Source organism: Cyanistes caeruleus, chromosome 2 (assembly GCF_971803275.1).
Source record: "Cyanistes caeruleus chromosome 2, bCyaCae1.hap1.1, whole genome shotgun sequence".
In the NCBI taxonomy this organism is placed as follows: Eukaryota; Metazoa; Chordata; class Aves; order Passeriformes; family Paridae; genus Cyanistes; species Cyanistes caeruleus.
This window is the reverse complement of record NC_141702.1, coordinates 14914540-15057362: the sequence shown is the minus strand read 5'-3', so window position 1 is coordinate 15057362 and position 142823 is coordinate 14914540. Positions and strand designations below refer to the sequence as shown.

The following is a 142823-nucleotide window of genomic DNA, read 5'->3' as shown; positions in this document are numbered from 1 at the left end:
TGTATGAGCTATGGAAATATTAATGGAAAATAGCAGAGCATAGAGCTATTGGGGGTGGGGTGTCTAACTCCACAAACAGAGAACTTAAGGTAACTGTAGACTTTAAAGAGGAGTCTCAGACAGACTCAGTGGCAGCTACCAAGCTGTGTGTGCTGCCCAGTATGTTGTACAATAGCTTTTCCATGCTCCCATTAGTGGCTCTTTCGCTGGGAGGAAACTGAACTTTGTCCTTGCCATGTGATCTGTGTCTGGCTGGGCCCCACAGGTTCCTGTGAGGCTCTGAGCAGACAGAAAAGCCCATTCCCACATGGACCCCCTGACCTGGACCAAGACTTCTGTCATTCCAGTGTCACCAGCAAGTGGCTGCATGGTACCTACAACAGCCAGGAAGCAGCTGCCTAGCCTCAAGGAGATGGAAGACTCCAGGATGTAAAGCAATTATTTTGTTAGTCTTGCCCATTAATGCATTTCAGCATTACTTTCACAAATGCACTACTTAGGTCTCCATTTAAAAATATATAAAAATCAACTTTTCCAATATTTCCAATTATTTTAAAATAATTGTTGCTTTCTGGGAGGGTATTTTCTTGTTAATATTTCCCAGTAAGGTGGTACCTGGTCCATATTTTAAGTCAATCTCAGGAGTGGAGGATTAATCAAAATATCTTCTGCAAAGTATGAGTATGTTATGAAACTTCATGCAATTTGATTCCCACTCTAATGTCATCCTGAGCAAACCTTTAATAAAGGACAGCAGAACTTGAAAGCAGAACCATATTCCCATTCTGAACTTGCCTCAGATTCTCCAGCACTCCACATCCACAAAAAATTCAGGATATAATTTTAGATGGAAGATGTGACCAGGGGAAATGTTTTCTGGCATGTGCACGTGGTTTGTTTACCTGCATCAAGAGGAAGGATGTGACTAAAGAGGTCCATTCATGGCCATGCAGACAGCAAAATCTTGCTGTCAGTAGATGCTTGTGTTTCCACTGCAAAGATTTAGTGGCTCTGTATTGGGCAGGTCCTGGAGTAATGGCAGGCAATCTCTCCTTCTGGTGAGGGTCCCAGTGGAGCTGCAATAAACTTTCCTCCCAGATGAGCAGCCCATGGACATGGAGATGATTGAGCTGCTGGTGCCTCCATCCCAGCCAAGGGGACTGGAGCAGGATGGTGGCACGGCCTTCAGATGGAGCTCCCCATGAATCTGGGGCTGGAGGAGAAAGGGGGGTAAAAGTCTCTGGAAAACCAAGATACACTACAGAAGAGGTTCTGGCAAATGTCCACCAAGGCTGCTGTTAGAAGGATGAGGAAAGTAATCAGACTGAAGTAAAGATCTGAGATGACTGATGTAGTCCTGGGAGAGGAAATACTAATTTCTGAATCACTCAGTCTATTATAGTTACCGATGGCTGTTCTGTTTCCTTAAACAACAGTTTGCATTTATGCAGTACATTTAAAATCACCTTTATGTAGAAATTATTTTAAAAGCCACCAGAAGGAAAAGAGCTACACCTGAAATGTTTTTACAGGGTGAGTCATCTGTCTGAAAGGATGACCATGACAACATGACATTTGATAGCTGAAGGTGTTATTGATTCATACCCCTGTTCCACATCCTGGATGTTGGCTGTACCAGGAGCCATCTCCAGGATCTCCTGGCCTGGAATGACGAAGGTGCTGAACTGAGAGCACAGTCACAACCTAGGTTTGAATCTCAGTGTTATTTATGTATTCCTAGCCATTGAAATTACAGCTCCACCTAAATGATGACCGTGACACTGGTAGTTGTTGAAGCATCTGAAGATACATGTACTGAAGGGGAGGAGATTTACACTTTTCTGGGAGTTGAGAAATTTCATACAGACCTGTAAAACGGGAATAATATGATTTATGCAAATTTTACCTACTAATTTGCTCATTATGGAATGTCAAGTGTAAGAGTATGCCAAAGGGACAGATGAATTCTATTCTATTGAAATATAAGACATAAAATCTTGAATCTTTTTGTTAAGCAATGTGAATGTACAAAAAAAAATTACTTGCAGAAACAGTGGAAGACTGCCTCAGATTTTTCTGCTTTTTTATATATGTATCACTGGATTGTGACAGCAAATTTAAAATTGGTCTTCCTATATTGACAACAGCTTGAGTCAAACATCTTGGCAGGACAATCCCATCAAAATTACAGAAGGGAATTAATTTTTTCTGTATTTGAACTTGTGGAAATGTTGGGGCATGTCCAGCTAAAAGGCTGTTAAATGTCTTTTGTCAGACAGGGTTTTAGGTGAAGCTTACTCACCACAATATTAAGTTCTTCAAAGATTTTCTTCCTTCTCTAAGCACATACAAGACAATAGGGATGATGGACAGATACTTTATTCCTGACTACTGTTAGCTTTTTCACAATAACCTGAGTACTTTCTTGCTATCATCTTAAATTTAGAAAAAAAACTGAATATATGTGCTAAAATTTGACAAGAAGTTTAAGTTGAATAAAGAAATATTACAAAAATATTCATTTAATGAAGCATATATTAGCTCTCCAATTCTGACTTCACATTTTCTTTTCAACAGTGTTCATACGTTTCAGGAATCTTTGGGTTAGAAGTGATTTGGTATTTTTATCTTCAGCTCCTGGCTGTCTCCACTTCTCAGAACTAATGGAAGTTTCTCCTCTCATTTCTTCCTTGACATTTGACAATGGAGAGACCTTTTAGATTGTGTGTTAACAGAGTTCGACAGATTATATAAACCTGTAAAATATTGATTTTGCAAATGAAGGGTGTCAAATTAATTTGAATTATCCCTTTAAAGAGCCTAGACACTGATTAAATATACTAAGTGACATTTAAAATAATAAATTGTATCTCTGTACAATTGGATATATTAATATAGCTGCATATATTATGGTGGTAAAAAATCATGTGTGGCTATAAAAATACACACTCTTAAGAGCAGTGGTTCAGCTTAAATTTTAACAGGTGTTCCTCATTTCCACCCTAGAGATTTAAAGATGCTACAGGTCCATGCAACATTTTGGGCTAGAGAGGGTTACAAACCCCAAGTCCACACTCAGCTCTCAGCAGCAGAGGTGTGGCTCTCCCTTCCTCTACCCTGGCCCCTGTTCATGAAGGTCCCCACTGCTGTAGAGGCTTGCCCAGCTGGACTCCTTTGCAAGACAGGGCCCTTTCTATAAAACAATAAGGGACAGTCCCATATCTGCCACAATTTCAATTCTTGATGCAAAAATATACATTTTTTGATTAATAGCTGCATAAAGCCACCTTGAGTAGCTGAGCTGGTGTATACCCAGTCCTCCTGGATGTGACCACTGGACCTAGCTGCTCCAGCACTGCAGGATCTCTGGGATGCACCTTCAGGCAGAGCTGAGCTGGAGAGTATAGCTGGCACCTTTGGGGTGCTTTGCTCCCCAGTGAAAGGCTGTGTGTGGCACACTTGAAAGCACACCATGGGGACATGCTGGCAATTCTCTGTATTAGCAGGCTAAAGTGGCTAGGACTGCCCAGGGATCCACATTTTCCCTGTTGGCACAGATGGTGCAGCACGAGTGTGATGGGGACTGCATCAGCTGGCAGGTCTCAGCAGTGCTGGCTCTGGGTGCCCCTGCCCAGGCTGTGCATGGCAGATCCTGATGCTCCTCTTGTGCTCTGTGCAAGGGAACTGATGCTTCTTAGTGAGTGATGTTGCAGGATGAAAACACAGGCATAGTCAAGGACAGGAGGAGTCTGAATTATCTTCTTGGTAGCTCTGTAATAAGGCACAGGGCAAGGTATAAGCATGAATGCTCTGTGTAGGACATTTATTCAAGCTGGAGGAGCTATATCCTCTTACTGTCTTTGTCTCTCTGATATGCATTTGGACTGTGGTTCCTCTTTGATACTGAGGACTTTGTGCTCTTTAAAATTCTTGAGTGGGTATTTTATAAGTGGGAACTAATGTTAAATATTCCCCTGACTTGGCTTGTCAGCTGTTTAATGAGTCAGGAGAAGAAGGGCTGCAATATGTTTCTGCCAGTGGAGTTTAGCCACTGGCTTTTCTGATTTGTGCAGAGCTGCTGGGATATCAGCCCACTGGCTGGTCTGGCAGTGATGTTCTGGTTTGGTCAAAAGTGCTTGATGTCATGTCAACATGAAGCAAAGGAAATGGGTTTAGGTTATACAGAAGACCCCACAAAAGTATACCTCCTTTTTGTGAAAAATATTTTCTAGCTTTCACTTCTTTATAATTAAAATAGTCTCCCTTTTCTAGCCCTCACCTCCATCTGATACCTGTTTTTCTATCTATCCACTATAACATTGTTCCTAAAGTAAATAAAAAGATTTAATGAAGTGCCATTCAGAGTAATTCCTTTCCCTTTGATGCCTTACTGTAATTTTCTTATGGAAACAATATTATCAGGCCAAATAATAGTCTTCTGACTCCTTCACATGTGATTATGTTGTAATAATATCAAATTTGTGGCATGTCAGATGTCCCTTTGAGTCAATACAGGAGTGAAGGGGAAAAAATAAATTATTCAGTGTGGTTCAGATTTGCTCATGCAAGTGAGTAAGCTCAGAGCTCTGAAGTGTAGTAGCAGTCAGAAGTTCTGCAGCCAGCCTTCCTCTCATAAAATCACCTGTTTTTTCCTCTATGTATTCAATGTTGCATATAATGTGCACGGACTGGCAAGAAAACACTGCCTGCAAGGCTGAAAGCAGAGCATTGTGTGCACTGAAGTGCTTACTGAGCACTTTTAGGAGTATTTAGGTTCTTGGAGACAGTCTGTGGGAACTGGATGTTGAATTCCCATGTGCCCAGAGAGAGGGAAGGACCCTCAAAGAGATATGCTAATTCTTCCTAAAGCTGCCTTCATTAATTTTCCAAATTTTGGGAACAGTGACCGCGCTTTCGGAGTAGGAAAAATTAGGTCTGCTGCTTTCACTATAGATGGGGACACCTGTGGTGAGTGGACACCACCTTCCTGGAGCCCAGGTCTGAAGGAAATTGAAGGGAGGGAAAGGTTTCCTGTAGCATAGCCAGGTGCCCGGGGAGACAGTGTCAGGAGCAGTGCGCAGGCAGCTGACAAGGAATGAACCATTTACCAGTCCCTAACTAGAGTTTGTTTTAGGGAAAAGACTAGGGCTCTGCCATATGGATTCCAAGGAAACTGGTTTGGAAATTCTGCAGGACGTGAGGGATGGGGTAGAATTTTGAAGTTAAAGCACAGACACAGTAGGAAGTGCTGTGGTTTTGCTGCATTATAGTCACTTTGCTTATTCTTGCAAATAAGAAGGGAGGCATCCTTTGACTCAGTCAGAAGAGCCAGTCATTTTCAGACCCATCTGTTCTGTTGGATCCCTCCAAAATCATGGACCAGAATATCTGGAGCTCAATGACTGGGGAGGGAGACGGCAGCTCACAGGAGGAGGAAAATGAGATACAATGTAAAGTATTCAAACGCAGGAAAGAAATTGTGCCCCCAGGAATTCCCAACTATCATACATAAAGCCTCAGTAGTGGCTTTATCTACTGCTCAATGGTAGTTCTGGGGATCACACAGAATATTCTGAGAACATTTTGAGTTAAAAGGGTCTCATAAACATTATCAAGTCCAGCTCCTGGCCCTGCACAGGATAGCCCAAAAAACCACACCCTCTGCCTGAGTGCGTTGTCCAAGAGCTTCTTGAATTCTCCAGGGTTGGTGCTGTGATCACTTCCCTGGGGAGCCTGTTCCAGTGCCCAGCCTTCTGGATGAAGAACCTTTTTCTAATATCCAGCCTAAACCTCCCTTGACACAATTTCAGACTGTTCCTTCAGGTCCTGTCACTGTCACCACAAAGATAAGAGTGCCTGCCCCTCCTCTTCCCCTCACGAGGAAGCTGTAACTGCAGTGAGGTCTCCCCTCAGTCTCCTCCTCTCCAGGCTGAGCAGACCAAGTGACCTCAGCTGATCTCAAAACACTGAGTACATCTCTTCTGAAGGCCAAAGCTTTTATTACCCTTCTATCACCTCTTGCAGATGGCATTCTGGCTTAATTCGGATGTTATTCCAATTTACATGGCAGAGAATCACAGCTGTAACTGCTGATATTTACTCTTCTCTGCAGAGAAGCCACAAGGACCTAATTCAGCATAGCAGTTTAGTGCAGTTTGTCTTCCAATGAAGAATGATGAGCTTCAAGACATATATGTGTATGTGTGTTTGAGAAAGGATCCATTTAAATGTCTGTTCAACCATGAACCAGTGTAGAGTGAACACCTGCTTTCCAACCCCAGGCTGGCTGGTCCAAGTCATACTGCTTCACTGAGGCTGAGAGTGCAGCTCGAGCCCCTTTGCAGAAAAGAAAGTATTTTCAGTCTCCAAGGGTGGTGTCTCAGTACTTTTTGTAACATTTAAATCACTTTAAAAAGTCTTTAAGAATTTACAGTAAACCCTCGAGTTCTTCCACAAGCCACAAATTAATTAGGTTGTTCCTTAAATTCCAAAAGTTAAGTGGAAATGCTTCAGATGTTCCTTTCCTGGAAAATGTAAAACATCCTTTGATTAACTCACCACTTCATGGTAATGAAGGCCTGGGTTGTTTTTTTTTCAAAGAGCTTGATGTGATTATTAAATTTAAGTATCGAAGTAGGGTTTTAGTCAGTGTTTGAGATTAAACTGGTACTTTACTCAGAGTTGGAGGGAAATAATTTAATTGGCCACCAACAAGGCACGACCCTCTGCCAATGAGAGAAGGATCTCCAGCTCTACCTGCTGGCTGAGGCAGCTTGCAGAAAAAACAAGCCCGAAGCAATGTACTGGGAGTTACAGGCGGAGACAGACCAGAGGGTGGGGCTGCAAACCTTGTGGGTGCACGATATCACACAAACATAGAACGGTTCAGGTTGTGAAGGACCTTAAAGACCATCCAGTTCTGCCCCCCCACCATGGGCAGGGACACCTTCCACTAGACCAGGTTGTTCAGATGCCCATCCAACCTGGCCCTGAACCCTTCCAGGGGTGGGGCAGCCACAGCATCAAATCCACCTGTTTGCTCAGTCCTCACATCTGTCTGTGTCTGCCAGGGGTCTGGAGAATGAACCATGGCTCAGCAGACTTGGAAGGTGTTTGAGAGAGACCTGTGGAGACTGCCTTTGGACCAGGCTGTCCATGTGTCCTATCCAACCATTGCCCTGGTGACCAGCCAGCCCTCTTTCTTGACACAGTCTCTGGAGATTTCAGATGTCTCCTCCTTGGGTTGCCTTTCCTTTAGTGCATACAAAATTGTCCATCTTTTTCAACTGCTCTCAATGATGGCATTGGATTCCCTTCCCTTGGTGCTTGTTTCTATGTGCTGCTTCCTGGATCCCCTGGCTGGAAGATTTGAAGTCAGATCTCCTTATGGATGACAGTAAAGGGAAAATAAGCCTGTTGCTTAGGAAGCTACTAAATGAAAAGGTCAGGTAAGAGCTAAAGGGATTTGAGAGTCTACAGAGAGAGAATGGACTCCCTACAGGTGCTGAAAACCAGAGGCTGTCTAGTTCCTGAGCAAAGAAATAATTTTGTCATTTACCTGGAGATAAAATAGTGAGGGTGAGGTGTTCTTTCTTGCAGAAGGTCTAGTTCCAACTATCCAGCTGAGGTAGGTTAATTTCCAGTTCCTCAGAACAGGTCCTGTGGGGTTTAGATCATGCATCCACAGAAGCAGAGGTTGGAATTACACCAGTCCTGATACTGAAGCCTTCTCAGACATGGCCTTGGAAGAGTTCTGTGGGCATACAGTGCAGTGGGGAATTGTCAGCAGGTGCAGATATGGCATATCTGTGCCAAAATACACAGCTTCACTGTAAAACAGGCAGCTGAGAGCCATATATGGTCCTTGAGCCAGGGAATGGCTTCAGGCAACATCTGAAAAACTTAACAGAGTTTAAAAATCAAGTTTTCCCCACTAAGCCCTGTTCCCAGCTCCTCTCTGCAGTGAGATTGAGGGCTAGGGAGACATTTCCATGGCCTTCTGCATCCATGTTTACTTAAAAACTGATGTTCCAAGTCCTGGGGTCCTGCTTCACTCTTACTAAATTCTGGACAAGAAAATTTTCCCACTGAGTTAGCTGACATTTTTGCTTTGTAAACCCTGAAATCCTTCATGACTGAGCATTATTACACCTGCAAAGTGGTGGTATTTATTTTGTGCCAGCGACAGTGAGTCCTGATCATAGAAGGTGACTCCCCAGAGCTAGATGCTATACCATTATGACCAGCTAGTGGAATCTGGAAAATAGCAGATAATCTACAGCTCCTGAAATGCCTGGCATTTCTGCTGCCCCACAGGATCCAAATACACACGTGCCCCTGTGACATGAGGGCTCATTCCCACTCTCTGAATGGTAATTGCCTTGCAGCCCAACGCACTGCTCACCTCTCAGGAGGCTCTGGGTGAGATGTCCCCCGTCTCCTCCTTGCCCTTTTCTGCTTGATCCTCGCTCCAGATATATTTTTCTCTTATGAAGTTGCAGGGGTGACTAGGCCTCACATTTTCGCCATCTCACGGAGATGCTCAATTTGCTTTCCCAATACTGGCAAAAGCTTTCTAACAATGGGTAGATCCTAAATTGTCAATAACCTTGCTTTAGTTATGTAGTTTAATTTGGACAAGGTAAATCTTGGCCTTGGTTTGCTCTCTGTTAAGGAATGCTTGCAGTGTGTGTAGAGTGAGAAAACTTCTACAAACTCTACTGGTGGTTGTATCCTTAATGCACAAGTTACTACAGTATGGTTGGTAAAAAGGCCGTGTTGTTTTGCATGACATTGGCTATTCAGCACTAAAATCTCATTCTCGTAGAGATGTAACTTGGTTGAGTAAAACAACTAACAACTAAACTTCAATTACAAATTTTTCTAGTTACTTCATATGCCACAGAAATAAAACTTTGATGATTATCTGTCTCATAAGGGATTAAACTTGCAGGAGGGAAAATTTTTATACCTGATCTTTGTTAATAGCTGCATAACAGTTGATTTTATTTTCCAGAGGAAACGAAGTAGGGAGTTTCAAAGGATGAAAAGATCTGGGCAGAAGACAGTTGAGGGGAAAGACAAGAGTGTGATAAACTGAAGCCTAATGGAAAGGTAGACAGAACAAATACTTGTGCAGTAGGTCATGAAAGTCTGGAGAAGATGGTCATCCCAGCAAAACACCACTGCAAGGTGTTTGTTTCTGAATTACTGCTAGTTAGGTGCTTTCATCCATCTTGAAAGTAAAAATAATGTAAAATTCTTTCATGCTCTCAGGTCAAAATGCACTGCTTTATTTTTCCTTCAGTGGAAGCATTATGGAAGCTTATGAAGTAGAAAACATTGCCATGTTACTGCAGGAGAATTGAGTTCCTCTCCCTCTAATGATAATTTTGCACTGTAATCCATCTATGTTTTTATACCAGCCTACTGCTTTTTTTATTTAGGTTGTGACATAAGGCAGCATACAGATTGTGTATTTCAATGCCTGTAGTACTATTTAAGGAGATAGCAAAAGCCAAAGTAGTTGAGAGTAAAATACTCAACCTTATTTTAAAGGGAAAACTTGCAAAGCAAGCATGCTACAAGGAAAGGCAGTTGTATAGTCTCAGAAAGTAGGTTAGGGTACCCCAGAGACAATTTAAACAAGCTAGTAAGGAAAAAGAGATCTGGGACTATTTTGAGATATTCCTCTGATAATATTGTAGAAATGAGTAAATCCAAGGGAGAAAATTACCACATTTCATAGATACTATTTCATTTGTGCTGATTTCTCAAGACCTCAGTGAATTGTTTGTATGGGAATTGTGAGAAAAAAGGATGCCAGGAGGAGACAAATGTCTGTGACCCAGTGTAACAATGTTATAGCAAAATTTATGAGGAAAGTCTGGGTTTTATTTCTTATGATTGAATGTGGGAGAACCTTTTGGGGTCTTTGTTTTTGCTGTGCACAGTGTGTATCCCTGCTTAACTGTTAATGTTGCTGTCAAGGTGCAAGAATAAAAGCCTGCCCTGACTGTCACAGTTTAGCATGATACACAACAGGACATAACACAAATTCTTGGGAGGGTGCAGGAGAAGGAGTGAATCACGGTACAACTGAGATGAGGAACATGAATTGTGGCATGGGCTGGGAAAGGCTCTTGCTGAAGCTCCTCTGAGCACTGTACCTGCGGCTTGATATAGAAACTCACATAATGCAAATAGCAGTCAAAAAGTGAAGCACTGCAAAATGCAAGCCTCCAGTTTAGGCTCTTGCTAGCCAAAGGCAAGTCTTTATGCCTGAAGCTGCTAATGGAGGGGGCTGTGGGCAGCTGCTGCTGCAGTTTCTGTGGCTCTGAGCACCTCTGGGGGTCTGGTGCTCTGGATGCTCTCATTCGGCCAGCACAGGAGGAGTTCACAGAACAGTCAAGCCTTGAATCTTTTAGTTGGGCAAGCTGGTAATCTTTTCTCCTAACGTAGAAAGGATCCTTCATTTCAAACACACTAAATTACTGACAAGCAGAATATCCTGTGCTCCTAGAGCAGCTTTTATGCCTTTGTTCAGTTACGCTCTAGTTGTTCCATCAGCTGAGAACCTGCCATAGGGGAAAACACCACTTACACCCTGTCCTTATTCCTTTGTAGCATCCCCAGGTGAACAACACAGTTTAAAAAAGCCCCCAGTATGACCTTCTATATTCTTTATGACATGGCTCACTCACCTGAAAATAAGATTTTATATGTTGGTAAAATTAGAAGCCTTTGTGTGAAGTCAAATTTATTTCTACAGCAGGTTGTAATGACATTTACTTCATTTGGGAATGAATTCTGCAATTTCCAAAGCAATAAGTGTGAATACTGCTGAACCTTATACAGCAGAACTGCAATTCTAAGCCCATTACAGGCTGTGATAAAATTTCCAAATCAGCTGGAGCTAGGTTTACAATATAGGAACAGGATCAACTTACAGATTTCCATCCAGATGTTACCAGTTTTAACCATTTGGTCTATACTGTATAGATACTTATACGATATTTGGTCCATACACTATAGAAAAAGAAAGGGTGTGTATATGAAAGTTTGCTTGCAAATGTTGACACTGATATAGAAAAGAAAATTCCAGAATTTGAATAAAAATCTTGAGGAAAAGCAGGGGTTAAAAACAGAGGAGAAGCCCTGTCCAAGAGTATGTGACAATCAGAGTGATCTTTCATTTCTTAGGATTTCCAGAATCAAGTACTAATATTTCTACCAACTGGATGATAAGAAGGAACAAGCAATTTTGTGTGCACAGGTACTGATGAAGCCTAGTTTCCAGTGTACTTGTCTGCCAGTAGCCTGCTGGCCCAGTGGATGTCTTATCCTTAGGGAACAGAGGGCCCTCATAAAAAGGCTCATGTAGCTGGAATTGAGCTGTGGGCTTGGACTACAGCTTTTCCATTTGTCAAGGAACTTACAGCATGTTTTCTCTCTCCACCCCTTGCTCAGCCTTGTGCAAGGAACTAGAATACCTCTGCATTTTTTCTCTTCTTCTGTCAGCTTCTGGCTGGGATGAGCCAAAGGGTTCAGAACTTATTAGAAGGAGATGAGAAGGAACTGTGGAAGCATTAAGCCTTGCTTCCATAGAAACCTGATAAAAAACATTTTTGTTGTCAGATGGCAGGCAGGGAGAGCCAGCTCGCTGTTCCTGAGAGCTCGGCCACAGGCAGGGGAATATGCAGGTGCTCTCTGATTTGTATCTTCATGTGCTCAGTTCTGTGTGCTGTCAGCAGGGCAAAACTAAGCACCAGGAATACTTTCCCTGGGTGCCTTCTTCTGGCTGCTGATCCTGGGTGATGTGGGAACTGTATTTTGGAAAAGGACCCGCATGCCTGCACCAGGGAAGGGAGATGTGTTTTCAGCACAGCCTCACAGAGAGCCAGGAGTGGCCAAAGAGACCAAGCAACTACTGAGATAAGCATGCTTCCAGCCGGGTTCAGAGAGGAGAGAAGGTCTTTTCCTTAGGACTTGGAGGACACGCTGCACACTAACAGCCTTGCCAAGGAGACTGAAGTTTAGCCCAGAGGGTGGGATAGAATCATAGAAACACAGAATGGCCTGGATTGGAAGATCACCAATTTAAACCCCCCTACCATAGGCAAGGACACCTTTCACTAGACCAGGTTGCTCTAAGCCCCATACAAACTGGTCTTGAACTAGTCTGGGGACAAAGATCCACAACCCCTCTGGGCAACACCTTCCTCATCACCCTCACAGTAAAGAATTTCTTCCCAATATCCAACCTAAACCTACTCTAGTCTGAAGCCATTCCCTCTTGTCCTATCACTGCATGGCCTTGTAAAAAGACCTTCTCCAATGCTCTTGTAGGCCCCCTTTGGGTTCTGGAAGGCTGCAATAAGGTCACACCAGGACCACCTCTTCAGGCTGAGCAATCACAGCTCTTTCAGCCTTTTTTTATGGGAGAGGTACTCCGTTCCTCTAATCATCTGCCATGCAAGGTCATGGTGGCAAGGAAAATACTGTCTGGCATCTTGCCTGAAAGTTGATTTTTGCTGCATACAATCTGAGTCTCAGAGTAGACACTCCCTTGGGATTGAGATCTATCTTTTAGTTTGTACTGTTTTGTGGTGAAGCAGTGCTTTGCCACTGCAGGGTTTCACTCCACGTGCCATTTAGCTGTAGCATAAAGATGCACAGCAGCAGAGCACAGCTGCTTTGAGCTGGGAGGGGGAATGGTTTCTTGTGCCTTGGTGAGAAGGACTCTGTTCCTAATGTACACACTCTGCATGGGTTCCCTGTGGTCATTATGCTCTGTCATTGGGAATCTGGGAACTTTTTTCTCTGCTTATTGGAGTGCACCAAGTGGAAGTTGGCCAGAATGAACAGATCAAAAATTCAGCCCAAACTCGTGTATTTTGTCATTGTGTCTTTTAGGAAATTATATTCCAGGGTCCAAGTTTTCATGTTGTACCAGGAAGCAGGCAGTGGAATTACGGATAAATTTTTTCTCTCTAGGTCCTTCCACATTATTTCTCCATGTCAAGCACAATATACCCTAAAGCATCTCAACTTGTTCTGTACACTAAGGGTGTCCTTTGCACTCCTGACCACTGCATGTGCTGGGTCACTGAGCAGAGCAGAAAAGGATTATCTGGTGAAGATGCAGGTTGTCAGCTCTGTGGACAAAATTCTACTTAGGTCTGCATGAAGGGTATTTTCTGCAAAACCTATGTAGGGTCTTCCCTGAGCCATATAATAATGAGAAAACAAGGGAAACAAAGCCTAGACAAAATCTCCCAGTGGAACACCCCATTTTGGGCTTTCTCCATTGCTTTTGCTGAATATCCACTTCCATGTATTACTAAAACCTTCTGGGACCACCTCCTGCTCAGTAAAGTCCCTCATTTTGCCATCTTCAGCAGGATTTCAGCTCTTAAATGTACTGCACTTAATATAAGTTGGCATTCTTGTACAAATCTGAGCTGACATTCCTATATATGAGTGGTTTCTGTGGTCATCTGGGTTTCTTTTCAAAATATTATTCTTAAAGAACAGAGCAGCTGCAGTCCTGGAAATATGGAAAAGAGATGTGAAAGAATAATTAAAATGATAATTGGAAATCATAACAAACCGAGTTCATGACTTGAGGTGACTCCTGTTTCAATTTTGACAGTGTGATTCGGTTATAAATGTTCCATTTTCTTTCCTCACTGGGATGATGTTACAGTCTGGTGCTGATACGAGCTGGCAGGGTTGAAATGTCAGGCATTTCTATCCTCCTTACTTGCAATGCTGCATCAAAGAAGATGAAAAGTCTTCTGTATATGTATATGTATCTGTGGCTGAGGGGTGAGCAGTTGGCATTCTGTTGAGGGCCTGATAATGCTGAGCCAATTAAAGATAATTCAGGATATGTAGGTTTTGATTCAGTAACTGCAGGCCAACAACAGCTTTTACAGAAAAAGAATAAATTATCTTCCTCAACTATTTTAAGTTGTGGAATTTGAAATTATTTTTAAAACAACATCTTTAAGCATTGATCATTTTACCATCCATATCTCTTGAATCTGATAGCTGTAGATTTTTGTCAGACAAATTCCTGCTTCTTTACATTAAAGTTCTTGTAATGTGTTCTGTTGGTCTCTTTGAAAACCTGAGGTTTTTTATAACCTGCCTAAACTTGAGAAACTGATGAAGACAACCAATTTAAATTTGCTTAGAGAAGAACTGGGTCAAAAGTTTTCACCTAAAATGTGCTGCTCCTTTTTAAACTAATTTTTCCCTTATTAAATTCTCTGAAACATTGAAATGGAAATCTTCAGACTTACAGAATGACATTTTAAAGGCACAATGCTTTCTTAATGTCAACAGTTGTTTGTGGGTGTAGTTGTTTGGAGGATTTGGAAAACTAGTTCATTCTCTTCCACAAGAAAATGTCTTCAATTTCCTCATGTAATGAAATGTGAGGCAAATACTGGAGAGGAAAGTCTTGCTCAAGGAGATGAAGTGAGTCACTTGTGGTTGTGCTATCAGTCAGTTGCAGGGCTGGCATGGGTGCTGGCTCTGGAGGGTCCAATGCAGCTCATTCAGTTCCCTTGAATTGATGGATTTTAACTATAACTTCCAGCTGGAAAAAAGTGGTTGGCTGTATCCTGTGGGGATGCATCCTGGGGATGGTGGCAGCTTGGCAGGGCTGAGGGCAGTTCTGTTCTAATGCAAACTTTGAGGATGTCATCCTTTGGTGACTTACAATTTTTTTCCTGTTAAAGGGTGTGCTTATGTAATCCATGACTGAACATAGCCACAGAGACCCATCTTATCAGCATTTTTACCCACCAACACCTTTAGTCTTTGATCAGAAATGGGAGCTATTTTAAAAACAGACTATGGATATGGATTCAATGATGTTGTAATTACTGTACCAGAGAAGATGGCTCATTTCAGGAAGGGGAAAGCAAGTTAAAGTTATAAATGTAGCATTTCATAAAAGAGACTTTAATTAAGTTGAGAGGAAAAATATAATACCAGTCTTCTTAATGTAGACATGCTGTATCAAAGATCCTTCGGCTCACAGGAAGATTAAACTGGTTAAGGTTTCTACATCAGCATAACTCTTGAATTCAGCACTTGTAAAAATAAATGGGATCATAAAATATGAAGGTTCTTATATAGCAAATATGGAACATATACAGGATTTTACTTCTTATTTTTAATTTGGATGAAGAATGTTTTATTCACAGTGAATGGTTTACTAATGTGTGCATTGGTACAATGAGAGATAGAAGATCCCTGAATTAATGAAAATTACCCAGGTTCTACCTCACTTCTTCCCAACAGATTTAAGTCCTGGCCATATCTTTTAATATATGCAGTGCTATTCAGATTTGCACTGCTCCCACTAAAGCACTGCCATGGTAGTCATGGTAGCAACTTCAATGGCTTTTGTGGGAGTCCGTCAGTGGTGGTCCTGTGATGTTCCACACTAAAAATCTCACTGACCTTTCCAAAGTTCTCCAGCTCTTTTTCCTCCCTGGAGGTGTCTTTACATCCTACCCCAGCTTGTACATGTTGATTTCTTCCTTCTGTCTCTGTTTGGTTTTTTTTATTTACTCTCCATCCTTGCAAAGTGGCAGAGCTTCTCTGTGGAACTTGGGATACAAAAATAATCTCAGTGGAAGCAAATGAATATTTTTCCAGATTCTTATTCTCCACATAAGCAGCAGATTCCTTGTGTAATTTAGAAAGCTAGGCTGTGTTTGTCTTGATCCCTAGGACTGCCTTTGGAATGAATGGTCAACCTGGGCCAGCTCCTGGGTGTCCCTTCTGCTTCTGTGACATTGCTAAAGCCCCTGGGCTTGGCTGCTTTAGCAGCAGATGGGAACATCAGGGACTAACACTGGAGCTTCTACTCCAGGAAAGAATGGGTGAACTTTTCTGGTCAAATAAGAATCAAGTACTTCTTGTGCTGTGGACTTGTGCTGCCAAGTCCTTCAAACCTTGTTCTTAAATCAGAGATATCAGTTCCTATCTTTGACACAAACTTTTTTTTTTTCTAAATCAGGTAGGTCTATGTCACTAAAGATAACTTTATAAGCCTGACTCCACTTGCAATGATAATTTCTGGTTAACTTCAGTGTGACTTAAGAATTTGGATCTAAATTTTCTCTGTTTATGAGATGTGGATCCTTTATTCACCAAAGCTGGTAAGTGTGTTCTTCTGTGCACGTGAAATAATTTGTGTAATAGGACACTGCTACAGTAATACTATTAATTATTAGTGAAATTCTGGCACAGAATAGTAAATGAGGTCTGTGAATCACTATTTCCTTCAAGAACTTCATTGGGGCTTTAACGTGGGGACCAAACCAAGACTATGGTGCTATAGGCCAGACTGTCACTTCACGATAATTTTAATTATGATGGCCCTTTTGGATGAAAGATATTTTGTGAATCAAAATATTATTTGCAATCATTCAATATTTCAGAGCTACTCTGCTCTTGCTGACTGTCATTACTGGGAAGAAGCAGGCCTTTTGGAATTCAAATGATATACAGAGAGCATCATTCGCTGGGATGATTCCACTTTTGTTGGCAATCTATCAAATACACTGTCAGTGGGAGTCCAATTCTGTAAGATGAAGAACAGTCAAATCCACTGGCTCCACTGCACCCCACGCTGGTTTTCAGACAGGTTTGAAGATGGCTTCCCAAATAATCCATTCTCAGCCACAGCTGGTGGCGGGGTTGATCATGGCTGCTTGAAATTCTTTCAAAGGTGGGAATGTTTCACTGGCAACAGGAAAGATGCTGAAGGCTCCTGGACATTGGTCTTGTTGATACAACACCAGTGTTTTCAAAAATATCCCCAGAAAAGCATTTTCTCTACCTGTAATATTTTAGTTGCTTAGGAGCTTTTTTTTTTCTCATCAGGTTTGTTGATAATGATCAGGTTTTTAATAATAACATAAATAGCATCTGTTTTCACTATAATGTGTGTACAGTACTCCTGGGACATAAGTGACCTTTGTCAGGTTTAGTTTGATGGATTTGCCATCTACATTTAACTAAGAAATGATAGAGGGCATTGTCTTGGTCTGGAGCCAGGAAGCAGTTTCCCTGGGCTGGGGTTATCTGTCTGCATCTTTGGATCAGCTCTCCTGGCATAGTCCCACAGTGAGGGACTCTTTAAGGACATCTGGTTTCATGCAAAGGCTTCTCTGAATGACTCTTTGCTGGAATACCTGGGAAATCCTCCTCAATCTGGTTGCTCTGCAGCTTTCAGAGGTTGTTTGACTTCTGGTCTGGGACTGGGTATACCATGAACATCCCTTTCCTGCTCTCCTTGGGGGGCCACATACCCCAGCTCACTCAGATCCCAACTGTCCCAGAGCCCCCTTTCCCAAACTGCCAGGAAAGCAAGGTCATGCCAAAGAAGGGGGAGGAAATGTTTTTCTTCCCATTTGTCAACCCCCACATTATTAACATCTGAACTGTGTCCAATGGGGGACAGTCTAGCTCATCTGAATTGGTTTCAGGCAAGTGCTTCTTGTTTTTCAGACCAAAGTGCAGAGATCAGTGCTCAGTTGTCTGTTTCCTTGACAGCAAAACACTAATTTTGTGGGAAGGGAAACGCTTGGGAAGATTTAAATCTGGAACCTTTTGGCTCTTGAAACCTGCTGGATAAACACTGGTTTTGTTCCTGGCAGATGTTCTTAGCACAAGTCTTGAAGGAAGGAAGATGTGAAGCTGGGCTGTCACCAAGCGCCTGGGTGGGGCACGTGGTGCAATGCCCTGGCAGAAAAGGGCTGGAGGAGAGGCTCTGCCTCTACACAAAGTGCTTGAGAATTGATGAAACAAAGGGCTGAATTTGGCCTGGTGATATCGTTAACCTTGTGAACAAGATGTGGAACCAGAAAAATCTGAGAGACCGGGGGACTCCTTTTTGTCCCTTACCCTCTCTCTGCTTTGCCATCTTTAGCTGCCCTCGTGTCACATCCAGCGAGCAGCTGCAGGCTGTGGCACGCTGCCAGCCCTCCTCCACAGCTGGAGGAGCTGGACACAGCCACTGCAGCTGGACACAGCGAGGGCTGCTGCTGGCCACACTGTCCCAAGAGGCTGGATGAAGACACTTTCATCAATCAAGGCTAGGTTCTAACATTCTTTAAAAATAATGACACCTAGATATGGAAGATTTTCTTGTGTCTCCAGCTGCACTTACACCTCTACAACTCCTGAAGCAGCAAAGTGTCCCAGTGGTTGCTGTGGTAAGATATAGAAATAGCTCAGTAATTTAAAGATGCAAACCCATGGCAATAATGCTGGGTTATGTTCCTATGGCTAAAAGCTCTCCTAATGTACTGCTGTCCATTTGGTTAATATTAATGCCTAGTTAGGTGAAAGGCAGTGTTGGATTTCTGTTGTTTTAAGTTCCTTCTAAGTTGCTGTCAGTTTGGAAATTTAAATACCATATGTGGGCAGAGTTCCAGTCAAGCTGTAAAGGTCCCATTTGGATGCTGAGTATCAGGGTTATTTTCTGATCCATGGAGATACTGAAATGTGCTTTGTGCGAGGGAGGCAGACAGTGGTCAAGGATACTTGAATTTTTATGAGTTATTTGATAACTGAATCCTTTCTTCCTATTGCAGCAATCAAATTAATATATTCCGTTTTCTGATTACTTTCTGAAATCATTCAGCAATTGCAAATGCTTAAGCACCTTCACAGATTTTGTTATCTGCAGTACCAGAATTAAACATATTAAATAGAAATGAAAAGTAAACATTGCTTGCGTCTCCATTAGAAGTATTTCCTATTAAATTTCTGAGATGTCACTGGTATCTGCACGATGCTGGTATCATGCTTGGAGGATGGATTTGCCTGGCAAAACATAATAATAATAATAATAGCACAATATAGGTTACAGTTTCAGGCACATGGAATTGCTCAAGTGCATAAACCAGCCCAGGTGATGATCCAGCCCTTCCCAGAAACACGGTTATTTTCAAAGTTATGGAGGAATGAAGCAAGAGAATGAGCGTGTGGCAACATGTTCACACCTTCTTTCCATCTGCACCTCCCATCTGTTGAGAGGCACAGGTGGTATTTCTCCAGGTTGATGCTCTTCAGTGGGCTCCTGTCCTCCTCCAGATTTGTGTAACTCCATTTTTTGCACCCACAAGCTTTTCATAACCTGTGGCAAGGAGCTCTAGAGATGTTGCATAATCAAGTATTTTCTGCACTCTCAAAATTTTGTCCAGCTGGAGAGCATTAAATAAAGCTGATAGGAGACAAGCTGAGGAATTATCACCCTGCTTGTCTTCTCTGTCCCACATGAACTTTGGAGCTCTCTGTGGTGCCTCACTGACCTGAGGATGATCACTGCCCTGAACCTTCATTGCCCTGCCCCGTGTCCTCCCAGCTCATCAATGCTGCTGGAGGTGGAGGGCACCTGACCCACACACCATGACCTGGAGATGTTCTCTGCATAGTCCCAGCCCCACTAGGACAATTTCTTTACTATTCTTTGCTTCTCTCCTTATTTTTATGATCACTGCTTCTAACTGTGTGTGACTATGCTGAATTTTTCAAATGCTATCCCATCTATTAACCATATGGAAAAAATAATTTAAAATTCATCTTAGGCAGGATTAGAATTTTTCCATGTGTCTCACTATGTATTTTTTCCATTAATTACCTACCAGCTTGCTGCCCAAGTACTGCTCAGTGAGGTCCTTCTGAAATTCCTCAAATTTTTTTTGTTCTAAATAAGTCTCTGTCAGCAGCAACATTTTTTAATATCCTTATTCAAGTTCTTTATAGCTCATTACATCTATTATACCTTCAGCATCTTTTTCCTGAGTAGTAATGGATAGTTCAGAAACACCTACCAAGGAAGTAAAGCAAGAACTGTCCTCTTATCTATTTATCCACATTGAATTTAATTTTCCATTATAGAAGATGATGTTGCCTTAAAAAAGAGAAGATATTTATTTAAATCAGATTTTTTTAAGAAGCAAATAATGAAACAGAAGATCTGTTTTGAGACATGAAATTATGACAAGTATATTAGGGCAGAACTTACTACATAGCTGAGAATTTAAGTTGATATAAATTAAATAGACTATTCAAGAATATCATTGCTTATTTTCAAAGAAATAAAAATAGAAAAATAAAGATCATGAAGCTCATAAAAGTCACCACACAAGCATCTAAAACAAGGCTGATTTTTTTTTCAAAATAAGACAGTTTCACAGCTATTTCATCTCAGCAGGAATTCAGTGGGTTTTTTCCATCATGTTCATCTAGTTGAGCTCAAAGACAAATTAACTGAAAGCTGAAAAACTGTTTCAAAATAGGAAAAAACAGGTGTGATTTTCCTGGATTCTTACAGAAGTGGGATGTGAGGAGAGCAGTTTTAATGGTTTCAGTGTATTGACAGACCCTGTGGTTGCTGATGGTCAGTTCAATTAATTTGCCATAGAAAATGCCTGTGTTAATAAATAAAAAACTTTTTCAATAGCAATCATGTTTCATTCAGGATATAAGGGCTATACAACCAAAATAATTGTTTGGTTTTTATTTTTAAGTTGTTATTGTGCTTTGTCTCTGTATTTTTAGACAAACAAGCTTGATCCCAACTACTTAGGAAAAAAAGTCATGCACAAAGAACAAATCTTCAACTTCTATTTAAAATAGGAAATTATGAGCTACAATGAAAACTTGTAAGCCAGATGTACAGATAAAGTTTATCCACCAGTCCTCAGATAGTACCTCATGTATCTCAATCTTTTATTAAGTTTTAAAATGTTGTATCCTGGTGAATGCTAGAAAATAAGAATGATTATTTTTAAAGTTTAAGTAACTTATGCAAGATATGAATAAAATTAATTTGTTTCAGTCTGAAGTTGACAGACTCTGAAGAAAATGGTAAGTGGTCAGAGTCCGCCCTTTAGGAGAGAGCTGCCACTGTAGGTGTCCCAATCTCATAATCTTGCTTCCAAATCTGTGAGCAAGATACCTCTAGAGCCAGAGAGTGACACACAATATTGTTTTATGGCAATAGGTTAAAATAAAGGCAAATAGCTGAGTATTTGACTATATTCTGGCTAAATCTTTACATTTAAAAATTAAAAAAATCTGCTAAATTCAGCAGCTATTCCAGCTAAACTTTGTCATTGATAACAGAGGTCTCCTGATTTGGAATGAACCAGGTATTCCCTGCTTGGTAATGCCTCTAACACTCTGAACCTGGGCAAGTTTTTAATTTTAGTGACCTTGGTAGTGACATGCAAATGGCCATTAAATGCTGCAGCTTCTGTGGGGTGAGGTCTGGCACTAAGAGCTTCCTCAATTTCTCTAGGCTCCTCCTGGACTCTTTCAGCCCTGATTTGATTCTCAGGCAGCACAAATCCACATAATCCCATTGACTGCAAAGGAGGCCCATTGGCAGCAGCTATGGACTGAGCCTTGTTTATGCACGTGTGCGTTTTACCTCTAATATAAAAGAAACGTGGTAATTGCTCATCTTGGTAATTGTTCGTATTGGTAATGGCTGCCCTTTTTCATCTACTCCTCTGAGGTATGAATTAGCTTTCTTGCTTCTTCTCTGATGAGCTAAACAGGGTGGCCTTCCTGGAGGAGGATTCATTTAACATGCAAATATCAGATTGTATGGAGAATAGATGACTCAACCTTTGTGAACTTAATTCATAAAGCATCGTAAGCAAAATAATTGCTTCTTTTCTGAGTCTGTAATTGCCAAATACACTATATTTTGTGTTCAGGAAGAAATTATCACTGTGCCATCAGACAAAAATCTGGAACTAATAGGAAACACAAAATTTCATGTCAGGGAAATAAAAAACAGGGTCATGTAATTTCTGCACATAATTGTGATAATATAAGGTCTAATTCTGCAAGACCATGAAATTCATTCACTGAAGTCCTGATCAGACAGGTAATTCTAGGAGTGGGTTCCTATTAAAATAACAATTGTGAATAACATTCCTAATTAGATTTAAGTTGGGATAGCAAGGCATTGTGGTAAGCATTCAGATAAGACATGTTAGATTGGATCATAAGATGCAGATGTAGATAATAATTTAAAAGTTTCAGGGAGTCAGCTGACTTGTTTTTGTCACATATAATTTTTTAAAGCAAGATATATAGAGACTGCCTGATTAGGGAGATAGTATCTCAGTTGCTGATTTGAGGCAGAACTTGAGAGCAGATGTTCTCACCCCAAATCGTGATGTTGTATAATCAGGCAGATTTCTTTTCAATGTGGTATTTTTGTGGATGGACCAGATCAAGGAGATGGAGCTTCTCTTAAAAAGCAGATTAAATATGTAAAAACAAAAAAAAAAACCCCACCTTTTAAGCAAAGAGAATATGACTAGAACTACAATGTGAAGAAAGGATGTTAAATGCTGAAATCTCATGCACTAAACTTGCCAAAGCAAAATACCTGTAATGTATTTATTTATTATTATTATTAATTATTACCAGCTTCAAAACAAACCTTGTGTTGGTAGCATTGCTCCCTGAGTTAATGCAGGGCTCCTGCAACAGCTCAGGCAGCAGAACACTGAGAAAGCTGATTTTTAAAAAATATTAATTGAGGAGGATGTAAAAATGTCTCTTAGTGCAAAACAGGAACAAGTAATGGCATGGGAAGAAATATGAGGTAAGGGCTAGACTTCTGCACAGGTTCTGCCAGTCTGGGTGGCTTGGAAGGGCTCAGAAAGGACCATGCCCTTCCCTGGAGACAACCCCCACCAGGCAGCAGGAAGGGATAATTGCAAGTGCATGAGGATGGGTACATGGATGTGTAGACAGGTGGGATCACAGCTGTGGTGGGAGCACTGCTGGAAACACCTCCCGAGCCCAGCTCTCCCAGCCCTGGCAGATGGTGGCAGGGAGGGGACAGCTGCTGGCAAAGGGACCAGGCTGGCCACACTGCACATGGCTTGACCCTTGGGGATGACAAGGTGAAGGGTTTGCAAAGGTGGATCAAGGCCTCAGGTGTCTGTGTCCACACCAGTGGAGACAATCTACCACAGCAGCTGGGAGCAACCAACACAACTTAGTACTGAGCTTACCTGTCCTAGTGCAGAAACATGCCCTGTCTTTCCACACATGATGCCCTGATGTGCCATAGCTGCATTCCTTTTGACAGGAGGGAGAAGCACCTCCTTTACTCTGCTTTTATTGCCACTTGATGCAGTTCATGGAAGCGAGCATGATCTTGCCTGAACTAGGTGAGGGAGTAATCCAGCTCTGCCACAAAAGCTGCCAATTGAGAGGTAAGATTTTCCCTTGGAGAGAGATTTTCATTGCTATTAGATAAATCTAGTTAGGTTTCCTTGCGGTTGCATTTGTGAGTATGTTTGAATGAAGAAAAGACATGCTCCTTTTTCAGGATTCTCTTGCTGCCAAGGCACTGTGTGTCCCTGCCTGCCCTTCACCCACGTCTTGGTGCCTGTAGGGAGCAGCCACAGCCTTTACCAGCTTTACTGCAGCCTCTCACACAACAGGACCCCAAGTCAGGGCATCTGGATGCTACCACAGGGTCAACAGCAGCGTATGGGTGGAGGTGCACAGCATAAAATTTGGGGGAAAGAGATGTGAATATGGGACATCTACTATTGTGCTCCTGAATTTCAGAAGCTAATGCCTTCTGCATACACATGCCACTCTGAAACTGGGATTATTGACAGGATTGACAGTGCTCTCATACTATTGGAGTGACATTGCAATAATCTTCATCTCTTTCATTACCAACTCCAGAAATAAAGGATATCTAATGTTGGCATCTGCATTATTTGTAAGATGTTCTCACTATTCATCACAATAATTTTGTTTCTTCTCTCCTTCTGTGTATAAATGCAGCATATTAGCTGGGTTCCATGATTTTCTTTCTCTTATTGTTTCTCAGAATTGTATTTTTCTTTCATGTAAGACTGACCATGCAGTCTGATATTGCTTCCTTTCTGAGAGTATTAGATTTCTCAGCAGATGAAATATGGACACTATTAGACAGCATTGACTTTTTTAAAGCTGTAAGTAGTGGCTGATAAAATCAGTAACACAGATCATTTTAAGTGACCTTTCATCCTAATAATTCTTCGGCTTTGTCTGATACGGAAATTAATTTTACATAATGTGAGAAGATATATGTATGGAGTATTGAAAGAGCATATTTTCTTCTGGGTTACTGAAACTTGCAGCTGTATTTTCTCTTTAAAGTTTGTGTCATTCTTTGTGGTAAATGACTGAAGATGCTCTCTGTCTCTCTGTGTTAAAATTTTGTGCAGTGGGAGATGTGGCTAATGTGCTGTATAGATATTGCAGTCACGCTGTGCAAGTTTTATGACTCTGTGAGGGTCTGCAAGAGGCCATCTGTAGCTGACCCTGCCTGGCTGTTTGGAGGTGGGTGTTCACAAGGGTTTATTGTCAGAAACAGGAACACCTCCACGCACCACAGAGATGTCAGGACGGATGGAGCCGTGAAGGTGGAGTGACAAAGGGGACTCTGCAGTGCTGGAGTCCTGTCCAAGGCTGTGGCAGCAGCTGGAGAAAGTGTGTGTGTGTGGCTGAGGATGAGGGCGGTGGGATGAAGCTGCCTGCCCAGGGGCTGTGCAAAGAGGTTCAGAGCAAACTCAGGCACATATATTTGGGGATAGTCCAGCAACTTGTGATCTGCAAGGAGAAAGGTTTGCATAAAGAGCTGAAACAAGGTCCAGCAGATCCCTAACACAGAGGTACTGGGTTTTCTTCATTTGCCATAGGCAGATGGGTAGGGTAGATCCCCAAGTCCCGAAGAGCCGGTGCCCTGGCCTGCTCTGGATAAGAGCTGCAGGTACTTACTGAGTGGAAGACAGAGCTCCCACTCTTGTTCAGAGACCACTGTCTCTGTCTGCACACGTAAAAGAGGGCTGGGTTGGGAAAAGCATCCTATGGCACTGGGATTGGGGCGGGAATGGGGCCAGAGAGTGCAGCTATTGCTGCTGCTGGAGAGGGACTAATGGCACCTGCTTTATATGAACCATGGAGATGGAAGAGTGAGCTGGAGAAAAACTGTGCTGGTGACAGAGCAGTGATATTGTTGATTTATATTGTTGTAACATTCAGAGGGCAACTTTCGTGTGTCTGCTCTGTTGAGTGCTGCACAAACATGTAATTGCCACCAACAAATAAGAATAAATGTCAGCTTTGCTTTGAGGCAAGAACCCCCTTCTAAATGTGGGTAAATTAAAGCCATGGAAGGCCCAAATTACTTGAGAATGTCATGTTCTGCAGTGTGGTGCAGGGTAATACAGAGAAACACCTTTCGTGGATAACTGAGCATGGGATCCTGGAGCTGTAACACATGACCATGGAAGGTCTTCCATCAGCTTTTAATCTTGCATTGTTTTGTCTTTCAGAAACTCTAACTGGGCATTTAGGAGCGGCTAAAGATGACTGCTGGCACCAAAATTTGAGGCACTAGAGACAAAACTTGTTTAGTGTCTAAGCTTTTATTTTACCAAACATGATGATTATTACTAGTAACTTGTATTTCATTACATTTTCTCTGTGCTTCAAGACTCTTGGAGGAAAAGAACATTTAAATTTTCATAGCTGTGTGAATTTAGAATTACTAAGCAATTTCCATTCTCAACTCCTGTTTTCAATTGATTCTGCCTTGTCAAATAAGACTGAATCCAAATGAATTACATATTATACTACCTATCCCAGAAGTTGGTGGCTTTGCAAGCTTCAGCAAATTTGGAAAAAGTTTCACACAAACCACTTTAATTTCCTTTAGTCAGAATTCTTGGAGCTCTTTAGCCTGAATTGCACTGGCTCATTTTGGAGCAGGAAATGAAGTTCAGCAGGGGGGTTTGATTTGCAATTGGATCAGTTTTCATTTTTCCCTCTCCTCAAATCTGGCCAAGACATAAACCTCTGAAAAAAGTATCACTATTTCACTTACACTTTAGATATATGGTGCTGTGGGCAAGTTCTCAGATGATTTCATCTCTGGACTTAGGGCACCAGCCCAACATAGTCTCAGGAACTCTTTCCCTGTAACTGGGAATTGTAGCCAAGGATGAAGGAATGCCACAGTTGCAGTTCAGGCATATGGATTCATAAGACAAGCTGTGAAAAGCAGGTGGAGACAGACTAGTGAGTGGAGAGCAGATGTAGGGGTAGACAGGGAATAGGAGCAGGGCAGAAAAGCACAGTAAGGAGCTGGGATATGAAGCAAGAGAAGATGGTGGGGAGACAGTGGGTTTGTAACCAATGGAACACACTTTCTTCTAAGATCAAATTCAGAATGGGTGAGTTTCTTCAGCATCTTCCCCAACAAACAGACTGGAAATACCATCAAGTAAAATGAGAATGTCCTCCTACACAGAAGGCAAGGTTTTGCTGTTAGCTCCATGAGCTGAGTTTGAAGGATTCACAGATGGAAGCAGGCAGGTGGGGAAAGAACTGCTTTGGGGTAGAGCATAGAAGTGACTGAGGTGCCTCATACCCTTCACCATCTCACAAGAGATGATGGGCTAATGCATCGGAGGGAAGCAGAAAAGCATTGAGACACTTCAGTACAAGATCTCCTCAGTCACTCTGTGGGACAAGTCACCACAGCAGAACACTGCTGCCACATTAAGCAGACTAGTCTCTAGTGATAGCGTTTGAACAATACCATCAAAATGCTGGCAGACATGTTTCAGAACACTCTGATATCTTGTATAATATCAGCTAAGGAATGAATTGCTTTTCCAAGCTTCATCAAGAGAACTGGGACAGATTGGCAGAGCACATCATAGTGCAGGATGCGTGACACTTCAAAGGAGAGAAGTACAGGAGACAGGATATACTGAATTTAATAGCTTTTGTATTAACCCTGACAGCAGAAAATAGAGCTCTGTGTGTTTCTGTGCTGAATCTGAAGTGATCCATTCACCACATATAGTGAACTCCAGCACTTACTGCCATCTGGGTTAAGGGTCTGTTTTTCTCCTCGAGGAAAGGACTGTGAAGGGTTGACAGCATTTGAGCAGGGTTGATGCAGACACATAATTAAAGGATAAGGCAGGTATTAAAATTAGTGGGTAGCCATAGGGCATTGATCACAGCAAAGTGACAGTCCTGCAGCTGGAGCACAGGCTGAGTATGATACCTTGGCTGGGAGAAGAAGTGAAAAGCTGGCAAAGAAGTGAGGGTTATGCAGCTGAGTCATGAAGGAAGGAGGATGGCGGGGGGGGTGCACTTTGTATTTCCATTCAGTGCCAGGGAGATGTGAGCAGCAGTATTTCAGTTGTGGATGACTGATGCAGGCTTGGTTTGAAGAAGTAGCCTTGCATCTCTGCAAAGTATGTTTTGGATGTAGCATTTGCAAGAGCAGTACATTTCCAATATGAGATCAGTGCTGTCATATCCAACTGAGGAGGATTTTGTGGAAGATAATTCACCTTGCAGGGAGATCAGGTGCACCCTTGTTGGGGAACAAGAGCCAGGAGACCACTGAGCAGTGTCAGCAGACCCCAGAGCAGCAGATGGGGGGTTGTTGGCTCTCAGACCTCTCTTGAGTGCAGTTATGACATTTGTACAGGGAAGGAACCTCCCCTGTGCTGCCAATTACATCCTGAGTTTGACCACCTTGATGGGATGCAATACAATCCCATGGTCACTGAATGGTTGTTTGTAGACTGTTAAAAAAAAAAAAAAATAAAAGAGTTTGGAAGAGCAAACTCAGTTAATTGAATTTACTTATTTGGAAATTTTGCCTGAAGCCTTATTTGAGATCTGCATGCAGTTAGCATATGCATGTCTTGTAGGTGCCAGAAGAAATTGAATATGCAGGTCATGAAACAGACCTTTGGATGGCCTCTCAGGGAAATGAAGTGATATTTCAAGCAAGACTGAAAAGTTTCCCTCAAGGATAATGCTTTTCTGGCAGAGAAAGGGCCTAAACTGCCCTTTTTGATCACCACATCAATACAAAGAAATGTGTTGGGGTATTACTTTTAAAACTGGGCAGGTTTCAAAACCCTCAAATACTGGATTTAGCAGAAACATATAATTTAACAATTTAATGTTAACAACATATAAATGTAAATTAGATATTGAGTGCTGCCTCATGTGCTCTTGGACTGAGACTGAAATGGGGCAGTTCCTTGGCCCTGTCCCCTTCAGTCTCAGTCCCCAGGCTGGGACTAATCTCAGGGTTTCCTTCCTGCAGACTGAAGGGAGAAGTTGGCATGAACCAGAGTCCTAACATGGACCTTAGTCCCTCTCCATCCAACAGAGCCTTACAGATATAGTGTGTAGCACTATGGGCTTTTTATTGCCTTGGAAAGGTCTGCATTAGAGAAACCAGCCTCAAGACATATTTTCAGTGAAGAAATAATGTGCTTAACCTACCCAGAGAACTTAGAAGTCCTCCTTAGGTAGCACTTTCCTGAAGACAGTTTCCATGGGACAGACTTTTTTTTGAGTTCTAATGATCTACCTTGGAGATACGATTCTACAACTTTACTCATGTTCTTCATGTAAGTAAAAGAACATAAATCATGAGCTTCAGAGTCTGAGTCAGGGCAGGTAGATAACACTTGAGAGGGTTTGCAAACTGGTTCTCCTGGTGGCTACATCATATTCCTATAAATGCTGGTTTCAGTGCTGATACCATCAACATAGGCCTAATGAAGCAACATTGAGTTGAGAGAAGGAAAAGAAAAAGAGAGAAAGAAAAAAAGCTTCAGTTTGGAGATGAAATTTACTTTTATTTCTTCTTTTAGGCTCATTGTTTTTGTATTACTCATTTAATTCTGCGGCCACTTTTCAAGATCTCCTGCAGGGGATCCTCTTCCCTGGGGAGAAGGTTATGCAGGAATTTTCCAGCTGTGTTCAAGTACTGAGCAAATATGAAAATAAAAATGAAAAATCTGTCTTTTTAAAAAGTGAGAGCCAAACATCTTTGCACAGAGTTGCAGGAAATGATGGATGAAGTTTGGAAGGTTGTTATGAACATGAGTGGTGCTTCTGCCTGGTCTATTTGTTATGTACTTAATTTGTGGCTTAGCTTTAAATGAAGCCAAATGCCAGAGCTGTCAATCTAGCTCAGAAATGGTACAAAATCTGGGATTCTGTCTGCAAAACTCAAGTTGCTCAAGGCAACCTGCATTAGTAGTCTAAGGTAGCCCATCTTGCTTTTCCTACAACACACAGTCAGCCATTTGGGTGATCTATATGCTACTGTCTGCTGTAAGTGTTGGTGATACTTTCCATGTAGAAAATGCCATCAGTGTGACAGATATTCACTGCCAACACATCAAAACAGAAAGCATGCTGCAGTTCAAATAGAAATATCCTGGGAGGTTCTCAGCTATGTTGAATTAAGGCAGGAAGAATAGATCAAATGTTTTTTTCTAAGCTCAGTTAACTCCATGAGAACATGACACAGCTGTGAGTCCCTTCAAGGCAGTACACTTCTCTGCCAAGTTAGAAGGCAATTATTCTTCATAAATCTGTCTTTTTAAATTCAAGCAGATCGATTGTCTGGTCCATCCTTTGCCTATACAAGTGCCCGGAAAGGCTCTTCTAGCAGCACCTAGGACTGAGCTCCCCTCTTTCCAGGAGAGACACACCATGGAGACAGTGGAAGCCCTGGCAGCCCTGCTTATTCCTTTACAGTGATAGATGTAAAGGTATGTTCATTTTACTCACATTTTTAGTGCTTCAACCAAGAAGTCTCTGTGCTGGATTTAAACATCATCTTGGCTTTAGGTATCTGACCTCTATGCAAAGAAATAGAACACTCCTAAAAATTTATTATCTAGGCAGAAAATAGGCAGAAAAGTGCTGCAAGAAGACAGGGTGGTTTCCTTACATATACTGTCATGGTTGCATCAGTGTAGAGCTTCCAGAGCTGCACTAAAATTGGTTTGATTACAAGACAGTCATCTCCTAATAGCCCTATTTTGCCAAATCACCCAGGCTCTGAAAGTCAAAATGGCTTCTGCCCTTCCTGGTGACCTGTAATGACAGATAGACACCCAGCAGATCCAGTGAAAGCAAAACCTGTTTGGCACAGTTGTAAGCTAAGCCTATATAAAATATGTGCTCATTTTGATCTGAGTAACACCCTGGCGATTTTCACTGGGTTTTTTTTTCTTTTTTTCAGATAGGGAGAATGCTTTTCAGTATTTGCAAAGTGCATTTGAGATTGTTCTGAATACACCCATTTCTGCAATGGTGTGTCTTCTTTGGCTGACATTTGGCCCTAAAGCCCCAAGAAATGCTATAAGAAAGTGAGAGGAGTTGGCATAAATTGTTCTTTCCCATGGTGCAGTGGCACAGCAATGAAAGAAAGGGTGTTCATTTTTCTTTTCTTTAAATTTTATTTTAAAAAGCCATATTGATATATGGATCTATTCTGTTGTCATGAAACAAAGCAAGGAAATGAGATGTTTCTCCTTATTAACAAGCCTCCAGACAGAATCCAGCAGGAGACGTGAGCCAAGGAGAGATGAGGGGTGGGATGTGGTGTGGAAGAGATTCAGCACAAGCCCTGGGCCAGCTGCTTGGTGGCACTGGGTACAGCTGGGGAAGCCTGGAAACATACTCTAACCATTGGCAACATAAATATAGGGGAAAACTATGTTCTAGGTATGAAAAAGTATAGGAAATTCTGCTGGCACTTAGGAAGTTTCTGGTTTAACTCTGTTGGTGTCACAGAACAGTCCTCTGAGGTCTTAGTCCCACCTCTGATCACAGTATGACCAACTTAAAAGTTAGGTGATATTGTCCACACCCTCATTCCACTGAATCTTGAAACTCTAGGATGGAGAAAACATGTCCCATGCTGGACTATTCCCCCTCATGATGAAAATGTCTTGCTTGATTCCCCTACTGCATCTCTGCCTGCTCTCCTTTGTCCTTTTAGGAGTGTATCTGGGAAGAGGTAAAGCACCTTTTGAGATGCTTTGTCCTCCCCTGTAACCCACCATGCTATCAAGCAGTGGGGGGCTGCTTCCCTCCAAAAAAGCAAATGAAGAAATTAGACCTGAGCCAATATATTCATAATAGCTTCTGGGAGACTGAAAGGCCACGTGAATCTCAATTTGTGAATAATTTCTGCTGCAAAAGCAGAACAAATTCACAAAAGTGAACAGCTTGACATTGGCACTTCCAGAACTGGAATTTGAGGGGGTTTTCTTTAATCTGGACTTTGAAGAGACTTAAAGATTGATGAGGAATGATAGAAAGAAGATGGGTTAAACAACCTGGAAGCTGAACAGAAACACTGCTCTTATTTTGACCCATCTGTAATTTCTTGTTTATATTTTGGCTCCTCAGAAACAGAGAGAAAAACTATAAGCATTACTTTCTCAACTCCAGAGAAAAGCCTGCTGGTGACTTTGTGGGGGCTTTGCTCCAAAAGTGGTGAAGTGCCACTGGACTTAGACAAGAGGGCTTCCACTTTCTCCTGGCATCTCCACTGTGGTGTTGGACAGTGGAACTACATTTTTAAACTGTGAAAATGTGGAAAACAGCAGCTGTGAATTCTCTGATAAATCACACAAAAACAGGGCTAGAAAGGGCTCATTTAATTTTTTCTCCAGCCTCGAGGCAGGTTGTACCACTTTATCATCTCTAACCACCCCCTGTCTGACCTGTATGTAGGATGATGGAAAGTTCAATCTCCCTAACTGCTGTCCTAACCTGCAGGATTTTTTTTTTTCCATGCATGCTCTGAATTTTTGCTTGCTCCTGCAAGCAAAATTCAAGCTCATTTCTCCTGCTTATGGCAGACATCCATTTATGACAACATTTTATGTAGATGGAGGATTATGTTTCCCTTCAGGCTTCACATATTTAGGCTAAACCCCTATTCAGTCAGCCTCTGCTCCTGGGGTGTTTTCCACCACTGCTTGGCAACTGGGCTCTCTGCATGCTCCTCTCCTCAAGACAGCAAGCACATCACTCTGTCTGGTGTGGAAAGGTAATTTCCCATTGTATGGGCTCTTCTCCTACTGTATCCACACCAGAACTTCTATGTTCTGCACAACAACATGACATTGTTAAATCATGTTCACTCTGCAATCCACAACCACCCTCTCATCTCTTTTTTTGGCAGCTGAACCCAGGCTATGTTTGCACAGCTGATTGTTCCTGCCTACCTCACACGCGTCTCCTACCGAACCGCATCCTTTTCCCAGGCCTTTTCTCCATCCTTCCATCATTGTTTTGAGCTGTCATTCTGCCCTTTTCCTGCCCACAGCTCCCACCTGCTTGCTTTATCCATAAGCTGACAGGCATACTCTCCATTTCTCCATCACCTGAACCCTCAGCAGATGCTCTTCTCTTTAATTGACCCTGATGTTTTTGGACACAAGGGAAAAGTATGTGATGCTTTACCTGCCACCCACTTTAGTGCTCTAAAAGGCTGAGTTTTGGAAAAATGGATTTTGTTCCCTTTGGAGCAGGAACCTCACAGCAGAACTGGATGCATTTTTGACTGATACAGTAATTCTTGCTTCCTCTCTCCACTTGCTTCATGTTGTGTCAAATAATTCCTGCACTTGCATATGAAGGAGAGGTTATCTGTATCTTATACACACCCCTCTTGTGCACACTGAATGGCAGTGGCATATGGGACAGCCTTTTGCTTTGGAAGGTGCCAATGCTCTCAGTAAATGAAGTCTCTACAAAACCACTATGAAAAGAGCCTGTGTCTGATAGTGTGCTATGGCAGTGCCCAATAACTTTGTACTGGGAATGAATAATGCCAAAACAGGGAGCTTGTGGGAACAGGAGCTGACACAGGACAGACCCCTCTGCCAGTTCACATATGTCTTTGGTCAGGAGGTGTGACTGGAAGTGCCTGGTCCTGCGCCAAACAGGACACTGGACATTAAAACAGCTCCTCTGAAGCAGTGATAATCTCCTTGTTGGTCTCTGAGTAGCCTGCCACTTCTGGCTTGCGTAAAACTGAATTCTCAGGCAATCTGCTGCTGTTACTAGGAAAAAACAATGAACTCCTGCCTCTCTGTGGGTATGCTCTTTTACCAGAAAACAAGTAAAGGCAGAGTTGGTCTGGGGTATCCTGTGCAGAGTCTTGTGGAGCCCTCTGAGATGCTGAGGGCTCTGGGATCGCATGATGTCTGCCATCAACCCGTCACCCAACTCTCCAGCACTCAATTCAAACATGCCCAGTGCACAGCCTGACTACATCTGTTAGCACATAAACTGTAAAATTCCCACATCTCCCTACCTGAGAGGAGTGAGTTAAATGGGCAGCCCCAAAGATTCAACATCTAACTAGGCACACTAATGACTGGCTTTAAACTTAGGAAAATGAAAGAAAACTTCTGTGTCTGGTTTCTGGTGACTCAGAGCTCAGGGTTAATGTTTTCAAACTTGCCATGAAAAATATGGACTAGAAATATAACTGGTTAGGAAAGGTCTGTGTCTGCAAGCAACACATGAATTCCAGCACCTGGGGCTTAGAAAAAAAGAGTGTGATATGGACCATGTGATATGGTCTGCAAAAAAACTTTTTATGACCCAGTGGTAACACAGTAGTCAAGGCAGTGGAAGCAATGTAGAAGGGAAGCAGGTTAAACTAGCATATAACAAAATATTTCAGAAAATATCACTCCCTATTTATACCAGGGGCATGAATGCTAACCTGAAACAACTGTACTCCTTTCTTTTATGCCTTCCCTACTAGGAGGTGTTATTCTAGGTTTCTACTCACTTCATCAAGTTATCTGTAGGGCTGATTTCTCTCCCTGGGCTGAATCCACCCCAGGAGGAACTGTCCATGACTACGCATTTCTGCCAAGCCTGAATTTGATCCACTATGCTCAGTTGTCCTACTAATGCATCTGTCTTGGGTCCAAGTGCTCTCCTGGTTTGAACTATAATTATCCTAAAACTAGATTTTTCTAAATTTCATTCCCTTGTAGCTTTTTATAGTTCTGTGAATTAATTATTCAGAGCTGTAGAAGTTCTCAGCAGTGCTTTTCCATAGCTTTTATGGACATGGATGCATTTCACTCATGTAGAGCAGAGCATGCACTAGAACTTCAGATGGGGACAAGGGAAAGACTTTGTCCAAATGTTAAACACTCTGAGTTCAGCATGTCCTCCTCTGATACCATCTTCTTGAATCTTCTGAGGCATAGATAACCTCTGAGGCTAAAAGCATCTGTATCCCCTCCTTGGCTTTTTTAGGCTTTAAGCTCTCCCTGCTCCTGTTACAGGTTGATGTCACCTGTAGCACTGTGGGGCAGGTGGGGCTGCTGTGAGCTTGAGGACCAGTGTGGCTGCAGAGCTGAGCACTGCCAAAAATACCTCCCCATTTTGGCTGGCATGGGGGTGGGGTGCAGCTGGGGTGCAGTGGAGACTGGCAGACAGACTTCTAGCCTGGAACCAGAAGCTAGGGATAAGCCAGCAATCTCATTTTGCTGCTGAGAGTGAGTGGATGTATTTTTGGGGATGGCTGGGCCCTTGGGGGCATGTGAGAGGCGTGTCTCTGGGATGCAGGCTGGGGAGGCATTGTTTGAATTTCACTTGAGCAGGAAGTTAGTAGGAATATTTGAAGGTTGTGGAGGCATCAAATCACAGACTATTGGGGTTGCTACTGGTACAGTACTTCTGGCTTGCTCAGCTTGGCCTGAGCAGTCCCCAAAGTAGGTGTGGGGAGCTGTGCCCACGTTGAGGTGTTGCTCCTGCCCTCACCACACCTCACCCCATCTTCCCAGGGAGTGACAGCCCTTTCTTTCTCTGGGCACTTCTTTCCCCTGGAAAGGCCACTCACTCACTGGAGATTTCCATCACACAAAGCAGTGAAGGGAAAGGTCTGTGCTGCAGCTGCCAGGCTCTGAGCAGGACCCTGGTTTCCCTGCATTTGGCTCTGCAGAGGCAATACAGCAGCACCAGCAAATGAGATTGAGCCTCTTCTGCCTCCCACATCCTCCTTTGGGTAAATGCAGAGTGTGTACTTTAATTAGTGATGATACATAAGGGAGACAGGAGATGAAGCAACATTCAAATTAAGTATCTGCAGAGCTGGTAAGAAGGTAAATATGAGCTCCCAGACTTGGAGGATTTTTTTTAGTCCTTTTTTTTGCAGGAACAGTTTGAGTTTTAATTCAAAAAGCAAACAAATCATTGTTGATATGATTTTATCCACCAAAACACACCTTTGAGGTCCACCTTCACAGGCCTCAGAGCTTTATGGCACTGCAAAGCTCAGGGTGGGTTAGTAGGGTTCCCACTGCAGCTGGAGCCAGGCAATTCCCAGGCACAGCATTCCATCAGGCAAAGGGTTGTTGCTTCCATGCTGCAAACCCACAGTGAGGGTGGTGGACTGCACGATACCACCAACCCTCCTGCAGCAGATCACCCTCTGACAGAGACAAACCACAGCTGGTTTGGAGTTTTTCCTCAGGAGCAGAGGCCCAGTGACCTGCTAACCAGCCTGACTCCTCTCTTCCATCCCTTTGCCCTGGAGAGGGGCTGTGAGGACACCTCTGCCCCACCTCTGCATGTATTTCTGCTCCCATGACCAGGAGGCACTGCTCACAGTTGTGTATTTTGTAATACTGCTCATCCTGGGACAGCTGAACAGCTCATATTTCACCCTGAGCATCCTCTTTCCTGCTGCCATGGATGGCCCTTCAGACTGAAAGCAGGTGGGAAGCTGAACACAAACATTACTCAGGTGCCAAAAAGACAAAAGAAGGTTTATTGAAGAATAAATTAATCTTACAATAAAATTTTCTTTCATAAGATTTAAGATAAGTAAAATTTTCTTTCTCTGTGTTTTATATGACAGATTTTTGTTTGCTTTTGTAAGTAATACAGTATTTAATTATTGGACAAAACATGTTTCATACCAAAATATGTTTTTTAAGGCATTTTGAACTGATAAACACCAAGTATTCACACCCCCTTTGCTATGATTTCACTTTAATAATGATTTTGGTGTTTCAGTATGAGTCAGGCAACAACAGAGGAATTGCTGAAGAAATTTTGCTAAAAACCTCTCTGAAAAAACAGTTATGAGTCAGAGGAAACACAACTGAATTTTACTGGTTCAGGACTGGCTTGGTTGGATCTATAATTTCAGAAACCAGATTCCACATCTGGAGTTGTCTACAGTTTGGCTATTATTAGGATGTCTGTGTTTTCATTTCAATGCCACCACTGGGAGACAGGACCTGCCCTGAGGAAGGGGTGGCTGCCACTGGCCACAGATGCCAGGCACAGAGAACCTCACTACAACAGGAGATTTCCTGCAGTGATGACTCAAAACAAAGCAGCCTTTTTGCCAATGGAAAAATGCATTGTCAGTGTGAAAGAAAAATATAAGTAGCAGAGGCCAGAAAAGAAAGACTCTGGAAGACCCTAAAAGCTCCAGAATCCCTGCTTTTGCTTTCTGTCCCTGCAAATGTAATTAGTTTACCTATCTTTTTGTTACCAAAAATTAATTTTTATGTGCCACTAAAGGTGTTTTTTTTTCCTGACAGGATCCCAAAGAAAAGCAGCAATTGCATCATTCTTGGGAGTTCATGTGTAGAAGAGCAGAAACATGCTCTTTGCCCAGTTGAAGCCAAACTGTACATCAATTAATCAGGAATTCTTACAGGAAAGGTGACCCAGTACAGCACTTCTAGGAATACATTTGGTTTAGGAACTTATCAGGTGCTCTTATTTCTCAGTCTCTGTCAGCATAAAGGCAGGCCTCTAAAACTTCTGTCAGAATAAATTTTGTTCAGATACCACCAGCATGGAATAAATCACTGAATTTATCTTACTTGCCTGGATATAATTTGATATGGAACAGGACACCTGGTATCATGATAATACAAAAAAAATCTGGTGGTATTTGCATGTCAGTTGGAACTCAGAGGAGCTGCTGTGGCTTCAATAAGTTGTGCCTTTGAAGGCTGTCAGAGGATCATCTGAGGGTGGCTGTACCTCACCAGAACACCGATGGGATGCTGATAATAACACAGTGTCACACATTGTCCAGGATCCTGCTAGTGGGCTCTTTTATTGGATTATTGTCTGTTTGGAGAGTGGAAAATATCCTCTGCTTGAAGCAGATTGCCTCATGGTTTGTGTTGTGATAAAAGGTGACCAAACATCCATGGAAACTGTGAGCCTTTTTAGTCAAAAAGTTGCTGCCTCTCTCTGTTGGTTTTATATAAAAAAAAAGCATACTTTGGTAGTGCTGTGGCAAAAGTAGTGCAGGATGTTTGGCAAGGCTGGAAAGCAGCCTGCCCTGAGGAGAAGTCGTGCCATTCCAGCAGGAATCCTCTCCTCCTGGCTGTCCTACAGCACTGGGGGGACAGCCCAGCCCCTTGCCCCCCTGTGTGCCTGCCACGGCCACCGGGGCTTCGTGGGACCGCACCTGCGGTGCCCCGGCTGATGGAAAACACTCGGGAATTCTTCAGGCCACTGAGTGAACCTGGCTGTCTGCACACTTGGAATAAAGTGTGTTTTTTCACTACTTGAAGTCAAAGCTCGAGGCAGGAGAGCAGGGACATGCCTGCAAGAGCATGGAGGATCTGGTGATTATCTAAATGTGTAATCAATATCCCCATTTACTTACTAGTGTGCATTTGTCAAGTGCCCAACAGTATGATTGCCCTATTTAGGAATTTTCTTCAGGCATAAAGCAACCTTTCCAAAATTACTAAGTTTTTTCTCATTGAAAATGTTGTTAATTAATATTTTAGTGTCCTCCCCTGTGATTTGCTTTCTCTTAATTACCAACAGGAGCAATACAAGAGTGCTCCATTGCCAGTGTCAAAATTAAACTTTCTCCAAATTGCCCTGAATGATCCACTTGGCTGTGCCTTCAGGTACTAAGGAGGAGACCTCAACCCCGTGGGAACTGCTGCTTTATGAGGCACTCTGTTTTCACAGAGCCACAGATTGATTTGGGTTGGAAGGGACCTTTAAAAGTCATCTTGTCAAACCCCCTGAAATAAGTAGGGACATCTTCAACCAGATTAGGTTGCTCAGAGTCCCATTCAACCTGCTCTTGGAAATTTACAGGGATGGAGCATCCACCACCTCTCTGGTGGCTGTGCCAGTATCTCACCATCCTCATTGTAAAACATTTTTCCTTTTACCTGGTCTGAACACGCCATCTTTTAGTTTAAACCATTAGCCCAAGTCCTACTGCAACACACCCTCCTGAAAAGTCTGCCCCCATCTTTCTACAAGCCCACCCTAAGTATGGAAATTCATTTCAATAATAAGCGTTTCAGGGTGGTTTTTATGCAGCACGAGGACATGGGTGTCCCAGCAGTAAGGTTTGAGCCCTGGATGAGAAGTGCAAACACGGGGCAAAGACCCTTAGCCCCAGGGTGCTGGGGAAGCAGCATCCTGATGCCAGTGTACAGAATGCCCTGGCTTTTGCAGGGCTCTGGAGGACATCCCAGAGTATGCAGGCAGGAAGAGCACTACAGTATCATCTTGCTGGTTCCAGCATCCCAGGAAGCACTGTCAGATTTCTTTATCTTTCTCTTTTGTTCAGCCATATGAAAAAAACGTGGTCTCAGCAAAACTGAAAGTTGCTGTGGGGAAATACCAGGCTTAGAATATTATTTTTCATTGCCCTGGTTGAACAAAAATGCTTGGCATTACAAAAGCTTTGCAAGGCAAAGCTAATTTTCATTTAGGCACACCAGTATCTTTTTCATACTTATTTTCTGATTTTCACATTCTCCTGTCATCTTTCAGAATAGAAGCAAGTAAGAGTATTGATACTTTCTGGTGCACAGTAACACTTGAGTCTTCTTACTCTATTCCCCCTTTCTCAGCATAAATTTGCCATGTTGAACAACAAAAGCAGGGTTCACTCTGTTACATCTCACAGAAATGAGTTTTTCAATGGCTATTTCTCTCTGTGGGAACTCATCCATTTCAAGGGCTCTCTGTTATTTTCTGCTCAGACAAATTAGACATGTCATTCTGTGCTTAGAAATTGCTGCTGCTGCCAGCATGAGGAAATAGCCTGGGTGGGAATGCCAAGCCCAGGTGAGAATGCCACGGGATCATGGGCAGACACCCAAGGATCTGCTGCTCTGCCCTGATGGTGGGTATCCTCGTGCAGAGACCCCGAGGGACAGCAGGGTTCTTGGTGCAAATAATCAGGAGCAGCCTATGGAGCGTAGGAATTCCAATTTTTTTTTGCTAGTAGATAAAATACCCCTGGCCCCAAATTTTGTTTGATGATGAATCCCAGCAAATATTGTGGCAAACCCCAGAATGGAAAAACTCTAGCAAAGTACCATAGTGAGAAATGAGGCTTTCAAATTTTCCTTATTTAGCAAAGTCTTTCTCTTTTTGCGTATGAAACTTTAATATTAAAATCTTGTGTGAAACACCCAACTTTAGTGTCTGACATAGCAACTGCAGCCTGGGAGGCAAAATCAGGTCCTTTTTAGGTTTCCATGTAATAAAAGGGTAGACAACAGTAAATTAAATGAAAACGTGTCAGTTTAATTCATAAATTCTTCACCTCTGTCAAGCCTAATTTTTTTTAATATCTCCACCCTCAGTCTTTCTATTATGGGAGAGAAAAACCACGCAGCCAATTTTCCTTTATGTTGGTTTAATTGTTGCTCTTTTTGACTTTGAAAAGGATACCAAGTGTTCTCATATATGTAAATGTGCCTGATGGCTTTGGCTGTTCAAATACTAAGGCCCCCTTAGGCACTGGGGTATCCCAGGGGTGACTTTAATACAAATGTAGGTAGAAAGTACTTTTTTGTATTTGTCCAGCTGTGCATGCTCACATCTGCTGTTCTCAGGCTTGCTGCCAATCACTGTAGTTCTTACAATTTATTTTTCCTAGAAGAGGAAGAAAGCACCCAAGACAATTCTGCAAAGAGAAAGACGAGAAATCATGCAAAGATGGACTATTGACACTATTTTTGTTAATTTCTTTTTTCGTCTGTCTGATGTTACTGGCATAGTGGTAGGCATAGCAAGTAGGTTGGAGACAAAAAAACATGCAAAAATTACATTAAATATTGTGTTATAGCTACATTCTCTGAACACTCACTTTCCCTTGCTCTATGTTATATTATTCAAACAAGACAAAGAACCTTTGGAGGTAACTAGCAGATTCCCTTCTGCCTCTCCCCATCCTACAAGGTTATCTATATAGGCCAGGGAAGTACATTAGAAAATACTGCAGGGAACAATCTTCCTTTGGCAGGAAAATGCATTGTAACAGTCTACCTGCTCTTTTTCACTTCCAGTTTCTGTGATCCAGACGACTGGCAAGACCCCTTGACATATTTGTTTTGGTAGTACTAGGTAAATACTAGGTCTGCCTGTTCAGGGGATGCTGCTTGCTCATACAGAAGGGGAAAACCATGGATGCACCTGGCATTTTCCAAGTTATGTTTCCCTGGTTAGTCCGACTTGGAAATGCAAAGGGGCACAGAGAGGGATTAAACCTCTTAAACAGAGAGAGGACAAAGATTCAAGCCCCAGAATTTGGCAGCAAAAATAGGAGGTTTTATAGATGAGCATTCAGGTTTATCACTGGAATTCAAAATTTATCAAAGAAAATAGTTCTGATAAACAATTTTCCCTCCTATTTCCCCAAGCACCTGCCAACCAGCTTGGTTTTATCACAGGTAAATAACACTGACTCATGTCTCCATTACTGTTCTCATTTGACTTTCTCTAAAGTGATCCCTCAATTGAGGGATTTCCAAAAACAAGATTAGAAGAGGATTTAAAAAAAAAAATTACATTGTCTTTTGAAACATTGCTTTCTTCTTCATTGAACGTACATTGCAAGGAAGCTCAGTGATGGAGGGGGTCTCAGGGCTGCTCCTCCAACCCCTTCTGCAAGATTGTTCTGCAAATGGCCCAGCCAGGCAGGAGCTCCTACACAGGCAAAATTTCTGGCCAGAAGATTCCCTTGGGGAAGTGCCATGTGCCTCCAGGACCCCAGTGTGGAGATGACCAGGATGACCATGTCCCCAGCTCAAAGCCAGAAGACAAGCTTTTACTGTCACTGTTTGCAAGCCCTGGCTCTTCTGGGAGAGGCAGCTCAGAGCCAGCCTGACCCACAACAATCGTCCTTGCCAGACGCCTGGCTGTGTCTGGGGCAATTTGTCACCTTCAAGGACACCACCAGCACTTTCCATCCCAACAATCATGACAGATATCAGAAACCAATGGAAAAAGAGGACCTCAATCCTTAATCCTTGCCAGCATTTTCTTCCTTTGCTTTTTGGTGCTGGGCTGGCCAGGTCAAGTCGATAAACTGCTCAGAAAAGGTAAATACCACTTTAATCTCTTCCTCCAGTCAATCATGGCAAACCACAGGAAGGCAGATAGTAATTCAAGATTAGCAATAGCCTTATGAAGCTCACATTATTACCGGAGAAATTTAAAAAGCCACAACCCCAAACACCTTAGTTCCTATCTAATCCCTTGATGATTAAACCCCAGACAGCAAAAAAAACCTTCACACATTATCTTCAAATTTAGCATAGTTGGAATGATGCAAATGAATCTAATTTAATCCCTCTTTGTTTCTCACCCCTGACTGTGGAAACAGAATAAAAGCAGAAAGAAAAATCAAACAAAAAGTGAGACGCCAGAACACTCGTGGATTTAAGTTTCCAAAGGTCCATGCTGGGCCATCATGGGATTATTACAGATAGGTTTAACAAATATACACCATCAAAAGAAGAACTTCAAAGAAGACAAATATACCCAATGGGACCAATTTTGCAAATGCCTTCACAGAATCAGAGAATCATTTAGGTTGGAAAAGACCTCTAAGATCATCAAGTCCAACAATTAACCTAACAGCTCCAAGTCCACCACTAAACCATGTCCCTAAGTGCTTCATCTATGCATCTTTTAAATACCTCCAGGAATGGTGGCTATACCAGTGACTATAGCACTCCACCCAGGGCAGACCATTCCAATATTTGGCAATGTTTTCTATGAAGAATTTTTTCCTAACATCCAATCTAAACCTTCCCTAGCACAGATTGGGACCATTTCTTCTTACTCTACCACTTGCTATCCTGGAAAAGAGATCGACCTCCACCTAGCTACAACCTCCTTTCAGGTACTTGAAGGAAGTGATAAGGTCCCCCATGAAGCCTCCTTTTTTCCCAGGCTGAACGCCCCAGCACCCTCAGCCGCTCCTCCTCATAAGACATGTTTTCTAGACCCCTCACTAGCTCCATTGCTCTTCTGGGAGGGGAGAAGCAGCCCTCACAAACTCATTTCAGGAATGTTTCTGCAGCCTCTTTTCATCACAGATTGCTTGTGAGTGGTTGTCAGCTTTCTATGACCATTTTGCTTTATTTCCCCAGGGATTTCTGTAGCTCAGGAATTGACCATTAGCAAACATTAGAACTCCAAATCATCCAACATCTTGGTGGTATTTCTCTGGTTGGCTGTCTATCTGGATTGAACCGTCTTGCATGCTGGAAAGCTGTAATTCTTGAAGAAAAAGCTTGGGCATAAATGATAGCAACACCTCTTTGGATCTTTTTGTGTGCTCCCCAATAGTCGTTGAATACAAAATTATTTTTAGTGTTTATGCAATTTCTTGTGGGATAATGCACAGAATATTAGAGGGCTCAAAGAGAGTATCAGCTGCAGGCACCTCTCAAGTAGCCACTGACCACAGAATGTCCCTGAGCCTCCCAACACAGGCAGTTCCTGACAGACACATTCAGAGCTGTGCTGAGCCAAGTGCCGAGCAGCACAAAGAGACCCATCTGAGGATCTCCCCAAACAGAACAGAGAGACCTCCCAATGCCTGTTGAACCTGGGCAGCCTGGAGAAGAGCCACTGCAGCCTCAGAAATGGCTGCAGGTCTCCTGTCAAAACCCCATTAATAACCAAAGTGGGGTTCAGCACCATGAACTGCTTTCTCTCGCCGGACGTGAGCCCTGAGGGCTGTAAATGTTGGAGGAGGCCTCAAGCAGGTCTTGCTCTGTTGCCACCTATTCCTGGGTGGAGTGGTGTCGTCACCTGTGCCACCACCCTCGCTGGCAGAGCAGCCAGAGAGGCACGGCAGGAGCCACAGCCCCATCCCTGAGTCCAGCTGTGCTCACGTTGGCAATGCTGGCACAGGGAAGGGTTTGCTGGCAAATCAAGGCCATTGCTCACATATCTCCTGCGAGGAGAATCCAGCTTCCAGCAGGTGAAGTTGGCAGAGCTGGTGGTTAGATAGAGTTTTCCATTATATGTTCCTGGTTGAGTTGCTTCTCGTTTAAACTGTTCAGATTCTTTAGTTTGCAAGTTTGTTCTTTTCCTTGGGCTCGCATTTTTATTATTTTCTTTTTAAACTGGTGGAATGGTTCAACTATTTTTGAAGGGCTTTGGAGAAAGTGATTATTGTTAAGTAACATTTTAATCTCTGTAACCTTTTCTTCTCTTTGCATCAATGTATCCAGTTTCAATGTGTTCCAGCTTTGGAGTACAAGTAAAAGGTTTGGTTTCTTTGTGTATTTTTTTTGTTTGTTTGTTTGGTTTGTTGGTTTATTTTATTTTGCCCTGTCCCTATGAAAATCTGTTGGACTTAATGCAAAGATAAGTTTTGAAAAACTGCTTTGGTGGCAGTGAATTTTTTGTTTGTTTCTCCCCGCTTTGTTGCTTAGATCTTTTAGTATCTTTTTCCTGGTGCAGCCTTGATTTCAGCTCTATTCAGTTCTTATCTCAAGACAGCACTGAATGTGCTCATGGAGTCTCCTAAGAGAGGAGGCAGAGTGAAAGCTACCGATAAGGCACAGAGACAACTACATTAAATTCTCCATATATTTTTGACTTGAAAATGTGCTGGGCAGGAGCTGGGAGGGGGCAGGTGGGGAAGAATTTCCTAACAGGAAGATTCACTTCTTTGTGCTACACGCAGTATTTCTGAGCAATGCTTCCAATCACCTCGCTCAGGAAGCAGACTTGCATCAATCCCTAAATCCCCTCCATTTTGTGATGGGGTAGGTACGTGGAGAAGCTCTGCAAGTTCACGTCTTGCACAGAACTGTGCACGAAGGGTGGGCACACCCTGTCTCCAGCCAGGGGGACGGCCCGTGCAGACTCAGCCGACGGCACTAAGTTCACCTGTGCCGCTTTCCGCCCTGCCGGGGGCCGCTGCCGGCACGGGATGGGGGCACTGCTGGCAGGGGGCTTGTCCCACTGCCCTGTTCAGAGGGAAGCGCGGGCTCCATGTGCTGGGAGGCGGCTGCGCTCGCTTCCAGCGGCCGCTCCAAGCGGCCACTGCTGCCGCCGTCCCCGTACAGCCGGCACTGGACACTGTCAGCCTCGCTAGGGGATGCGTGGGGGGCCCGGGGCGAGCTGGGGCTGCGGGGGACTCCGGCATCCCCTTATTTGTTTTGGGGGCAAAAACCACAAAAACAAAACAAAAAAAAAAAGTGTGAGGGAACCCCCCAGCATCAAAAATCGGAACTTTTTCCCGCCCATGGCCGCGCCCGCGGTGCCGGTGGGGCCGGCAGCGAGCGCCAGCGGGGCGGGCGCAGCTCCCCGCGGGCGCGCAGCCCCGCGGAGCCGCCTCTCCGCGCTGCCGCCCCGGCCCCGCACTTCCTGCCCGCGGCGGCGGCCCTGCCGAGGCCGGGCAGGGCGATACCAAGTGTCCGGAGCGGCGGGAGCGGCGGGAGCGGGCGGCCCCTGCGCGGGGCTCGGCGCTGCGCACGCCGCGGGGCGGCCGCGGAGCGGCGGTGCGGTGCGCTCCGCCCCCCGGCGCGCCCGCTGCCCCGCCGGGGAAGTTGCGCTCTGTCCCTCGCTCTCGCCGGTCCCTCGGCGACGGCTCCTTCCTCCCCCTCCCTCCCTCCAATGCGCCTCCCGCTCATTTCCTCTTTTCCTCGCCGCTCGCCGCCGCTCCGCAGGCGCGCGGCTCGCCCGGGCGCCGCCGCGGAGTTGTAGCTCCCAGGAAGCCGCCGCGCCCGCGCGCAGCCGCCGCCGCCGCTTCCAGGCCGCCCCGGGACCCCGCTCCGCCAGCCGGGTAAGAAACCGGGGCTGCTCCGCCGCCGCCCGCGGAGCGGCGCGGAAACTTCGGTCGGGCTGTGGGAGGTCTGCGTCCTCTCTCCTGCCTCGGGGACTGTGGGAGAGCGAAGCTGGAGGGAGGGGGGAGATTTCTGGCTTTTGGCGTGGGTATTTTGGGGGAGAGAGGGCTCAAAACGCCCTGTCTGGATTGCGGGCGCGGGGTGCTCCGCGCATCTCTTCCATCCCCGCGGGGCGCGGAGCGGGGCGGCTGCTCCCTTGGGCGCCAGGAGATGCGGAGCGGATCCGGGCGCCCTCCCGGGGGATGCGAGCGGATCCCCCCGCTGCCGCCGAGGGGCTGCGGTGTCAGCGCTCGCCTCGCCCCGAGAGGAGGGAATTGCCAGCGTTTCCCCTGCCCTCAAAAAACCCCAAGCCGTATGTGTCTGTGTCCTTGTGTATCTGTAGGTGTATGGATATCTGTCCATCTGTGTGTGCATACCCCCGTGCAGCCCGCGGGTGTGTTCGGCTGTGTGCGAGCCTCCCCGATGGCGAGGGGCGCTTGGCGGCTCTGCTTTGTGGTGGTTAATGGTTTACCCGGAGAAGTTCCCGACGCATGAATGTTGCAGGGCCCTTTGAGTCAACTCCTACAGACCCGGACTTCCTATTGCCAACCTTCCCAAACGACCTTTAAAAAACGCTGGTGTTTGCCTCTGGTGAGTTGGCTTTTTTGTCTGTCGCCTCGCCTGGGAGATGTCCGGGGCTGTGCTGGAGGCCGGATGGCTGCAGCCAAGGTCAGCCCAGTTCCCTGAAAGCCGGGCAAGGGGGGACACCCTACTCCTGTGAGGCTGTGGCAGCAAAGGCATCTGCCAGCCGTAGCTTGCATCAGGCTGCTGGGGAACCTGCTGGAGCACATGGCTCCAGCACACGCCAGCTGCCCAAGTCGGGAGAATTACAAGAAATAAGAAATAAAACAAGGCAAGTGTGTTTACAAGTGAGTTTCTATCTATATAAGTTCCTGCTTGGTTTGTGAAAAGGTCATCTAATGTAATGTTGGGAATGAAAGGTTTGCTGAGAAAAACAGCTGGGTGCTCAGTAGGTCTGTGTCTCCTGCTCATAGCTGGGTGATTTATACCGATGTGACAAAATCCTGAGCCTTTTCACAGGAATACTTGTAGGCAAGCACTGTAGCTGAGCATTGTCCTGTAATCCCATTCACAAGTGAAAATCTGGTAGGAAGATCAAATTTTCTCTGTGGGAGGAAGAAAGGAGGAAACCATCACTCCTTTCCCAAAATATTTCCCGTTTTTCCTAATGGGAGCCATTTGTCATAATTTCAGGTTCAAAAGCTCTTCTTGCCTGAGATGAAATTTGAGCAAACACTGGGGGATTATTTCAGCAGCCACTGGTATCCAGTGGTATAATGCTTTTTGCATGGGGTCCACCAGCGTTGTTGGATACTTTTGGCCAGGGAGCAGAGCCAGGAGGAGCCTCACTGCTTGTTCCAGAGTCAAGTATCTACCTCACTTCTGACCCCTCAGCTCTTCTCAGATGCTTGGACTGGGAACCCTTTGGTTCAGGTGAATGTATCTTAGGGCTGAGTGTGCCTGACTTCATGTAGTGTGGTGGAGCTTGGGGAAGAGGGCAGATCATCTCACATTTCCCTTAGGCTGGGTGAGGAGGTGCTGGCCAGCCAGCAGGACACACATCACCTCATTCTCACATTTATTCTCTGCATTTGTTTGTTTCTTGCCTTTCTCTGTGTAGAGGTGTAAGTGTAGGAAACTGTGAGGGGAAAAAATGGGTGCCACTACAGAGTGGCTGTTGCAACACTGTCAGGAGCTCTGCTGAGGAGTCAGCTCTGCTGGCAAAAAAAGTGCTTTTGTTGGCATAGCTTAGACTGTTCAGGGAATTGCTTCGGTGCTGGAGCAGGGTTTGCTCTTGCAGCTGGCTGCTTGCACCGGCAGGAACTTGTGTAGACGAACCTTTCTAGCTCTCAGATGAGGCTGCCACTCTGTCGGTGCAGGCGATGCTTTGCTCGCTGCGTGTCGCAGCTGGCACGGTGGTGCCCCCGTCCTACCACCCGAGCTCATGGGCATGGAACTAACATGGGCCAGTTGTTGGGAGCTGGGGATAGAGATTAATTTGTAGCCTAAGCAACATTAAACTTGGATTACGACTCCACAAAAAAAAAAAAAAAGAAAAAAGAAAGAAAGCACATAATCTAGGTTTAGAAATATTGTGGTTAAAAATAAGCATGCAATGTGTTTTTTGGTTTTTTTTTTTACAAGCAAGGTAACAATCCTTTGAGTGTTGATTACTTTGACATGGGGGAGACAAGAATGCTGGTACACCAAGGGGGCAGTGTAAATTCAAATTCTATGTCATTAGGGTTTTTTACTGCCTCTTAGTGATGTGAAACTGTATGCAGTGGTGTTGCACTGTTTGCATGTGCAAGATGCACTGATACTCACTCATGGGAAGAGGATCTCACACATTTACAAATAACTGATGGAATTTCCTTCAAGCATGACTTTTAGGTCAGATTCAGGAGAAAATGCAATGTGTTTTCCAGTTAATGGAAGAAATATAAACTTTTTTTTTAAAATGTATTTTCCATTGTGTTCCTAGGATGCTTTCCATAATGTCTATATGTGGGATCAGTTTCTCTGTTCATTATCTGTATTAGAAAATTGTTTGTGTCCAACATCTCTATCTTCATTGAGCTTAACTTGACAGAAGTTAAATTTCTTTTGGCGAGAGGTTTATTTTATATTGCATTAACTGTGTTACTGTATTGTATGGGATCCTACCCATGGGTAATGAAAGGATTTGCTTTTGCAAAATTGTTGAAGTTTAGCTTTAATGAACAGAACTTGTTTCCCATCAGTGCCTAAAATTCCATTGTTCCAATAATCCTCTACCGGCTAGAGCATATAACAAATGTAAACAGTTATCTTCACTTCATCTGTCTTTTGCTGTATGAAAGGTTCCACTAGTCAGTTTTGTTTTGCTAACCTGCTAATTAACCCATTGATTTCTGCATTTCTTGACTTACCCAGATGAATATCCTCTGTCTGTTGTCATGCTCTGCTAGCAAAGTAATTGTGAATCCTTGAACAGTGGGGGAAAATGCGCCATGAGGAGCTCCTTACTTTACGTCTCGGAGTCTTTCAGTGGATAGGAGAGAATTTTCAGCTGAATCTCCTGGAAATGTGACCTTTCTGGAAGTCTGGTGTTGCTTAATGGCTGGGAGACGACAGGGTCGACCGCAGGATGAATTATGCATTCTCCTGCTCTGATTGTGTTGGAATTAGAAGGCAGGAGCTGGGGGGGGAGGGCAGATCAGTCTTTTAATCTAAGAAATATTGAAGTTCTTCTGGATTGCACTGCAGGAAAGATACAATTTATTATTATTATTATTATTATTATTATTATTATTATTATTATTATTACTACTATCTGTTTCTCATTTGCCTAGTAGGTTTGTAGATACCCGTGAGTATCTACAAACTCACGGGTGAAAGAAATGGAAATGATACTTGGGTTGTTCCAGTGTTTCTTGTCCTGTAGCTGTGTATCTTTTTAAAATCAAAGAAAGCAGCAAGTAATTTAAGGAATTCTCCCTGGTGATCAGTGTTAGTTGAGATACTTGGAAACCCATGCCAAGCAGCATTCCATTCAAAAGATGCCAGCTACATTCAAAAAGCCTGGCCAGCCTTTTTCTTCCCTTGCAACGTATTTCCCAGTGATTGAGCTGCCTGTCTAAAGGGGCACAATCTACTTGAAAAACAGCAAGAAAACTTAGACATAGCTGTAGTTGCATGTACTTCAGGCATCAGCCCTTGAGACCTTCTGCTAGTTTTTTTGGTGACTCCTTCAAATATGTTTTAACCTTTATTTTTTTTCTTTTTCTGCCTCTGTTTTTAAACAAAATCGGGCTGCCTGATGGGGAAGAATGCAGCTGCATACTTGCACATTGAGCATCTGGGGGAAAAAAAAGGATGCTTGCTAGTATTTCAGTTGCTGTAATCTTAATGTATTCAGAGAGGTGTTTAAGCTGATGGTATCCCTTTAAATATCCACTTGGGTTGGAAAGCACTGGATTGGTGACAGGGACACTCGGAGATTTCAGGGGTGGAAGGCATGGCTTGCACCTAGAGAGATACTTGAGAGAGAAAAACAGGCGTACTGAGATCCTGATATGTTTGCCAAGAGCAACAGCTAAACTTGGGCAGCTGGTTTAGCAATTAAATAATGTTTTTGTTTTGGACAATGGGTTTATCGTAATGAATTAGCCGGTGGACTAGTCAGAGTGGCAAAGGGGTTTGTTTTTGATTCCCCAACCATGCAGCATACCAGCATCGGGCACGTACTTCCCAGCAATGGAAGGGCAAGAAGCATTTCACACGAATTGTCTGGGAGTGGGAGCATGTACACTTGTGTGTCCCTGTGTGTAAACCCCAGATTCTTGTAATCTCTTGAAAATAAAAACGTGATGGATGGCATAGCTTGGGCATGGAATAAGGAAATACACGGTGCCTTGTGCTTAGAAGTTGGCGTGTGGCTCATGCAAAGTCATTTTAGAATAGTCGGGGGCGGCGGTGGGAGGAGGGAGGAAAGAAATGCCTTCAGGGGGCTGGGAGCCAGCGCGTGGGCGTGCTGCAAGCATCCTCGCCAGCCTTCTCATTCACCTCTGCTCCTCACAGCCCGGCCTGGCTGTGCAGAAGGGAGCTTCTCCTCGCTCGGAGGTAGCAGGACTTTTTTTTTCAGGTTTCTTTTTTTCTTTCAAAAGGGCATTATGCGCAGGATGCTCTGTTCTTGGCAGCTCGCCCACTGTGTGAGGGGAGATAGCTTGCTGGTTTGGTCACAATGCAGATAGCCACTGTCAAAGCCAGTTAGCATCTGCAGGCCATCCCTTCCTTTTTCTCTTAAATAAAGCTTTTCTAATTTAGCAGGCAAATTTTGTTTCTCCAAACACAATCACTTTCTCTTTCTTAAAACTTATCTGGGGAGAAGCAGACTTTGCTTTGTAGAGCAGTTTGGGGCTGCTGGATGAAAGCTGCTTGTGTGTGAGAGGAGAGTGGGAGTTGCATGGGAAGATGTTGTGGATGCACAGCCATTAGCACCAACTTTGATTATGAAACGTGTGTTCAAAAAATAAAAGCAACTATATACTTCACAGTGTTTAGGAAAGGGCCTGACATCTAACAGAGAAGCAACATCTGTTCAATATGTTAGAAGACACCTGAAAACCTGTATTTCCCTCGCCAGAGCTGAAGGGAAGGCAGCAGCTTGAAACGTGGGCTTGGGAGCAGGGGCCTGGCAGGAGCTGCCTGGCCAGTGGGTATCACAGGCAGCTGCCTTTCATCGTCCTGTGTGGAGGGATCAAAGCACTGGCCTGGAACAAGCTGGGGTTTCTGCTTTTCCTTCTAGCTTCCAATTCAAGATTCTTTTTCAACAGTCAATACCCCCGTGTCTTGTGCCATCTCTCTGATCTCCCCTCCGTGGTGTCCACCCTCCTAAAGCTCTTGTACTGAAAGAGCTGGAGCCGCTGTACATGGTAGGGTGGAAAGAAAGGGGGGGTCAGCGTATAAGCCCTCCATGGTTAGTCACCACGATTTTTACTGGGCTGAGTTCTATTGCTCTTGAGCTCATGTATGGCAGCTTTGCTTCAGAGGGGTTCTGGGAGGCTTCCCAGAAAATGGGTGCTCCTGTGCCTAAGATTTTATTAAAGGAGGCACTTATACCAAGTAAAACGTGGGTTGGAAACACAGATATTTGACAGCTGTGGAATCACATGTGTTTCTGAAAGTCAGAATCATTTAAATGGGAATGAGCTAGGCTTGTGTCTAGCCTCTCTAGTGGCTTTGTGCAATGAACCCTGGATGGCTGCATCCAGGTGGAGGATGGCAGTCCAGGGCTACCCCTGATGTAAGAAGCCTGATTTCCCCAAACCCCATGGCAAATTATTTCCCTTGCCTTAGGCATGATGTGAAGCAAACTGGCTGAAATCTGTTGTGTGAGACTTTTTCATTTCAGGTGGTTCCCCTGCTCATTGGCTGAGGATGGTTCAGTGGGTGCTGCACCCTCAGTGATGGCTGAAGCCCCTTCTCTGATGTCAAGGGTTTGGTCACTGCATGTGCTTGTCCCCCAGGGAACACAGTGTGAGCCTGAGGTGCTGTGACAAACTGGCAGCACCCCAGGAGCAGCAGCTCTGCCAGGACCAGTCAGAGTTTCTTCTAGGGTTATCAGAAGATGCATCAAAAGATAATTTATTTTTTTTTTAATGGAAATTAGATTTCATTCCAGCTGAGGGTAATTGAAGTGGTGGTAATGGTCTGAAAGTAAATGAGATTCAGCTCGGTAGACTGCAGCCACAACTCTCTGTTCTGCTTGTGTCACGCTTCTTAAAATGGCATTTGTTCCTAAATCTGGCCCTAAAGCTCTGTTACAAAGAGAGTGTTTGTCTCGGGAGATAGGAAAAAATCACGCTTTAATTTTAATTCATTCTCTAGCCCTCGTCTCCCATCTCCTTAAGGATTCCCTGAACCTGCAGGCTGAATTTCCCAGCCAGGTTTGTCCCCATGGGAAGCCTCCTGACCCTGGTGGGATTTGCAAGGGAGCAGAGTCTGTCTTATCTTATTCAGATGGAACAGCCCTCCAAAGCAGCTTGCAGTTTCAGGCTGAATAATCTGTGACTCCAGCAATGCTTCTCTGCCACTCACAAAGAAGAGAAGAATCTTTGCAGGGAAAAATTCCATTGCTGACACCTGCTGAGGTACCACTGGACTGTCCAGAGTGGAGGATGGATGCAATAGCTGAGCCTGTCACTGGGGGATCTCCCCGTCCCTCTTCTGACAAAATGTCTTGGTAAACACAGGGTTTGTCAGATCTGATCTGCTCAGTCACACCAACTGTGATTTCTCTTCTCTCGGATCTCCTGGTATCTGACTCTGTCTTTCGTGGCCCCTGCTGGGGGCTGTTGGCAGGCTGTTCACATGGTGTGTGCTGTAGCTTCCCAGAAGTCCTGTCCCTTAAGTGAGGCAAGCTGTTCTGAACTGATAGCACCAGCAACAGCTGAATTTACTGAGTGCTTGCTTTTATGGGTGTCATTCAGAAGGTACAGTTTGGAAATGAAGGTGCACTTGCTGGCCATATCCAGAGCTCTTATTTGTTGCAGGACATATTCAAGGGTGATCTTCTTCAGCATTTGGCTGAGCCATCACGTTCCAGGCAGCAGGGGCTTCACAGCCTGGTGTTGGTTAATTCCATTTGTGTTGGGGCATTTTCAATTAGCTGTGCTGAGCTTTGTTTTCAGATGCTTGATGCCCACTGCTGGTGCCAGGGTCTTCTACCTATGACTAAAAGGTTTGATGGCATTTTATGCTTGGTGGGGAGACACGTTTCTAAGAAAAATGCTCTGTACTGCTTGCTCAGTTCCAGGAAAGCATTGCAAAAGCATTTTGGTGGAAGTTTGATATTCTTAAGCTGTATGCATGCAAAAGTCCAGGCTGACTATTGAATATTAATGGCTCCTCAAGGGTTTGTGAGAAGTGTGCCTTGAGGTGGAGTAGCCTTAGACAGAAAGACGAGCTGTGGGTGGCATGAGGGGTTCAATGCTGCGGCTGCTGTTTTCCACACGAGCACACTCCCTGTGTCATGCCCGGTGTTTGAATGCAGTGAGGATGAGGAAGATGTGCAGGTGCTGGGGCAGAGCAGTGCCACAGGCTGAGCTACTCAAGGCCAGCCACCACTGCCACCTCTCTCTGTGACCTTGATGTCCCTGTGCCAGCTCCCGTGTCCCTGGCCGCAGGCTGTGGCTGCTGTGCCGTGGGGCTTTGCAGGCTGCCAGTTTGTCACTGCTTGTCTCCTCTCCTCCCCCTTCTCACTCCGCTGCTCACATCAAGCCAAGGAGATGCCAGGCTCCTGCTCATGATACCAACCTCCATTTAAGCCCATTTCTTAGCTGGTAGTCAGAAGTAGGTGAAAGGAGAGGGGAAAATCCCTGACTGGAGTAGCAACAGTGACAGGTTGCAAAGATGTCAAGGTGGTCACCGTCAAACTTCTCCAGGAGCTTGGCTTCTCGCAGGTCATGGTCCCACTGAGTAAAAAGACAAGGGGACTTCCAGCATTGTCACTCAGGTGTCCCTGTGGCTCCTGAGGAGGAGTTTGCCCAGCTGTGCTCCAAACCAGTCCTGCTGCTGGCTGAACCCATCTACACGTGCCCTGGCTGTGCTGGGACAGTCTGTGCCAAAGTAAACTCTGGGCTGCAGGAAAGCTGTCTGTGAGGAAGTGTCAGCATGTCCTGGCAGAGCAGGGAAGACCCTTCAGCTTAAAAACAAGTCTTTGTCACCTGAGGTTGATATTTTACAGCCTATGAAGCCATGACCGATGTGTGCTGGAAGTTTTGTGCTTAACATTACTTTTCCAGCTTTCTGGAGGTTAACAAGACACTAGTGCATCTGGTTTTTGCTTTGCTTCCAAGGTGGTTTTCCCCTTATAAAGATGAGAGTGTGTAGATTTTTTTTAATGAATAAATGATCTGCCCAGGAGCACTAGTTTGTGATAATTTAAATGCAGCTGCATATTTTGTAGCTTCAGTGTGGTTTTACGTAGCATAAAAGAGCCTCAATATGCAGAGAGGATTAAGGTTATGTGAGGCGCCTTGGCACTGCCATAACAGCTTATATCACTATAATTTGGTTTTTGAATTAATTCAGGCTTCATTCAGTCCTTGGAAAGTTTTCGAACTGTTTCAACTACTGATCTCTTATATCCCTCCATCTGGTATCTTAGCCAATATAAATTACATTCTCTTGTAATAAAAGGCAGTTGACACTAGGTCCTGCGTAGCTGCTTAGCAAATCTTATTTTAGCAGATACCTCCCTTCCCGTGACCTTCCTCATTCATTATATCACTCCAGAATCTTTATTGTGTAACTTGATTGTGATGTTTAGTTTAGAGCATCCTGTGAAGCAGGGAAATGCAACTGAAAAGGAGGCTAAAAAGAGGAAGAGAGAAGCTTCCTGGCCAATGAATGTGTAATTGCACAATTTAGTTAATTGTATTGGAAAAAAGTTTAAGAGGAAATAGGGTAAATAACTGGCACTGTTCTGTCCCCAACTGCATGTACCCTGTTTGGCTGTAGGCTGACTGCAAGTGTACAAGTCAGACCAGGCAGTATGTGGCATTTGTCAATAGTTTTTCTGGGGAAAAAAATCCCAACATCTAAACACCTCTGTGATTCAGTCAGGGAAGTCAGGAGGGATGGGAGCCAAAACTGACATATAATGAAGAAATGCAATCTGGAAATTTGGGTTGGGGAAATTGCTTCTGCCTCCACCAAGATGAATCTGTAGTGGATGAAGTAGCCCATGATGTATTTCACGAAAGGCCTGGTTGGCATTCAGGTTTCTCCTTTGCACAAGCTTCTTCTGGCTTCTGTTGATTTCCCTGCTGTTTCCCTGAATCTGGCAGGGATCACTGCTTGTTATGATAACATCACTCAGAGAAAAGATTCTTGTGCAGAAGGCTTCAGGCTGTCAATGGTTTAACTACCACGTTGCAGCAGTGTTCAATAAATAAACCTTTGGGAATTCTCAGAATGGGGTTTTTGGAGGTGTAGAACAACAGTTACTCACTGCAAACCTAAGCTACTAATGTAGGGCCTACCTTTTTGGAGTCTGCTCCAAGTGTTTCTGTGCTGTAAGGAGAGCTCCAGTGCAGCAGATATGCATTCAACATGTATAGGGCAGCATGGAACATTTTCTAAAATCCCACAGGAAAAGTCTAAGGCAATAGATGTGTTCAATTGGTGGAATTTCTGTGGCTTCTGTGAGCTCAGCTCTGATGTCTCACAGCTAAGGTGTGATGTTCCTGCTTGGGCAGGGGTGTAAGTCACAGCCTTCCAGACAAAGATGTTGGTCTCTTACTCACTTGGAGAGTTTTGTTTAAGCTCCCAGGTGAATATCTTCTTGTGCTCTCAAGGACTTGTTGACTTACCTGATAGACCGATTGCCAAGGGAAACTGAAGGAAACAAGGCAGAAATGATACCACCATCCCTGCAACACCCAGTAGACCCACAGTCCTTTGTTTTAAGCTGTTTTTGCTGGGGTTTTTTGTTGAAACCAATTGTTTTATTGTTTGGTTGGTTTTTTTAACGGTACAATATGAGGTAACCATTTTAAACTGAAGGAAGGTTGATTTAGACTAGATGTAAGGAGCAGGTTTTTTACCATGGACACAGGTTGTTCAGAGAGGTGATAAATGCCCCATCTCTGGGAACATTCAAGGTGAGGTTGGAGGGCATTCTGAGCAACCTGATCTAGTTGAAGATGTCCTTTTTTGTTGCAGGGGTGTTTGACTGTATCACCTTTAAAGGTGCCTTCCAACCCAAGCTATTCTATGATTCTACATCCATAATTCTTGGTTCTTTCTTCGCTGCTCAGGAGTGGACCTGGCTTTGCATTTCACTTCACTGTTACGGGTTAAATTCACCAACCGGTGTCAGGGTGGCTTTGTGAACAGATGTAAGTACCAGTGATACAGCAAAAGGCTTCAGGTTGCAAAAATTTATGTTGGAAGATTGTGTAAGTAAACCGCAGAAGGAAAACCCCGGAGGCAGAGAGCTGGCAGGACTTGGACACCTGCTAAAAACCTGCAGGCTGCTTTACAGCAAGTGAAATCAAAGCAGCCTGGGAGCCTGTTGATACTGTTCAGTCAATAGGTGTAGAAGGTGTTCCAAATAAGCAATACATGGCCTCTGAGGAATGTTTTGAACTCCTCCCTGTTGCTGTTTCCTGACGCTGTCAGTGCTTGGTGTTTCCTCCATGCTCTGGCCTTATTACTATTATTGTATTACTGAGGATGTTGCAAGCACATTGCTCAGGTGAGATGGTAATGGAGAGGTGTCACTAGAGGAATCTGAGGCAGAAAAAGCAGTTCATGCTGTGGACAGAGCATTAATCTCTCTCAGCGTCTCAGGTGATGTACAGTCAGGTGTTTCTGCACTGCAGCCACAGCGGGGTATCAAAAAGAACATTTGAATTAGCTTGTGCCTTAGTCAGTGTCTTATTCCCTAATTATAGCACCCTGGAGGTCAGGAAGGGCTGGAAAGCCTGCCCAGGAGCCTACACTGGGCTGCAATGGCATCTGTGCTCTCTTGAGCCAGGTTGGCAGTGCTCTTGGGGAGTGACTGTCCTTTGATGGTCAGAGTGAACTGACCAACAGCTCTGCTGCAATGCAGGGGCCAAGAGGGCTCTGTTTCTGCCAGGGAGTTAATTTCCTGGCATTGTGGCTTCTCAAGGTGGGCTCCAGGCATGGTGGCCTTCTGGGCATGGTGTGAAAGATGGGGAGGAGAAGGGGGTGATACGTGAGTCTGCATTAGAGGAAGGGGTGAGTGGGCACATTCCAGAGCAGCTGGTCAGCCAGCACAAGTGCTGGCATGGCTGCATGTGCTGTCTGGATGCATCCACAAGCATGTGCAGAAAGTGAACAGCCAAAGCTGAGGTGTAGTGGTGGGTGATGAGTGAGCTGGCTGGGGGGGACTGGAGGGAAGTTAGAGCAAAATAGAACAGTTCAGTTGTAAAGATCCTACGATGATCACTGAGCCCAACTGCAAAGCAGGTGACAAGTCAATTAGCTCTTGGCTGTCCATGGAGTATTGGAAGGGAATGGCAAAACTGTGTGTCCTAAAAGCCTTCATCGGTTTACAATTGCAAGAAAAGGTTAAAAAACCCCACCCCATATTTATAAAATAGCAGAGTCTACTTGAAAAAGAAATTGCAAATAAGGGACTGCAGAGACCTAACGTAGTCCAGGGAGTATCTCTGCTGCTGCATGCGGCGTTTGCAGGCAGGTCACGCCTTCCACAAACGTGGCAATGTTAGTAACAGTATTGATTTGTCTTAATGCAGTTATGAAAGCTGAACCTCAGAGGTGTGGGAGGGCCTTATGGGTATTTGGCATCAAGATTGATGAAGGATAGTATCAGCCAAAGGGGAGCAAATGGAAGCTAGACCAGGGTAGGGTAAAATAGTGACCAATACAGGAAGAAAAGTGCCCACAGCTCTTGAGGTTTCTCCATTGAATAGAAAGAAATTTGCTTAAAATGTAATGCCTATGACTCAAAGTAAAGGAATGGGGTTAAAATCACTTTGAAAAACAAGGCAAAAGAAAAGGTGACTGCATTGTCTTTGGTGCAAGCCAAGGCCTGTCCAGGGATTCTGCAGGATGTGGCAGAGCTGCAAGGCCTGTGGGGCAGCAGGGGTGGGTGATATCTGACCCCTCAGAGAGAATTTTACCCCTGTCAGATCAAAACATGTTCTGAAAAAATAATTTGTCACCTTGGTTTCTCAGGTCTCTCAATTAAGCTCTGTTTGTAAGGAGGATCTTTACACATGGTTATTTGGAGCAGTCATCTTCTTAAGCTTTTTGCTAGCAGCTCTGAAAATAGTAGACTGATGCACTCAGCTCTTCCTGCCCAGCCTCCAAAAGTTTATGACATCTCTTCCTTTAATTCTGCTTTGTAATTGAATTTCTGCTATGAGTTTCTTCTGCTAATTCATTTATAGCATACTTTTAATTGTCAGCGAATTTGAATACTGCATGGACTGTAAACATAGAAATTAATGTGTGCTATCTAGTTACCCTCTACTCCTGCAGATTTTATATGATTTCAGACATCCCTGAAAGTTTTTTGGGATGCCAAAATCCAGCATCTGGACTGTGAAATTCCATTTACTTCGAGCATGTAAATATGGACAAATAATATTGCACTATTTGGCTTGTTGGATGAGGAAAGTACAACAATTTTGTAGCAGCAACACAGAAGAGAAAATAGTTTGTGGGTTGTGTTTCCTATTTTGCCATCAACCAAGTTCAGTCCTTATCTTGTTTACCCATTGGGGTTCGTTTGTTTTGCAGCTTGGAGAAATAACATCCATCACTCTGCAAGATAAGGATACTAAGTATCTATCATAAAAAGATGTTGAATCTAAAATGATTTGCTTAAATGTTTTTGTGTCTGCCAGGTTGTAACACTTATGAGTGCCTGCACAGGGATCTCAAGAGTTACAGAAAATTTCATGGTAACAGAAAATTGATTGGAAGTTACTTCCTGGGAGCAGAACACTGGTGTAATTAACACCTGCACTGACGAGGGAAGCTACCAGGATGAAGTAAGAACAGTCATTTAGTAGGCACACACTTAAGGAGCTTTCTCTTTGTCTTTATTTTTCCTTCCAGGCTCTTTGGGCCTTAGGGAAGTTTGTTTGAAACTTCTCCCCAGATGATGGGATGGTGCATGTGGGAAGGTTGGTCTTCAGTACAAGCTATTCAAGCAGCATCACTCACCAGTGATCAGGGGAGAGGACACCTTCAGGGGATGACTGGTGGTCCCATGGCAGGGCAGAATACTCTGATCTCACTTCTGTGACACTTGTTTTGTTCTTGTGATTTGCAGAAGGAGCTGCATTTCAGCTGGCTGCTTGACTTCTTTTCAATTTCTTCTTGGTGATTACTTCTGAAAACCTGCGGAGAATTTGTGAGGTTTCCATAACAATCAAAAAGCAAAATATATAGTGCTGAATTTTTTAAAAGGAGCAGGTGGAATTGCAGTACAGTCACTCTGACTTCTATGACAGTGTTTTTTTCCTGGAAGTTAATAAATTATTTCCCACCTGGTCATCTTCTGGGTGCTTATGAGTAACAGTTATCATGGGTTAGTTTGGAACAAATAATGTCAGACATCCTAATTACTCTCTGGAGCAGGCTAACAGATCCTGTAGATAGAAAAAAAGCAAATTATATGATTTACTCCAATCCTAGTTAAGTATTTGGTGATGTTTTGATATTCATGGAAAAAAACTAAGGAAAAGAAATGTTATTGAAACTTATGGATACTGCAATATAAGTGTGCTGACCATGATCCAGAGAGCTTCTGTGTGTGATCAAGGTCAGAAGTAGTGTTGGGTGAGGATTTCCAAAAGCTGACCCTACGGTATGGGTCATTGTTATTGATGCATTTGATAAAATGCTGGTTCAAACTTAACAAGTAGCACCAAACTAGGGGATGTTACAAGTACTTGGGGGGAGAAAGTAATTTGATTTTCAAGTAGCTTTGAACAGAACCATAAGATGACCTTGGAGGGTCCATCATTCTCACCAAAAGGCTTTAGTGTGGGCTTGCATTTATCTCTGGTGAATGGTTGTCTGTACAGAATACTCAGGGGTGGCTAGAGGGCCTCCACTGAAAAGTGTTCTGGGGTCCTGGTGGGTCATAGATCGCTTTTCCAGCATCATCCTGCCCCAACAGCAGCGGACACATGCTTCCATAAACAGGGGGATGGACTTTGTGTCCAGTATTGGATCTCCTGGTGCTTTGGTATTGCTGGAGTACTAAAGCCTGCATGGGGAACTACACATGACAGAAGATGTAAAAAAAGAGAAAAAGGCCAGCAAGGGTCTGAATGACAGGACTCAAGAGGAAAGTTGTGAAGGAATAAGGGTGTTTGGTCTTGAGAGAAGGTGTAGGATTGGCACAAAGAGTTTACACTGTCAGCAAACAGCAGCAGCTTGATGTAACGGGAGAAATATAAAACCCTATATCTGTAGGGGTTAGGGCCAGTGGAAGTGAATGTGAGTGGCGTCATGAAAATCAGTAATTCCTGCTTGTGGGGGTGGTGAAGTGTCAAAGGAGACTGTTGGGAGGATTTGTCTGGGATGTCTGTGGCTGGTGTTTGGCACTGGGCAGACCACACGTCCGTGTCAGGTGTGGGCTGGAGGCACCTGGGAGCTAAACACGGTGGGATTTTGTTTGCAGAAGTTACAGGGTTACTGGGTCAGACAGGGATCTGGGAGAAAAGAAGTTGGTGTATGGGGCTGAAGAAGATAAATTCTTCCCAGCTGAGTTTGGCCCTGGTGGTGGGGGAAAATTATGGTCAGCTCTGTGAGAGAGGGAATCAGAGCAAGTCACTTGCTTTCGATTTTCTAATCCACAGATTTTGAGAGATTAGGAATCATGGGAGAAGGTGAACCTTGCTCCTGGTGCTCTTATCTGTGACTCTTTAAAGGCTGATGAACCCTCAGCATTCAGAGCTGACAGATGCTGATGGGATACAAATTATTCTTTTTCCTTGAGAAACATGCTTAGTGAAAGAAAAGTGATTTCTAACCTTTCAGAACAATGCTTAGTGGCTGCAGTAAACTTGGAACTGGCTCTAATTTTTTGTTTATTTTGTTCCCTTTTTTTATATCTAGGTGTAGCAATATTCTGTGGTATGAGTCAAGCAAACCTTCTGAATCTGAACTTGATACTTGCTTATTTTGAAAGATGACATTTTACAAAAAAAAATATTTAAAGTAGGAAGGGTGATTTCAACAGATTATTGAATATCATAAGAATTTGCTGTCTGAATTCAAGACAAATCTGTGCATTTTTCAATATGGAAATGTTTATTTTTTTAGGACAAATAAAATGCAAATGCACAACAAAGCTGTTTCCCATTGTATGATAAGAACTGGAGGAGAGTTTTTTGCATGTTTAGACTATTTCTGTTTGTTTTTTTTTAAACTAGGAATGGTAGCTTTTACAGGAAAATTAAGATTGTCACTTAGAGAAAAGCTGTAATGTAAAGCATGTTTGGTTTGTGTCTTCTCTTCCAGGTAATCAAGCCCTGTGAACTTTCTCATAAGAGATTCCAAAATAGGTGGTGAGTACTTTGCAGAGCCTGCTCCTTTCAAGCCATTCTTTAATTTAGCAATAGTAAAACTGAATGAGATGTAGAAAATGCAAGCTTTGGATTTTTTACCAAAAAAGTATTTTTTTGGTTCTGCATTGAGTGCAGAAGTTTGCATTTGCTGAGTTAATGGCATGCTTTAATTTTAAAGCTGGCAGGGCTAATCTTTGAGCAGGGGTTTGTTGTCAAAATGTTAAGCTTTGCACTTAATAATAACCTTTGCACTAAAAATAATTTCCTATGGTTGGATAAGTGAACTGTTACATTTTAAAAAATACTTGACTTTAGGGAAAATCTGTACAAATTATGCTGTATTTCTCACTAAAATCCTACACATCCCACTAGGGCTGTGTTTTCTCTGTCAGAAAGCAACCTTAAGATTTTTTTTCCCTTCTGTTCTGTCCAGAGTGTTAATCTAAAGGAATGCAACTTCCACAGAGTTAAATGAGCTGTACAACCCATGCTAATCTCTGCCGCATGTGACTGATTTTGTTCTGCCTGCACCCAAGGCTTCCATGTATTTCATTTGTATGCACTTCATTAGGTTCTTATTTGTGAGTAAGTGAAACATTAAATCAGTCAAGAGCTGCAGGAGGATGAGATTGCCAAGAACTGCCAATGTGGTGCCATTGCAGGTGCAAAGCCACCTCTTATGCTGATGTCAATCAGTGCAATTTCTTTTCCCCTGCTGGAGCTGGTCTCTCCAATGGTGCCAGTTGAGACTCTGCTCTCTAACACCCTTTGCTGTTTGTTTTTGTTGTTTCTAGAGAAATACATACTCTGTTTCCTTTTTCAATTCTAGATTTCTTTCCCATGAGATTAACCAAATTATATAATTACCCATTAATTCCTCAGGAAGTTCATTCTTTCGTTGCATTTCCCTGGTGCACAGGATACGAGCTATTAGAGCTCTTGTGTGCTCAGACTGGCTAATGAACTGTGGTGGAGTGCCCCAGACCTCTAATGGACTTCTCTGTCTTCCAAATCTCTGTATTTCCCATAGATCAGGTGCCTTTTGATACATATGGTCCCAGGGTCTGTAGAGGTGAAATGTGGCCATCTGCACTGCTAATTTCTCAGGGCAGGGGAGGATGATGGAGTTTGGTGTGTCTGTCAACCTCAATATGTGTTCACTGTGCTAGAAAATGGTTACTTCATATTTATAAGGGGCTTACTTGACACCCCCTAAATGTATATGTCATCAGCTACATCTTCCATCAATGAAATCATCCCTTTCTTAGTAAGCTGTCTTATCCTTATTTTCTGTATTGAGGCTTATGCTCCTAAAACTTGAGTTTTACAAGCCCAAGTCACAAATCCCATGTGCCTTTCACCAAAATGCTCCCATAAGCAGTAGCTTATGAACCCCTCCTCTTCCCCAGCCCTGCAGCTTGGATGGGATCTGTGTTGTAAACCTGCAGGGTTTGTATTGCTAATTTCTGCATAGGGACCTGAATATTCAGTGGATCTTTTTTGAGAGGTTGAAAAATGAAATAAAATCCTCTGAGGATTTTGAGAGGACTATGAGATGGATGTTACTGTGTAATATCATGTGTGTAAAATCCAGGTAATTTTAAACTGTCTCTTTTAATTGTACTTAAAATTGGATTTTCTAGTTTTCTTGTTTCAGGTAACACCTGAACAGTGTATAAGTGAAAAACCAGTTGTTGATACTCTAGACTGTTTTTTAATATGTCTTTCTCCTGAGTAGTCTCTTTGGGTAGTGCTTTGAAAAGTTCCCGTGGTCTTTTGGCGGAGCTTGGGCTCCTGATGCACTTTTGCTAACAGAGATAAAAGTTATTGGGTGTTCGTACATCACATTTTTTGATGCTTTAATGGTCTATATTCATCACCTTTTCAAGTTCAGGTGTGTCCATGATTTCAGTTTGGGAATTTATATGATCTATACCAGAAGAAGTTACCTCTCCAGGGTGTAACTGGAGCTGCTGTGTGGAGCCTTACACTGGTCTGGCTGCATCAGTTCATGTTTAATGTGTAGTAAGAGACAGACTTGAAGGCAGATCAGTGCTGAGCTGATGGGCATTTTCCAAAATGTAAAGTGTGGCCAATGGCACATAGATGGCTTCAGAACAAGGTATGAAACTGAAATGTGTATGGACATGCCTGAAGGTAGCTTGAATTTTACCCCAGCAACGCTCTCTGCAAGCGAGGGTGCTGGCCATGGAAGGGGGCAGTTGGCATTTGGATGCTCTCCTGCTGGGATACCACAGGGTCTGATGCAGCAAGCTGCTTACCTGTGTTTCTGCCTGTAAGCACATAAGCAGCTCTGGGCAGGGGAGACCAGGGAGCCAGACACATGATGGGAGATGCACCCGTCAAGGCCACCCTGCACAGGACACCTGAATGGACAGCTGGGTCAGGGGCCCCGTGCCTTGGCGTGTTTCAGGGCGCTGCTGGGGTGACTGTGCTGAGAGGTTGGAGCTGGGATGTGGTCTGGAGGGCTGTCTCTGCCCCAGGTGCAGTGCAGGGGGGCTGTGGTGGTGGCATTGCTGTTCTAGAAGAGCACATAAGTGGCTGTGGCCTGTGGCCAGGAAAGGCAGAGGATGAGACGTGAGATGGTGTGAACATCATTTCAGAAACTGCCTGTTGCTTGCTTGGACATGGGGCTCTGAGTCTGGAACAACACTCCTCGCTTCTCTGGTCCATAGCTGGTGTGTTTGATGCAACATGAAAGTGAAACTTTTTGCAGCCAGACTGACAGATCTGTCCTACCAAACTGGCTTTGAGATACATTCTATTTTTAAACTGAAAGCTGAGTTGAAACCTCTGTAGCCTTTGTGTTTGTGGGAAGGAGGGTCCCCTTGAATGGGAGGTTGCAAGAAGTTTTGGAGGGGTGAACTTCTGAACATATCTCAGGATCACCTGTGGCAGGACATGGAAATCAGGAAATGTTCTTGCCATTGGTGTTGAGAAATTTGTTGGAAATATGCTGTGTGTTCTGTGCACAGAGCAAGGCCATGGGCATCTCCCCATGACCTGGCTCTGGCCATCACTAGAATATCCCCCTTCCCAAAATCCCCGCATCCTTGAGTCCTGGTGCCTTTCAGCTTGGTTCTGCCTCTACTGCCCTTCAGCCTTCTCTATAACCCACCTGTGTCCCCATATCCAGGGTCTGATGGGATCAACCTTCCTGTGATCATTCAGGCTCTGCAGGAAGAAAAATCCCCAGCAGCAGTGCCAGGCTGAGCACCAGGGCAGGGAGGGAGAAGGAAGCAGGCAAGATAAGTGGGAATTTGAGGCTGTTTTCTCCTCCCCCTGGGCATCATCTGCACTACAGCCTTGAAAATCTGCCTTGTTTCAGAACTAAAACTCAAGTCCTCTTGGGGAAAGGGAGACCTTTTGGTTCTGTTAACTTCTCCTGTTTCCTTTCCCTGCTGTCTGGAGGGAGCTGTGGGGGCCACATATCTGCCATACATAAAACTATACCTGGGTACAGGGAGGGGAGATGGAAGTGCAATTAGCTGGAAATTGTGTCTTAAAAAAGAACAAATGGGAAGCATAATAGCAAATGAAGTACCTTTTGTGAGTAGCTTATGTAACAAAGTAATTGAAAATAATTCATTATGGTTTAACGTGTCTTTAATCAAAGCTTCCAATTTTTTCCTTAACCGCCTTTAAAAATAGTTCTTTGAGTCTTTGGCTTTTACATTCTTATGATAAATAGGTTTTACTGATGTGTCCTCTGTTGGGACTTTTCTATGTTGTACTGCATTTTGCTTTCCATATACACTGTTTGCTCATTCAAGGATGTTAAGAAAAAAACCCAGAATGACTGTGCAACACTGCTGTTCAGCTGTGTTTGTTTTATGAATGAATTTTCTGCATGAGTCCTCACAGGTTTTGGGATTGCTCACTTTTCAAAAACTTCTAAAATTCAGACTTTTTCCTTAATTCTTTACTGTGATGGGGGAAAAGCTAAAGCAGGCTTTCCTTCTAAAAAACTAAACTCTTAGCCAAGATTTCCAAGCTGGAAGATAGTGGGGCTCTATAATTGCCCTGTTTTCAACATTGTGCTCCCCCAAACAGCACCTGCCTTGTCCATTTTGCAAAGATGTTGCTGTATAGCATGAAAAAGGAGTGACTCCTAATGCAAGTATCTCGTGTTGATTCACTGCTATACGACAGTTCATCCCCTAAGAGTGTGGGATTACAAAGCATTATCATGCTCAGATTGACTCAGGTAGTACTATTTTTATTTAAGCTGTATTAAGGTATCGTTGTGAATCTTTGGTCTTGCAGCATGGGTGTAATACGATTTACTATTTTTATAAAAAAATCAACATGTCTGTACAAATCCTGTCCATGGCAAGAGCTGCAAAGATTAGTCATGAACTCAACACCTTTTTTCCCTCCCTCTCCTCTACAGTGAGCTGTTACATTTTTAATTTTCCTGTGACCTCCATCATGTTGGCCAGGCTCGGAATAAAATAAGGTGGTGCCTTGTCTTATGGTCAGGGGCTTGATACTTACTGGGAGAAGCTTTGGTGAAAGAGGGAGCAAGGTTTGGGGACGTTCAGTGGAGCTACCTGGGCAGTCATCAAGGGAATACAGTGGGTTTCACCCACCTGAAGCCTTGAGGACCCTTCTAATTCAAGAAAATGAGACCTGCCATGATCAGCAGCAGTTCTGTTTGTCCACCTTGCTGGCTTTTATATCAGGCTCCACCAGTCTTAATTTAAAAGAATGGTAATTTGGAGTGTATCTTTACCTTGCTCAGCTCCTCCTCATTACCCTTCAGCAGCTTGGTACCGTGGCAAAGATAAACATGCATCCTAGGGTTGAGGTTGGTGAAGGGATGCAGTCAGAAACATTTACAGACAGCATGTCTGTCCAGCTGCATGCCTGCAGGGTGGATAGACTGCAGCCACTGGGGAAGGGAAAAAATCCTGGCCTTTCTTGAAAAGGGAATGCAGTGAGATGAGGTGTAATTTTCCTCAACTGGGGCAAATATGAAGGTGATCAAAATAAGTTCCTTTGCAATGGGTCTGAGTGGGGTTACTACTAAAAGTCACAATGGTTTGCAAAAGATGATGGGTGCAAAAACTTCTTCACCACATTGCTCTGGTGATCTAGGAATTGCATAGCAGATTTACAGCAGCCCAGGGAATGTTTCCCATAAGCTACTTGGGTGCAGCTCCCTTTCTGGGGAACTCAATAGAATGGATATTGCCACTCCTGGACTTCCCACCTCCAGGATTCACTGGGATGGGGGCTGCTCCAGGGCAGGGACTGCAGCACTGTCTCTTGAGGGAGAGTTTTTAGGAGTCTTTCTGGCCTTCATCAGCGTTTGGAAGGAGAGGTGATTGAGAGAGAGGCTGAATGTGGGCATCCTCCTGGGCTCTGTATCTTGGGACAGCCTGGCTGGTGAGCAGCTTAATTGCTGTAACTGGCTTATGGCACCCAAAGGCAGCAGGAAGCAGCCGTGGCTGTCTAGAGTGTGGTCTGCAGTTGTGTGAGTATGAGCATACAGAGAGACAGAAAGAGCATTTCCATCCCCATCAACCCTTCATTTGAAATGAAGGAGACATTTAATATGGGGGTTTTTACAGCACTCTCCTTATTTACCAGGAATGCAGAATAACATTAAATTACTGCTTGATTACTACCTTAAATAGAAAAAACCCCTGGATGCTCCACATTTTGGTGTGGGCAGCACAGCACGCCCAGAGAGTGGAGGAGGAGATGCTGTGGGTTTGCCAGCACAGGTCCATGGCCAGGTTCTTGCACAGTCCTGTTCCCTGCTGACCACGAGCTCTTGCAGTAGGTGTGGAAATCAGCTGGTGAAGTTTGGTCTCCATTATACCATTTAGGCTAGAGGAACGTAAAGTGCCAGTTTTGCCCTCACAAAATATATGGATAATTTTGACATAGGGTGCACATTGCCTTGTTAATGGTTTTGTTTGGCAGGCTTCATTTGGGAATTTTATGGGAGAAGGGAGTTCCCCCAACACCACCAAGTGTTGCATGTACATCTGCTGACATGTCCAGACATTGCTCTCCTCCTGCATGGTGTTCTGGTGAAGTTCCAGCAGAGCATCAGCGGGGTTGATGGGTTGCAAACTTTTTTGTGTGAACAAGGAGAGTGTCAGCTTAGCCAGGCAGTTTTGTTTCCTTCTCCCTATGCATTTGGTATTCATAAATATCACCATCGTTCTACCATAAAATCTGGTCTCTTAGCAGTCAAAATCCCAGTTGTTCCTTTCCAGAGAGCTGACATGAATTCCCAGGAAAAGCAGACATGGCCATCAGTCCCTTGCCTAGATTTTGTTGTTGTCTGGAAAGAAGCATTGGGATATGCAGCTGGACTAGATGAGCACTCTGGGTCTTTTTCCAACTGAACTACTTCGTTCTGTTTAAGTGCAGACAGGGTTGGAGAGCTTTAAGAAGACTGGGCTGTAGCTCCCAGCTGTAGCTGTGTTCCTGCTTTAATGCAGGAGTGGTGGGAGAGATTTTCTTTGCTAGGTGCTTGCTGGCTGGCTATCCTACACCCTAAAGCCTGAGAATTCATTATCTCAATATTGAATTCATCAGTAAATTGAGTGTAGTAAATCTGTTACAGTAAAAATGAAGCAGATTAAACTACTGAATTTTTCATTCCACCAAAAAAATTGTATTTGGCCTTCATTGAATTTCAAAGGGAATATAATTTGTCATTTAATGAAAATTACACAGGCAAAATAATTAAGGAAAATGTTATTTTTTTGTAATTTGGGGAGGAAGTTTCATTTTAGGTATTTACCATCAATAAATTATTTTGTGGCACATCAGTATTAAGACATATGTCCTTATGGGTGTATATCATGTCTCATTGCTTGTAATTTACCATGACTGCCTATTTGTCAGAATAGTCAATTATCTAGTTCTGATAATTTATATTGGAACCACTAAGGCAGGTTGTTTATAAGTAATTTTTTTTTCTAGGTAAAAATACCTTCTCTCTGGATGATAACGAAATATATTAACACTGCAACAAGGAGCACAGTAGATAGGTGTGTTAATAGAAATGCCTGAAAATATAAACTTGAGAATGTAAAATCTGTGCTGACTGGTTTCAGAATATGGCAGGAATACCTTCCCTGAGTTTTCATGTGTTTTCTAAATGTTTTGAATCTGAAGAAAACAGCTTTTTTCTTTTGGTTGGTTATTTTTTTTAAGTTTGACCATGTAGAGTTCATAGACTCAGCTCCTCAGTCACTGAGTGAGATAAGAGGATTGAATGGTCCCTGTTCTCCACTATAAAAAGAGTGGGTGGTGAATTTACCTGCAAAGTGGCAGCTGAGTGGAGGTATTATACAAGATAGCAGGTGCAAAATTAATTTCACAGCAGGTAGGTACTGAATAATGTGTTTTGTGTGGTACCTGGGAAATGACTTCAGAGTGTCCTCCTGAATCAGTGAGTTTTAAAGATCATAGCTTGGGAGTCTAGGAAAAAAGGCTCAGTTCTGCAGGTTATCTGGCCCTTCAGTTGTTTCCAGATGTTTAACAACTCTGTGGTAGTGTTCCCCTCCAGCCACATTTTCTCTGCACCCTGGACAAAGTGTTACTTAGTAAGAGAGTGGGCCTTATCGTGCTTTCCCCCGCTTCTGAATCCTTCCCATGACAATAAAGAATATCTAAACAAATGCAAAAGTTTCTTTTATTTCTCATTGCATCTCAAACATTCTTCTCCCAAGCTCTGCAACCCCAGCTGTGGATGATGATGTCTCTGCCTGGACAGCCAGGCCTCCTGGGGGAATTGAGCAGCATCCACCTCCATGACAGCACCCACGCAGAACACAGGGTTTGTTATGGCTAAACACAAGTCAAAACTTGTAAGAAGTGCTTTAATAATAGGAATATCAGCAGACCCCTGAGTATAATGCTGCTGCTGTATGCTTTCATAAATCTAAGGTTTAGGGATGACAGTTACGATGCATGGCATTGGGAGTATGTGAAACAGCAGTCATTAAACAAAAATGGGCTTTTAAACTAATGACAGCTTCCTAAATGGCTTTGCAGTGAAACAGATTCCCTGAGGCTACCATTCTTCAAATAATACAGGTCCTATTGACTTTAAAAAAAAAGCAGGAAAATATTTTGTTTTCATGCTGTAGTACTGCTTTCCCATTCATCCCAAAGGTCAAGCTGTGAAGCATTTGCTAGGCTTTAAACTGGAGGTGTTAGAAAATAATGAATGGCAATATTTCCACCAATTCATTCACTGCTATTCCCCTGAATTAAGCCAGGTGCAATACCAGGGATTCACACCTGTTCCAAGATGGGCTTAGAAGTGAGTATGGGGACACTTTTCTCCATCTAAATTCAGCTTAGTGTTTTATCCAGTGGGTAGTCCTGCACAATATCTCTGTTATACAGAATTTTATCCAAATGTCTTTGTCATAACCTCTTCCAACTCCTGCTAGTTTAAAATTACATACAATAAAGCATCATGTTGCTTTATCTCCTTTGAGGACATTGTTCCCAGCCTAAAGCCAAAGGCTTAAAGATGCATGTTTTGCCTTTTCCTTCAAGCCAGATGTCCCAACAGACAATGGCTATTCATATCTGAAATGCATTGGCCAGTTTCCTTGAAGACACATTTTAAGCAGGTTGATGGTTGCAGAGGACCAACCTATTCTCAGTCAATCACTTCTACATCTTTTTAACTTTTGCTTTCCCCCTGCCCAAGTTTGGTTTCTTCCAGAAATTGCTTGTTTGGCTTCTGTCTTCCCATCCTCTCATTCTTTACCTTTATCAGAACTCATGGGTTTTTTGTTCCTCCTTTTTATTACCAGGAACAGAGGAGAGGACAGAATAACCCAGACTGTGAAAGGATGTCAAACAGCAGAATTTGGTTGTTTTGTATCATATCTCTTCATACCATATACAACTTGGAGTTCACTTCTTACTCTATAAATTCAGCTTCAGCCTGGGGCTGGCCTTGCTTGCTGAATAACTCCAGATAATTCCAGTTTTTTATAAAGCACGCAGTTCCACTACAAACGTATGTGAAATCTGTTGAGAGCAGTCATATTTCACTTTTCCCTGTCATGAGAGGGCAGTTAAAGCTGAATGTTGAAGTGCTCTCTGATGTTTCTTGGAGCCCTGCAAGACTGAGCAGAGGTTAGGAAGTATGGGATGGAGGGTGGGCCAGAGGTCTCCTGACAAGTCAGGGATGTTGAGTGCAGCTTTCAGAACCTGACAGATTCTCTTGCAAACATCACCAGAAATCCTGTTTCTCTGCAGGCTTTGGTGCTCCTGGGAGACCTGGATAATTCACTGTTCTTTCCACCACTTGTTTGCCTCCCTAGTCTGTCCTAAGCAAAAATGTGCTTTCTGTGGGCAGTTTTTCTTGGAAGAAGAAGGGCTGTCTAGTTATGGTGACTTCAGCCATATTCTCCTCTTCCTAGGGCATCACACTCTCTTCTTCCTAGTGAGTATGTTTGAGTTGGGAGAGAAGAGTGGAAGAAGAAGAGCTATATTAACTAAAATATGAACATTTGAACAGATGGCTGACCTCTGTAACACCAAGAACTGTTTAATTTTAGAAATTTGCAGGCTGTTTCAAGTTTGTCATGCTCCTTACAACCATCTGAGCATAGATGCACAACGATTTATTAGCCTACCGCAAAGCTTTTTGTCTTGTTTAATTTCCCTGCTGCTTGAAGCACTGAGCTTTAGGTTGAATAAGCAAGATCCTGGATCATCAATGGGACTGGCTCCCTTTGTGACAACTTCCTTTAAACCACTGAAGGCTGAGAGAGAAGAGATGCTCCCAGTCATGGTAGAAAGAACTCAGCTCCTCTGTTTTTCTCACTTCCCCAGCATGCTCAGCCCTAGCTCAGACGGGCCATGGAACAGTTAATTGTGGGCAGGGAGGAGACAGATGATCATCCTGCCCCAAATCACTTAAACGCCTTAGGAGTCTACCCTTGCCTGTCTGAACGAGCCAACTAATCTTTCAGTGAGCTGCACAAGCGAGCACTGAGTTATATATGGTACAAAGGGAGAGATGACACAAAATGACCAAATTCCCCTATCCTACCTCTACCACAGCAAAAACTGTGCATCCTTTGCTTGCTTAATAGTAGAAGAACATTACTGTTCGAAGAAAATTGTTTCTGGCTATGGGGGGTTCTTGTCCTCTGGAGGCTTTTTGGTCAGGGTTGCATATCTTTTGAAAACAAGTGGTATAGAGTGGTGGCTGGGTGCCAAAATTCTTGGAGAAATTATTTGAATGAAAAGGTGTTAGACTAGATCAGTGCTTCTCAATGCTTTTTATGAGATTGCAGTGAATACCCAAGAACTGTGCTTAAGGCACTTGTGTGGCAATTTGAAAGAGCAGTATCTTCATGGTGACCACACCTATAGTCTTTGCTGCTGTCCTGGGAACCTGCTGGGATGAGTGATGCCAAGAGTCCCATCTGGGATTCAGTGAGTCAACATTGGAGGAATAACTGTGAAGGACTTGAAAAATATCTTTATAAGGAGTGTACCATGTTGGTCCACCAAAAAGTGAAAGAAAAAATCAATCTGTATCAGTGCAGCATGTATTTTTTTATAGACATCTGGCTTATCACTGTGTTGGCTCTTAATTACTGCTGATGCTTCTGAAGGCTATGCAGTTGGAGATGGAATGTGGCTGGCCCAGAGTCAGGGCACAGCAGCTTTTATTGGGGCCACTTGGAGACAGGCCATCTGCAAAATATATTTTTTTTTCCCTTGGTTGTCTTCTCTAAATAAAAATGTGATGCTGTGAAAATGTCCATTGCATTCTATTCCTACACTCCACCAAAGTTGCCATTTTCTGACAAATTGTTTTTGAAAGTTGTATTTTGCAAATGTCTGTTTACTCGATTACTCTCCTATCATTGCTGCTTATCCATGAAGCCCAGATCTCTTTGCATGCAAGCCCAGCTGTGTCTCAGCTCAGAGTATTCTTTAAAGTGTAGTTGCTTTATGCTCATTTGGTTTATTTTTTAGCTCCCTTCCTTCAGCAGTGGAGGAACTGCAGGTACCTCACCTCTGATGGAGGCAACCCCAGTACTGCAGAGCCGAGTTGGAGAAGGTGTGACGGTCGCGTGGTCGGGGTTCCTTGCTCACCCCTGATGTTGGGGCTTCAGTGCCCTTGGCAGCCCGTAGCTATTACACAGGAGTTTAACAGGGATTAGCTTTGCAGGAGTGAGTGTCTTCTGCCTGCAGAAAAACAAGTGAAGGTCCTGTTGGCTTAGGTCTGCAGTCAACAAAGGAGACTTGGAGACTTCATCATTACCTTCAACAAAATTGTCTTGTCAGGAGAAGACTTGGAAGAAGTAGTTTTTTCTTTTTCTCCTTTTCTCCTTTCTTCTTTTTCTTTTTTTTCTTTTTCTTTTTTTTTTTTTTTTTTTTTTTCCCTTAGCCTTGGTGCCCTCTCTAAACTTAGCTGCTTGGGACACTGGGTTTTGTTTTAGTAATAAAATAGTCCTTCATCATAGAGCTCTATTCAATACTGTGATTCAAATTCATTCAGATTCATTCAAATCAGTGGAGAAAAAGCAATAGTTCCTGTGTGACACTGATTTTATAGCTTTTTTTTTTTTTAAAACTGATAAACTTAAGGCTTTCCCTGAAAAAAAGTGAGCTTAAGCAAATCATAGCATGTTTTCCCCATAGTTACATGCAATTGTGATGTAATCCAGCTTTGGCCATCCTTGCCTAGCAGTGGGTGTTTCTGGAGAAAAGTAGAGAACAGAGACTGTAGTTAGAAAAGCAAATGCAATTACAAGAGCAAACAGTTGTTTATATTCTATAAAATTGGTACTCATTGCTCTCAGATTCACCTTCCTTGCCTTAAGGTTTTCTCATTAGAAGCAGTTTCTGTAAATATCATCTCTTCCTTTCCCCTTGGAGAGATCTCAAAGAGCTGGGCTGGAATTAGTGTCTCAGTAATCAATAAATCCTAATCTACATGATGGGTTGTTTTTTTTCCCTTTAAGTTGGTTCTTTCTGTACTGGAGAAAACATGTCTAAAGCAAATGTAAAATGAAAAAGGGTTAAATTTGCCTTGACTCACTGTTACTATATGTGCTTACAATTTTCAGTATGAATGTCTTCCAAAACAATTATAGTTATTGCAAGGTTGACAACTAAATGATTAATCTACTACCAGACAGCCAGTGCAGTAGTGTCTTTGAAACAATTTTTAAGCCTTTTCCCTGCTGTTCTTTCCCTGCAAGTCAGATTTAATGATGAGACACTGGCCATAAAATAAATTGTGATGTGTGGCCTGCTTCTTTTTCAGTCTTTTTTCTTTACTTGAGCACTGGGCTTCTGTCTTGCATTGAAAAGTGTGCAATGAAAGGATCTGATGTCTGCCCTGAGCCAGAACATCCAGTCTTGTATTTCATTTGAGGCATATGCTTAAATTATCTAGGGGTTGGCTGGATTTATTTGTGCACTTAAGTGCAAGTGCATGCTTAATCCAGGTGAATAACGGCACTTGAAAGGTTTTGTTGATGGGAAGTCACAAGTGTTTTGCTTTGTGCTAGTGGTGTAGGTGCACAGCATGTGAAAATATTCATGTTGGTCTTCTCATTGTCTGGAGCAGTCATTGTAATGGGAATCTCTGCTTATATTCTGGTTTTCTTCTCAAGCCTCTGCTTTTGGCTATGTTGTGTAGAGGAAGAACTTTTCATGCTTAGTTAAGGAGCTGAATCTGCAGCTGAATTTGGGGACGTGACTAAACACTGTAAAATCCAATAGTTTGTGAGAGAAAAGGCAAGACCACAGAAAAGATTCCTGTTTGGTTCTTCATGAGTTCTACAAACTTGTACATTTTTAACTATTTTACAGCTACAAGTCTTAACACTATATTGTGCTGCATTGAGACAACTGACTCAGTGGAACCCTCCAACATCTGTTGATGCCTATGTGCTAGTTCTGGTTTTAATTGTCCTGTTGTTTGAAGAGATGTCCTCAAATGTGACCTGAGGTCAGAGGTGAAGCTGTTCCTCATTACTCTGAATAGCAATGATACATTTGGTTCTACACCCCGTTGAGCCAGCTTGGAGCCCATGAGCAGCGGTGGAGCTGGGTGTAAGTCATGGAGTTACTCACAGCTTCTTAACCTTTTCCTTAAGTTGTTTTGGTTAATTATACAATGCAATAATAATTCTGGACAATAATAGGTTTGCTTCTCTGGCCCGTGTGATGCCAGTTCTGTTGTGGAGGTTTTGCATTTAGCTCTCAATAAACATCAGGCACAAAGCCAGTTGCTGTGTGCATGATTGACCACGACTTGATGAAGCTTTAGCACATTTTGTCTGCATTTGGAAATATTTTCTTGACCCTTAAAGACAACTCTGTGCTATGACAATGACACTTTCATTGGAGAACGAGAAAATTTTGCAAATGGCTCCTACTGCCCACTTTTACAGTCCCAGCTTTCTCAGGTACATGAATCACCTTTTTTAATTCCATAGAGTGGAAGAAACAGTCATGAAGTGCTTATAAACTATGTAGTTTCCATTTGCTCAGTATGATAAAGTTTGGGAGTGAGCTCTGGGGAGATATCTGTGATATGTTAAGGTTATTCAGAGCAAAGCTTGGTTTTGGTCTTAATGCCTTTGCTACCAAATTTTAATAGGTAAAGGTGAGACGGACTGCTCCAACCCAGCAACAAATTATTATTGTTTTGGTGGGGAAGCTTTGGTGCCTCATCAGAAATTATTCAAATGACCAGTGCTTATAAATAAGCAATCTCCCTTACTCTCAACCTCCAAGTGTGGGAGACCTGTGCTGAAGTCAGGAAAGGGATGCAAGGAGAGCATCAAGAACACCTTTGCCTCTAGGTGCTGTGGGATGAGGCTACAAATCGCAATTGATGCCATTTAACCTTATTTTTAAGATATTTTTCTACACACTCATCATCACACATCATTACACTCTCATCATCCTCTTGTTTAAGTTTCTCTGTGAGCTGGTTGTGGTCAGCATGTTTCAAAATAGTAGATTTCATGAGGCTGTGTTAATTGCAAAGCCCAATCTTGTGTTGATGTAGGGAGCAGGTAGCGGACTCCAGCCCAAACAAATTGCTCTCCTCTTGGGTGCTTGCCCTGGGGATAGGCTGTGCACTTCCACCCTGAACAGAAACACTTTCAGTTTACACTTGATCATGGGCTGTTTAATAGTTTGAGCAGGTTTTTTGTCAGTGCTGTGGGTTAATTTTTTTCCATCTGCTGTTCCCCACCCTGACGTAGTAACAACTAAAGCTCCTCTCCCTTCTTGTGTTTTTTTTTTAAGATACATCACCCAAGTGCTGCTAGTTTCCACTTCCTGTACTTTTTTTTTTTTTTTAATTGTATAATTGAAGAACATTTTAATCTTTGTTCTTTATTTTTATTTTTATGACCTAATTCAGCTTGACTTTGTCAATTTCTCTTTTCCGCTTCATTTCCTGACCTCTGACACAGCTGTCTTTGATGAGCAGCCCTTCTTTTTTTCCATTCCTCACATACACTCTGCTTAGCCCTAAAAATCCTTTTTTTGGTGACATTTTTTTTCTCCATTTAGGGACTCATTCCCTGGATATCTCCCCTACTTTGTTTGGGGTTTTGCAGTACCAACTTTTTTCATCTTTGCCGTACAGATGTTACAAGCTTCTTAGCTTCTTACAAGTGTGTTCTTGAGTACTTCTGTCCTGTTCACTTCTGAGCTCCTTAGGTTGCTCAGATCTTATGGGAAATTGAAAAGATGAATTTTTGTGTTTCCCTAAATCACCTCTCCATGATTACAGTTGCCTCCAGAGTTCCTTTCATTGAGGACTTTCAGCTACTTACAGTGTCTAAATTAGAACTGCCCTTTTCTAGTTCAGCAGCTGGAGGATTACAGTTGCTGTCTTCTGCTTCCAGGAATATCTGTGGTCAGCTCTTTACGTTAATAGTGGGTTCTTCAGTTGAGTATTTTGGGAAGTTGCAGTCCCACAGTAAGATAAGCCCTGTTGGCACTTCTGTCTTGCTGTGAACCTTGCAATCTGCACTGCTCTGCCATGCAGACTCTGGGGTGTAGGATAACCTGTGACGTGACCCCTCCTTCTTCCAAGCAGTGTTGTTGACCTCATACCACTGCAGTCCTTTGGAGCTTCTTATTGTTCTACCTGAGTTTTCTCTTGCAGTGTTCTTTCTCTTGGTATCAGTATGCTAATCCATGCTCTTGTTTCTTACTCATCATCTGTGAATTCTGGCTAATTATCTAACATCCTATCTGACTGCTGCTATTAATGCTCATATGCTCTCTGCTCTCCTAAGTTTGGGTATTGTGTGCTTTTTGTCCACATTTACCAATCCCCCCCATCTGTTTATTAAAACCAGATATGGGAATTAACTGATTTTCCTGATTATCCTGTCTCTAGAGGTGGGGTTTTTTTGTAGTTTACAACTCCTGGCTGTGCCTGCTGTGATCACAGAAGGACACATCTCATACACAGAGAAGCATCCTTTTTTTTCCATTAATGCCTTCTGCTGGTGGAATACCCTAAAACTTCTTGGACCATATGGATGACATTAACTTGTAATAGCTTTTCCTTCCTTTTGTAGCATCAAGAGATCCTCAGGGATGATGCTCAGAGTCTAAGGCTGGTCCCCTCAGGTTCTCTATATAGCCTAGAGGGAGACAGACACCACCAGGGAGCATCTAAAACAGGCTTCTGCTCCAAATTGCCTTCCTGGTCTACTGGCAGAAAGACTATCCTCTTCTGGGCTAAATTCAGTCCTGAGCCTGGTTCATGCCTGTGGTTGAGTTCTCCATCTGCACACTGAGACCAAGAGCCCTTCTCTTACTGGAAGACCAGAGATAAACCTCTGGGGAAAAAAGGAACCAGAATACTCTTAGTAAGAAGAATCAAGTGAAGTGGTGTAAATAAACAGAGATCTGAGGGCAGTATAGTGGAGCAGTCAGGAGACACAGAATGGAAAATGAGATGGGGAAGTGGAATATGATGGAGAAGAGTCAGGCCTCCAACACATGAGCTGTACCCTTGCAATCAGAAGCAGCTGGAAGACTTTTCCTAGTGCAAAGACATCTTGCATCATCTGTCCAAGCAGGAAAAATGAATCCAGATTGTAATGTCTAAAGAATTATTGTTCTATTTCCCATTAAGAGGGTAGACACAAAATCAGATTTCCACTCCAAGTTCTTATATTTTTAGCCTGTGATCAGATTGCAAATGCACACTGGATATTTACATTTCTGGAAGCAGACTCTGGTGCTGTTGTCTTAACCAGGATCCAAGTTAATTTTCTGAGCTTCCAGATGGGAGCCATTTGTTTCTCTATTACACATTTGCAGGAATGCTTGATTTAATCTAGATTTTCTAGCTCAGTAATTTGCCTTTTTTAGCATTCAAGCATTTTCTCTACCTCCCCCTCTCCCTTTTTTTTTTTTCCCCTTTTCCTTGAGCTGAATTATCCACTGTGCAGAATAAAGAAAATGGGTTTTGCAAAAGGAGGTACCCATCTATCATCCATTCAGTGTGGAAGCTCTTGGGGAGCAGATTGTCCTTCCATTTCCTACAAAAGGTTTCCTAAGAGGTGCCTAAGTGCAAGACAGCTGGTAGAGCCTCTTAGCCCTGTTTCATTTGGTTTGTTGAGGCTCATTACATTTTGCTATCTTTTTTGTTTTAAACTATTTAATGATCACCTTATTCTTGTCTAGTCCTTGTGCTGAATATAGATGTTGCTACACTATTGGCTCTTTCTCTGTTGTGGGTAGATAAGGATATTTACAGGAGGAGGTTCATAATTTTCCTTAGCAACATTCAGCCTCCAGTGCATTGAGTAGCTTGTGATTGTATTATAGCCATTTCTTTAATGAAATTTTGAACTACATTTCTCTTGCAATCACTTCTGCCTGGGGTTCTCAGATAGCCATGCAAGCACTATGTGTATCATTGCTGTGGTGTACAGAACATACTGAAGGAGCAGATGAGGTGCAGACAGGTAATGTTAGCTCATGGGCCAGCTCTTTTCTTCATTGCTGCATTTTCCATAACAGCTAAGATTGTGGTAGGAAAAAATGATGCACCATGTTCTAGCTACTTCAGTTTCAGAATGAGTGTATTGAACCAGCTTGAGGTCAACTTTATTATTTCTTCTTCTTGTGTTACAAATTCCCAGTGCTTCAAATAACCAAATGTCATTCCAGAAAAACACAGAAGTGCTGCACAGAGAGTTTGCATCCCTAAGGCCTGGAGACAGAGCATGCCCAGGGCAACAGGCATGATTGGGAGCTCATCTTGAGCAGGCTGGGTCAGTGCTGTGCAGTATTTAGCACGTGGATGGATTTGTACAATTGGCCTGCGTGGTTTCTGTGTTGCTTATGGTGATGGAGCAGCTGAAGGGAAGTGGGGCTGGCAGGGAATATGCAATAGGCAACTGTCCTACATCATACCTTGCTGAGGTAAGTTGTCTGTGAGGCAGTGATGATGGGAATGATATGAGGTACCAGCAAACATCTTTTTATTCTTCATCTGTCCAACATTGCTGCCTCCTGGTCTGGGACTCACGTCCCAAGATGCTGGAGTGATGTTTTCAGCCAGGTGGTGCCCAACCCTTGCAGCTGCCGTGCAAAGTGGGGTAGCTGGCTGCAGTCAGGTACTTATGGTCAGGCCCTTGGTACTTAAACCTTTTGGGCATTATTGAAAGGGTCAGCATTGACCTCTCCACAGCACATGAGCAGACAGATTTTGGAGTGCTTTATCAGGTAATGGAAGAGATGAGGCAGGGCAGGTGAAGCAATACTGTGGCTGTACCCAGGCAGGCAGGCACAGGCTCAGCAGTGTGGCTCATCCTCAGGACTGAGGGCAGGGGGATACACCTTGTACATGCTCAAAGGGTCAGGGCAAAACTTGGACATGATTCCCAGCACCACTGGAATGCTGTTAAACACCACGAAGGCAAAAGTGATGTAGTGAAAGTGTCATGGTAGATTGTTTGGTTAACAGTTCTCAGGTCAGCCTGTCAGGTTAACAGACAGTAACTCAAACAATGAGATTTCTTTAGAAGGAATAAAGTAGTATAAGAGATGTTCAAATTCTTGTCTTACATATTTGAAGACAATAATGAGCCATTAGGGGGAGAACTGATTTAATTTACTTACAGGAACTGAAATTACATATTTGAATAGGAAAACATTATTTTACATTATTTGATATAAAAATGATATTATATATTTTATTAGAACATTGTTTCTTATCTTTCTCTACCACTGTAAAAAAGGATGAATATAAAGAAGAAAAAAATTGCATTTGTAGTAAGTTCTGATATGTAGCTGGGAGATAAGCTTGGTGCATCAAAAAGGACATCCTGGGAGTTTTCTCCCTACTATGCTGAGCATGCAAACTCATTACGACCCTCTAGGAGTTTCTCGGAGTCTTTTCCTCCCTTAGTGTGATCAGGACACTGAAAACATGGGATTATCCCCTGTGCTCCCCCCAGTCACAGCGGAACACATGTGTCGTGAAAATGGCTCAGCAGCCCGAGCTGGTTCAGGCTACCTAGAAAATCCTATTAAGTCAGAAGTGTCAATACAGTATGCACAACTTTGGTGCAGAGGGGACTATTTATAGCTTCAGTAAGAGTATTGTGTGCACAGGGCTTTTCTTTCACACCTAATCAGGGACCTTGACAGATTCACCGTCCCTTTTACCTGCTCAGCAGCTCGGGTGCCAGACCTCTGGGAGCACCAGCGTTTTAGATGGAAATCCTCATCATCTCCTAAGAACAGCTGAGGGCCATTGTGGAGGAGGAGGCCGTGATTTTCTACCTGCCTCTCTGCCCATCATCTCCTCCTCTCCTGACTGGGTTCAGCCATTTGGCTGCTGGGGCATGGGGCGCCCCGCTGTCACCATGTGGGAACAGGAGGGGTACCATGTCTGTCAGTGATGTCATTATGTTCTGGAAGCTCTTCTCAGTGATGAGTGAGTTTTGTGGGATAAAGTGTGTAGGATCAGGAGGTTGAAAGGACAGAATGTGGCAGAACTGTGGGGTTGGTAACACTGGCCATCATAGGAAAATGATTTTTGCACCCCACTGGCAATGTCTGTTCATGGTTTTTTTGTGTCTGCCTGGGGAGATAGGAAGGATTCGCCTATTAGAAGTTTCCAGGCTGGGATAATCCAGTGGCAGAGCAAGAACCTCTTTTATGGGTGTGTGTTCACACTCCAGTTTTAAGCTTTGGCATTTGGCAAGCACACTAATGGTATGTCAAGGAATTACCATGAATTAGTTTCAAAATAACATAGCACTGAGTGGAGCACAAGGAACAAAGAGGAACACGTTCCTTCCAGCAGCTGGCCTGGGCTGGGGTCCCCCCACTGCTGCCAGCCCCCGGAGATCCTGCTACAAAGTGCAATCCAATGTGTTAACAAAGTGTGTGAGCTTTCTGCAGGCTTATTGCATTGCATCAAGTGAGTTGATTGGAGAGACTCTTGATTTTACTGGGTTTTTATGTTCTTATTGGGAGCCATTTGTCAGTCTGCACAGAAATCTGATTAGCTGAGAATTGCTGGCTCTCTGCTATATGTTGAACTATAAAGTGAAGGATGCCGCAATAAACACAGTCAGCTGGGCTGCTGGAGGAATCTGTAGGATTCTTTGGAGTCTGGGAAGGAGAGTTCTTGACACTTGAATGCTTTTTCTTTGGTAACTTGACGATGTTTGACCTGAGGGTTCAGTGCCAGCACTCTTTGAGGGGGCTGGCAGCATGCTTCAGCCCTCTGGTGCTGCTCTGTGGGGTGCCAGTGTCCACCTCTGCCTTGTTACAGGTGGTCTTGTGTAGGAGGGAGCGGGAGGCTGGTGTTACTGCAGCTTCAAATCTACCCCATTGGTGAAGAGGTGGGGCCTCAGGCAGTGGGAAAGGGAATATGCTGCTTCTGCAGAGCAAGGAAATTGTAGCTGACTGTGGTGTTTCTGTGATGCATCCTAACAATAAGCACACTGCTCTTTGCACTGTGCATTTAGTTAGTTAAGTAGGTTTAAATTCAAGTCTCTCCTCCAGGAAATGGGGAACAGTATAAAGCTTTCTCTTCACCCAGCAAATACACCTCTCCATTGCTCCACGTGAAATAACCTGCAGTTAGTTCTCAAGCAAGGGGATAATTAGACTTGGCACCAGGCACCTGGGTGCATTTTCAGAGGCTGCTGGTTGGGCACAGTAAATAATTGGATTAAGCATGGAAAAGGTGGCTAATGACACCTGCAACAACCAACAATGAGCTGTTTTGAAAACCCAGTTTGGCTGGTTGAGGTGGGCCAAGAGGGCTGAGCAAGAGTGAAGCAAGGGATGGTTATTAGCTAACATAATTTGCTGTCCTAGAGCCAGCATCTCACCATGTGTTTGTTAGGTTGGACTGGGAGAAGATGTTCCACTTCAGCTCTGCTTCCTAAAATATACAAAAATGGTTGCCAGCTTTTCCAGTAGATTTTTTAATTAAGGTGTCTGCAGGGCAGCACTGAATCTACTTTCTATCCTAGTGTAGAGGAACACAGTGGTTGGAGTGACCCAACCATCTTAGCTTCTACCTTTTTATATTCACAAACATATTATTATTGTTGAGGTTGTGGAGCAAAGCTTATGCCTGCAGGTCTTGTAATGCTTGAAGCTGTCCTGTCCATCCCTGAGCTGCTATGCAAACTCACCAAATTCTTCTTGTTTTGGAGGTAAAAGTCAGTAGGGAGATATTAAAATTGAGGGAGATATTAAAATTGAGGTCTTCTTATGATTTCAAGCGCCTTGTTTTATCTCTCAAGTTTGCTTTCATCAAAACTGATGGCTTACACTTGCTGTCCAAGCAGTATGGTGTTCAGAAAGTAGTGAGGACATTTTTCTGCTTGGGATGAGGCATTGCCAGCAATCTTAGGGTGGTGCAGAGCTGCCGTGGTGTTTGCAAATGATCACTCATAAAGCCAGTGCTGTGATTAATTAGTGTTTTCAGAGCTCTGAAGCAGGCATTTCTGTATTAATAATGTTCATGTCTAAGTGGCACTCTGCTGGTATGGCATTTCTCTTTGAACAGAAGTTGAAAATAGGTAATTTTGCCATTAGAGCCTGAATGTAGCCACATCAGACTGTGGGCACAAACTGGGTCTTGTGTTCATGCATTTGCTCCTTGAAAGTTTTTGTCGCTTTGATTCAGAAGTCTTGCTGCTCAAGGTGTAGATATGTGTGTACTGACCTAGCACACCCCTTCCTTTTAAAGGAATAGACATTTTGGAAAAATAGACATTTTGGGAAAAATAGGGGATCTTTCAATTTCTTATTTTAACTTTGAGGGAAGCTAAGTTCTGTACCAGAAGTTCCCATGGGTGGTCTCCTCCTATGCAACCTGTGGACTGCAAAACTATCTGCTGCTGGGAACCCTTTCACTCTTTCCACCCGCCTGCACCTCTGAAACTAAAGTTTGAGGAGTCACTTGAGATCCTGTAACTTGTTTATCTGAAACACTCAAAGAGGTTACAAGTATTGACATCTGAGGAGCTGCAGAAGAGAAGCAAGAGCCAGCTTGTGGTTAGTAGGGATTCAAAGCTGTGGTTGAACTCATGGAAAGGGACTCATAATCCCACACTAGCTCTTCTTTCTCCAAAGAGTGTGCAGTGGAGCTTTGGAAATGTGAGCTGCAACTTCTGCCAGTGCTCCTAGATGTCCTGGATGGTTTTTGGGAAGAAGGGAAAGAGGGAGACAAGCTGAGAGCAGAGTCAATCTCACTGACCTCTCTCTTCAGGCTTTGCCTGCTTCTTGGAGAGACTCAATTCAGTGTTTTTGCCAGTGTAGGAATGGGGATACTGAGGGGCATAATGGAAATCTGTGGGGTGATGTCTGCTCTACATCACTGCCCAGGAATTTTTGTGTGTTGGAAGGATGCAGAATGTAAAACCCGTCACTGGGTGGAGTGAACACGAACATGTGGTTTATACATGTGGTTTTGCTTTTTATTTAAGGGAGAAAAAAAAAAAAAAAAGTTAAAAATAAACTGCTGGCTTGATTCCACTTCCTGGTTCACACAGGGCTGTGAAGGAGCAGCCAAAGGGATGGGGTGGCCAGTCCAGCCTGGAGACCCTCCTGCCTGAGCCCAGGGCGTCTGGAGGGGTGAGGTGAGGGGGTGAGTACAGGGCAGCCAGCACCCTCTTGGGCAGCCAGTGAGGAGTGGAGCTGCTGATGTGGGGTTGTTCCTTCTCTGGGTGCCGGCAGGTGACACTGCAGTCAGTTGGTGTTTGTCCCACCTGGGATGGCTGCATGAAGTTCCTCTATAACCATAAATATTTGTTGTGGGGCGAATGTTTAAGTTCTTCATTAGTCCCAAGTGTATGTATTGGCAGTGAGGGAAGGGATTGGCTTTAAGCCCTAAATCCCAGAGAGTAGTTCAGAGGTGTGGAATGGCTTAGAGGTGGAACAGTGAGTGAGCAGAGAAATGGTGAAGCCATCAAGAATGTGTAATGTCATGGCAGCCCCTTATGCTGACACAGCAGTGTGGCAATAGGGTGGTGTAGCTGGTGCCAAAACTGGCCTGAGAGCCACTGGGCACTGTGTGATGCCAGCTGTGCCAGCTGCAGGGGGCTTTGCTCTCCTGCCAGGGAGGAGCAGCCGGTGCTGGGATGGTTTGCTGAGCCGGTTCTGGGGGAGCTGCAGGGAAGGGAGAAAGGCATCTCCTGGCTGAAGGGATGGTGCAGCTGTGTTTGTCAAGTGTTGCCCTGGGAGTTTATTTTTGCATGAAGGATACTACATTTTTTTTGTTTGTTTTGAAAGACAACCTAATGACACTGTGTAGGCAATGCACAGGTGATTAAAATGTTCGTAATACTGAAATGTTTATGAATAAGCTGACAAGATCAATAGGAAGTCGTATTGTGTTCTCTGCTCTTTACAAGCAGGATTGAAATTCCCCAAGGCTGTAGTCAGTAAGGTGTTGTGGAGCCTGGTTCTGGCCCAACCTGCCAGTAGGGACACTTGTGTTATCCACGTGAGCTAAATTTGTTTTGCTCCACCTTGTTTGAACCTCCATGAACCTTCTCAATTGTCTTAAATCCAGAAGCTAATGATTTGTAAAGATTTGTCTGAAAATCCTCCTAAATTTTATCAGTGATTTCATGTCATTAATCCTACCAAAGTCTCTGTATTTACATTGCATATTTATACTTCACAGCTTGGTGGTTCTCAGAGGTTTAGAAATCTCCTGGAAAAAATTGTGTCAAGCAGTGAAGCAACCTGATGGGGTAATCAGTGGCTTTGGTCCTTTGTGATCTTGGTTTTCTGGCCTATATTAATGTATTTTCCCCACAGCTTGGAGGAGGTGGTGCTGGCAGGTTCAGCTGTGGGCTGGTGGAGTGGCACCAGGAAGGTGTGGGCTTGCCAAGCAGTGGGTTACACATCTGAGGTAGCTAATGAGAAGCATTTTAAAAGCATTAGAACATAATGGATATTGCATCTGTTTGTAAAAGGTACTTTAAACAATGTCTGGAGGGGTTGCAGGTTGCCCATCTAGATGGCAAAGCATCTGAATGTCAGAGCTGCATGGAGAAGCATCTTGCCATACTTGGGATGACTTTTGTGCAATTGGACAAACTGGGTTTCTTTCTACCTATTATTTCCCTAAAGCAAGTCCCAGCCCTGGCGGCTCCACCTCTGTAGCATGGCCCCGTGGGGATGCTCTGGGCTGTGGCCACTGAGCACCAAAATACCCAGGGAGGAGATGCTCCAAGGGAAGAGGTGCTCCTGCATTGACTGGAGTGCTGGCACAAGGCCTGGGCATTTGTTTGGCCAGGGCTGCCATCACCTCATCTTTGCTGCTGTTCCAGCCCAGGGATGGCTTGTGGCTCTTTACGAGCGGCAGGTTGTCCATCTGCTTGGTTTGCCCCTGTGGGGGAAAAATTGATTCTAGCACAGGGATGCTCTTGGTGTATCTGGAAGTTTCAGCTCACCTTGAATTTTGTGACTAATTGCTGCAGCAATTGAATTTGGTGTCTGAAGGCAGCACTGCAGTCATGCATGATGGGAGGTGACAAAACTGATTTTTCTATTTAGCTTCTTTGAACGCTTCTTTCAATCCAGCCAGTCTGGCCAGTTTAGTTGTTGGATGTTTGGTGGAGGTTTTGTTATTCTGAGGTGTGTATGTGTTTGTGGTTTTTTTGTTCTTAAGAAAAAATAGTAATCTCTTGCCTCTCTAATGTAATTAGATGGCAGAGCAAACTATTGAATGGCTCTGGCTAAAGCTGTGAAAAAGTATTTTTAACTTCATGCTGTAGTATAAAGGGTTTTCCTTTTTCTGCCTTTATGATGCTGACTGCCCTTTTATTTTTTAGCATCTGTTCCTGCAAGAATGTGGAAGGAAATGAGCTGGCTCAGCAGAAACTGAAACCCAAACTAATCTCACGCTGTAGTAAATGCTCAATAGTCTCCTTGTCTGTGGGCACTTCAGCAGCGAATCCAGGGGGTGGGAAAAGCAAAACCACCATTAAAGCCTGAAATAGATGACAGAGAAAGCAGCAAAGCCCTTTTGTTGTTTTCCTCAGCATCCCACAGGCTCCACTCTTGTGGGCCATGAGCACAAAGCCCAGCAGCAAAGCACCTGTGTCTGTGGCTCGGGGTGCTGGCTGGGGTGCTGCTGCCAGGGTGCTGGAGCCTGGTTTCTGTCACCTGCCCCAGCGGCGGGACAGCCGCGTCCTGCCAAAGCTCCTTATGAGCTTTCTGAGGCTGGCTGCCACGCGTCCCGCAGAGTCCTCCTGTCCTTTCACCCCGTGCTTCCCTGCTTACATAACTGGCTTAGGTATTACACTCCCTGCCCTCCTTGCTGTGCCTTCAGCACTCCTGCATCACTTGGTCTCTTTGTTCCAATAAATAGCTTTCCAGCCAAGTCACTCCTTAGGTGAGGCTAGAAGAGTTTTGAGGCAGAGAAACCAAGTTTACATTCTTGCCTATTTCATTTTGCAGATCTGTTTCATACCTAAATTCACTGAGATTATTTACTGAAGGCATACGGAGAATAGTATTTCTTATTTAAAAAATAATCCTGGTAGCTTGTAAACCCATGGTGCTTTCTCTGTTCAGAAACTGAAAGTGAAATGGATTTTTTTAATTGCTTTATCAGACTGAGAGAAGTGTAAAGATTAGTAGAGCATACACAGAAGGAAGTAAAGCATCTCTCGAGTGTTTTAATGGTCTGAGTGGCTAATTTGTTTAGTATGAGTTGTCACTGAACCTTCAGTTTGACACTTAGGCTTTTAGTTTGTTAAATATAAATAAATAAAGCATGGAAATGGAGTTTCTAACTATTGTGGTTCAGTGTAGCTGTGCATATATTCTTCAGTGTGTCAGGTGGCTTTGCTCAATCCCTGTTTGTATTCTCCAGCTGGGCTTTTCTGTGGGAAGTGTTGACAGGAATGAGAGAGGTGGTTCTGACCCTCTACTCTGGTGAGGCCTCACCTGGAGCACTGTGTCCAGCTCAGGAGCCTTCAGCACAGGCAGGGACATGGACTTGTTGCAGCCAGTCCAGAGAAGGGTCATGAGGATGGTCAGGGGGATGGAGCTCCTCTCCTGTGAGGAAAGACTGAGAGAGTTGGAGTTGTTCAGCCTGCAGAAGGCTCCTCATTGCAGTCTTTTAATAGGAAGTGACTTATAAAAAAGATGGAGACAGATGGGGTATTTTCAGGGGCCTGTAGTGACAGGACAAGGAGCAATGGTTTTAGACTGAAAGAGGGTAAGTTTAGATTGGACATAAGGAACAAATTTACTGTGAGGGTTGCCCAGAGCTGTGGATGCCCCATGTCTTGAAGTGCTCAAGACCAGGTTGGATGGAGCTTTAAGCAGCCTGGCCTGGTGTAAGGTGTCCCTGACCATGGCAGGGTGTTGAACATGATCTTTAAAGGTCCCTTCTGACTCAGACCGTTCTGTGATTACGTGATTCTTTCAGTCGGATCTGGTGCCAAAATTTGCATTTGTTTACTGGCAAGGGCTAATATTTGTGCTGTACTTTAACAACTCTTGGCACTACTGCTTGATGAAGGTAAGCAAAATTCCTCTGAGTGGAAAAAATGTTCAAGTTTAAGACAGACTGCTAATAATTTTAGTCAGGGTAAATTTAATGGTATTTAATGGACTGGGAGGAAGCAGTAGGAAAAAGGACAATAACCTTTTGAAGAGAGGAAGCCTATATATTTTTTATTTGCTTGCAAGCATTGCTATTTATCAGGCAGCTCCTCTACCTCTAACCCATCTTTAGACCTGCTAAGGACTGACTTGAAAGGACTCTCCACCTCATCAATGCAGAGTGATGTTTGCTGCTGCAAAATGTGTTTCTGCAGCCAGCTGCCTGGCAAAGCAGGGAAGTCCCATCAGCTGCCTTTCAGCTTGAATTACTCACTTTTTGGCACAGCAACAAGCTCTTTTTGGCCCAGTACATGCTGCCTGGCACAGTAGAAGCAAGATCTCAGCTGCCACTTCTCTGCATCTCAGCAGGAGCCCTTCAGCATCTTGTTTTTGTGTTGGGGCAGCCCCTGGCAGGTGTTCCCCCTTGCAGAGCTGGAGCAGTAGGCTTTGTCACTGGTTAACTTTAACTTGTATTAGCCTAAGATGTGCTCTTAGGGAAAAAAATGGAAGCTCCCACTGTTTGTATGGATGCTTGAAACCAGGCTACTCGTATCAAATGTAGCATGGTCTGGAGTATGTGCATGCCATGGATTTCTCCTGGAAAGCTGCAGGCTTGGAAATCCTGGCAGTAACAGCAGTGTCAAGAAATTGGATGTGTTTTAGTGAGGTTATTTGTGGGCAGAGAGTGGTGCTGTTTTTGAGGAGCTCTGTGAGTTTTGCCTGAGGTGCTCCCAGCAGCCTCTGTGAGTTTGTGGCGCAGCCTTGAGGAACACACTGCTGCAGCTTCCTCCCTGCTGAAAAGAGCAGTGCTGGTGGAGAAACAGTCACTTTCCATAGGAAAAGTCAATATGGATGAGGGGTTTTATGCACATACAAATTTTATTCAGTGGCATGCTGGAGCATTTTTCACACCTCACATGTCAGCAGTGACGGGTCATTGGAGTGAGTGTCCAGCTGGGCAGAGCTGTGCCTGGCCAAAGATGCCTGCGTGCCCCAGTGTACATCCAAATGCCATTAGGGCGTAGCCCAGAGTTCTGTAAAGCTTGGGATGTTTTTACACAGCTTCTCCCCATCCATTGGCTTGTACAGTGATCCAGTCCAGAGGGAATTTCTGGTTTGCAGAAGGTCACGTTGTGTTGCTCTGGTGTGATTGCTGCTTGGAACTAGGGGAAGAGTTGTGATAGATCACTGTGGGCCCACTCATGGGTTTGAGCAGCAAAGACACACTTCTTTTGATGTAAAATTTCTTTTAAAAGGTTAAAAAGTGCTTTTCTCAGCAGCAAATAACTCATTGAATACAAGCACCATTGATCTGTAAGTGTGCAGGAGTATTTGCTGAGCTGCTTCTGCTGGCCCTACAGCAGATCCTGAGGCTTCTCACACTCCAAGGGTGCTACAGCCTGCTTGTAGCACTCAGGGGTATTTTCAGTCACCTTTTTCACTGCTTAGTAAGGGGGGATTTTTTTACTGTATTTTCAGAGCAAACTGCCTGGTGGCCTTTCTCTTTGTTTCAGCTGCTCCTCTGATGTGCCAGGTCTGAATCTCATCCTTTGTGGAACAAAGACCACCTTTATTTTGAATAAAATAGAAATATATGTGTGTAGTACACAGATCCTACTGAATAGCAAATAGAGAGTGATTGTGGTCTCCCTTGGCTGACGGTGTGGTTACGTTTGGCTGGTTGGTTGGCTTTGTACAACCCTACTGCTTTGCTTTTAAAACAAATAGGTTATTTATTCCCTGTTCATGCACTGGATGAGGGATAAAAGTGGTCCTACTCATTCACCTGACACTGAGAGCTAGAGAAGAAACTGGAAAAATCCTTGTATGACTTGCACTACTAGGTTTTACTTGTGGAAATGTTCCAGTAATGTACTGGATCACTTATTTTCACTTACTTCTTTGCATTATTTTTCCTCTGAGCTTTACATCTCATCCATTAGACCTTCTCAGCAGATGGGTTGTGAAGCTTCAGATTGAGGGGTGCAGAGATCATGTATCTGGTGCCATGACACTGCCATTTACCATCAGCTTGGAAAAAGACCAGGATGTCATTATGAGAGAGCAGGGTACCCCTGAGGATGGCAGGAACAGGAAAGGCATGAAACACAGGGGTAGTTTGTCCCTGAACAGGGGAGAAGCTGCTCACTATAAGTGTGGAGAAGAGCCCAGGCAGAGCTGAACACAGATTGACCCAAGGCACTAAGGTCAAAAGGCAAATCCCCTTCTTGGAGGAGTTCCCAGTGCAGATAAGGAAACTTGGTGTTGAGATGGTGCATGCTGTGCCAGGGGTCAGGAGGCTGTCACTGCACTAAGTGCAGGGGAGGATTTCTGTGACACGGGGAAAGGACACTGTGTCTGAGAGGAGGCAAGAAGAACCTGGTCAGTTAAACCAGGAAAGCCAAGGCTGATGTGGGAGTGATGGCTCTGTCCCTGTGTGTAGCAGAGGGGAAGTCCCAGAGAAGACAGTGCTGGGACCAGAGCAAATGGTCTGGTTGGGTTACCAGCACTGAATACATCTGAGCTCAAATTAGAAGATGTTTTTGAGCCAGTAGAGGAATGAGGCCTTGACTGGGGTGGTAGGAGCAAAGCCTGGCTGGCTTTTGGGATGAAGCTCAGGAATAAAGTCAGTGACTGATGCTACATCTGCCATATCAGGGCCTGAACATAGTTTTACCGAGAGGAGCAGCTCGTCTTCAGGAATACTGAAAATAATGAGTATTGACTGCATTAAAGTACAAGAATATTGAGATACATCCATTCTGACATAGCTCTGTGCAGAAGCCATTAGGACAAAGCTGAGTAACAAAAGCTAATAGGACATTAGGACAGCTTGGATGTGATAAGAAATAGAGAAATAACTTGTAATAGCCATGTTGAATTTGCAGGAACAGTGGCATCTTTGTTCAGCATCTTTGCTTCAGTGCATGCCAGTGGTGGATATGCCTTTCCAGGGATATGGAAAGAGGTCTGCCCCTCTCACTCTTGGCTGCAAATTTGGTGTGTTGACATGGGCTGCTTCTTACTGCACTTTGCCTTATTTCAGCCCAACAGGGTCACCTCCCCAGAGGAGTGTTCACCAGATTGCCATGGGGTGTGAAGTAGTAGAGAAAATCTGGGAATTTTATAAGAACAGTACATTTATTGAAAGTACTTTGCTATCCAGTGAAGCAAGAGCCTAGCAGATAATTGCTATGAGAAGTAGTTTTGACTCTTTCACTCCTTTGTAAAGCAGGACAGGAATTGAGAACTTTCCCAAATTTGGACCAAGTGCAGTTTCAATGGATGTCTCAGCAGGTCAGTATCACAGATGTCTGTTCCAAACTGTGGATAATTGCTTTGTGTAAAGCCATTCATGAAATAATTTTTTCTTCCAGGAATATGAAATTTGCTTATTCAATCCCATTACAGAGCAAACCCATTTCTTACTGTAGCAGAAATGTGTGCACAACTCAGTTCTTTCTGACCTACCTATGGCTTTGTTTTTGTTGTGAGAGTATCACTTGGAGTATATTTTTTCCACATTACTTCTTAATCTGTCTAGCCTGATATTTTTCAAACCTGTGCTTTCCTTCCTTCTCTCTCTTATTTTCTGTTACTAAGTCTTCCAGACCACTGGAAATATCTGAGATGTAAATTTTAGCAATTTTGGCACAGCACAAGTCTTTTTTTGGGTTGTAAGCAATGGGTGCTATAGCAGACTAAGGACAGGTTGAGAAACAACAAACAGGCTTCCTGCTGTGGGCTGATGCTCAAGGGGAGAACAGGGAGGATGAGAGTTATTACAACTGAATATGTACACTAAAATGAATGGATAACATAATTGATGTGGTACTGTACAAAGGAAAGATCTGGATGGTTTGCAAGTATGTATGACTGTGTTTAGGGTCTGATTCTGTTACATCCAAGCAAAGTAAATATTCCACTGGTATTTGTTAGGAAAGGGATGTTTTTTTGTCAGTGCCAGTCATTTTCTCATCAGTATTGTTGCCCAACCCTGGCTCCTATGTTCATGGTCTGTGAGTGGGACCATGTGAGACAAAGCGGGGAGGCAAGGGGGCAAGATCCCATGTGGGTGGGGAGGGTGGAAAGGAGCTGAGGGGGATGGAGCAGATTGAATGTCTCTGTCTATCAGAATAAAGGTGCTGCTGCAGCCTCATAGGCCATACAAGAAAGGGCTAAAAGGTAAATGGGACTGAGAAATGGTATGATGTTGAAATGGCATTACAAAGTGTAAATGTACGCTTTGATTTACCCTTTTCATCAAAAGATGTGCTTGCCGGGCAAGTCTGGCTCTGCACCATGGGTGGCAGGGCTGAGAGCCCTGTCTTGAGATTTTATAGGCTTTTTTGTCTAGTTGATGCCAGTCACAATGGGACTGTGGGCAGCCCAGCGCTCCCCCAGTTCCCATCAGCGTGTTGGAAACTTCAGCAGAGCAGCAGAATTCCCCAGGAGAGCCCCATCAGCCTTCATCTGGGTCCCAGTCAGACAGGACTTTCTTCCAGCAGCAACCCTTTTGGTCTTCAGCAGAGCTCATGAGGAGGTTTATTTAAAGCCCTGGTCCTTTCTGTGGAGGAAGGAGGAAGCACTTCCTCCCTGTAGATCTCTATCCAAAGCTTTTGTCCACTTTCTTGCAGTCCCACCCTGCTTGGAGTTGCTCCAAAACACAGCGCGCCAGGGCTGTGTGCTATTGTTCAGCAGGGTCATCCTTAGCTGCGGCTCCTCTCCTTTTCTAAAACACAGAGTCTGGGCACCAAAATGCTGAAGAGCTCTGTCCTGGGCTATGGGATGTATAAATGCCCATCTGCCTACCCTGCCCCACCATCCTTGTGCAGTTGGAAATGTCAGTTGCAGAGGAAATACAAGGGTTGCCCTTTCTTTGGGAGGCTTTTTGGTTCTTGCTGCTGAGTTGTAGTTGTGAAACTTAAAGGTCTCAAAATAGGTCTGACAAGTCATGATCTCTGCAACAGAGGGTCAAGAAGCTAAAAAAGTAGTGTTACCCACAAGAATGCAAGGGCCTAAAATGCTTCTAAGGTTCTACTGCTTACTCTCTTCAGAGCAGGGGCGGGGAAACATGGGATTATTTCTGTTACGCTGCAGTTATCTCAGAGAAGTCCAGCAGCAGGATCATGCCTGTGTTTGCAGGGGGGGTAAGAAGAGTCTGAATGACAGGCTCAGTCAGGGGAGAGTGCCAGCTGGAGGATTTACCTGATTCTTCCATGGTCCAGGCTCACTTCAGCTGAGCAAATAAAACTTCCTCCTCTGGCAGAAACCTCTCCCCCAGTGCCAGTGTGACTCCAAACATCAATATCAGTTGTGGAACTGACTCCTCTGACCCTGAGGGTGGTACATTTGCTGGCCTTCGCTTTTCAACACATGTAGTGCCAACAAAGAGCTGTTAGCAGGCTTGAAGGCAAGGGGAAGTGGCCTTGCTGGTGTGTGCTGAAAGATGTGTGCACACCCCAGGAGAAGGCATCACTTCAGAAACTCTCAATTCCTGCACCATCCTCCACCATCAGAGCCCTCCTTTTAACCACTGCCACAGCCTTTAAACACTTTTTTCCTGTTTCTTTCAAGAGGAAAAAATAAATGATAAATTATTGTGTTGATCTTACGCAAATGTTGCATTTACGGGAAGATCTTGTTGACATGGTTTCTCACACAGGATACCTTCTCCTGCAGAAAAGTTGCTGAAAGCTTCTAGGGAAATAGATAATGTTATCCTTGGGGAAGGGAAACTGAAATAAAAACAAAATCAAGAATGCCAGCCTGGTGTGGATCTAGTGTGGATCTTGGTTTGCAATAGATGCAAAATTTTATTTAGTGGGATTTTTTAATCCTGTTAGAAGTGGAGCAGACTGGTAGTTGATACCAGGTGTAGCTAAGGTTCTTTTCAGAGACCAGAATGATAAATTAAGAGGTTACAAAATGGCTGGTCAGTATCCTGACCACCTGGTCTGGCCATCCCCAGGAAAGCTTATCTGTCCATGGCCTGAGACGTTAAAACCTTACAGATCAGGTGCTCTTTTTGCATCTGCTGAAATGAAGTTCATGAAGATCCTCCCACTTGAGAGCGCAATTTTAAGGGGGTATCAGGAGTAGATTTTGTCCCTCATCACCTCTCCTCATGTGAACATGAGAGTCCCGTCCTCAACATCACTGTTGAGAGAAGGCACATTTCCTGTTTTTGCAATCGAGACCTTCACCGATGCGGCACCAGGGCGGTGGGACAGGATGTGCCCCATATGTGGTCTCAGGTGGAGGTCAGCTCTTCTCATCCCACGCCTGTTGGGATGCTTCCTGCTTCAAAACCATCACATCTCCTTCCTGTTACTATACCCAGATAGGGAAGAAAATACACCCATTTGGCCACTACTGCCAGCAATTAGATATAAATATAAAATTCAGAGTGATTTGATTTTCTATTTGTTTCTTACCCAGCCTGCTAACAGAGGCTCAGCTCCAGGCAGCCCTCACCCACAGTGCTCAGAAAAATACATTTGGTGTGGGTATTGCTGGGGATGGAGCCCTGTGGTGGAGGTTAATGAGAAAAGTGATGTCTTGAGTACAGATTGCATGATTTGCTTCCAAGATGATTTGCATTGAAGTGTTAAATGCTACACAGAAATGCCAGAAGAGAGAAAGGATTTTCATAGGGCTGTCCTTGGTGCCCCTAAAATTACCACTGTCTCTTTTTTCTCCTCTGAAATGGAGTAGTCCCTTTCTTGGAGACAGTCATATTGTTCTTCTGCATAATTTATAGCGAATGCACTTAAGTGCAAATCAAACTCTCGAGTGTTCGGGACTAATGGAAGTTGCAGCTACTAAATGTGTGGGCTGGGACTGGAGGTGTCCTGCTGTGCTGCTGCACCAGCCTCCTCTTGCCTTGTTCTTGGCTGCTGGGAGAGTCCAGTCAGTGCTGTCTCTGACAGCTCAGTGAAGGGCTGGTGCCCATTTTTGTAGGTATTTTAGAGGAACTAATCACAAAATCATATGGTTTGCTGTTTTCTGGAGATAACTCTCCCATTTTTAGTGATGGAAGCTGAAGTGAGAGGTGAGAGAAAGTATTACTGTATCCCTGAGCATCATGCATGGCCAGAGAGATGGTCTGTCATATCACTGCTGGTCACAAGGGCCCACTGTGCTCAGGATCCACCTGACAGCAACACCAGTGCTCATCCCTGTGATCATTTGGTCAGGAGTTCACACCATCAAGGCACTGCCTTGGGCAAACGCCCACGAGTGCCCTTGCAGGTGGCTGCCTGTGGGGAGCCACCAGCCTGGGTGTGCCTTGGCATGGCTGTCCTTGCCACCCAGGGAGGACAGCAGGACATTGCAGGACAACTGGGTGTCCACATCCCAGCATAAATGTTGTGACAATCCAACACAAGGTGTTTGCCATTGTGTTTGTGAGGCACGAGGGCTGCCCTGATCATAACCTGAACACAAACCTTGCATCATGTTCCTGGTGTGACACTTTGGTCCGGGGTGTGTCCTGGATCCTATGGACTCCTGTCCATAGGAGTCACTGTAATTTTGTCTCCTTGATTCTAAAAATGAATTTTTAAAAAACTCTGTGAGATTGGTACAGTCACATGTACCAACTTGAGTAATATCCTTAGCTATTCTAAAGCTTGGGCTGATTCCTACCAGCTAATTTGGTCTTCTGCTCCTTGAATTACTGCATCCAGCAGAACCAGGTTCCTTCCTAATGGGTGGGATGCTGTTCTCATTTCACTCTCAGTTTTTAATTCACATCTCTGTAAGGAAAAAAATCCAGAAAAGTTAAACTCTAGGTTTGCTATTAGATTTCAGTGTTTTTTCATTCAACAAACAGGAAAATAAAGGTGTGAAATAATCTGATTACTGTTATTAGTGTATACCACTGAAGGGGAAATAGAGCACTGTTTTAAGATAAATTTTGGTTTAGTGGAATGTATTTTTACAAGGAATTTAGCTAGCGGCTATTTTGAAGTGATGATCAATTTTTTTTAAAAAATGTACTTTAGAAATCTAGATTAATAAAATAAATGGGTGCATATATATTAGATTTAATATTTCTGGAACAAAAACAACCTGTGTATTAGTAGTAGAAGAAATTGTTAACAATAGCTGTGTATTTGGAGGCTGAACATGTTTGTGACAAAGAATCTTTCTCTTCTGGTTGAATTTTTTTTTTCCCCAGTGTATCTTAATACTTTTAGTTAATGTTGAATTTTTGTTAGAGGCAGCTGGTTGGCATATCTCCAAAGCCACATTTTGGAGCATCTTTTTGATGCCTTAAGTTTTAGCTTTCATTCTAACCATATTCTGTAGTGCATTGGTATATAATCCTGAACTTCATATAAGGTGCTAGCAAGTTCTCCTCCTTACAGTTTAGTTAGGCAAAACAATCCTTTTCCAGCCCAAGAACCAAAGACACCATTGCAGCTTCAGGCCCCAAAAATATGAACAAAAGCAAATTGAGGAGAGCAATCTGGGAGGATGGGACTTCATATCCTGAAGCTGTAATTGGACAATTAACCCAAACATGTAAATGGACCAGAACTTATAAAAGTGTGAAAACTCGTGACTGGTCATTCATCTTGGGTGTAGCCTTGGCCAGGCTCTTGTACTGCCCAAGGTGTATCCTTTGAAGGCCTTTTAATAAATACCTACTTTATTCCCTTAACACTGTCTAGCCTCTCTGTTCCAGGTAGTCTCTCTAGGCATAATTTTCACTAAGGATACACCCACTAAAGAATGATTTTTAAGTTAAATAAAAAAGGTTATTTTCGCTCTTTGAAGGCAAACCCAATTCTCTTCCCTGCTCTGTTTCAAAGTAGCTACCCTGAAATCCCCTTGATGCCTCCAAACTCTGTATCTTAGCACAGTCCCTGCAGCTGGGGAAGGATGTCAGCTCTTTTCCTTGTTTTTATTTAGCCATCATTAGCAGAGAGGATGGTCTTGCAGATCATGCCTAAGGGCTGGGTATCGTCTGTCATTGTCCCCAAACTCTCCATCTTCTCCACAGGAGTGGCTCTGATACTGCAGAATTTGCTCAGGTGCCATTGGCTGGCTCTTGTTACTGCCAGAGTTTGACTAATTCTTCTGAAATTTAATCTGGGTTTCTTTCTCCCAGGGCTGTGATTATTCTGTAGAGATTTTTTCTGTGATTTACCTTCATCAATTAAATAAATGCATCATAGGAAACTTCTAAAATCTAATGATGTAACAGCCCAACTGTGCTTCTTCTGTGGTTTTAATTATATTAACAACACAGTGCCTTGTGCTAATTTTTGTCACGTTTGTTCCCTTTTTCTAAAAATGTTCTCTCTGATTTCCCAGTTCCCATCAGGAACCTTCCTCTATTCTGCAGGCCAGCACTCAGTTTTATCAAAAATTATGTATTACAATACTATATTCAGTGAACATGATGTGGGTTTTTTCTCATGCAACCCAACCTTCTCAGAAAAAGGCCTTGTGCACAAAGACATTGTGCAGACATGTTTTCCTTGATCTGCAGTATTGTGTAAACAAACTGTAATTATTTTAAGCCTTGCCAACTTTGCACACTGTCTGAAAAAAATAGGACTGTCTGCTTCTTCCTTAGTTTTGTTTAAAAAAAATGGACAAAGGGAGGAGATGAGGAAAACCCAGTCATGATTTTCTTTTCCTGTCTGCAATCACAAGCTGCATTACTGCCCAAACTGCTCCCACCCAAATTAACCCAATATCCTAATTTACTTGAAATATTTCTGTGCTTTTCTCACTGCATTGGTAATATTTGCCCTTTACAGTAATAAGCTCTCCTCCCTGAGCTGGAGAACACCATGAGGAGCTCTCTAAAGAGCTGCCATGTTTCTGGTCCAAACATGGGTCTCATTTATTACTCATTAGCAGCAATTCATGAATGTTTGGGGGTAGCTTGTGTTGCTTTTGCTTCTCTTCAGTAGTTTGTAATTATACCATCCATGGCAAACTCTCCTCTGCTGGTGGGGGTCAATGTTGGTGGGCACAGCAGGTAGCAATGGGTGCAGCAGGTGTCAGCATCCCCTGGCTCCTCACTGTGACTCCAGCACCTGGAAAGATGCTGCTGCTGTGATCTGCAAATGCCTCTTCACCACACACTTGTGATCCGAATATAAAATGGTTCTCAGGTTAATGTACCGATGCTCAATGTCAGTGACTAACTGATTTTTCCTTGTAAATCAGGAATATAATCCTGAATAAAGTGACTTCAGTAGATCAACTCAGACACCTGTAAGCGAATTTATTCTGTTTCAGCTTTTGCAGCTGACTCCATGAAATGAACATGCCAGCCTGGAAATATTTGTCTCACATAGCCATTTGCAGGGTTGGAGTATTTGTAATTATATCCTTCTTTGGCAAGGTGGGGAATAGGTGGTTATTTATAATGGATTTTCATCCCAGACATGGAGTCAGGTTTTCAAGACCACACAGTTCCTGTGTATGTGTTTATGGATAAACTTACACAGTGAGGTGGATAGAAGTCCCTTTATCAATTCACTTCACCTTTCAAAGGACATTCAATGAGCACATGTGAATTCTTACTGAGTATCCTGAAACTGAAATGTGGATGGTACACGGAGTGGTCCTTCCCCTTCACCTACTGTTTTTAATGAACTTCTGAAAAGGATTGAACTTGAAAGTAAGTTGCAAATAAGCAATGTTTCTTATATAAATAAAAGCAGAATTAGTCACTGAAAGTGAAAAAATTAAAAAGACCATTTATTTATTTAGAGTGGCCTTTTTTTCACATGTCAGGTAGCAGCAGCAGAAGCAGCTTCATCCCCTCTCAACACAACCCTTTCGCATCTCAAACCCTGCAGGTTTTGAATTTTTTGCAGCATTATTGATTAAGGTTTTTCTTTTATCTCACTGCTTCTATTACTAGCTTTTCAAGAGGTGAAGATACTCCTTTTTTGCAATTCAGACTTTTATCAGAAGGTGTTACTTTTGGCCCCGTGTCTGCAGCCTGGATAAACGAGGCAGGTGCTGCAGTGGCTGCTATGTGGGTGTCGGCTTTTGCCGCAGGGCAGGAAAGAAGTTCACATGAGTTTACCAGGCAGGACCAGATATCTATAGCAACGTATTTGTATATCCTGTGCCCTGTCTGTTGCAACGCTCGTTGCTTAGGATACTGACATTAAAACATGTAACAAAATCTGCTCTTCACTCTGGAGTTCATTATCTGTCCCAGCCCATGTAAGTGCGCATTTCCCTCCCCTGCTCAGAGCAGAACCACGGACCAGCCCTCGGCGAAGCAGGGTCCAGGGGATGTTGTTATCATCCTGTTTTGCAGCCTCTTGCTGCATGATCATTTTTTACCTAGACATTTGTCACTAGCTGGGGTGTCTGGGAGCCCATCTCCCTCTTGCAGCACGGCACAGAGGAGCTGGAGGTTCCCTAAGCACATCCGTGTGTTGGCTGAGTTGGTGTGAGCTGGTGCTACCGGCACATTAAATGTATTCTCGAGGGTGTGCTCCTGAGCTGGGGCAACACAGACCTTTAGGGGCTGAGGCTCACATTTGGATTACCTGTGGCGAGTTTTCTGTGGGCTTTTGTTTGTGGGGTTTCTTTTGTGGTTCACTTGTGGAGGTTTTTTTGGGGGATTTTGATTGCTTTTTTGTTTGGTTAGGTTTTTAATGCAAGGATCAAACTTTTAAAAATAGGGCCTCGGTGACAGATCTGATGCTTTAGGTATTTTAATAAAAAAATCTTCCACCCCTGTTGAAATGGTTCTTGCATTTCAGAACAACCCAGGGCAGTGTTTGCTGCCTGGCTTATGCTGTTCTTATCCTTTGAGATCCTGCAATTCTAGAGGCGCTGTGCTACAGCTTCATGACTGTAACACATTTGATACACTTACACTGCTTCATATGTGAGCACTGCAAGAGAAATGGTGCTACACTTCTCCCCCGCAAAGCAGATAGCTCAGATAATATGAAGAGTATTTGTTCTGTTTCTCTGTTCACTGTCTTTCTCAGCTGGAGAGCACCTCTGTCCTACAGACAGGCATTTCATCAATTTTCCTCTTTTTATTAGCGCTAAGTTAGTATCCAAGGGGGTTTGCACATGGAAATACATCTCTAAGGAGTTATTTCTCCTTTTGCAGCCGTAACTGATTCACTGAGACGATCCCATCACGGCGGTTTTGCTTTCACAAGCTTTGCAGTAAGAAGCTGGTTTGGTCTCTGGCTTTCTGGGTTGCATGGTCAAAGCATGGTCCTAGCGGCTGTTGTTGGCAGAGAGTTCTGGTAAAAGTGGGATGCAGTGAGCTTTGTTACAAGTGTTTCAAATACTTCAGTGCGTGGATGCTGACAGCCAGTCCATCTGTTGGTAAAAACACAGAATTGCTACTTTAGCTGTTTCAGACTTTGCAGCAGTTAGGCACCCCAGGGCTGCATAACCCAACGTTGTGGTTAAACCCCAGCCCCCAGTGGAGGAGGAGAACTGGGGGAAACAAGGTAAATCTGTGGGTTGAGATAAGAACAGTTTAATAACTGAAATAAAAGAAAATATTGTTATAATAATGATGATAAAAATTGTCATGAAAAGGGAGATAATAAAAAGAGAGAGAGAGAGAGAGGTAACATCCAAGAGAAACAAGGGATGCACAGTACAATTGCTCATTCCCTTTGACCAGTGCCCAGTGCATCCCTGAGTGGTGACAGCCCCTGCCCCAACAATCCCCCCAGTTTATATTCTGACCATGATAGTATGGAGTATACCTTTGTTCAGTTCAGGTCACCCGTCCTGGCTCTGCTCCCTCCAAATTTCTTGTGTACCTCCTCACTGGTAGATCATGGGAAACGGAAAAGTCTTTGACAACTCAGCAACAACTAGAACTTCAGTGTTTTATCAACATTATTCTCATTCTTAAATCAAAAACACAGCCCTGTGCCAGCTACTAGGAAGAAAATGAACACTTCCCCAGCTGAGACCAGGACACCAGCATGTGTTTTGGTCTCAGTTAAAGATGTTTTTGCTCAGGCCTTTGCTGTGAGATTATTACTGATTTTTTGTAAGCCTAGAAGGACAGAGGTTACATTCAGGTGGGAATTCTCTGGCAGCTGTTTTGAGCCTGGCAAGAATTAATTAGAGCAGGCAGCAGCACCACATAATTTTAACAAAAACTTTGGTGTGAAACTGGAACAAAAGTGCACCTGCATTTGCCCCTGTTTAAGCCTTACAAGGCCCAGCGTCTCTCATGAGCAGTGATTGACTTGCTAAGCCCTCAGCTCTGCATTTAGACTACCAAGCTGTTCCTTGTCTGATCACCTCAAGGGCATTCCTGCGATTGTTTTTCTTACTGCTATGATAGTGCCAGATGCTCTGAGGTTTTTGCTCATCAGGCTAAGCAGGAACAGACCTTGCTGCAGTATATGTGGCACTGCTTCCCTGGATCTCACCCTGGTGTGATGGGAAATGAGGGAATGCAGGCTGTGCTGGTGTTGGTCTCTGCTAACAGCCCAGGGCAATGTATGGTGCAAGGATGTCTCTCCTGCCTTGCCATCTACACCCACTGCAACAAGTGATTTAGCTGGTAAAGGCTCATTTTAAAAAAGCAACAAAACACAGCCCTAATCACAGGACTGACCAGAGCATCCCCTTGCTCCCTGTGATTTCCATTAGCAGCCATCCTCTGAGTGGTCTTGTGGCTAAATCAGCTGCTGAGCCTCTGGAAAGTGATTTGATGAAAGCATTTTATAGCAATCGAATGAAATGTCAGTTGGATGCCAGCAGCAGGGGTTGCTGTCATGATTAATGAGATATTTAGGCATTTCATTTTGAAGGAGCTACCTGCAACACAATTTACATCAAAGCTGTTTTTTTAAGATGGGCTTTAATAAATTAATGTTAATGTTGGTTATTTAATTATTCACATCAAATTGGTTACAACTGCAGGATTGCATTTGGGCTGAACACGTTATGAAGCCTTTCAGAAATCTCATATGCAAAAAAAGGTTGTCTTCAGAGCATTGCACATCTTCTGATATAAAGTGATGTGGAAAAGGAGGAAGGGTTGAAAAGGCCTGTAATCTTTTGAATGCCAAGATTGCTTGAATATAAAGCTTTTGAAGCTGATATTTAATGAGCATTTCTTCAAATAACAGGATGTATCTAGCACTAGGAAAAGTAGTGAAATCTAGTAAGTGGGATTATTACCTTACCTCTTTGTTGTCTAGGGGGTCTCTATTTTTAAGAGAACAGGAATAATAAAGGAAGAGGGAGAAATCAAACTTTTTCAGACCTCTTTTAACTACCAGTTGAAAGTTTTGCAGTCCTGAACCCTGCAAATCAATAAAGCTGAGGTAGTTTCTTCTCAAAGCCCAGCTCCTTTGTTAAGTGGTCTCTACTGTTCCTCCTGCCCTTCACCCAGGGAATTCTGAGGCAGTGGTTGGTGAGGCAGGGGCTGCTTTTTGACCCAGACACTACTTCTTACAAAGCACTGGGAATCATGAAGGGAAGGGGCTCACTGAAGGCTGGAAACTGCAGGCGCCTCCTCACCGAAGGACAGGAACATACTGTTACAATTTCTGCTCTTTAAAGGGAGGGACCACATCTGACCCATTTGCTCCAAGCTGCTCTTTTCTGCAGTTTGACTTCAGCAGACTAGAATATCGTATTTTCTGCCCTTGGCACTGCAAGGATGACTATTTGGAGCAGAGTAGATTCAAAGATGGAAAGGCAGTAGCTGAGAGTGGTTTGACTGGAGGGCAGCCTGATGCTCCCCTAGGGGTGATGCTGGCAGAGACCAGCAGCTGTAGCATCCCTGCATGTTGGGAGCAAGCAGAGGTATGTCAGGTAGGTCGAGAAAACTCTGCAATATAAGGGACAAAAATAAAGCTTTGGAGTTGAAATCTTGGCAGCTTTTCTGGGAAACAGAAGTGCTAATGATAAAACATAGTTGTCTGTTAAGCTTGGTGCATGGAACTAACGAGCAGCTGGCTGGGTTTTGTCTCTGAGCATTAAGCCACAGAGCAGGATGTGGATTTTTTACATTGTTGAGGCAGTGCACAGACTTAGTGGAATACAAATAAAACAAGCTTACATTCTGCTGTAGAGCAACTTATTTTTTGCTGACCTTTAGCATTTAAATTTTTTTTGGGTTCTTATGCATGCTTGGAATTTTTACTCTCTGGGAAGTGCTTAGCCCCTGTTTTTCCTGGTCTCTGCATGCTTTGCAGCTCAGCTCTTGCAGTTTCCAGGTAGTCTGCAGTGTTGGCCTATTACTAATCTATCTTCTGCATTGGTTCTGAGCAAACTCAACAGGCACAACAATCTGTGCAGAGAAATATCATTTATGCAAACCAGTCACAGGGGTCTGGATGTGACTGTGCACACTTGTGAATAAAATTCTTGAATTTGGGGAAGAACATGCAGCTCAACCTCTAGCTTGGCAGCACAGTTTAATATTCCTAGGTAGCCATGAAAGAGTGCAAGGGTTAAAAGCCAGAAATTATCAAGGCTTTGTTTTTTTTCTGTTGTTGCCTAAGTGCAAATTGACCATCTTTTATTTTGCTGAAGGAGCTCTCCTGTTGCTGGGCAGTCTCACCTTGTGTGGCACAATGTGGGAACTGTCAAGAGAGAGGACAGACCTAGTCCTCTCTTGCTATCCTGATGAAATCCTGAATTTAAAAGCGCTTTAGCCCTTGTGGGGGAATATTGAATCTACTGAATAAGCTTCTCTAAATGTATAAACCCCAGTAAACCTGGAAAGAGTTGCTTTGCCAAACATTTTACTTTAGAAAGCCTTATTCTCTGATTCTCTAGGAGGTCTTGAAAGGATTAAATCCCTTGTGCTGGTGCTGCTGTCGCAGTGATCCATCTGCTCATGCTGCCTCTATGGCTAAGAAAAAGAGGGAGAAGTCTTTTGAGGTGCTGCTGTTGAGCATGGGCTGTGCTGAGCTTACCCTTGCTGCACCCTCCTGTGACCCTCAGGTGCCACAAGAAACACCAACCAAGCCCCACCACACAGGGGCAAGCCCCCACTGCTGTGGGGCAAGGGATGCAGAGAGAGAGGAGAAGCTCTGTAAGCCAAAGGGTTTCAAAGAGCATCTGGACAATGCAAACGTGACTGGCACAGAGCCACCTGCCCTTCCTGCTTCTTGTTCAGCTGCATTTACTTTCACTTTTGAATACATGAATTTTTCTTTCCATCACTGCTGCTGTCCCTGCCCGCTCCCGCTCAGCCATGGCAGCAGATCAGCCTGTGTAGGGATGCAGAGCTGGGCATCACAAGCCATGTGATGGAGGAGTAGGATTGCAGCAGAGAACTAAAATACTGAGCTTTGTTATTTCCCATCAATTAGGGATTAATAATAAGAATTAATATTTCCCAAATACTTCCTCCTGAACTACCTTCCTTTCCACAGCGTATTTGTCACTGGGAGACCCTAGAGGAGAGGAAAGGAAGCCAAATTAAATGAGCTCTTTTCCTGGTGATTTGTAGCATCCTTTTTCTCCTCTTTCCCCCTTGCCCCAGGGGCATCCTCTGTTTCTCACAGGGTTCTACCTCTCCCCAGCCCCTTTCTGCCTAGTGTGCCTGGAGCTCAGGCAGATTTTCTCTTGCTTTGCAGCTGCTGAACCCGGACCCAGAAGAGGATGGGGAAGCAGAACAGCAAGCTGCGCCCCGAGGTGCTCCAGGACCTGCGTGAGAACACCGAGTTCACAGACCACGAGCTGCAGGAGTGGTACAAGGGCTTCTTAAAAGATTGCCCCACGGGGCATCTGACTGTAGAAGAGTTTAAAAAAATATATGCAAATTTTTTTCCCTACGGTGACGCGTCGAAGTTTGCGGAGCACGTTTTCCGCACCTTTGACACTAACGGCGACGGGACGATTGACTTTAGGGAATTCATCATCGCCCTGAGCGTCACCTCCCGGGGCAAGCTGGAACAGAAGCTGAAGTGGGCATTTAGTATGTACGACCTGGATGGCAATGGGTACATCAGCCGTGGGGAAATGCTAGAAATTGTGCAGGTGAGGCATTATCTCTATTGGACATCTTATTTGTATTGCTGTAGCCTCTTCACCATGAGACAGCTGGAGCTGGAGATGAGGGATGTGCTGAGCTGGGTCACTGCTGCCCCTGGGAGGTTCCTGAGCCAATGGTCCCCAAAAGGACCCATGATGGGACCTATGAGATGCAGATGAGGAACGGGCCTGAGATATGAACAAGGCACTTGTGCAGCTGGCCTGCAGCCAAAATTCTGCAGCTCTCCCTGGGGGTTTCTTAGTGTGATGTCCATGGGATCAAAAAACCCTAAATGCAAATTCTATTGACCTGATTAATCTCAGAATTAATGCTTTGAATCTTCAAATCTGAGTCAGTGTGAACTCTGTATGAAAGGCTGTAGAATGCCTTTGTCTCCCAAAGGCAGAGGACATGTAGACCACAGGCTGTATTGGGGGCAGGCAGTGCAGTCCCCTGTGCCCCTACCCCACATGCTGGCAGGGGTTTGGCCTCGGCAGTGGCTGCTTGTCACCCACTGTGCAGCTGAGATGTGTGTCCTGTGCAGTGCAAGGGAGTCATACATCAGCCAGTGCCCTGACACTTGGTCCTCATGGCTGAGGTGTGAGGTTTGGACTGCAGATACTCTAAAGAGGTCTTATAATTATTCACATTCTTGTAAGTCTGAAGATGCAATTCCTTACCCATCCACAAAGAAAAACAACCCCTATTGCTGTATATTCATATTCACCATAATTCATGTAGCACCCCACGTGCACACGTGTAAGTGGGTGCAGGGTTAGAGCCAGACAAAGAGGCGATGGCTTAGCCCAGCTGCAGAAGAGAGGGTTGCACACCATTGCCTCCTGTATTTTAGCTCAGTCCTGCTCATATATTAATCTAGACTCTGACTTTCAGTTAAACTGACCCAGCACTTCTTTTGAATCACGAATGAATGCAAGAAAAAAAAAAAATAAAAAAGCTGCAGTCAGAAATTTCTGTTCATTTTGGTTTATAAAGTCCTGCAGCTGCCTGCCAGGGTCAGCTGTCTTTTTCTGTTGCAATAGGCTTAAATTCTTTTCTCTGTCCCATGCCTTATCATTTGGGTTGTGTTTTTCTTATATCACTTTTTTAACTTTTTTTTTTAATACTCAGGCAATTTACAAAATGGTTTCATCAGTAATGAAAATGCCAGAGGATGAATCCACTCCTGAGAAGCGAACAGACAAAATCTTCAGACAGATGGACACAAACAATGATGGTAGGATTGCCACTGGTACCCTTTCCTAAGCTCTAGAAACAGAGGTTTTCTAGCCCAGCCTTGGTAGATGGCAGAATTTGGAGAGATGGGATAGGGATGTCCCCCACTGGTGCCTCTGGTCTCTGCCTGGCCTCACTGAGCATCTCTGGTCCACAAATAGGGTGAATTCTCCTGCTGGGGGACTGGTAGGAGAGCAGTCCTTCCCTGACATTTCATGGGTGAATCCCCTTCTGCAAAGGCTTCTCTGAAATTCCTGTGTCCATTGTCTTTGTGTTATTTTCTCTGGGCATAGCACAAACCTGGCACAAGGTTTTGCTCCCACTGCCCTTGATAGGGTTGCACTTTTGGGCTTGTCATCAGTAACATGAGTCCTGAATGTGGCTGGGCACCTGAAAGCAAAAATTCCCCTGGGTCCATAACACTTATTTTCTGTGCATGTTTATGGCATGTATACATACATGGTCACACACCTCTGTTGCACTATGAGCATCAGGGGGATGTAGCAGCTCCCAGGCCAGGCTGTGAAGCTCCCTGATAAATTATCTGACAGTGTAGCCATCACAACCCCTCCACCTGTGCTGGCTCATTACAATGGGCTTGAAAAATACAGGCAAAAAATGATCAGTTTCCTCTTCTCACCAGCCTGATGACATGTTTTCTCTATTCCCAGCTGAGGTGGAGCTTTTCCCTGAGAATTACCTGTCAGAGGCTGAGGTGACAACTGCCCACATCAAAGTCAGGAGCTGTGTCCTACTGATGTGCTCAGTGGGAGCAAATATTTGATTCTAGCACAGATATGAAGACCTGAAAAAATACCGTCTTATGTACAGAAAGGGTTTTATTTATGAGCATTTTATGGCTGCATTTTTGTGTCTGCTGCTGCAGTCCCCAGGGCAAATTCCTAGCCTTGCTGAAGTCCTCAAGTATTTTACCTTTGACTTCATCAAAACTAGCACTTCATCCCCTGGCTTGACATGTGGAGGGCCCTAAAACAACATGATTAAAATATTTTTGGTCTGCAGAAAGTAGCAGTGCATGCAGATGTGTAACAGAGTAGTGGTCCCAAAATCATTTATATATATGCATCCTCCATATGTTGTACTTTGTTGATGAAATAAAATCATTCTATTCCCAGTAAAATATCAGCCCTGCAAGCCATGCAGTGCAAAGCAATAACATCTGCATGTGTGTGTCTGGTGGCTGAAAATGTTTCTTCCCCATCTGACTGTTGGGCATTGCAAATAGACTTTGATTTTGGCTTTGCTTTTAAGTAATACAATTCTGATAATTAGGAGACCTCTGCTTTTGTTAAAAACACTTGGTTTGGGAACATTAGCTTAAAAGCCAGAAGTTAATGTGCCACAGGTTTCTGAACTTCTGTAATGTCTACAAGAGGAAGACTTGCTCATTCATGGAATCATAGATCTATGTTCCTAAGTGCCACATCTACACGTCTTTTAAATGCCTTGGGCAGTCTGTTCCAATGCTTGACAACCAATTTGGGGAAGAAATTTTTCCCAATATCCAATCTGAACTTCCCTTGATATAACTTGAGACCACCTCCTCTTGCCCTATTGCTTGTTACTTGGGAGAGGAGTTCCTCCCTGTTCAACCTGTTTTGGGTGCGGGCCACCAGGGTCTTTCCTCTTCCATGCCCACAACAAGCTGGTAGTGTCCTGGGGCTGGTGCAAACTGGCACAATGAGATGGTGCCTCTCTCTCTCTTTGGGTGCATGTGGCCAAAGGTGGCAGTGGGTACCTCCCAAGTGCAAGATGTTTGTGTGTGGGTCCTGTCTTGAGCATAGCAGTTTGGGGTGGGTAAAGAACAGCCCTGGGCTGTTGTGTGAGCGTAGGGTAGCATGAGCTAAATGGGAGATCACTAGACATGATGATGTCTGGGATGCAGCAAATTTTTGTCTCCTTTTCACAGGGAAAACTGTTTAATTTTTCATTAATATTGCCACATCCTATTTCTGCCCTGGTTCTGAGTGCTGGAGCAGGGGAGTATTGGTGCTAGCTACCTGCCAGGGGGCTGGGTTGCCCCATGATGAGGTCTGAAAGACCAGATGGAATATTTCCTCCATGCTGTGCCATGCCATTCCATGGGACTGTTTAAGCTAGGGGGCACTGAGGTGGTTGCTCCTTCAGAGATCAATTTTCAGATCCTCAGACTGTCCATCCAAGGTCCATCCCAGTCAGTTCCTCTGGCCTAAACTAAAGATTCATAAACCAGAAGTGCTCAGGAGCAACACATAGCAGTAGGTGTGCCCCAGGGCTGGTTTTGCGTGTAAAAAAAGAAAAAAACAAACCCCATCCTGTTCCTGTACACCCAGCAGGGCACAGAAGGTGACTTGCAGAATCATGGAACCATGGAATAAATTTGTGTTGGAAGAGGCCTTTGAAGGTCATCTAGCCCAACACCCCTGCAATGAGCTGGGACATCTTGAACTAGATCAGGCTGCTCAAACCCCGGTCCAACCTTGTAGGTGCCAGAGAAGCCATGACTGCTCAGCCTTATGTGTCACAAGAAAGAAGAGGACAAAGCAGGGATATTTGGAATATTTAGGTTTAAGTGCTGTAGTGTTACAAGCATAATTTCAAAGCATACATGTGTTCAGGTACCATAGCTTGTGTTCATGTGTCATGTTATTTGTATAGTCTGGTTCTGAGCAAAAAGCTGCCAAATGGTATTAGAACAGTTGTTTTTAGATTTGGGACTGTATTCTTAAAAAAATAGCAATTATTATGCTGGATTGTTTTGCAGAAGAAAAATGCATTTGGGCTTAAAGGCTTGAGTAGGATTTAGCTGCTGTGCATTGCACTAAATTCCCCTCGCTGCCTTTGCGATAGATTAAATAGATGCTATGTTGCCTCGGTGAGGAGAGATTTTTTGCTACAGCCATGGTGACAGGAAAAACTGACTTTTAAAAAATGATTTCCATTTTGGTTTTCCTCCCTGTCAGGTAAACTGTCGCTGGAAGAGTTCATCAAAGGTGCCAAGAGCGATCCCTCCATCGTGCGGTTGTTACAGTGCGACCCCAGTAGCGCGAGTCAATTCTGATAAAAGCGGACAGTGTGCTCAGAGAATCTCGGCTTGTGTCCTTCAAGCTTTGCTCGCAAACGGATGCCTTCTCAACCATCCCTCCACACTTCGCAGATAAGATCCCGTTGCCAGATTGTGCGTGTGTGTGTGTGTGCGTGTGTGTCCGAGCGAACCAGCCCTCGCTCCCCCCACTAACACCAGTGCAGTTTTCCTGCGGCAGCTCCGTTTCTGCTTCCCCGTAATGTTACGATTCACTCTGCACATTTTAAACATTAATCGAAAGGTATGTTTACATGCAGCTACGAGAGAGTTCAATGGCTGGTGAGCTACCACTTCACTTAGTCCGTGAGAAAGGTGATGGTCCTGTAGTTCCCAAGAAGATGCTAGGTAGGACTTTTACCCAAAGTAGCAGATGGTAGATAATTTATTTTGCTTCAGAAATTACTATGTTGAAAAAAAAAAGAAAAAAAAAAGTGGACTGAATGGAATAGAAAGTGAAAAAAAAGAAAAAAAGAAAAAAAAAAAGCAGCTTTCCTGGGCATGGTTCCAATTTTCTTTTTGAGGAAAATTGCTTGCACTTATCTAATGGTCTTTACTTTCTTTTAATATATATATAAATTATATATATATGGTGAAGTAAAATTTTAAATATTTAGGTCATCTATTTAAGGCATAAAATAGAATTCAAGCTTTGTTTCTTCTAGTCGTCTGTGATTTATTCAAATCTTGGAGATTGTTTTTTTGTGATATTTATGCATTAGCAAATTGCTGTTCCAAAAGAAATGCATGACTAGCAGTTTGTGGATATTTCACTCTGTTTAATTCCTGAATGCAAATATTTGTTCATTTTTACTGTCAGTCATTCCAGCATTACTGTATTAACAAAAGACCTGAAAGGAGTTCATCCTCATTTTGTATTTCTCAGTGGAGTCCTACTTTCTGGTGGTTGCTGCGTTAAATGGCTTTTGAGTGCCCCGAGGTGACGTGACTGGCACTGCTGTTCTCGACTTGGCTACACCTCCTCCCTTTTGCTGTCGATATGTTAATAGTCTTGTGCATTCCAGTGTTATTTAATATCTGCCTAATGCCAAGAAATATTAATTGAAATAAAAGACTACTTTTCTTGTCACTGCCTTGTCACTTGGTCTAAGCCATGCACCAAGTTCCTAGCATCAGGTATTTGGGGAAGGGCAAGGATGGCTCCCTGCACAACATCTCCCAGTCTTGTCCAAGACACGCTGCCTTTTAAGTAGATAGAGATTTTGGGAGCTGGCTGCTGTGGCTGGATAACACAGTGGTGTTGGTGCTTGTGGGATCCAGCTCCATCCCAGCTGAATCCAAGCTAAAGATGGCAGGAAGGTGACAACTCAATTTCAGCTGGATGCAGAACAGCTCAAGGCAATGAAGAAAGAGCTGCTGGCCCTGCTGGCTGGTCTTATGTGACCACAGGTTTACAAAATAAAACTCCTGTCAGGTACCAGGTACGTGCTGTTAGACTAACATTTGACACTGTTAGCATGGGAAGCAGTTTTCTCCACATTCATCGGGTCTGCAAGTAGCTGCATGAGCCTACCCTCTCTACAAAATAAAATATCGAAAAATTATTGGTCCTGAAGTTAATGTTGAGTATGTAATGAAGGGATTTTTGCTGTGTAGAATGTTCTAGTAGTGGTTACATGATAATACTTTAATATTAAAAGAAAGAGAGAAATGCTTGCAATATCCAAGTGAAAATACATTTAGTGAACTTGGTCTACAATACAAACTTGTGTCAGTGCCGCCAAGCAAAAGAGTATGTTCATTTTTTCCCCTGGAAATTCAAATTTGAGCAATTAAACCAACAGACCTTTCAACCACAACACGCTGCTAATGAGGCAATCCTGAAAGGGATGTTAATCAGAAGCCTGCCTGTTTTCCCAGGCTGAGCCCAGCAAAAAAAGCCCAACTACTGAAAAAAATGCAATTCCACGGTTGCTGATAGCCCGTCTCCAGCCTGCTTGTGTTCACGCTGTCAGTCTGTCTGCCAGAAGATGCTGGGGTGTTGGACATGCTGCAGATGTTCTTACACTAATTCACTTCGTGAATGGGCTGGGTCCAAAAGCAACTTTTTAGATGTGAATTGGCCACCATGGGCTTTATAATTTCTGTATCATTCTGAGAGTGTGAAAAAATATCTCTGACCTTGTCCTGGGGTGGTACCTCTGAGGTAGACCACAACATTTGAATCTTGTTTGTGCATTCTTAAAATGAGTCAGCCATATCTTCAGTCAAGCACTGCATGATATTGTGGGCACCAAAGACATGAAAAATGCTTTGCTGTAGCATTCATAAAAGCAGCAGTTCTTCTGTCCTCATTCAGTTGCTCCTCTAAGTGGTAATATTACTGCCTCCTGGTATCTCAGTTCTTCTGGCTTCCTTTGCTGTCTGTAGTGAATAGCAAGTTTAAGGAGCTGTTTAACAAAGCCCAAACTCTTCTCATTTTGGGGGAAAAAAACCCATCTCCTTACAGAAGCTTATTTTGACCTTGTTTTTGCAGAAAGAAAGTGAAAGAATCTAAATTTTAGATGTTAGAAAGTTCCCATTTCTTTGAGGTCACGATTTTTTTCTCTGAAATGGGCCAAAGTATCCAGGATGGAGTTTGCTGCCTGCCACAGTCTGACAAGCCCCTTTACAGCCCTGTGCAGACACTGGGATTGTGTTCTGCTTCATCAGACCCAATTTCTTCCATCTTTCCCTTTTCCTCTTTAAACTTTCCAATCCCAGATTTAGAGTTTTTTTCAGTTATCCCTCACTGTTTCCATAGCTTGTAAGGAGTTTCTTCTTCTCAAGGCAAGATGATTTCATTTCAGACTGGGACTGGAACAAATTATGTGACTAAGATGTTCCCAGCTTACCTTTCAGGAAGAAGTGAAGGAAGATGCCCAGGAAAGGTAGGTAGTCCCAGGGGAAATGAGAGATGATCTAAAGCCAAACCAGGCTGAGCTTTTCAGAGGTGGCTTCTGATACAGTGAACCTTTTAATTAAAAGGCTAGCTAAGTACTGGAAAGGGTTTTATCTGCTGCTGCCAAGCAGCTCCCTTAAAATCAGACGTGTTTCAGAGGTTGTGCATCCACAGTCACTGGGTAACTTTGATCATCTTGGTTGTGCTTGAGCAGCCCCTCAGAGGATCTCTGCTTTCCTGACTGGTAACAAGGACTCAGATGGGAGAACAATTTCCATGCTCCTTCTCCAGGATGTCATTTGCGTGTTGATCCGGGCAGAGTTCAAAACCGATGGAGAAATCAATGAAAAGATAAGAGAGATTTACTGCTTGTTGGGCTCCCAGGAATGTCTTTCGTAGAGGGACTGCTGTGTAGAAGGGTTAATAATTTGGGAAATTAAGTCCAGGTGATTGATAGAAAACTTCAACTGTTAAGTGATCTAAGTGTTTTTGTGAATTGTATTTTTAGTCAAAAATGAAGTCAAGCTTAGCAAAAGTAGTTTAGCACAAGAAAACCTCACCACTGTGTCCATTTTTACCTCACTTTAACAACCTATATGATTACTTTCTCACCATGGAGATACCTAACACTGATAGTTCTGGCTAGTTACTACATAAATTCAGGCTTTTCTGTATGAATTGCAGGCCTTGTTAAGCTAATTTAGAATTATGTCATTGCCTTTCAGATAAAGTCTGTCTGGTTGCAGCCTAACTCCAGTGTGGTTGATGGAGGTGCTTGGATTCAGTCTTGGGTGTCTCCCTTGCCAAGTTTGAATTGGCCCTTTGTTTTTAAATCAGGCCCTTTGCAATGTATTTTTAGTGTTAGCCTCTGAGTAATAAACTCCTGTGAAGAACAACGTGAACGTTTCTGCAAGCACGGGGCAGATGGTCTCCATGGATAGTCCTCAATCCATTATGCAGGGCTCTATTCATATTTAAAGGTTAGGAACAGCCATCGACTTTAATGGTCCAGTGGGCAGAGTGGCATTTTGAGCTCCCTGTGCTGCACCATGGCAGATACAGTGCTGATGAACCTGATAATTGCTGTTATCTCTTTTGGGAGGAGAGATGCTTTATTTATTGAAAGGAAGGAAAAGGGTGGGAGAGGCAGAGTATCTCTCTGCGTAGGAGCTCTGGATACATGCCTGCATTGCTGGGAGCAGTGTGCAAGCAGACCTTACCCGTTGCCCATGTGTATCCAGTGTGATGGTTTGGATGCAGACACACTTCTGAACACTCTCATGTTCACTGTGGCTGAAGGGTGACCAGTGCATCCCAGAGGGTCAGGTTAATCCCAGGCTTTCAGCCGTGTCACACGAGGCAGAAACTACTGCCAGAACTGTCATGACAGCTGCCTGGTGTCTTCAGGGACAGACAGGCAAAGTCACGACCACTAGTTGGGTGGCTTATTTTAAGAGCTAGCTGGCTCTTCCTGATGGAGGAACAATTTATCACAAACAAAATCTGTATTGATTGGGCTGTCACTAGAGGGAATTGTCTCTCACATGAAGGTGAGAAGCAGGATCGCCTCCTTGCTCCTGTCCACGCACGTTCCCATACCTTGATGTTTGATGTTGCTGGGGCCTGGGTGTGTCATGCTCAGCTCTCTCAAACCCTCCCTGCCTGTGGACTGTTGCTTTGAAACACATCTTTAGTGTCTTCTCTACCCTGTTCCTGGCACTGGGAGTTGCATCACTACATATCTGGGCACTGCCAGCTCACAGCTGTGCTTCCAGTGCACCCAACCCAGCATTATACAATAATACAACTCTTTGCAATGCAACTCAGGACTTTGGCAGCTTCTTCTGCCTTAACTTTTTTTTTACCTTTGCATAAACTGTTCCATGCAGCAGCATGGGAACTTAGTGCAGAAGGCAGGTCACACTCTAAAATCCAAGTTGGTTAGAGATATATTGCAGCAAATATACATGACAAATATACAATGACAAATTGCATGCTGGGTGAAATTTGCCTCTGCACCCAGGCCATTCTGCAGGAAATTAAGTGTAAGCTGTTTTTCCCTGGAATTTGGCTGTGGCTTCTCTTTCCCAGCACTGGGGATAGGGTTTCACTGTGGTAGAGAACAGGAGCAGGGACAAGTCCTGCCTAAGGGTCCCATCATGTCAAAGTCACACACAGTATAAACTTGCAGTTTTTCCTAGGTCAGGACACCTTTCCAGTCACTATTTGCATTTTGCTTTTTAGTTTCCAAGTAAGTATCATCCTTAAAGCCTAATGTGGGTATAAATACACTGAGACAGGATTGAATCCAGATTTTCTTCAGCAACATGTGGAGAAAAGTAGCCTGGGAGGAGACCTTATTACTTTCTACAACTACCTGAAAGGCACCTGTAGCCAGGTGGGGATGACTAACAAGTAACAAGATGAGAGGAAATAGTCTCAAGTTGCACCAGGGGAAGCTTAAGAATATTAGGAAAAATTTCTTCACTGAAAAGGTAATCAAGCATTGGAACAGGCTGCCCAGGGAAGCGACTGAGTCATCATCCCTGGAGGTATTTAAAAGATGTGTAGATGTGGCTGTCATTTAGTAGTGGACTCTACAACTTTACAGGTCTTTTCCAGCCTAAATGATTGTGTAATTCTGTGACTGTGCTGTGGCTGTGCATGATTCTGCTCCATCTTTCCTCACTCACAAGAGCAGCCATGTATTTCCTCTATGTATTAAAGCACCTCTAATCCTTCCTTGACTTGTTTGCACAAGAAGATGCAAACTGCTGTGTCCCACTGGTGTCTCCATTGTGGGTACATGCAAGAAGAAACACCTTGTTCCTCCCATGTGGGGTTTGGGTTGTAACCAGTACTGTGCTGAGCCTGCACCAGCGCTCGTGAACTCCAAAGGAGGTATCTGGCAGGCAGCCTCTACTTTCCCTCTCTGTAGGACCCTTGTTCCTGCTTCTAAGAACTGTTCTACTGCATCTTTGAACAGTTCTACTGTAATGGCGGTGGCTGCAGGGACAGCCCATCCCACACTTTCTGCACGTAGCTGTGAGATCCTGTGCTGGAGATCTGTAGAGCAAGGCTGGGGTGTTCCTCACCCAGGTCTTAAACTAAACATGAATAATGGGCAATAAGTGAAATCAGGCTTGTTTGAAGAAATGCTGAGATGCCCAGGCTCAGAGGAGAGTGCCAGCTAACTCACTAGGATATTGGCCCATCCCCTCTTATGGAGAAACAGGAGTGGGTTAGGGATAAACAGAGCTGGTACAGACAATCCTCTGCTTGAAGCTGGAATTTGTCTTCCATTTGGGTTGCTCGGGACCAAGATGTCTTTGTGCATGGTTTTTAAAGTGTTTTGGGAGCAGCTAGGGGAAATGCCATGTGCTGAGCATCACAGCATGAAGCTGGGAGCGTCATCCTCTTGGGGACACTGAGACCTCATTTGCTGCAGCTCGCAAGAGCAGCAGGCTTCCCATCTCCAGCTCCCTCTGGGTTGCTGTGTGGGAGCTTTGGCCTCCCCGCTCCAGCGCAAAGGTTCAGTCACAAAGCGGAGGTGGGAGAAGAGACCCCCTCCTCCCACCAGACCCAGCTGGTATGAGCAAACACCCCGCTCCTGGGGCTGCAGCAATGACTGAACTCATGTGGTTTTCCTCTTTATTCTTTCCTTCAATGTTTTCCTGGACCCTTTCAGGGCAAATTCCACTGCTGAGCGGATGCCATGGGCAGCAGGCGCGGTGCTGGCAGCTGGTTCCTCAGGGAAAAGGTGAGTGCACTGACTGTGCCTTAATATGCCATTAATGATCAGGAACAAAACACAGACATTACAGACACTTTCCTTGGACAAAATAAAATAAGCTCAGCTGATTTAGATGTTAGTGTTGCACAGCCATGGCTACTCCTTTGCTGCTTTCCTTATGAATTATTAATACATGTGAGGCTCACGACAAGCAGGTTTGATGCCTGCTAAAGGACACAGGCAGTGCCACTCCGCTTGTGTGGTGACACCGAGGAGCAGGGATGCCTGCATGCTGTGGACAGTGCTGGTGTTTGAAATGGGTTTCGGGTGCCAGGGTTTACCCCACACTGTGCCATCCTCCACCTCACCAGCATTGTGTGCAGTGATGCCTGAGGGGGCTGCTGCTGCCGGACACCCTGAGCACTCTGGAGAAATGTGATCTTTGGGGAGCTGGCTTTCATAGCCTTGCTGTGCCACACCTGGATAGCCCTAGGGGCTAAAGATAATCTTGTGTAAAAGAAGAACTTTGCTATTAAGCAGGAGTGGCTTAAGTCACTGTTGACTTAAGCAGCTGTTGAACCCTTCTGAATTACTTGGCAGGGAATTCCACATCCACTTCTCATTGAGCTGCTGATGTATCAGGCATGTCACCACCAGTTCCCTGTGGGACCTGCTGACAGCTGCAGTGCATAGCAGGGCTCCTCAAGCAGCCCCCTGTGGGACTCCAGCTGTCTCATGAGGATCCCAATGTCTTTTGGAACCAAGGTATCATGGGCCACATTGGTGAAACCTTCAGGACTGCTCACTTGATGAAACTCACCAACTCCAAGCCTGCCCAGACCTGGAATAGCACTGCTACTAGAAGCTGTGGGGAAAAAAAGTCAAGCAAAAAAAAAAAAAAAAGAAAAAAGAAAAAAGCAAGAAAAAAGGTATTTTCCCTTTTTTCCTTTGGGCGTGATGCTTTCCTGATGCTTGTGAGGGAGATGCTGGCCACCCTAGCTGCATCTCTATGTGGCCCCTCCAGTGCCCACCACATGGTATCCAGATGATGCTCTCCACACAGCAGAGGCCAGGGACATCTCAGTTGCTATGGAAACACAAAAAATGGAGCCAGGAGTTTAATTTTTATTTTTTTTCTTTCAAATCAAAGCAACTTACTTGAAACCCCACTAGCTATTTTGCGTGACTTTGCAGCCCCCAGTGTTTACCTTCTCTGCACAGTTCACAGCATCCACACTGGGCAGGACACTTGAACAAAACATTCCCTGCCCAGCAGCATGAGTGCAACCATGCATGGAATGGTCTGGCAACCAAGGCAGTAGAAGGGACCCAAGTCTTCTCTTTCTCTTCTCCATTCTAGCAATTGTCTGGCAAAGTTATTCTCAAAGCACTTGTGCTTTGCAGTTCCCCTGCATTTTTTGGTGGAATTTGGCATCACTTAGAACAGAAGGAAAGGAACAAAGAGGACTGTGAAGGACAATTATGATGAATTTCCATATTCCTGTAGTTGATTCTCAAAACAAAGCTCACAGCATCAAGCCTAACAGAGTTCAAGAAGCATTTGGACAATCCTGTTGAGAATATGGTGTGATTCTTAGGAATGGTCCTGTGCAAAACCAGGAGTTAGACTTGAGGATCCTTGTGAGTCCCTTCCAACTCAGGATATTCCGTGATTCTACCATCAAACATCAAAGTTTATCCTGTTTCTTGCATTAACACCATCATTTTTCTAATTTTAGTTTCTTCTGTGCCAGCTGATTTTGTTAGGCTTCTTCCACTCAGCTATGAGTTTCAGTGCTCTTATGTGGTGTGTGTTTTTAAACTTCCTTTTCATGCTTCAGCCAGCACCAATTGACAGTAACTCCCCCAGTAGCCCATGCTTGCTTGCTTGCTTGCTTTGGGTGTCCCACAAATCCCAGCAAGCCACCTTGCAGCTGAACTTGTGGGCAGGCAGCAGGCACCTGTGGCAAGGGGACTTTATTGAAAATGTCCATCAGCTAATGCCACCAGCAGTGCACAAAGCTGATGGCACTGACAGTGTGGTTCCTTGCTGTGCTGCTTCACACTCACAAGCACTTTCCTAAGGATAAAGCTAAATGTCCTGCCTCTGGGGTTGCCTTGTTCTTCCCTACAATGAGCAATTCCCACCTCTGTCCTGAAGTCTGAGTCACTTCAAAATTTTCACCTCCATCAGCAGCACAGCTCTGTCTTAAAGGCTTTTTTTTGAAGCTAGACTGCTGAAGTTGATTCCTTCCTCAGTAATGTGATTTAAATCACCCTTCAATCACTAGTCATTTCCTCACCTTGTGGCAATAAGGACAAATTAGTAGCTTAAATAAGAGAAACATGCTTCTAGGAAATGGGTTCAGTTTGGAGTGGATTTTTGAGAAGCAGCTGCCAAGCTTGGATCAGTTGTTTTCTCTGCTGTGGGTGTATGATGGAAAAGGTCACAAGCAGGAAAAATGGCACATTCCCATGTTGTGCACAACAATGACACAGAAGGGAAGAGTTTCTGAGTGCTGGGGGGGGTGCTACCAGAGCACTGTAGTCATCATCCCTGTCTGCATCCTCTTTTCACCTGCACCAGAAGCTCATGGCCACAGTGGGTGGGTAGATTTTTCTGGATGGCCCAGCACCCTCTGAAAGTCACAGATTTCAGTGATTAATCAAGCCCCAAAAGGAGAGGGAGTGTGCTCCCACTGATGTGATGTAGCCACCTGCATCATTGAACAGCAATGAGATTTGTCCTCCAGGACATGCCTTTACCTTAAAAATAGGGGAAATTATTTTTAATGTGAGAAAGAGTGATGGGAGATGTTAAGACCCAGTTGCAGGGGTTGGCATGGTGGCCTTGCATCTGGAAACAAAGCTCAAAGTTCACTTGCTCTGCCCATGGGATTGAGAGGACTATTGGTACTTCAGAGAATGAATCACAGCCTTACAGGCTGGCTGGCCATCTCAGGTGACTAATTAGTGATTTGCAATGAGCTGGAGCCCACAGGCATGCCCTGTTGCATCCTGGAAGAGAGGATGGAGTTGCACAGTGAGTATCTGGGTAAATTGGTTTTTCATAGAGATGAGAAGAGCTGAAGTGAATGCATTTGACCCAGGCAGGTTTTTACCTTTATCCATGTATCTTATAACAAGCTTTTTTTTTTTTTTTCCACTCCAGAATAGTGATATTTTACACTATGCCACCAGTATGGCAGTGAGAAGCCAAGCTATTTAATTTCTTTTCCTTAACCAAAGTTACAACCACTGCTATGGGTGACAGTGACCCAGGCTGAGGAGCTGCTGTCACTCAAAATGCCACAGGAAAGGCTTTCCAGCAGCCTGCTAGAATCAACAGTAAGAAATTGCTTGTATAAAGTGGTAGCCACCTAAGTGCACCCAATGAACAGAAGGATGAGAGTGTAACTTCTTCCTTAATTCAGCCTCCAGCAAACATGATACCGAATTATTAGCTGTTTTTTTTTAATCGCTCCAGGACATGGTCTAAGGAAGTCCAAATCAGTAAGCCCCATGTCAGGACAAGAAAAAATCAGTAGAAACTTTAGTAAAGTATAGGTGCCACAGATGCTAGGATAAATGTGATGTATAAAGGGAAGAGATAAAATGAGCTCCTACAAATGGAAGTTGTGCCTGATAAATCTGTGATTTCTGCAGGAATGAAGAGATAACACACTCTTAGATGGTCTGAAAAGGGATGGATGGATGAATGGATGGATGGATATAAAGAAGTTCACTGGTGATACAGAATTGTTTAGGATCATTAGAGATTAGGCAAAACATTGCAGAAATTTTTCTTCATGTCAATTTTGAGGCAGCAAAGCTACTACCCATTAACTAAATCTTAGTTATCTAATATTAACTAAAAGAAAAAAAAAGTCTAAAAAACAGTGGTTCTAACCATTCTTATACCTTGAGGTGAAAATTTAAATGGTATTGGGATCACTTTGGGTAGAGGTCTGAAAATATCAGCTCAGTGCTCACCTTACAAGAAAAAGAAACTTTTGGAGACACTTAGACTTACCGTTGAGGATGTTACTGACCTGGGTAAAACAATTCCCTGGGTATTATGCTCATCATATGTGGTTACACTGGCCTCTAGGACCTGCCACCCCTGCTCTGGCACAGCATGTCCCCCCTGTGCAGCCTGCATGCCCATGTTTCTGTGCCCTTAGCTCTTTGCTTGACAATTTAAACTTTAAACTGTCTACATGGCAGCTGGTACCTGGCTAAATTATGTACAGTGTCAGCCATACCTGTGCAGAGCAGTGGCAAGAGGCTTCCCAGCTGCCTAATGCAGGCAGGGAACATTTTGATCAGCCCCTCTTGACCCCACAGCTAATGCAGACTAGTGAATCTGCCTTGGTAATTTGTGTACCAGGCTTTTACCTTTGGCCTGAGGCTGGAGACGATGTTAAACATCTGCTGCTGGACTCCTGAGGGTGACGTCAGTACTCTTTTGTCCTAAGTCTGGTACCAGCTCAGCTGCATCCATCTCTCCCAAAGATAAATTGTACTTTATTGCACGGTATTGCTCAGGACAGAAAACAAACTCATTAGGTACCAGCAATTCAGCACTTTACACTCACAGTAATAAATAATGACCAGGGTAGCTTTTTTCCCCCCCTTTCACTTTTTCTTTCCTTTCTTCCTTTTTGCCAGTGCACAGGCTCTCAGGAAGAACAGAGGGGCTGGCAGGATGGCAGAGGATGGTTGCAGAGCGTCCCTGTGCATTATTGGGGGCAGTATCAATAAGCCAGGGCAGCAGGGATGTGCTCTGCCTTGCTGCAGTCCCACTGCTATCCTCTGCCCAAGCAGGGTGGTGTTCTGCAGGAGACAACAGCAGTGGGAGAAACTCAGGGTCTCTCCCAGGGCATGTCTTGGGGTACATCCAAGGGCACAGACAGATTAAGCTGTCAAGCCCTGGATAAAGGGTGGCCTCCACCTCCCACATGCAATAGGCACTGTAAGACATGTGTCTCCAGCCTTCCTTAAGCCTGGGATTCTTGTTTGGTCAGGGAGCTGGGCACAGCTGGACTCATCTCCTGCAGAGGTTTTCAGGGAACCCTCACTCTACCAGCCTTCCCTTATCTCTCATCGACTGCAGACACTTCAGGGAGTCTCTGTTGTGTCCCACAAACCCCTGGACACAGTGGCATTGAGCAGAAGAATGCTGGGAGCTGCTGGTAACCCACCTGGAGGGATTCACCCGGGCAGGGTGTGCTGGGCCTCCCTGCTCTGAACTCTTCCCTCGAGCTCAAAAGCCAAAGGTCTAAGGAGTTATGTTTTACCTGCAAGTCCTGATTCCCTCTCAGCTTGCCTCAGCAGTGCCAGTCAATTTATTTGCTGGTAAAAAAGAAATTTCCTTTCTTCTCCCAAAAACGTAGTGTGCGGGCAGTAACCGGAGCCTGGGGAAGGCCCCGGGGCTGAGGGCCTTGTGCTGCTGCGGAGCCAGACCGCAGCTCGGGGCTGGATGCAGCAGGGTGCGGGAGGAGCGGGGCCTAGCGCGGGCTGCTGCTGCCATCTAGCCACGGTGCCGCTCAGCCCTCACCTTCTTGGGCTGTGCTCTGCCCACACTGCTGCTTTTCCGCAGCTGTCCTCTTCTGAGCCACCAAGAGAAGGTATCTTTTAAGGTCTCTTTGTTCAGCGCACCCTTTCCAAGAGTGCAGCCGTAGGGGCAGCTCGGCGGTCACAGCCCTGCTCCCCACGGGCGCTGTGCCCCACATCCTCCCTCCCTGAGATCCTCTCCTGGGGGAGGACACCCCCCGTGCCCTGGATCCCACAACCCTGCCCTAAGGACACCATCAGCGTCCTAAACCTGAGGCTGGGAATGGGTCTCGGCTTTTGAAGCCATTTGCTCCCTCCAATGTCTGTAGCTCTTCCAGAAGGAGAAGCAAACAGCGATCAGCACATTCAGCTGGGGACACAGGAAATCTGCTTTAGGAAGATGAGAGGCCACCTTATAAGGGTCAGGTGGGTGAGGAATCTTCACGCCATGGAGCAGGATGAGACCCTTCCCTTTGTTCCAACAGCGACACTGTGTCCTTGGTTTAACATATATCACCAGTTCTTCCCTGCTACTTTTTCATTTTTTTGAGGCAGGACTGGGTCCTCTCCCTTCAGCAGCTCCTCAGAGGCTGCTGCCCAGTTTAGCTCCATTTTAGCACTGGAGCACAAGCCCTCACCAAGCAGAGCCCCATAGAGGGGCTGGTAGTGTTGGCAAACCCCATTGCTGAATTGAGGGAACTGTGCTGAGGGCTCAGCCCCGAGGCACTGCCAGACCCACTAGGGAGCAGGGTAATGACAAGAACACTAGGATTGGAAATCACAAGTCCCAAGGATAGGAAGTCACAAGAGCAGTGACAAGAACACTAGGATTGGAAGGGACTTCAGGTGGTCTCTAGCCTAGGCTCCTGCTCCAAGCAGGATCAATTGCAAGGTCAGCTCGGGGCTGCTCAACAGCTTGATCTGCCAGGTCTCAAAATCCTCCAGAGATGGAGCCTGGCCAACCCCACTAGTCCTGGCTGTCCCCATGAAGCAAGTTTCTCCTTGCATGCAGACTGATTCCCAGGTTTCAGCTTGTGTCCACTGTCACTTGACATCAGCAATCCTGCAAAGCTGCTTTACAGAAGGCAGCATAAATCAGTTCCATGCACTTAATCAACCCCCCCACCCCAAAACTCTGACAATAGCAAACATAAATCAACCCCAGCAAGAGAGAATAATAAAAAACATCACAGAAATAGCTACTGAAAGAACCAAGCCTCAGACTGGGGTCCAAGCAGGAAACTGGAAGCTGACAGAACATTTGAGGTAATAGCCTTAATAAATAATTAAAGGAACTCCAGCGCTTTTTGAAGTTTTTTGTGTATTAAAACCCTCACATGCTTTGTTTCTCATCTCTGTGAATTGATGGGATGAGACCTTTAGTCGTGTGCACATACTTTTTCATTGTACTTTCTTATTTGCATTTGTTGGCTCTAGTAACCTCTCATTCATGTTGTGGTCTAACACCGGGAGTGTGGGATTCATTTGAAGCTTTCCCTTTCACTCCTTTTCTCCTCCTTCCCTGGCTCTGACTGACAGTTTCTTTGTGCATTTTTTTTGAGCTGAGCTCCATCTTGTGGGCTTTTCTGTGGCTAATTAGTCACCACATCCTTATCTCTGGGAGGATCTCCCTTGGCTCCAGTCAGTGGAACACTTCCCTTTTGCTTGTGGTCAGGTATAATCATAGAATCAATCACAGGGTTAGAGAATGACTTGGGTTGGAAGGGACCCTTAAAGACCAACTAGTTCCAACACCCTGCCCCTGGAAGGGACACCTTCCACTAGACCAGGCTGCCCAAATAACCCACTGGGGAATGAAACCCAGATGGCAGAAGAAGGCGAGTCCCATAGCACCTGACTCATGAGGAGTTTGGGAGCCATTCCAGTGGGGTGCAGGAGAAATCTCCCTCCCCTTAATCAGCAGTCTCTAGCAAGCTGGATTTTCTTTTGCTTTTCACTTCACTTAATTGTTTGATGCATGTTTTGACCGTGACATGCATGTGTGACATGCAGAAAAGTGGGACAACCATTGCTGAGAAATATTTATTGAGCTGTTACAGTGAAATGTTGTTGCTACTGATGAACTATAGTTAACAGCAAGTAAACTGAGTTCTTAAGCAGGATTTTTTTTTAATATAACAATGCAACAGATTATTTTCTTCTTATCCTCACAGTAAGGGCAGCACTTCTGTTCTTACTGACATGTTTTCCTGTTCCAAGCATTGCAATCCTGTGCTTTTCAAGATTGCCAGCATCTTATTTTTTCCAGCTAGTGAGCTTAGTAGCCAAATATAAAAGGTGATGCTAAAGCCAACTGAATGTCCAAATCCTGTTCTCACATGGTAGGGAACTGCTATCTCAGGGTATGTTAAATAATTCCCTGTATTTTGGAAATTCTTTGTACTGAGCTGCTACAGTTGCCCCTTCTCAGCTCCTTGCTGAGAAACTCAATGCTTGCTGAGTTCTCAAGGTGCACTGAGCCTCCTCATCCCAAGCAATGATAAGGTGTTGGTAACAACCCAGCTGGGAGCACTGCTCTCTGCATCACTGTCTGAAAGTGTCTCTGCCTTTCTGTCCCTTCCTGAATTGCTGCACAGCCTTGCTGTCTTCTGGCTGCTCTCTGGACTGGAACATGGCAGCTGGCTCTGTACCACAAAAGCAGGGTGAACCAATTAGTCCTTTGCAAAGCACTTTGAGAGCATGAACTGAAGAGACTATAACTGGAAGGCACTTAAGTTTTTGTGGGAATACTGTAGGTAAGACTGGGACCAGCTCCCTAAAATGAGTGACAAAAAGAAGGGTTGAATTCAGCATGATAATGCTTTTGTCTTCAGGCAAAGACTAACACAGAGGAAAATTGTTTTTGCTGTGTAAGCATCAAGAAACACACGCAAAAAGGGGTCTAATATTTACTGGACTGTAGCAATACTTGCAAGACTACATGAACGCACAAGACTGCAGTGTGCTCCCTTGAGGGGAGTGATTTCCAGTGATTTCCCTGGAATGCTTGTGGCCTCTCCATGCTGAAGTGGAGGGGACTCAGGGGGACAGTGTTGTTCATGCCCAAAGTGTTCACCTTCACCCTCAGACTCACCCTGCAAAGGGCAGCATCATCTTGGTGACTGTACCCCTCTGGGTGCTCAGCTTTCCAAAAGTGGCACCACTGTGGTTGAGTTGCTCTAAACACCTCCTGTACTTAGAATTATAAAATTAACTGGAGAGCATGAGTAAAGATTACCAAAACCTAAGTCTCAGCCTCAATATATGCTCCCTATTCTCAATGTAATTTTGGGGTGGTAAAATACAGTGCTTTAATGAGCTTAAGACAAATTTGAATTGCAGGTATGTGTAACATAGGTACTGAAACCAGACCATGGCCATGGAGACACCAACTGCCTTCAAACTGTAAAGAAAATCAGCTGATACAATCAAAACCAGGGACACTATCCAAAGCAAGCCACTCTCATTTTTGGTACTGATCAGTGCTTCTTTCAAGAGAAAATAAAAAATTATAATTATTGCAGTGATTGATGATATTTTTCTTTTTGTCAATTCAATAATATTCATCTAAGCTCCTCTTGCAATATTTGTGGATAATGATATTTTTTTACTATTTTTTTGTGGAAGAGGGTTGGTTTTGATCTGGAAATCTTACTGCAAATTGATGCTGTGTTTAGCTATAAAACAAAAAATAATATAATATGGTAAATAAATATAAATATATATTATAATTATGTAATATAAATATAATATTATAAATAGAAAAAAATTAAAGGATAGTAGTTTCTGGGGATGAGGTCTGTGCAGAAGAGCTCCTTCCAGCAGCTCCAGGTTTGTTTCTGCTCCTGCAGGTAGAGTCATGGGGTTCCTGCTCAGTGCTTCTCCCAGCTCTTGGTTTCTCTGCTGATGAAAGTGAGGTGGCAGAATTGACTCTGCCACAGCAAATAGTGCACCAACACTTTGTCTGCAAGGCCTATGTGGTAGCCTAGAAGACAGCAGCTTAAAATATAAAACGTAAGTGAAATGGTCCTGCAGTAGGACAAGGGGTACCTGCCCCATGGTACATTGCCATCAGCAACTTCCCCTTGTCCCTTACTTCCTCTCACTTTATGTCATTATTCTCCAATCTCTCCAATCTCTCCTAAAACATCTCCACCTTTGATTTGCCATCTGATATAATTCCAGAGGACGAATGTTTCTCAGCTTTTTTTGGTATATGAAAGTACCTTTGCAGCAAAGAATGTCAAATGTGAGCTGATCCCCAGTACAGAACATGTACGCTGGCTGCATGTGTTGGGACTAAACATAAGGCCTTAGCTAGATCTCAAGTCAGATGTCAAGCATCTTCACTACTCAGAAAAATGGGATGATGAAAGCCATCTCAGACAGATGTCTTGGTATTTTCCTCATATATTACTTTCTTTTTACACATGTGATCCCACGAGAATCAGCAGTGCCAGTGAGTGGAGTGAGCACCAGGGACATTTGGAGCAGGGATGCCACAACCTCTGCTAATGTGCCAGCAAAGCCCATTGTGAGGCAGACAGAGCACCATACAGAGGCAAGGCAAGCGAGGAGCAAGCTGAAAGGCAGAAGCTATTCTTGGATCCAACTTAAATATTTTTTGAGCTAATTACATCAGACAGATGCAGTTGATCTCAATTTTTCTGGCATGCAGCTCCTCCCTTCTTCCTGTATCAGACAACCTTGCCCCAGGGAGGAATAATTAAGATGTGCACTTAGAACAACTGGATTTGATCAATAAACACAGCAAAACAGAACAAAGGTTTTAATGTCCCAAAAGTTCATCAAAGGGAGGTCAAACTAAACCATATGAGCTCACTGCTTACTTTGTTGCATCTTTGCTATCCTACATGGTCCTCGCTCTAGCTACCAGTAAGAAACAAATTTCCCTACTGTGGATTGTAGGGAATACCCACAGTCACCCTATGACCAAATGCTGTCACTTGGGGTATTTTAAAATCAATTAACAAATGGGCAACTAAGATTCTCATCAGCCAAGTCTATGGCATACCTGCCCATAGGAGAGAAGGTAAAGAACTACAGTCAGCTACTTCTCTTTTGGGGAGCATCATATTGATCAAAATGCTGCTTAGCATATTTCCACACTGCTGGCCTCCAATAGAAACATAAATTTTGGATTTTTGAGACAAAACTCAGTGAACTAGCTAAAATAACCAGTCAAGTTAAATGCAGGAAAAAAAAAATAATTGGCAACCTGCCAACTTCCTCTCTGTGAAGCTTACTAATTAGTTTCTGTAAGTGATTGCCTTCAAACTACCTGCTGGAGATGGTCTCCACTGGCTGTGAGTAGAGGAAGGCAGACTGTGCCATTTGCCCAGCAGGACACTCGGTGCTAGTGCAGGTATCACTACAGATGAACTCCCTTCTGACTCAAAACAGCCCCAGTGTTCAAAAAGACACTTTGAAAAAATAGCTGCATTTCCTTTAGACAACTGCAGCTTCTCAGAGTATATTTTCTGCATACCTGTTCAAATGCACTCAGCTCTCACAGAGAAAGATTTAGATGTGGAATTGTTACAGCATTAAGATTTGGTTACCATTTACTATCTCTGTTTACATGTAAGAATCATTACGTTTTCAGCTGAATTTGGAGAAGCTAAAGGAAACCCTGGTTTGGATGCAGTGAGTTTCTATGAGATTAAGGCTATGGCTCCACTAGGTGTATGTACAGAAGTCTGCCATATGCATAAGAATAAAAGCAAGTGCTATTTCAATCACAAAAGCTTCAAGCTGGGAATAAAGCAAATTTTAAAAAGTAGCTTTTGCATGCTTCAAGAGACTCACTAATGAGGTAGCATCACTCTTGTTTACCCTACTAATTCAGCTAATGTAGAGTTTCTGCTGGAAATACAGAATGGAGGTTAAACATTGCCTTTCAGAGCTGCTTGTATGAAAACAGCTTTATTTCTCAGCTTGTCATTGTTTCTGTCAGCAATGCCAACCTTTGGGCAGCCTTTCAAATTTTAACACTTATTCCAAGTTAGATCTTAATGTATCAAGAAAACAGGTAAAGCTGAAGCTTTCTCTTTATACATCAGGCATTTGCTATGTCATGCCTGCAGTCCAGGCAGTTTGCCTTTGGCAAACAGACCAAATCCAGCTCTAGGACCAATTAGTTTATCAGAAACATTTTCTAATTTTAGTGCAAAAAATGGCAGCAAACTAGCACAGGTTAAACGTAAGTCAGAATGCTTTGCTTCAACAAGCAGACTATTTTATCACCAACACCCCTGTATTAGCTCCTAGTATTTATACTTACTACTTAGTGTCATCTATCACATTTAATCCAAAGTCAGAAGGGTAGCACATCTTTCCATAATATTAAATAAGAGCTTCTACTCGTATTGCACATACAAAAGATTTCCAGTCCTGTTTCTTATCTTTTATACTAAAGCCCTAGGCACACAGGTCAGAGAGCCTGTCAGCCACACATTTTCAGCTTCCTGGGTTTTTCTGTCACATATTTCAGTTCTTGCACACAGAAGCATCATGCCAGTTGTGGAGTCTGTGCTGTGTTCTCTCGTTAATGACGTGTTTGTAACCAGCCATCAGCACTGCCCACAGCACTTGCAGACTGACTTGCAGAAAACCAGCACTGCACCCAACCCACAATATGCAACTTGTTACAAACATGTTCAGTAGTGAAAAACAAATGTGAATTCACAGGAACTCGCACAGTATTCAATTTGTTGACAGTCAACCTTCTTCTAATAACATGAAAAAAGACAATTGAGTTTTCCTACCCAGTGAAGGTTTCCTTCACTTCAGCTGGGAGAGAAAGGGTAGGGGAGATCCATTTACTAATAAGTTTGGGTCTTGCAGCATGTTGCTGTAAGAGCCATCCATGACACATTAACGAACCACAGGACCAGTTATTTCAATATACTTTATTTTAAAACAGGTAGGTCACAAAGCACTAAGCTTAGCCCGATCTGCCATACACAAGCTACAAATACTTGTTTGACAGTTGAGGGTCAGTCTTTAGTAGCATACATGAAAAGTGAATAAAAATCCATATAAAACAATATTCAAATAGTTTCCATAGGAACACAGATAATTGTGACCCATCTCCTAGTCATTTGTCTTTTGCCAAACCTAAATGTTAAAAAAACACTTAAAAATTCTACCAAGAATTAAGTTAACAGTCCCCCAAATGCCCTAAATTCAATGACTAACCTTGCACTTAGTTACTAAATATTACCTATACATTAATACTAGCTGAAGCACAAGTTGCTGGATATTCAATTCCGCTTTCCCAGGCACAAGAAACTGGCAGACTAGCAACATCTTGCTCCTCCACCTCAGCTAGGAACCCTTGCTCCTTGATCTGCTGCATTAGTTGCCTAGAAAGAAAAAAAATAAAGAGTCATAAATTGTTTCATTACAATCTGCCTAAAAATATATGGTACATTTTTTTAATTGCCAGTAAACATGAAATGAACTCTATGTATCACCTGCAATCCAGACATTATTATCATAGGGGAAAAAAAATAAAAATGAAAGCAGAATCCATGCAGGTTGTTTGTGGCTGGCTAGGCTTTAGGGTAAGTGCCAATACCAAGCTGATTTTACCATTTCTATGTAGGATTTAGATCTGCAAAGATGCACCCATATACCTGTAGCTACATCTGTACACCTCATGCTATACAGATTTGCTAACTTTGGGCTCAATAGCTCAGAATTTCAGATGTGAAAATCAATGACAACTTGACTGACACTTATCCCACACCCTCACATTAGTGGGTAACTTGAATCAGGAAAAACTATGGATAACAGACTAGGAATATAAAGGAGCTGACCAGATCAGTAAGAACCATGCAACTCCTTCCATACTCAGACAAGGGCTGTACTAAAACACAACCTCAGAAAAACTTGTTGACTTGAGTTTCTGGACTTTTGCTCAGAGACACATCCTTGTGTTCAGCCTGGCCTTGAACACTTCCAGCTGGAAGCCATTACCCCTTATTCTCTCACTATGTGCTTTTGCAAACAGTCTTGCCCCATCTTTCCTGTAAGTCCCCCTCCGGTATGGGAAGGCTGCAATAAGGTCACCCCAAGGCCTAAGGTCACCTCCAGGCTGAACAGATCTAGTTCTCAGTCTTTCCTCATAGCAGAGGTGCTCCATCCCTCTGAACAACTTAGTGGCCTTCTTCAGACTCACTCCAACAGGTCCATGTCCTTCCTGTGCCGGGACCCCAGGGCTGGATGCAGCCCTGCAGGTGGGGTCTCACCAGGGCAGAGCAGAGGGGCAGAATCCCCTCCCTCACCTGCTGCCCACGCTGCTTTGGGTGCAGCCCAGGGCACATTTGGCTTTCTGAGCTGCAAGGGCACATGGCTGGGTCATGTCCAGCCTCTCACCCACAGCACCCCAAAGTCCTCAGCAGGGGCTGTTCTGGATCTGTTCATCCCCCAGCCTGGAGTGATACCAGGGGTTGCCCCCATCCAGGTGCAGCACCTTGTGCTTTGTCTTGTGACCTCATGAGATTCCCATGGTCCCACTTCTCAAGCCTGTCCAGGTCCCTCAGGTGTGGGGTGGCATCCCATCCCTCAGGTGTGTCAACAGTAACGCTCAGCTTGGTGTCATCTACTCGTTATCGTAGGTTTGCAAGGCCAACAGTAGTGCCACTGCATGGCTCCTCATGCATTACCAGTTTTTACTTAGACACATGTAATCACATCTTGTTCTTTATCTTTCACAGTTTCTAGCCACAAATTTAGTTGTACACCTTTACAATGTGTAGATGGTATTACAAAAGGCTTGCCCATCCTAGAAAGATCTGCACCATAATCTCATTGACACATGACTCTCAGTTAAGGGCTAGCCTCTATCACAGAGTTCTCTTGCCAAAACAGAAAACACACATAGGGCTGAAAGAGGGCTGTGCTGTGGCCTTGCATGAGTTATATTTGCATAATTAAGCTCAGCATGCCTCAGACCGAATATTAAAATTTAACAGCAGCCTAGTGATACAGTGAAAACGCTAATTATTCTCCCACAGAGCCATTTTTAGTTCAATTAGACACAGTTTTGGAGTGTTAAGGGAAGTCTAAAAGCTTCATGTGTTTTTAAAAATGCTTCAATGGACCAGAGGTTTCACTAAGGGAAAGCAACAATACAAGTCCTCGTTATACTGGCAGGGTTAGCAGAGGAATAGAGGAAGCTTCCTCTTACTTTTATGTCAGGAATTCCCCTTAACTTGAAAGACTTTCAATAAATTCAAGACCAACCCAACAGCACAGCTAATCATGCTTTAGGGTAACATTTCTGCCCAAAAGCCCTCTGTTAGTTCAGCAGGCAGATACCAGCAGAGCAGTAAGGGCTTCCTCTTACAGGAAACCCCACTTTTATAGAAGGCACAATTCCTTAACCTGTGCTGCACTGCAGAGCACCCATTACTTTAAACTGCTATTTAAGTTGCAGTTTCACAATATCCTTGCAATTAAAAGGTCCTGCTTTCTTTGCTTACCTGTTTAATAACTTCCAATGGAGATCTAGCACTCTGCACTGAGCACTGAGCCAGAGCTCAGCCTAAACCAAGGAATAGCTCTCAAACAAACAGAAGCAACACTGTTGAATGTCCCTGCATCCTGCAGTCAGGATTTAGCAAGCTACTAATTTAGAAGACATATACATAATATAACTGTGATTGTCTGGTCTCTGATTACTAATCACAGAAATTAAAGGTAAAGAATTCATAATGATTCTGTATGCTGTGCAGTAGTGAAAACACTAGCTAGAATACAGATTAATGAAGACTCTTAACATTGCCCCTTTAAAAGCATCTCTCCTATAACTGTGTACAACAGAGAAAAGTAATTAGTAGCACCAGCATTTTTCTAAACACACAGCTAAAACCTTCAGGGGCACTGCCTTCTTCCACACCAGGAGGTTTTACAAGAGCTGTGGCACCCAAACTACCCCTGCTCGTTAAAGAATAGCCAACTGATATGAGCTATTTATTACAGTGATGTCAGAAGTACTGCCAGATCAAGATATTTAGATACTAACCATGCTGGTCTGGACATCACATAGTGAATTGTTGGCCTCTGGAATCCATTGAAAGTAGAAGCTGCTGCAACAGTATAGGCACCCATGTTTTCAAATAGGATCCAGTCACCAACTTGCAGCTCTGGCATATTAAACCGCTCAACAATCCGATCTAAGCCATCACAGGTTGGTCCCCAAATGCTGCAGGAGTAGCAGCTGTCATCTGGCTTAGGCCGCTAAAGAAGAGAGAGGAGTTTAATTATTTGACTATCAAAACAGAGGTTCCAGAAGTAATATCATAGTGTAACATTCCACTTCTGAAGAAAAGGAAGAGCTACTTGCAGGTTCTTCTTCACCTCTGGCTTTAAATTAATTCCACTGCATGCTTCATAACTTAAAATGCCAAAGTCTGGCAAGATGAAGGGAGCAGTGAACTGAGAAGTGACTGCTGTGACAAGGATTTTCCTACATCCATGATATGTGATACTTTTGAACAGGCATACCTTTTGCAGGACTGGCTTAACATGTGCATGATCATACAAGATGCAGTTGAATGATCCATAGACCCCATCATTCACATAGTACATAAGGGTTTTGTCATTTGCATCATCTTCATCTGGAAGAAGTTGTGACACCAGTGAGAAAAAGTCTTGGAAAGAAACACACAGCAGGCTAGATCTAAGACTAGGTCTCAATTTACATACCGTCAGAGCCTGTTTGCTCCTTTAACACAATTTTCTTTGCAATGATGTTGACTGCCAGTGTGAATGCAGATGCAACATAGTATCTTCCTGGCTCTGCAATAATATTTATTCCAGAATCTGAAGGGAAGTATTTATCCAGTGCTGGGTTGATTACACTTGTGATCTAGGGAAAAATCAGATGCCAGTATTAAAATTTCAGCAGTTACTTACGTGCTACTTTACAAGTCTGAGATTAAATAAGAACCTCAAATTCAAAATTATACACTAGTTAAACATGTAACATCTATTGTAATTTCTATTGACTGCTTTTGCTTTCTTTTCTCATTCAAAATCTTGTTTGCAATTAAATTTATACAAAGCAACAAAAGCAGACATGACCTGCAGCCTAAAGTTTATGTAACAAAACAGGTCATGTTTGAGGCTGAAGGAAATCACCTCTCCTATGCTCATTAAAACATCATTAATGCTCTGCAGGTCCCCACACTTCAAATTGGATTTGAAGTCCACTTGTGGTGCTGCTACTTATGCACTATTCCACAGCTTACTAAATCCTAAAGATGTCATCTCATGGTATCATAAACATACAGAGGGTTTTACCATTATACTTGAAAATTCAATTGCCTTCATGAACAGTTATTTCCAGGTTCTGAAGTTATCCTGAAGCTGGCTCCAACTGTAACACGACTCTTTCATGCCGTGGAGCCCAATGACATAATTTGCTTTTGATGCCTCATGTATGCCATACTGCACTATGAGAAGCCAGACTTCATTAGGAGGTACCAGAAGTGCTAAAATGTTAGCTCACACTACTATAAGAAAACTCTTTTTATGTAACTTACTGTATCCTTGTGTTAATATGTAACATTTAACACCTCTTTGGGCTAGGAAGCAAGGTGCTCTGACAATGCTGCTTTAAGTGGAAGTCCGATCAATATTCAGCCCCCTTTGACCCTTCTGACAGCAGAGCTATTGCTGAGGTAAAGCAGACTAGAAAACACTGAACAACTTAAAAATTATCCAAAAGCAAGTTCTAAATAAAATCAGACACTGCCCTCGTATGGTACCACCCCCTAAGGACCACATGGGCTCAGGACAGCCCTTTCACCCTTTTTGGGAGCAGTGCCAATCTATTCAGTCTGAAGTACAGCACCAACTGGAAGAAGTCTATGCTGGTAAGAATCAAGCCTGTAGTTAGAACTGGCTTTACTTTTTTGAGACTTCTGCATGTTTGTGCAGTCATTTAGCTACATATCTAATGAGGTCATCTAATTTTTAGTTTTCAGATTAATTCCTCTTTTCTTCTTAATTACATTTCTAACCAAGCAGACACATTTTTGCACGTGTCTGCATACAAACAGAAAAAGCAAGATTTTATTTAATCCAGATCAACACTCAAGCAAACTCCACAACCTGAGAACTTCTTAGCAAAGCTATACCTCTTCAAATTTAAGCTTGACATCTTCAGAGCCAGGAAAGCCACCACCAATATCAAGCAGATACATATTGAAGCCAAGTTCAGCCTAGAATGAGATTAAGAGCAACACTGTCAAGAAAAGTTTATCATTTATAATTCATCATTTTATCTTAAAAAGTAATGTGAAGTAATTTCATTAACACTTGAAACAGAGCTAACATATGTTCAAGTAACAGTCATTTGAGTTTAAGCTGCCAATTTTAGGTTTTTTTCACTCATCTGTAGATGAGTTTTGCCAAGCTGGTAAAGTAAGCTAACAAGACCTAAAAAATTCCAACAACATGAAGCCAGTGACTCAGCTAGCTTTTAACCCCAAAACAGTTGTACACTTCATTCAGTTTTGCCACAACAGTTGAGCAGTAGTTCCAGAGAAAGTAGAATTAGACTTACTCCCATATCGAACACACAGCGGGCATCAGAAATGGCTTGAACAAAGGTCTCTGGGTCTGTACATCCACTTCCAACATGGAAGCTACAAAAAGATACAAAATATCAGTTGCTATTTGGCAAATTAATCAAGAAGTTTTGTATAAACTCATGTCATCACATGCAAAGGCATCTCTATTTTCAGGTAGACCATTTAAAGAAAACTTATTCAATACAACTGTGTTTTGATACTGTCAGCTCACCTAACTCCAACAATGGCAAGGTCAAGTTCTTTTGCACGCTCCAGAAGAAGCCTGCTAGTCTTAAGTGTAGCTCCAAATTTAACACTAAGACGACAGACTGCTTTGGAGTCATCAGTGGTAATGCGCAACACTAACCTAGAAACAGGAAAAAATGAGGAGTTAAGTTTCACTATAACAGACATCATCATCAGGCAGCTATGATCTAAGAATGAGACTAAGCTTAAAGATATTTTGAGACTAATATTAAAGATATTATACAAGCTGCTCTGTGTAAGTCTTCCTGAAGTGCCAGTAAACTCTACAAGATTAGATTTCACTGGTTAAAAGTATGTTTATTATTTCACAGTTTTGCAGACTACCTTAAACTAATGAAGAACAAGTTTCAGATAAAGCAGGTATTTCTGTATCTTGGGAACCCAAGGAAGAATTATAGAACAATTAGCACTACTTACTTTGCTTTTGGATGGGCCCTTGCAACTTTCATTAGTTCTACTTCACTATCAAATGTCATCATCTGCACACCACTGCTGGCAGCATGTTTAATTTGAGATACTTGTTTGCAGGGATTTGCATATATTATTCGCTCAGGAGGCACACCAATGCTCTGTACCAGCTGTATTTCCGTCTGAAGAAAGAACAGATTACACTTGTAGAAGATATTTCTAGAAGGATGATTAATGCGATCAGAACAAAAGCAACACCACTCAGTAATGCTTAATTTTATACAAACATGTTTTGTAAGGCTGAACAGATATTAATGTCACAGACCAGAAGACAGTCGAGATCTCACCTTACTGGCACAATCAAATCCTGCCCCAAGAACAGCAAGTGTCTTCACAACAGCTTTGCTGTCGTTACATTTAACAGCATAGAAGGGGGTCACCCGAGGAAGGGACTTATGCCACCGCATGTGCTTCTTCACAATGTCCCCAAGGTCAGCAACATAGAAGGCATCTTTATCATCCTAGAGCAAACATACATCTTAACGTTACAAACAACAGATAACAGGATAAGCCTAGAGGTCAGCATTTGAGGGGGCTGTCTTGTGGATCATTTGCAAGGACAACTTGTTCTATTAGTTTATAAGTTTGTAGCATCATGAAATGTAGTGGTTTTCCCATTATACTTACAGAAGATGACACTTCATTTATTTTTTGGTCAAGGATATCCTTGGCAGTAAAGCCTTCATCAAGGAAGGTCAACTCAAATTCTTCTTTGCTGAAGTTACTCATGACTTCCAGGATTTCAGGTTTATGTGAAAGATCTTGGGTATGAACTGCTGAAAAAAAAACCAAAAAAACAAAAAAAAAAACCACCAACACATTAATGACTTAATTTGAATTCCTATAGTTTACATTCAATACTTCACTTAGATTCATATAGTCATTATATGACCATTATTTTATGCTTGTCTCATTTACAATTATACAGCTTCTACAGTGATCACTAATAGCTCCATATATTAGACATTTGCATGATGACAGAACAGATATAATCACAACCAAGGAGGCAGGCCAAAATAATCTTGCTAGCTGGAAGGCAAGTTCTCCTCTGCTCAACAACTCTAAAATGCTCTGAATCTACTCAAAGAAAAAAACAATCAAATAAACACTGTCAAATATTATTAGTCTGTCTCTCTGGAAATTTCTGACTTTTCATTTACCTCCACATCAGAGCTATTAATATGATGGCTAGTGCCTACTTACCACTTTTCTGTCGTAAAACAACTCCTAAGCACTGTTTCAGCTCACCAGTTTCAGAAAAAGGGTTTACTTGTTATTACCAATTGAACCCAAGACTGTTACTGACTTGTGAGTAGTAACAACTTTCATTAGGTCCAAGCCAGGAAAATACATGGATTCCAAATATAGTTCAGATTATGCATAAAGCAGACATGAGAACAGGGCTTTCCTTGAGGTTATTCTGTTGGTAGTTAGAGCTTCCCTGTTCTACTCATGACCTCCAAGTTACGTGAAAACCTCAGCTGCCATGAGTGGCAGATACACACTTTAAGACTGGTTTGTAACTCTGACCTGCAGACAAAGTCTTAACAGTGACCCAAATTAGCACTTTTAAACAGGATTTTACAGCAGTCCATTAGAAATCTTCATTGCTAACAGAAATCTACCTGCCAAGTAGAAAGTCCCTTGAGAACTAGCACTAAAGAGCAAAAGCACACTCCTCTGCCACCCATGAAGTCCATGGGCCACCCTTTCACTGGGTAGTCCAAATACAGAATGACAGCATTCTCCACCAAGCTGTTAAGCAGTGTGTGCTAGCTTTCAAAGACCTCAGCATTGCAAGGCACTCATAGGGAAGATATGGTTTCAGGTAACGGGGTCCAGCTCTCTTCCTTCCCTCAGCAATTTTTACACTCAAACTAGTCATGCAGACTAGGACTGAAAATTATGCAAACTCTGAATTATTCACTAATTTTAAGTTATGCTACTGTTTCCTCTACTTTCAAAAAGCCTGGCTACAAACCAATTGAAAAAGGATGTTTTGTAGCTGTTACAAATTAACAGAGTTCTCAACCCAATAGAATCATTAATTCCATATGTGTATTACAAAATCCATCGAATTTTATTGAATAACTTTGAAACATCAGCAATTATACTTAATTTCAACCTTCAGAAACATATGGCAACAAGAACCATGTCACATCTTTTGATCATCTCACTTATCAGAGACAAATAAAATTTGAGATTTAAACTAGATTAAGCTTTGATTCTAATAAACCCAACAATCCACTGAGCCTTATTCTCCCTCTGCTCTCATTCACGTGCAGTGATAATTCTACCACAAGCTGGATTAAAGTCTCCTCTTAAAAGCCTCTTTGAAAGAACCATAAGAAACAGCAAATTAAACACTTTTCAGAAAGGTGTTTGTTACTAAGAAGTTGCATCTCATCACAGACTTGCAGCTTTGCAGAAAGCAGTTCAGGGGCTTCAGCTGTGGTTAAAAGAAGTGAACAGGATCAAGAAAAATTTAGTTTAACCTCCCCTCTGCAGAGCACTGCATGAAAAGCACTTTTCCTTTTAACATGTAAAAGGGAAATTACTTTTACTGGCCATAATAGATTTTGTTAAAAAGTTCTTGCAAGCTTTCCATTTTCACCTCATTGCACAATTTCAACTACAGTGTAACTACGCAGCATACAGACAGAACACGATCAGGCTGGTGCAAACTGTAGCCTCCCAAAGTATCTTTCTATTTGGACCGTGTGTTAAGTGTCTGCAGCTCCCCAGAAGAAAGGCATTTTATGCTCATTTAGAACTTGTTCTCCAGAACATTCCCCTACTCAGCAGCTGTATTTAGGCAGAGCTGAGTCATGCCTGCAGGCTCTGTACTCAAACAGCCAAGCAGCGTCTAGAAAAGGTGCCCGAGGCGCCGCTGCCTCCGGAGCCTGCAGAGCGCTGCGGGCTGCGGTGGGCACGGATGGGGCCGGCTGGCCTGCGCCCTTCTCCCTGCAAAGCCACACGGCCCCGCAGCAGAGCCTGACATGGCCAGGCTGGGGCTGCACTGCCCGGCTCGGCAGCGGGGCTCTGCACGCCCAGCCTGACACCGCGGCTCCCCGAGGAGGCGCCTGTCAGCCCCGGGTGCACCTCCCTTCCAGCTCACATCACCCTGCGGCTGGGCCCCCACCCCGGGACGGCAGCGCTCCGCGGGAGAAGGGCTCCCTCCTCATCCCTCGGGGTATTCAAGGCCAGGTCGGACGGGGCTCTGAGCAGCCAGGTCTAGTGGAAGGTGTCCCTGCCGTAGGCAGACTCGGAGCTAAATGGTCTTTAAGGTCCCTTCCAACCCAAACTGCTCTAATTCTCTGATTCGCTCCCGGTCCAGGCCAGTGCCCGCCGGGTGTGCAGGAGGGCAGCGCCCCGCGCCCCGGCGCCGCTCGGCCCCAGGGCGAGCCCGGGCGCCCCAAGCCCTGTTCCTGCCATGTTCCTGCCACGCACCTGCCTTTCCCCACCCCGGAAACAGCCCGGCGGCCACGGCGGGCCGTCCCTTCCCCCGCTGCCGGGAACTGCCGCCAATACTCCCCAGGCAAGCCGGGGAGCCGGTCTGGCCCGCTTACAACCGCCCGGAGCCTCCCGCCTCCCGGCCGGGGATTCCCCGTGCCCGGCGGCAGCACCGGCGCCCAGCCCGGGCCGCTCCGCTTGGCAGCGGCCCCACAGACACGTGGCTGCGCGCCGGCCGCTTCCGCCGCGGCCCCGCTACTCGCCCGCCCGCCCTCAGCACTCGCCCGCCCGCCCTCAGCACTCGCCCGCCCGCCCTCAGCGCTTCCCGGCACAGCCCGCAGCGCTCCCCGGCACAGCCCGCAGCGCTCCCCGGCACAGCCCGCAGCGCTCCCCGGCACAGCCCGCCGCCCGCCTCACCTCGCCTCGGGCAGCGGTGGCGGAGCTGCTGTCAAGCCCCCGCGGCAGCCGATCCCCTCGCTCCGAGCCGCCTCCCCCTCCTCCTGCGAGCCGGGCGCGGTGCGCGGAGCCGGGCGGGAGCGCCGGACCGGCTGAGGAGGAGCGGGGCTGGCGGGACGAGCGAGGCGCCGCGGCTGACAAAGCTTCGCCACGGCCGCCGCGCTCCTATTTATAGCGCCACGGCGTCGCTGTGGCAACGCACCAGCTCAAACCAGCCGCGATCGGCTGGGACCGGGCGCGCTCCCACCGCCGCTATTGTGACGTACGGCAGAACATGCGCACGGCGCCCTGCGCCCCCCGCCCGCCCCGCCCGGCAGGGCACGGCAGGGCACGGCCCCTGCTCCTGCTCCTGCCCCTGCTCCTGCCCCTGCCCCTGCCTCTGCCCCTGCCCCTGCCCCTGCTCCTGCCCCTGCCCCTGCCTCTGCCCCTGCCCCTGCTCCTGCCCCTGCCCCTGCCCCTGCTCCTGCCTCTGCCCCTGCTCCTGCCCCTGCCCCTGCCGTGCCCAGCCGCTGCCCGGGCTGTACCCCCCATCCCCGGCGCCCTTTCCCCCTGGGGCCGCCCGGGACGGGATCCACCTGGGGGTGATGTGAGCGACCCCAGCGCTGCCGGCTGCCAGCAGGTGCATGGCCAGCGCCGTCCCCACCGCCGGTTCGGTATCCCCGGGTCGGTACTCCCGGTTCGATACTTCAGCCTTAGCGTGAAAAAGTGGCTGCAGGAGGCCGGAGGGCTGCGGCTCCAAGCGATGCCTTCGGCAGATGCTGGAGGAAAGCGCTGCTGAGCCAGGGGACCCGGAGCGTGTCACAGAGCCATCCAGTTTGTGCGGCTCTCGCAGCCCCTGTGCTCGGCACTGGCTGCTGTCCGTCGCGGTGCTATCCCTGACTGCATCCCTGACCACCGAGGGTGTTATCCAAAACACTTCCCGTAACGCCGACCACGGTTTTTCCATCCTCTCTTGTCCTGGCACTGGTAGCTGTTTCCACTCTAAGGTTATTTTGTATTGCTGTCTCGTTTTAAAAATGGGTGTCGATGGAAGGTGAAAGACAGTATCAATTCAATCGTTTCTGGTTTAGCCCCGAACGGCTGTGCTTTCTGCCCTTGCCAGGACAGATACTTTCTGCACTTGCCAGGACAGACATTTTCTGCCCCTCTCCCCCTTTCTTTAAGCAGTTCGAGCTTTACCCCATGGTAGATGGACTGAGTCCTTGCGCTGTCAATGGGGAGGATGGAGCTGCCCTTGCCATGCTGAAAGGGTGATTTTTACACCCTGCCACCTCTGGAGCATTTATAAGAGAGGCGAGGAACCTTTCTGCAGCTTATGCTGCAGGACAGAGCTCAGGGTGCTCCTGCTCCCCATCTCCAGGTCACCGAAGGCTATTTTAATGGCTTTCTGAAAGCGGACACCTGGGCAGCCCCCACCCTCCTGCAGAGCTGGAAAGCGAGCACTGCAAGATGGAGAAAACCCTCTGTCCCACATGGGGGAAAGAGATGGAAAATAGACACTGTGGGGTGTGGGATGCTCTCTGGAGGTACCCAAAGTAAAAGGTTGTGCTCGCTGGCCTCAGAGGTACCATCCTCCCACCTCTCCCACCAAGCTCAGCTGGAAAACCCACTGTATTTCAGGCAGAAGCAGATAAATGGGATGTTCTTGTCCACCCCACAGCCTCTGCATTCTTGAGACAGTTTGGAAGTGAAGGGCACCAGGCTGGGACTGCAGAAGAAACCCTTGAAGGATTGACATAAAGGAAAACACCAAGATCAAGCAGATAATAAGCAAAAGGTGGATTGGGACACAGCCAAAAGAAATGTCAAGGGACAGAGATGCCGGTTTTGGCTAAAATAATTTAATGAAAGAAAGAACAACCTATCCTAAAATACTTTAAATATATATACACTTGGTGTGTGTGCGTGTCATCACACATTCAGACATGAATTACAGAAGGTTTTCTAAATAATAGCAAGGGGTGGGGGGAAACTATCCCAGTGTGTAGCACTTACATCAGCTGGTCCTCAGGACACTACCTGTCCTCGACAGTGACTCCCTGATGCAGTAGGGCTGCTACACCAAGCATTGTCTTTGCTGAGTTAACTCATCTTAATCCCTGAGGAATTTCACACCACCTCTCCTGCCAGTTAACAGGGAAAATAATGGGGTTCACATGCCTCTAGAGTTGGCTCTGTGGGCAGCAGATGTAGTTTAACTTTTCTTCTCCCAACTGTGAACAAACAGGGATCACAGAATCACGGAGTAGTCCGAGTTGGGATTAAGCACTGGAAAAGCACAGAGAGGGAAGGGCTGTGCCACCACCACAGGAGCTAGCTGCTCACTGAGCTGGCTCACATGCAAGGGCTGTGGTCCGGATAAGGACAATGGTCATCACCTGCTCCCAGCACTCCAACACAATTCTGGTACCAGCTGTTCCCTCTTCATCTTCTGCCCTCTGGCTTGGGCTGGAGAAGAGCCTGTGGCTGTCCCCAGCCATGTCCCGGTTGACTGACCCTGGCTGGGCCAGGGGCCAGTGGGTAGGCACTGCTCTGGTGTGAGACAAAATGGAACTGTACCCGAGGCTGGGGAGGAAAGGCTGGACTGCTCCAAGGGAAAGAGGTGACAAAAACAACCACAGGATGCAATTACCTGAGGAATTGATGCAGTCATTAGCTGTTTGCAGGTGCTTAATAGCAATGTTTTATCAGCTCCTCGAAAGGATGGGATTACCAAATATTTCATCCTCCTCCCAGTTCTTGTTTCTGGAGGATCCGTGAGAGCTGGTGATGACAAGGGCTGGCTTTGGGGAGCATAATGTTTACAGGAGGTGCTCCAGCTCAGGACCCATGGGTCCCCATGCCAGAGGACAGTCAAGATTTCAGGCATGTCAGGTTCAAAAAAGGAGGCATGTCTTTTGTTTCCTGTTTCCTGGCCAGTACTCTGAGGGTCTGGCCAAGCTGCTCTGAAGGGTATAAGCAGCTGCACAGCTCCACCAGTCACAGGGGCAGCACAGCTCCTGGGTGTGAAGAACTGGGGGATGCTCCTGCAGATCTTGGCAAGTCACCACCAGTCTCAGACTACTGTATATGAAACAGTTGCTTGGGCCAAAAATGTTTTCCAGAAGAGGGCACTGGAAAAGCATTTGTTGGTAGGAGAATGTGGCCATATCTTCCTGATGTTTCTGCTCCTCAGTTTCTCTCCACACAGGGCCCTTGCTGCTGTGGAGGGACAGGGGATGGGGAGGACTGTCTGACTCCCCTATAGCTGTCATTGTCTCCTACATCTTGCAGTACAGCAGCAGCAGCCTGGTGGGCCCTCACCCTGCTGAATGATGGGTGTCCTAGCTCTTACCCCTAAATTTAGGAGGAGCTGGAGCCAAGCCCCAGGTTCCTTGAGCTTTGGACAGGTGGGGAGAGCAGCTCAGTGAGAGAGAGATGAAGTGGCCAGCAGCACCACAGCAGCTGGAGGAAACCTCAAGGTAATGCCTGGAATTTCTCAACTGTTTTTCTTCCCTCTGAGTCTATCCAGGGTCTTTGCACTTCTTAAGAAATTAAGCCCTGTGACAGTTCACAGAGGCTGGTAAATAGTACCTCCATTTTATGGATGAAAAAGTGGCTCAGAGGAAGATTCAGTGACTTACCAAGGATTGTAGAGAGTAAATTCCATATAGGGGTGTGCTGAGATGTGGGCACATGTGAGGTGGAGATACCATGTGGGCTGTGGGATGCAGGATATGTGCATGGGGGAATCTCATGGGGCTACCTCCAGCTCTCCTGGGTTGGCAGCTCTTCATTCCCTTTCAATTCATTGACACAGAGAAAACCTAAAAACTGTCCTTGACATCCAATAAAGACCATTAGAGAAAACAATGTTTCCAGGATGAACTTTTTGTCATCTTTTGTTACACATTTTCTAGGCATTTGAATACAGTTTCTTGCAACTCAGTGCTACACATGTGATGTTGCATCCTTTTGAGTCGGAACAACAAAGTAAAATAACTCCTTGCAGCAGCGAAACTAAAGGAGATAGAGTAACCAAAATTCTTGTGAAGTGACTGGAAAGCTTTGCTTTGCAGCTCAGCTCAAGAAATGCTTATGGGTCTGTTTTTGATTTGCCTTTTTTGGGCTTAGTAGCCCTGTCTGGTTAAAAACGAGTCCAAAACCTCACATGCCATGAGGTGGAGCACATAACTCTGACATTACAGCACCCGTTTTGGGTCTGAGCTTTGTCTAATCCTTCACAGTTATGGATTTGAGGTAGATCTATATGAAAAATAAATTTTAAAGTTGGTGCTCTCATATGCATGTTGTTAAATACACTTGATAGATCCGGTGTTGGAGTATCATCATCCTCTGTAAGAGCTCAGCACCCACCAGAAGTGAGCCAAATAATGAGATTTGACTCTAGCATTGTTACAGTTAATTAATGGATTCTGTAGGCAATATACAATGGTATAACATAGTTTAAACACTTTGTATTTTAATAGACTCCTCGTCTTGCTCTCAACAAAGACAATGTCAAAATTCTCTGAGAGTCAGAAAGAAAGAGAATGTAAGCATATGTATTGGTGAGCAGAGCCCAGTCCTGTTGGACTTCATGTGTGCATGTTGACGTTTGCTCACAAAGGTTTGTCTTCTGCATAACGTATGTGCCAGTGCCGAGCTCTGAGTACACACTAATGATTTGCAGTAAAAGTAAGGATGGCTGGAAAGCTCAGTGTCTTGGTTTTCCTCACAGCCTTCCTCCAACTTTTGCTGTCTTCAGATAGATGAGCATCAATAACATGTAGGACATCTTTTTCTTTTAGGACAGTGGAAATTTTAAGAAGCCTATCAGAAGTCAGCATGGTATCCTGGGGATTCTGATAATATTAGTCTTCAGTTATCACCTTTAATAGGAGGAATTGATGATGTGAATGGTAGAAGTGAATATATTGAATAGTGCATCAAACCTGTGACAGGGCTCAGAATATTTGGGGAAGGAAAGTGTAAAATTTAGGAGGTTATAAATTCTGGATATGTTAAATATAGCAAGTATTCATTCTCTTCTACGATAATTCTAAGTATATATCATGTAGCAGAGAGCTTCCCAGACTGAGAACTTATGAAGGTTTTCATGTCAAGGAAAGGGAACAATACATTTCTATATCATACATTCTACTCCTGAAAAAGCTTTTGACAGAAGTCTTTTGACACTACACAACAAATAATATAAGACTTGAAGTGGTAGAGCTCCTTACTTGTAGTTGATATTCAG

At 44.1% G+C, this 142823-nt stretch overlaps 2 protein-coding genes and 3 long non-coding RNA genes across 8 annotated transcripts; 2 read left to right on the top strand and 3 right to left on the bottom strand.

The window, feature by feature from the left end:
- The first annotated feature begins 44706 nt into the window (after nt 1-44706).
- On the top strand, nt 44707-109231 carry HPCAL1 (hippocalcin like 1). 3 transcript variants are annotated; one of them, XM_086875878.1, is made up of 6 exons: nt 44723-45010; nt 45454-45701; nt 60654-60700; nt 103426-103828; nt 104955-105060; nt 108023-109231. In XM_086875878.1, the coding sequence occupies exons 4-6, from the start codon at nt 103451-103453 to the stop codon at nt 108118-108120; spliced, it is 582 nt and encodes a 193-aa protein (XP_086732004.1). In that variant the 5' UTR covers nt 44723-45010; nt 45454-45701; nt 60654-60700; nt 103426-103450; the 3' UTR covers nt 108121-109231. The 3 variants fall into 3 exon arrangements, with proteins under 3 accessions (XP_086732003.1, XP_086732004.1, XP_086732005.1); XM_086875877.1 differs by lacking the exon at nt 45454-45701 and having other exon boundaries at nt 44707-45010; XM_086875879.1 differs by lacking the exons at nt 45454-45701; nt 60654-60700 and having other exon boundaries at nt 44762-45010.
- Nucleotides 71743-72732, bottom strand: LOC111925953 (uncharacterized). The gene is made up of 3 exons (XR_002862597.2): nt 72547-72732; nt 72384-72437; nt 71743-71923 (listed from the first exon to the last, which is right to left on the bottom strand). It is a non-coding gene; the product is annotated as an uncharacterized LOC111925953 (long non-coding RNA).
- Nucleotides 108552-124061, bottom strand: LOC147654624 (uncharacterized). The gene is made up of 2 exons (XR_015282755.1): nt 119175-124061; nt 108552-115863 (listed from the first exon to the last, which is right to left on the bottom strand). It is a non-coding gene; the product is annotated as an uncharacterized LOC147654624 (long non-coding RNA).
- A 3188-nt stretch (nt 124062-127249) lies between these two features.
- Nucleotides 127250-137922, bottom strand: ODC1 (ornithine decarboxylase 1). Of its 2 annotated transcripts, none has more exons than XM_086875876.1 (11): nt 137546-137922; nt 134303-134448; nt 133963-134136; nt 133625-133797; nt 133173-133307; nt 132934-133015; nt 132506-132589; nt 131070-131232; nt 130869-130981; nt 130387-130601; nt 127250-127720 (listed from the first exon to the last, which is right to left on the bottom strand). In XM_086875876.1, exons 2-11 carry the CDS (start codon nt 134402-134404, stop codon nt 127579-127581), a joined length of 1383 nt encoding a protein of 460 aa, XP_086732002.1. In that variant the 5' UTR covers nt 134405-134448; nt 137546-137922; the 3' UTR covers nt 127250-127578. The 2 variants fall into 2 exon arrangements, with proteins under 2 accessions (XP_086732002.1, XP_086732000.1); XM_086875874.1 differs by having other exon boundaries at nt 134303-134451; nt 137546-137883.
- Nucleotides 137923-138022: 100 nt separating this feature from the next.
- Nucleotides 138023-139471, top strand: LOC147654623 (uncharacterized). The gene is made up of 2 exons (XR_015282754.1): nt 138023-138247; nt 139245-139471. It is a non-coding gene; the product is annotated as an uncharacterized LOC147654623 (long non-coding RNA).
- The last annotated feature ends 3352 nt before the right edge of the window (nt 139472-142823 follow it).

What these genes read in the sequence shown, in the direction of transcription:
- HPCAL1 (XM_086875877.1), top strand. Translation starts at nt 103,451, where the DNA reads ATGGGGAAGCAGAACAGCAAGCTGCGCCCCGAGGTGCTCCAGGACCTG. An exon ending in AAATGCTAGAAATTGTGCAG is followed by an intron (nt 103,829 to 104,954) that starts GTGAGGCATTAT and finishes TTTAATACTCAG; the next exon opens with GCAATTTACAAAATGGTTTC. An exon ending in GATGGACACAAACAATGATG is followed by an intron (nt 105,061 to 108,022) that starts GTAGGATTGCCA and finishes CCTCCCTGTCAG; the next exon opens with GTAAACTGTCGCTGGAAGAG.
- ODC1 (XM_086875876.1), bottom strand. Translation starts at nt 134,404, where the DNA reads ATGAGTAACTTCAGCAAAGAAGAATTTGAGTTGACCTTCCTTGATGAA. An exon ending in CTTGCCATTGTTGGAGTTAG is followed by an intron (nt 133,016 to 133,172) that starts GTGAGCTGACAG and finishes ATCTTTTTGTAG; the next exon opens with CTTCCATGTTGGAAGTGGAT. An exon ending in GGAGCAAACAGGCTCTGACG is followed by an intron (nt 130,982 to 131,069) that starts GTATGTAAATTG and finishes AACTTCTTCCAG; the next exon opens with ATGAAGATGATGCAAATGAC.